General features: G+C 38.4%; 7 protein-coding genes and 1 long non-coding RNA gene across 14 annotated transcripts; 5 read left to right on the forward strand and 3 right to left on the reverse strand.

Annotated features, from left to right (window-relative positions):
• Window positions 1–20,410: 20,410 nt before the first annotated feature.
• Window positions 20,411–27,551, reverse strand: LOC110868712 (SNF1-related protein kinase catalytic subunit alpha KIN10). 2 transcript variants are annotated; one of them, XM_022117951.2, is made up of 11 exons: window positions 27,236–27,551; window positions 25,116–25,309; window positions 24,814–24,998; window positions 24,368–24,550; window positions 23,728–23,859; window positions 23,461–23,646; window positions 22,428–22,517; window positions 22,255–22,338; window positions 21,786–21,914; window positions 21,408–21,644; window positions 20,411–20,893 (listed from the first exon to the last, which is right to left on the reverse strand). In XM_022117951.2, exons 2-11 carry the CDS (start codon window positions 25,300–25,302, stop codon window positions 20,780–20,782), a joined length of 1,527 nt encoding a protein of 508 aa, XP_021973643.1. In that variant the 5' UTR covers window positions 25,303–25,309; window positions 27,236–27,551; the 3' UTR covers window positions 20,411–20,779. The 2 variants fall into 2 exon arrangements, 1 of the variants encoding a protein (XP_021973643.1); XR_004862814.1 differs by having other exon boundaries at window positions 20,431–20,893; window positions 21,408–21,687.
• Window positions 27,552–56,406: 28,855 nt separating this feature from the next.
• Window positions 56,407–61,110, forward strand: LOC110868711. Of its 5 annotated transcripts, none has more exons than XR_004862816.1 (10): window positions 56,408–56,600; window positions 56,664–56,967; window positions 57,923–58,014; window positions 58,550–58,598; window positions 58,707–58,762; window positions 58,925–59,047; window positions 59,093–59,219; window positions 59,399–59,515; window positions 59,619–60,576; window positions 60,675–61,110. It is a non-coding gene; the product is annotated as an uncharacterized LOC110868711 (long non-coding RNA). The 5 variants fall into 5 exon arrangements; XR_004862819.1 differs by having other exon boundaries at window positions 58,556–58,598; XR_004862818.1 differs by having other exon boundaries at window positions 56,407–56,600; window positions 58,550–58,762; window positions 58,925–59,014.
• A 1,340-nt stretch (window positions 61,111–62,450) lies between these two features.
• Window positions 62,451–63,380, forward strand: LOC110866988 (uncharacterized mitochondrial protein AtMg00810-like). The gene has a single exon (XM_022116133.2). The coding sequence runs from the start codon at window positions 62,451–62,453 to the stop codon at window positions 63,378–63,380; it is 930 nt and encodes a 309-aa protein (XP_021971825.2).
• A 3,288-nt stretch (window positions 63,381–66,668) lies between these two features.
• On the forward strand, window positions 66,669–77,749 carry LOC110868709 (transmembrane protein 230-like). 2 transcript variants are annotated; one of them, XM_022117949.2, is made up of 3 exons: window positions 66,669–66,817; window positions 75,884–76,220; window positions 77,479–77,749. In XM_022117949.2, the coding sequence occupies exons 2-3, from the start codon at window positions 75,950–75,952 to the stop codon at window positions 77,556–77,558; spliced, it is 351 nt and encodes a 116-aa protein (XP_021973641.1). In that variant the 5' UTR covers window positions 66,669–66,817; window positions 75,884–75,949; the 3' UTR covers window positions 77,559–77,749. The 2 variants fall into 2 exon arrangements, with proteins under 2 accessions (XP_021973641.1, XP_021973642.1); XM_022117950.2 differs by lacking the exon at window positions 66,669–66,817 and adding an exon at window positions 75,219–75,349.
• Window positions 77,750–78,576: 827 nt separating this feature from the next.
• LOC110868708 lies at window positions 78,577–83,158 on the forward strand. Its single transcript, XM_022117948.2, has 9 exons — window positions 78,577–78,824; window positions 79,941–80,138; window positions 80,233–80,319; window positions 80,872–81,007; window positions 81,074–81,236; window positions 81,324–81,452; window positions 81,525–81,719; window positions 82,221–82,343; window positions 82,833–83,158. The coding sequence occupies exons 2-9, from the start codon at window positions 80,000–80,002 to the stop codon at window positions 82,935–82,937; spliced, it is 1,077 nt and encodes a 358-aa protein (XP_021973640.1). The 5' UTR covers window positions 78,577–78,824; window positions 79,941–79,999; the 3' UTR covers window positions 82,938–83,158.
• Window positions 83,159–83,939: 781 nt separating this feature from the next.
• LOC110868707 (chorismate mutase 1, chloroplastic) lies at window positions 83,940–87,135 on the reverse strand. Its single transcript, XM_022117947.2, has 6 exons — window positions 86,875–87,135; window positions 85,895–86,117; window positions 85,709–85,795; window positions 85,046–85,189; window positions 84,847–84,939; window positions 83,940–84,360 (listed from the first exon to the last, which is right to left on the reverse strand). Exons 1-6 carry the CDS (start codon window positions 87,042–87,044, stop codon window positions 84,124–84,126), a joined length of 954 nt encoding a protein of 317 aa, XP_021973639.1. The 5' UTR covers window positions 87,045–87,135; the 3' UTR covers window positions 83,940–84,123.
• Window positions 87,136–108,122: 20,987 nt separating this feature from the next.
• Window positions 108,123–108,671, reverse strand: LOC110866987 (extensin-like). The gene has a single exon (XM_022116131.1). It carries the CDS (start codon window positions 108,669–108,671, stop codon window positions 108,123–108,125), a length of 549 nt encoding a protein of 182 aa, XP_021971823.1.
• Window positions 108,672–112,950: 4,279 nt separating this feature from the next.
• LOC110868706 (pentatricopeptide repeat-containing protein At3g29230) lies at window positions 112,951–114,991 on the forward strand. Its single transcript, XM_022117945.2, has one exon. The coding sequence runs from the start codon at window positions 113,027–113,029 to the stop codon at window positions 114,827–114,829; it is 1,803 nt and encodes a 600-aa protein (XP_021973637.1). The 5' UTR covers window positions 112,951–113,026; the 3' UTR covers window positions 114,830–114,991.
• Window positions 114,992–131,330: the final 16,339 nt, after the last annotated feature.

Raw genomic sequence — 131,330 nt, forward strand, 5'->3', positions numbered from 1 at the left:
GCACGGTTCGGCTTATGAAACTAGTTTTCATAAATTAGCCGATACGGGTCAAATTATATTATTTGGACCCCAAATTCCAGAGTGTGAACCTTAAACTCATATAAAACAAGTCTCTGAACTTGTTGGGTCAGAATCACACTCCAATTGTCGGTTTTCGCCTTTTCGCGCGATTAAACCGTATATATATTTCGGAACCAACCGGTCTAGGCTACGGCCAATATAACGACCCGTTAGGATTCTAATAGGTTAATTAAAACCTTCGTTCCAGAATAGGAGCCCCAGTAAAAGCTACTTGTGACGTAATCTATTAAGGAATATACTTGCAAAGGTAAATATTTTAACTTATTTTCCCCTATACGGGCTTGGGTTACGGTATATTAATACCGCTTGATTGAGCATCATATCTTCCATCGCTGAGGTGGTTAATTGAATAATGTGATCGGCTCATTTAAACAGTTTTGTTGCTTAAAAGCCTTTGGGGGGTTAATGACCGTTGTCCCGGATATCATTGGCATCATTTTACGAAATGGCCACGACCTCGACATCCCGGTGTAGGCGTACACCCGGTATATATTGTCGACATAAATATTAAAAGACGTAGCCGTTGGTTTCTATACTACGGTTTTACGCAATGTGGTGTGTCTATTAATCTTTAACCCAGACAGGATCCCAGGCTACTGAACGCATAAAAGAACATGTAATTCGTTCACAAGATTTTAATAAATTTTCCCAAGTTATAAAAGAGTTTGTGCCTCGTGCATTCAAATCAATTTTAATAAACATTTTCAAATGTGTCAGTTGAACGTATTTACCAGTGTAAACTGACGTATTTTCCCCAAAAGATTAAGTGCAGGTACTATACGAAATTGGCTGGTAATAGCATCCTTAGCATCACGAATAGTCTCGCAAGCTCGATGCTGCATCTGAATGAACAATACTTTATTATAAAATTTGATTACCTGTGGATACAATTCAACTTCTGTAATACACTTGATATTACTCTCAAAGGTTGAATTATTATTATCTTATTGCTTCCGCTGTGCATTATTATATTGTGTGGTTTGACTATGATGTCTCCAACTACGTCACGGTAATCCCCCACCGGGCCCACCGGTGACACACGTGGAAATAGGGGTGTGACACGGAGGGTGTGAACTTGCTGTACACTCTTGTTGGTGATAATAAAATCTACTCTGACAAAGATTTCCCTATTAAGAATGTTAATCAATCTTTAATAAGTAAAGTCTTTGAAAATTCAACAAGTAAGTTTTTAGGAAAGACAGGATCATGTGTTACAGTAACCCAATGTCCTCCTATTCCAAAGGCTGAAGTTCGAAAACAATTTGGGAACAAGAAATTACCAACAGTGCAAAAACAGCAAAATCACACCAAGCCAAAAGAAAAATTACCGGCTCAAGCTCAAAAGAATCCGAATCAAAAGAAGAACAAAAATGTAAACTTTGTGAAATCGACGGGAACGGACAAAATCGAAACGTTTGAAAACAAATCTAACTTAGATTTTGTTAAGAAAGCAACTGTTCAGAAAAGAAATGAAGCAAGCAGTTCAAAACCTAGTACATCGGGATCACAAAGTTCATCATTATCAGCAAAACGATCACATGATTCTTCGGGGTTTGTTGAACGAAGATCATGTTTTGAGTGTGGAACAATTGGACATATAATTCGAAATTGTCCATGTCTTCATAAACAAAAAGGCAAAGTTGATGTTCCCCGTGACCAAACAGACCGTAAGCGATCTGTCTCTGTAAAACAAGATCCCCGCCTTGTAAAAGAAAGGGAAAAGAAACAGAAACGCCAACAGGTCAAGAAAATTGAAAAGGCGATTAAAACCGATGTGGTTAACAAAACATCTGTTTCTGTAAAACCAGACAATTCAAAAACTTCTGACAACCATGAAGTTAAAATTTTAAAGAATAACACTGGTAAAACAAAACAGACCTGGAAACCAAAAACGGTTACTAAATCAGGGGGACCATCACAATTTACCAATCATCAAAGACAAGAAGTCATTGTTGTTGATGAAAATGGAAGACCCAAGACCACAATGGCTTGGGTCCCCATCTCCAACTAATTGATTGAGTTCATGTGCAGGGTGTTCCAGGAGGAACTATCAGTAGTCACTGGATTGTTGATAGTGGGGCATCCAGGCACATGACGGGCGACATGAAGCTTCTCTACGACGTCAAATCTATTAGAGGAGGTTATGTTGCTTTTGCTGGAGATAAGTGTGGATATATTACGGGTAAAGGAATGATATCCAACGGGATTGTCAGTTTTGACAAGATCAACTTCGTGAAACAGCTTGATCACAATCTTCGTAGTATTTCTCAAATCTGTGACAAGCAATTTTCAGTACACTTTGATGCTAATGGATGAAATGTGCTGAAGCCCGGTTTCAAAATTCCAAAAGAATGGATTCTCTTGTCAGCTCCAAGGATAAATGACTTGTATGTCCTTGATATGAGCCAGGCTATTACTACGTCTGCACAAGCAACATGTTTCGTTTCAAAAGCCACAGAAAAAGACTCAATCTCTTGGCACAGACGTATGGGTCACATTCACTTACGGAAAATGAATCATTTGGTATCAAATGAATTGGTGCATGGTGTTCCTCTTAAAAATTTCCATCTTCAAGACGTCTGTGTTTCGTGCCAGAAGGGAAAACAAACGAAGAAGAAGCACCCTATAAAGAAGATCAACACGGTGACAGTTCCTCTTGAACGTTTGCACATGGATTTGTTCGGTCCTGTCAAGCACAAAAGTATTCGGAATGATCAATACTGCCTCGTGATTACTGATGATTATTCAAGATTTTCTTGGGTAGCGTTTATGGCACACAAGAGTGAAACCTTTGATATTATCAAAAACTTGATCATTCAGATTGAGAATTTGTATAAGTAGAAGGTTAGGCGGATTCGTAGCGACAATTGTACTGAATTTAAAAATCATGCCATAACGGAGTTTTGCACTTCAAAAGGTATTCTTCACGAATTTAGTGCAGCTTACACTTCTCAACAGAATGGCGTCGCTGAACGTAAGAACCGCACATTGATCGAGACTGCTAGGACAATGTTGGTAGAGTCACAGTTGCCCATTCCATTCTGGACTGAAGCTGTGGCCTCTACATGTTATACGTTGAACCGAGTCCTTACAGTCAAAAGGCATAACAAGACCTGCTTTGAGCTTCTTCACAAACGGAAACCAGATTTGTCTTATCTTGAACTGTTTGGAGCTCCCTGCACAATGATCGATCCTAATGGAAAGTTTGGGGCAAAAGCAATTGATGGATACTTTCTTGGGTATGCCACCCCTAACTTACGAGTTTGGAATCTAGAGACTAAAAGGGTCGAGGAATGGTCTGAAGTCAGAGTACAAAGGCACACTTTGCCTGTCAAGTGTCCCGGTCAGCCATGGATGTTTGAGTACGATGACTTTTTCAATTCGATCAATGTTGAAGCCGATGAAGAAAATGTTGCGGCAAGGATGTTTTTCGAGAGTGACAATGCAATAGTTTCACCAGTGGTTCGTCCAATTCTTGTCAATCAAGAACCATCTTCGGTGAACAACAATACTCTCGACAATGAGGATTTTCATGATGCTGCCGAATTGAACGAATCTTCAGAGGATGATGAATTTCTGGATGCAGATCAAGAAGTCCCTACAACAGCAGTTCATGGTACTTCAGAGGGTACTCCTCCAGTGGATGCCCATAGAACAGCTGAAGCTACTGCATCATCCTCTTCGTCAATTCCGGGCATTGATTTAGTTGTTGATCTCAACTTCAACAATTTGGGTATAAATATTCCAGTTCCAGATAATCCAGAAACAAGGATTCACAATACCCATCCTCAACAAAACATCATCGGAAATGTGCAAAGTGGCATTCAAACAAGAAACATGTTGCGAAACAACAACAATGCAGGCCTGTATTCAGCTATTCGAGAATCCGGTCAACAGAATGATTGGTCTTTTGCATGTTATGTCTCACAGGAAAAACCAAGAACTTGGAAAGAAGCCATGAAAGATAACTTTTGGGTTGAAGCAATGTAGGAAGAACTGCAACAATTCCAGAAGCTGGGTGTCTGGAAACTCGTTGAGAAACCTGTTGGATACAAGAAGATTGGTACCCGTTGGGTATTTAAATGCAAAAAGGATGACCGTGGAGTTGTTATCCGGAACAAAGCAAGATTAGTCGTTCAAGGTTTTCGACAGATTGAAGGGATCGACTACAACGAAGTGCATGCACCTGTTGCACGTCTGGAAGCAATTCGGATCTTTCTGGCTTATGCCTCATTCAAAGGATTCAAGGTTTACCAGATGGACGTCAAAAGTGCATTCTTACATGGTGTGGTTGAAGAAGAGGTGTACGTCGAACAGCCTCCAGGTTTTGAAGATCCTATCCATCCCAATCGGGTTTGGTTGCTCAACAAAGCTCTTTATGGTCTTCATCAAGCACCGCGAGCTTGGTATGCAACCTTATCTAACTATCTGCTGGAGAACGGTTTTCGAATGGGTCTTATCGACTGTACTCTTTTCATCAAAGAACAAGATGGAGATCTTCTTCTGGTACAGGTATATGTTGATGATATTATTTTTGGTTCTACTAATGATGTTTTGTGTAGGAATTTCGAGCGCATTATGCAGGATAAATTCGAGATGAGTGCTATGGGGGAGATGACCTTCTTCTTGGGCCTACAAGTGCAACAAACGGAGTCTGGGATATTCATCCATCAGACTAAATATGTTGGAGACATCTTGAGCCGGTTCCAGATGTCCGATGCAACGCCCATTGGTACACCACTACCACAAAATCACGGAATTTCTCCAGACTTGAAAGGTGAAGCTGTTAGCCCCTCATACTACCGCGCTATGATTGGATCTCTTATGTACCTCACAGCATCAAGGCCAGACATAATGTACCCAACGTGTCTGCTTGCCAGATATCAAGTCAACCCGAAGGCCTCACATCTTGCAGCTGTAAAAAGGATTTTTCGTTATTTGAATGGTTACCCTGACACCGGTCTATGGTACCCTAGGGATAATAACTTTGACTTGATCGCGTTCAGTGATTCTGATTTTGGTGGATGCAAAATCGACGGCAAATCCACAACGACTGGATGTCAGTTTTTAGGAAATCGCCTAGTCACATGGCAGTGCAAGAAGCAGACTTGTGTCGCTACATCAACATGCAAAGCTGAATATATTGCTGCCTCAAGTTGTTGCTCCCAAGTTCTTTGGATCCAACAACAATTATGCGACTACGGTTTTGAATTCCTAACTACTCCTATTTACGTTGATAATTCTGCTGCATTACAGATCACTAGAAATCATGTGCAGCACTCAAAGACCAAACACATCGATATCAAATATCACCTAATACGTGACTGTTTTGATAAAAGGCTAATCGATGTTGTTAAGGTTCACACCGATGACCAACGTGCCGACCTTTTTACCAAAGCATTTGACAAATCAAGATTTGACTTTTTATTATTGGTAAACGGCATTAAGGTCAAGCAAGAGTAAAACCAACATCGGAAAATCATTTTTGTAAATATCTTTGTGTTATTTAAATTTATCTTAGTTTGTTGATTTTAGGGGGAGTAAATCCAAAATTTGAAAAATTCAAAAACATCGAAAAATTTCAAAAACACAAAAACAATAGAAAAGCAAAAATGAGTTTCCTGGCGAGCAAAAGAGAAAATGATAGTACATCAGTGGTCTTTCCAAACCTCTTTAAACCTTAAATGAAAAACGATAAGCAGCTCTATATAAGATGTATCGGTAGGCTCACAATCATTTTAAAGTGTGCAGGGTGATATAAATCTTAATCGACTGAAGACCAGGTGGGAACCATTCATTGGCATATGGTCTTGGTACCGAAATTTCTTTTGATAGATTGCCGAGGTTCTGAGATATTCGGTCTTTATGCTGCTTATCATCTGGGTATCATGGTTGTATCTTTTACCGAAAAATAACGGGGACACAAGTCTAGATCTTCCATGATACTATACATACGTGTACATATTGCATACGACCTCAATAAGTGATAAACAATCACATGTCCCTCAAAATAGTGATAAAATATCACATTTATCCAGGAGTCAAGTTCGTCTCTCTGCTGTACGAAAGTACTGACCTGTTCACGGACTTGCTCCTGTGCCTTCATGCATCGAAAATCAAGTTCCTTATCAATAAGTGATTCTATCACATAGGGCTTGTTTTCAAATCAAAATAAGTGAGAATCTCACATCATATACGTTCAAACAGATGATAATCGGTATACTCACCGGTAAGATGAACCCTCGTGCATACCTTGATACGGGAATGTGTCGTGTGTGGGTGAACACTGGTCGGTAAGTATAAATCATACCTTAACGTATCCCCTCGCCATGATTACATCTGATAAGTTGAGCTTAAGTGGACAACAATACCGATAATTGTTATAGGATGCTTATCTTAATGTTAATTAATTGAACAACAAGAGTGTTTTGGCATGACCGTACACTGATATGATTTTCTTACCCTCGAAACTCGAAAAAAGAATGTCTGTAAATATTTATTTACTGTTTTCAGTCTTTACATTTCGAAATATTCAAAAATACCAAAAAGATTTTAGGTGTGTTTTAATATAAACTTTATAAAAGCCAAAAAGATTTTATTTCTATTTTATTTTTCTATCGTACGATGTTGGAGCTCGAGTCTTCGTTGCCGGAAACCTGAACGAAAACCGAATTGACTAAATCTTCATAAACGGTCGAAATTTGCATGTTTTTAAAGTTAAAACTAAAATTGATAAATTTGTTAAACTTTCAAACTGTCGGACGGTGTTTGATTGAAACATGGTGTGACACTTCGGGTTTTCCCGGACAATCATTTCTGTATTCAGTCTACTTGTATATATATATAGGTGATTTATATTAAATGAAAGTTGTGATTATCGTGACGTGCTAAATGTGATAACATGCTAGCTTAGTATTAATGTGTGTACATATATACATATATTTATACGCGTGTGAGGGAGTATATGTAAGATAGGTGAGCCGAAATCATGAATCAACTCGATCAACTTAGGGGCCGGTTTGGTTTGGGCTATAAGAACCAAGTCGCAACCACACCCTAACCGCAACCACACCCTAACCCACTCGAAACACTATATAAACCAACCCTTCCCTCCCTTAAACCATTTTTACAACACTTCACTCCCCCTCATCTTCTCTCTCACACAAAACCCTAAACCCTAGCAAACCAAGATTACCTCCTCACCTTCTCATCTCTCTCGGATCCAACCGTAACACCAAAGCTCTCGGATTCTAGCTCGAGATCATCACTCGGAGCTTGGTTCATCCATATTCTTGTACTCCTACATCTAACCGGTTAGTGTTTTGAGCTCCCTTCTAGATGTTTATGTGTTAATAATGTCACTAGGATGAATACATATCATAATGATTGAGTATACTAAAATAAAATGTTAAATGGTTTTGTTATCCGGTTGATGCTAGAAGCTTGTTTAGATGGTTTTGACCGTATGATATGCATAAGATGTTGATGGTTATCATGCTAACTTGACTTGTTAATATAAAAATGAACAAATGCCTTGCAATATGTATAAGTTTGAATGAATATGTGATGCATATGCGTGATTTTGAATGCATTTCCGGATTGATGTTCACTATTCTAATAAATTCGGTGCAACATAGGAGGTTTTGTTAGAGGTAGAAAACCCTAAAAGGTGATGAACTATTTGAATGTGGCTTGAATATATGAAGAACATGTTGAAGATGATATGAATATTTAAAATCAGGTTGTTTTGATCCATTTTACTTAGTAATCAGACAAGGAGACATGTTTGTGATTTCTGGTTGGATAGTACACAATCACACAAAAACACAATTTCATTGGCTCGTACAAAATGACAGGTTCTAGAACTTCCTGTGCACGAAAACAGTGGTTGCGAGTCGGAACCTTCGGTTGCGACTCGTAACCAATGCATGATGAACCGAGACCAAGATTGCGACTCGCAAGCAGCATGAGTTGCGACTCGCAAGCAGCACCTGATGAACCGTAACCGAGGTCGCGAGTCGGAACCCCTGGTTGCGACTCGAGACCATAGCACGATGAGCCGAAATCAGGGTTGCGAGTCGGGATCCCTTGGTTGCGACTCGCAACCGCCCTTGTCTCGACTGGGCTGTTATTGGGCCAAAAGACTTGTTGGACTATTTGTTGACTGGACTGCATGTATATCTGTTACTGTTTGTTGTGTAGATGTTAGGGCAGGCCCAATAACCCACCTGTTTAAATGTCTGTATGCTAAGTGTGTTTATACGTGTTTGCTATACATAATTACTGGTACCCCGACCTGACCTATATTGGTAACCATGCTAGGACGTGGTGACCAACGAGCTTAACCAAGTAACGTAACATACCGAGCAACCCGAGGTGAGTTCACAACTTAAAAGCATGCGTCCCGGTGGTTTGGGACACGAGACTAAAACAACCCTATCCCCTTGTAAAGGGGATACCATTCACTTTCCTTCCCTAGTTACTGGGAACAAACTTACTTTTCCTTCCCTTGTTATGGGGAAACCTTTAGTTAATTACTGTTTATACGGAAATGCAACCAAACGGCACTAAACGCAACTCTATCACTTAAGTCCCTACTACTTAATACCGATTAGTCGCAGGGGCCAGGCGAACGGGTTATTAGTTGATAGCGCTATTTAGGTCTTACCAACCTCACACCGTGCCATGGTAAGGGATCGGTCGTGAACTAATGTACTCTGGCATCCGTCAATGATGATAGAACATTGACATCGGGGCATCCTGCGGATACGCAAACGGTTACCTAGTGTTCGGTATTGGAAAAACAGTTTAGTCGCTAACTTTTGGGGTAGCTCCCCATGGCATGTATAAACGGGTAAATTAACTGGCGAAACAAGTTTTTGGTAATTAAAACTGGACAACTAGTGAACTCACTCAGCATTATTGTTGACCCCTTACTGCATGCTTTGCAGGTAACCAGTGACTAAGGAGCTTGCTGCCTGGAAATGAGTAGTGTTCGTCTACCCCTGTGTTGGGTGTTAAATAAACTTGAACTATGAACTTTGTTTAAATTGCTTTACTTGTGCTTCCGCTACTTATGACTATTTGAACTTTAAACTCTGAACTTGATATTTGCTAATCTTATGGTTAGTAGGTATTACTTTTGTTATCAATTTAATTATTCAGTATAATTGGTGGCTGGATCCTGGTCGGTCACGCCCTCAAGCGGGTGGTACCCCGCAGGTGGAATTTGGGGGTGTGACACATGGTCATACGTGTGTCATTTTTTTATGCTAACTATATTCCAAGCAGTTGTTCTCATTACGCGTTTAGATTTCTTACATGTGCAGATTCTAAAGGCAAGGAGAACATAGTCGATGACAAGCTTTGGAATGAAGACATGACGTGAAGGCGCTCAAAAGATGAAGATGATCGAGTTGCCGCTGACCATCATCAATACCACAAGGATCTCAAGCACTAAAGATCAAGTCATTCACGAGCATAACTCAAGGGGAGCTTATTTTAAGGGGGAGTTTGTCAACACACTTCCTACATGATACGGCTAGTTTGTTGATACACTTTCTGCTTTCAAGACGTGAAGACTTTCAAGATCCTCCGACATTGAAGACAACAAAGGCGAATCTCGCGAGTAGCGTCCAAGGGAGAGTTTGTTGATGCACGTTTTTTGGACGCTACTCGACTCGACAAGATTCGATCGAGAACACGACTTTCCTCCTTCGTATACAAGATCGTATAGCACACCGAGACATAAAGGACTTGGACTAAGCAAGATGCAAATCAAGATGTGGGCTTAAACAGTTAGCATTTCAAAGGAAACACAGACATGGGCCTTCATCAGTTTTGGCGAAACAGATTTGGGCCCCAAGCCCAACTTCGGCGAATCAAGTCTCTGTCGACGAAACAAGTCTGTTTCGTCGACTTAAAGTCTGTTTCGTCGCCAGTTCGCCAGTTCATGTCCTGTTTCGTCAAACATCGTTCTGATTCGCCAAGTTTTGATACGTCAAGATCTGATTTGTTGTGTGTAGTACTATATATAGTTTGTTTGTTAGACAGAACAATAGGGCTTGAGCACAGAGAGCAAAAACACACACACACTCTGAGAGAGAGTTTGCAAAATACGTCTGTAAACATTGAGCTTGTAACCGAACCTTTCACTCGTATTAATACAGAGGTGTTAATCGGTGAATATTGTGTGTCGTGTATTTGCGTGTTCTATCTCGATTTGCCTTTCCGGTTGGATTCCGCACAACCGGGTTGGTTAGTATACAAGGATTGGACAACTAGATCCTCCTAGCCGGACCTACAGTATGGGAGGAGGGTAGTCTTTAAAGGATGACCCTTCACCTCAGTGGCACGTCGTAGTTCTTGGAGGATGCCCATCCAAGAATGGAAGCAAGGAAATGGGTGATGGCCCTACCCCACCTAGTTAATTTATTTATTTTTTTAAATTCATCTAGTTTTTTAGCATTTAATAAGATATAAAATAAAATCATTAATATTAAAAACCAAACATAACATAAGTTAAAAAAAACATAACCTGAAAAAAATCCTAAGAAGTACTCCACTTTTTCGCGAACTTTTCTTTCATTTTTTTAAAATCGCTCGGTCTTCTTCCGGATAATTGTTTATATCGGTTTTCATTATCTCCCAATCTTTGTATTCTTTCCTTTCATTCTTCAACCGAACCCGTTCTTCCACCTTACGTTCATTCGCTTTTGCCTTTTGGGTCGTGACCTCGGTGTACGCTTTGAACTGGGTCATAAACTCGTCCATTTTGGAACCGCCCCCCGTTGCGGCTTGTTTTTTTGCAGTCGCCGCCTTTTTGGATTTGTCCCTGCCCAGGGACGTTCCTCCTCTCGAACCTCGTACTCTTCTTCGTCAAATTCGGGCTCGTCGTTTATATTTATTTGGCATCGTGCGTCCGAGTCCCCGCACTATAACTACCGGTCTCTGAGGTTTTTGTTTGTTTAGCCATTGAAACCTCGTTTGGAACCGGCACCCATTTGTTATTGGTTCCCAAAACATCCCAAGCCCATACGTGTGGGAAAGTAGAAGAATGCGTAGTATCGTATTTATGCATCGCCTCTTTGAAAACATTTTCGTCACTCATCCCACTACGACGATGACTAGTATATAAATTATTATATATCGACGCAAATCAGTTCATGACTGGTTGCATCTTTCTCCACTTCGAAGAGATCGAATCGATATCGCGATAATGACCTTGTTCCCTTATCACAAGGAACTTTGCTAATACCGCTTTCCAAAACCCATCGTTTGTTTGGTTGTTACCTATATTTTTAGAATGTAACAAAAATATATATTAAAAAATTTAAAATTTATATATTTTTAGTATAAGATTTATATATTTTTTACATACCGACAATGGGGCTTTTTGATTTGCTAACCCACGCCTTCGCTAACGCCTCCTCCTCGATGTTTGTCCAAGGTTTTACCTTGGCTTTCGAAGGTTGATCTCTGTCACCCGCCACTTGCTTTCCTTTTTTTTTCGTTTCGAGGATTGCGGTTGCATCTCCGGAACACATTCAACGTCATCTTCTACGGGTTGTGGTTGGTGAGACGATTCTACCGGTGTTGGTAAAGGTTGTGGTTGAGATTGAAGTTGCGAGTTGAACGAGTTTCACATCGTCATTTGTTGTAACGATTGCATTTGTTGCATTGATTGGAGTTGGTTCATTTGCGAGAAAGTGTCCGGTGTTTGTTGGAAACCCGAGAAAGCGTGAGAAATTTGCGAGGATGACCAACTCGACTCCATTGTAGGATAGTAGGCGGGTAGCGAAAAAACGTTTTGGTTTGGGTTCGGGTTCGGGACTGGGTTTGGGTTAGCGTTTGAGTTCCGGTTGGGGTTGTTCGGGTTGTATGGATCCATGGCAAAAGTAGAAGATTGTTATAAAAAGCAGAAGAATTTTATAAAAAGTAGAAGAATTATATAAAAAGTAGAAGAATTGTATAAAGTTGAGAGAGAGAATTGGTTGAAGTGTGTAAAAAATTGGGGTGAATTTGGTGTATTTATAAGTAAATTATTTAATTTTTTTGAATTTTAAAAATATTTCTGTTGTTTTTGTTGTTTTTAATGAAAATTGAATTATTTTTTTTAAATTATAGCCGTTTGACAACGGCATAATTTTTGTCCTTCTGCCCGTCATCAACGTCTTGGAGGCGACGATTGGGACGACGACGCGTCACTCGGTATGGTGTTTGGGGGCGTCACTGGGCCTGGACGACCCCCATACCGAGTGACCTAACACCGCCGCAGGGTGTTTGGGTAGTGGGATCGGGTATAGGTAGCCAAATGGAATAATGATGTGCGACCTTCATGACCTTGTATTTAAAAAAAACATTGAATTAATGACATTAGTTTTAACCAAAAAGAGTTCATTGTCAAAATCGTCCCTGAGGTTTGGGTAAGTTTGTCATTTTCGTTCAAAATGACACTTTTGTACCAAATTGCCCCCAACGTTTATAACTTTTTGCCATTTTCATCCAAACCACTAACTTAGTTTATTTTTTCTGTTAAGTTGGGGATATTTGGATGAAACTGGCAAATATAAAACCATATGGACGATTTTGGCAGTTTACTCAAACTTTTTTAAATTTCTTTTATTTAATTAATTTTGTTACATATATAATAAAAAAGAATATACATGCAATTTTTATATGAAAAAATAATAGCGTTGTCACATAATTTTTATAAATTTTCATCCAACCACTAAGTTAATTTTTCTATTAAGGCGAAGGATGTTTATAAACTAAGAGAGAAATTAATTTCAAATTTTTAATATATATCAGTTTTATAAAAATAAAATCTACTTAAACCTCTAAATTTTATAAAACTAAAATGCCGGTGACCTTATTGAAAAAGGTCAAATAAAAAAATCTTATCATATGTACCAAGTTTGTAATTCATCTTCTAGTCTTTTAAATTCGCTCCTAAGGAAAAACAGAAGCCAGTGCCCCGGCCCCCTCCATCAAACAACGTATCATTACCAAACCTTAAAATTACCCACCAAATTGTAATTATAATGCTATGAACCAAAAGTTTCTTTACTCAAGCCACTCAGAATAAGTATTAGTTAGTTACCCTCATAATCTTAATTAAATAAATATTTTATTTCTACCAACATATTTCCTAGGTACTCAACACATTTAAATAATATGTAACGTTTTACAATTTTTTTCTATCTCTACAACTGATAAATACTAAAAGTTGTAATCGATTGTTATGTGTTGCACATCAATGGCATTTTCTCTTTATAAAACTGATTTATATACAGAAGCTTTAAATTGATTTCTGTCTTAATTTATAAAATTTAAAACATCCTTTACCTTAACAGAAAAAATAAATTGAGTTAGTGATTTGGATGAAAATTTAAAAAAAATTGTGACAAAACTATTAATTTTTTTTTCTAAAAACTCCATGTATATTCTTTTTTATTATATATGTAAGAAAAATAATTAAATAAAAGAAATTAAAAGGGTTTGAGTAAATTGCCAAAATCGCCCATGTGGTTTTATATTTGCGAGTTTCATCCAAATATGCTCAACTTAACAGAAAAAATAAACTAAGTTAGTGGTTTGGATGAAAATGGCAAAAAGTTACAAACGTTGGGGGCAATTTGGTACAAAAGATTCATTTTGGGCGAAAATGACAAACGTGCCCAAACCTCAGGGACAATTCTAGCAATTAACTCAATTAAAAAAGATGGAAAGAAAAAAAAAAGAATTTGGGTACTGTGCTTTGTAGGTGCTGGAAAATAAATGCTCTAGCTTGTAAAAATTATAAAAACTGCTTATACATTACGTATACTTTTTTTATAAAACTTCTAAACATTTATAGAATTAGTAAACAAAATGAGTTGATACTTGATAGAACACTTGCATGCAAATTTGAGATGATGGGAAGTTGGAGAAGTGTATTTAGGGGCGTAACCGTTCGGCGGAAAGTTTGTCTATGTTCGTTCCTTTAATAAATGAATAAACACGAGTTGTTGGACAAGTTAAACAAACGAACATGAAGAAAGGTTGTGTTCGTTTGTTTATGTTCGTGAACGTTCAATAACTTGTTCATTTACGTTCGTTCGTTTATGTTCATTTGTGTTAGTTCACTTAAAGGTTTAATGTTATATTTTTTATTTTATTGGTCTTAGTTTTTAAAAAATCTGAAACCATAGTTATACTACATGTCTCTGCCAACATCCCTGATTTAATCATTTCAATTTCAATTTGTGTTAAAACTTGACAAACCTCTCAAATTTTGTGTTAGTTATGTTTATGATAATTATGTCAACTATGTTCAGATAAGTATGTTAAGTGCTTGTTTATTTTGAATGCAAAGTTTATTTTAAGATTTAATTTTAGTGTTAATTATGTTTATAATAATTGTGTCAACTATGTTCGGATAATTATGTCAAGACCACACAGAGTGGGGGTGGCTTTGCGCCATGGTGGCCTCTCCAAACAGGGCACACCACCCCGGGAACGGCGTGGAGTTGGAGGCGGGGGGCTTTCCATCAGCGTGGAAAGCTTTGGGGTGGCGATGTGGTATTTCGTGATTAGGTGGGGATTGTAGTCGTTGCCCCCAACGCCTATTTTTTTAAATACTTTTTAAAAAATTTTACTCCTCTTATTTAATCTAAACCTTTTCTTACATTTTTTTACTTTCAAAATCTCGCAACTTTCATCTCATTTCTCACAAACCTCTTCAAAATGGCAACGAACCATGGAACGAAGAAGAGGACATTACGTTGTGTGAATCTTGGATCGCAACAATTACCGAGGACATGCTCCCTTACCAACGCATATGTTTTGGGAACGAGTTTTCCAACAATTTTGTATGCATAGGGGTGAGGCCACCCGAACCATGGACGCACTTTCTTCACGTTTCCAAGATTATTCGTATGGCTAGTTCGAGATTTGAGATGGTTGTCAACACTATCGACAACGACGATGGTGAACTCAATGAAGACGAAGTTATCTAAGTCGCCCTCGTCAAGCACAGGCACACGTAAGGCCGTGACTTCAAATACGTTACGCCGTGGCAAATATTAAGATTCTTTGGTTAAGTATGTTTAGGTTAACATTTAATTTTCGCTATGTAATGTTTCTTTTAAGGGGTGGGGGCGCTACGTGGTGGTCCGTGGTGGTTGGGTGACCACACGTGGAACACCGCTGCCGGTCATGGTGATCACACGTGCTGGTGACCACGCGTTGTGGCCATCACGTGTGAATTCTCAATGTTACCGTTGGACCAGTGGACTGTTGGAGGAGGAGGGGACGACCGTTGGGTTTTTTAATGGAAAAGATTCAAATTAAAATGATATGGTGATGATGATAAAGAAGAGTGAAATCTTACACTGAATTGAAGGGTCGGGAAACCCTAGCCAGCTTGGAGTTGAGTTTGAGAGGAAAAGGTTGTTACCACTATCATTGTTGGAGCACTACAGAGAGGTTTTGTATATGCCCTAATATTAATTTTAGGGTTTTATACAATTGGGCTCAGACTTATTTCTTCATTTTCAAATGGGCTAAGATTATGTAGGGTTTTTTTAATGTAATATGTATTTAATTGAGATCGTTATTTTTAACTTATTATTTAAAAAAAATCCATCACTAGTGATGGGAACCCCTGTAACGTCCTGCTTTTTCCATACTTTCCGTAATTAGGAACCGTTGTTTGTATTTCTATTTTTGGAAACTTTGTATTCTTGTATTCGTCGTTTCATTGTAATCGTTGTAAAATCCGAGACTTGAATCATAATGAAATTCGTATTTTCTTCATATTCAAGTTACACGCTTTTCGTGATTGTTCATACACTTGAAAATATTAAACATGTGATACTTTGTTCATACTCTGTGCTAAATACGTTAAACATGTAAACATGTGCCTCATATGCTAAAATTATGCAAATTCGACACTTATTCTCGACAATTATACATGTTTATACTTATTATATGTTGGTTTTATGATTAAATTACATAATATACCTTCACTTATGATCCTTATACTTAAATCATCCAATATACACATTAAAACATCAAGTTATGGAAGTTTAGGGGTATAAAATTACAAAAAATCAAACATTGGGCGGCCATGGACCCTCACCGGCCGCGACCCGAGGGTCTTCACAGCCTCGCGGCCCGCGAGGCCTTTGATCCGCAGATCAGGTGTAATCAGCTCGCGATTGGGCAATGGTTTGGTGTGTTTTGATTAGTTTAACTTTGTGTTTCTTGTCATTGGCACACCCTGCTAGTTGCGGAAGCGTAATGTGTGCGACGTAAGAAAGGTAATCATTGCATCCAAATGTGTAAACATAATAAACCACAACGATGCCATAGATATATTGTTTTCAAACAAAGTTTACAAGTTTCCAACATAGTTTTCTAGTTTCCACAACGTTCACAAACGTTAACTATAACATAGTTATATTACACAACACAAAAGATAGTTTTTGACATAAAACATAGTGAGGTTTTGTCCCCTATATACCCATACAAAGTTGAGATATAAAAGACAAACCCTCCAAAAGCGGCTATAGTTGTCATTGACTTTCCCGTTCCCCGTAGTATATCACCGGCTCAAGACTTGTTTCCTGAAATACATGTAGTTTTAAAAAGTCAACAAAAGTTGAGCGAGTTCATGCAGTTATTGTTATCATATTAAATCTTTGTATTCTTGTAATGAAATCCCGATATGTTAATAGCATTTATGGAGTTTAAGGATCCATCAGTGGGTAGAGAGTCCCCTGACATTATGTACCATAAGTACGTAACCAAACCGAGACAACTTTGACATTTCTGGGATCACAAAAGCACTCCTATGGCCCAACAAGGAGTGGAGCGTGTCTCAAGCTCTATAGATCTACACCTTTTGCCCCTTGGTCACTAAGTGATTAATGGTTACTATGTCATCATCCTACTTATGTACATTGATCTTGTTATCATCTAAACCCATAGCTAACATACCCATAGTTTTAACATGTATTTCCCCTCGATTGTTTTAAAAACAAAACATTGAAATCATTAAAAGGAGGGACATGAACTCACAATTTTGTGTTCCGTGTATCGTGATATCGTAGTGAGCGACCGTATGAGTAACCTACAGGTGTACTAACTTTATTAGACACTAGGTCTTTCGGACCTCGTACAAGTTGTTCATCTTGAATTCTTATTATGTTTTCACTTGTCATTTTGGAACAACTTTGTGTTTTAGAGTGTTGGTAGTTTGTTCGTTCACTTGTTATGTATATTGATTTCATGAGTGCATACATATATTTTATATGTATTGAATTATTTGTGAACGGCTTCGCCCTACACATGTCCTTGTGCTTCGCACGCGTGTCATTGGGTCGAACCTATGTCATTGAGACTAAATTCTGTCTTTGGGTTTATCCCACGTTTCTATGTCAATGGGCTTTAGCCCACGTTTCTATGTCATTAGGCCTTAGCCCATGTATTTTAGTAATTTGAGCCTAGCCCAAATATTTTATCATTAGGCCTTAGCCCTTGTATTTTAGCAATTTGGGCCTAGCCCAAATATTTTATCATTGGGCCCTAGCCCTTGTATTTTAGCAAGTTGGGCCTGCCCAAATATTTTATCATAGGCCATAGCCCTTGCATTTTAGCATTGGGCCCTAGCCCATGCATTTTAGCATTGGGCCTTAGCCCAAATATTGAGTCCATATATTTAGAAATCTTGCATTTTGTAAAAACTACTAAGTATGTAATTTTTATAATTTTCATTCTTTTATTAAAGAATGCTTAGAAATCTTGTATTTTACTATCAACTTTCCGGAATTGTTATCGGTGATATATATTCATATATTCTCCCGGTTGTCTAAAATATATTGCTAGACACGTTGTTGTGATCGTTTAATATATATTTCTTGTGAACTCGTCCGTTGTCCGTTTTGTTTATCCGTCCGTTTATTCGCTTATGGACATAATATGTATAGGATTTATTTATGTCCATTTTCGTTGCATTTCTTTGGAAAGCATGTAGGAAACATGTATACGTATTCTTTTTGTGTCTTTTTATACTTGTTTCTTTCAAGTATTTCTTGGTATCATGGGTGTATTTTTTTGATCAGCCTAAGTGTGTCTATGTACATACACATAACACAAAATACTTATACTTGATGAGTTTCCTATATATAATTTTTTCCAAAAATTATTATTAGATATGGTTATTATTTTTACTCATTATTTTTGTAAAAATATATTTTCAAGTTCACAAGAACTCTTGAGTATTTAGGACTTAACCATTTTCATCAAAGCTTCCATAATGACGTTTAAGACCACTAATCGCGTTTAACTTTGTTAATCACCCTTTAACCTCAAATTTAATCACGATTAGATTTTTAGAAAAATTCGCCATAGTTTCCCCTAAACTATGGCGTTTCCCATGTTTTCAAAACGTGTTTAAATCACCAAATCAATTTTCAAATCATCATTAATTCATCAAGTATTACCAAAATCATCGGAGAATGTTGCATTTAATATCCATAAAGAGACCTCATCTAGAGGAATGATGGCAGCATTTCGAGTGTACGAGAAGCTTTCTGCAACGAACAAGGTTTATCTTATTCGAGAGCTTGTGAACACTAGGATGAGGGAAGGTGATTCAGTAACAGCCCACTTCAATAACCTAAACTCGATCTTGTCTCGTTTGGTGTCTGTGAATATCAAGTTTAATGATGAGGTCCAACCCTATTGTTATTGTCCTCATTACCCGATAGTTGGTCCAGAATCGTAACTGCTATTACGAGCTCTTCACATACGAGTAGGTTCACATTTGCGAAGATGCGGGATCTTATTCTGGGCGAAGACCTCAGACGAAGAAATTCAGGTGGATCATCGGTGAATTAATGCATGTTGGTAGAGGAAGGAAGAATAACAGATGTAGTGGGAGCAAGAACAGAAAGAGGAGTCAGTTTAGGCCTCGTAATGATGTAACCTGTTGGAACTGCAAAGAAGTTGGACATTTCAGGAATCAATGTCCAAACGACAGGAAAGAAGTTAACGTTGCAGCAGACCACTCAAATGATGAAGCTTTGATTTGTAGTGTGGAGAGCAATGTGGATTCCTGGGTCATGGATTCTCGTGCTTCTTTTCACACTACCCACAACAGTGAAGCACTGCGGAATCGAAAGTTGGGGATTTTGGTAAGTTACGACTAGAAAATGATGAAATCCTAGATGTTAAAGGAATGGGTAATATTGACTTAGTTACTTTAGTCGGGTCTACTTGGACTTTGAGAGATGTGAGGCTTATTCCAGGCTTGAAAAAAAATGCTTATTTCAATTGGCCAGCCGGATGATCAGGGTTGCAAGGTTAAGTTCGGTAGTGGATAGTTGAAGGCAATTAAGGGAAACCTAGTAGTTGCACGTGGCAAGAAGAAGGGCTCATTGTACATAGTTAGTGTACCGCCTGAGGGAGAGGTTATCCCAGTTCAGAAGAAAAGTAAAGTCCGGTTCACTGAATCTAGTAGGTAGCAGAAGGTTTGTTTTGCAGGAGATAAACCAGAGTCACAGGGCAGATTCAGGCTGAACATGCTGGGAAAGGTTCAGATAAACCAATCAAGGGTTTTTGTGGTTGTGGGAGACTGGGAGCACGGGTAGTGCTTTAGTCAGAGCACCTATACCACAGCGGGTTAAGAGAACCCGTATACAGGCAGTGAAAGTCTCTCCAGAGATTTACTTGCTAAATATTGAGAGTGTTGTTTGTTCTCATGTTATCTTGGGTGCGGTAGTTCGAGACAGTGGGAGTTGGTAGAGATAGAGAATGAGTCAGAGACAGACATAGCCATGACTGATCTGTTGGAGCGCGACGGAGCTTCAACGGGCATTCAGGTTAATAGATGAGAAGGCGGTGGTAACTAGGTGAACTTGAAGTTCAGATTGCAAAAGTACATCCGGGAGTGCAGGCGAAAGTATTCAAGGCCTCCGAGTGGGAGATTGTTGGATTTGTAGGCCTTGTGGGTTCTACTTGGGCTTATCTTGGGAAGCAAGTTTGCTAAACGTAATTAGTCTCTATACATTCTATGTAATTGTAATCAAGAATTATCACCTCAATAAAAATATCCTAGTTGTCGCCCTTGGACGTATGTCAGTTTAGACCGAACCACCTAAATCAAACTACCTAAATCCTCTTGTTCGTTTATTGCTTTCGCGTGTCGTGTTCGTATTCGTGTGTGTGATCGATCCTAACATCCTAGTTGTAGTCATAAAATGGAGACATTAATTGATGATTTTGATTTACTAAATTTACATTGTCAATATTTAGTAATTATGTATATCTTTTAACACTGCAAAATTCAAACTCTACACTGAATTTAGTTGAAGTTGTGGTTCTCTTTCTTATTAATGTTCTTCACATCTTCAGAGCCAATCCATAGATGGCTGTAAGTTACAACATACTCTTATTCTGAACCAAAACAAGCTAAGGGTTAAAACTTATAAAACAAAACAACTAACAACATATCCGGGTTAAAAAAAACGAGGCGTAAACCCATACTCCTAATGAGTTACAAAACCCGATCAGCTCACAACATTTGCTAACAACAGATTATAACAAAGAACCCAAAGCGAGAACTTTGGTATATACATCCTAGCTTTCCTTCACAAGCACCCCGGAGAAAGCCGTCCTTCATTTCAGGTTACCACGCGCATTCTAGAATCTTCTAGAGGACACGAAGCTGGGCGAGAAATGCAGCACAGAGTTCCAGAAACAGAAATTGCGGCCCGTTAACCCTCTGTAGATCAAGCAGATACTTCTCCTCACGGGTTTTATAAAGCTGCAAGAAGTCAAGAACACACATTCTAATGGTCATTAACCAAGTTAATGAATGCATGCAGAAACGGTTCGATAATGAATGAAAATAGAGTAAAATGCCATTGTTGTCCATGAGGTTTGGCCAGTTTTACGACTTTCGCCCAAAGGTTTGAAATCTTGCCATTTTCATCCGACTCGTTAACTCCATCCATTTTTCTCCATTAATTCAGGGGTATTTTCGTCTTTTTACCTACTTGTTTTTTGCTTAGTAACGGTATTTTGAATACTTGTACATTATGCTAAATGCTTGTACATAAAGTGAAAAACACCGCATTGCCCTTTAAGTTAACAAAAACGACGGAAATACCTCTGACTTAACCGAGAAAAGTGGATGGAGTTAACAAGTTGGATGAAATAGCAAGATTTCAAAGCTTTTGGATCCAGATGCGGAAAAACAAACCTTTGGACGAAAGTGACAAAACTGGCCAAACCTCAGGGACGAAAATGGCATTTTACTCATGAAAAAACCATGTTACCTGGACTTCAAATTTGACAACATTGGGTGATGTTGAGGTGACGTCAGCATTGACTATGGTTGACTCATCTCCAAAGTAATGACTACTCTGCATGCCATTGTTGTTTATTGGGCCGTCTTTATGGTTCGGATCCCACCTGCATTTCATGTTGTAGTGTCCTATTTTCTTCCAGCACACGTTTAGTTCTTGTAAGGCCTTTAAAACTTCTGTCATTATCTCCCGAGGATGGGCCCGCGACTGTTGAAATGAGCCATGAATACTTATACCATTAACCAACCAACTATGGGCCAAAGAACTACGAGTGGTTATAATCTTGTCTTTCATACGAAAAAAAAAAAACAAGCAAAATATATTTTAATTAAAAAAAGGGAACGGAACCTGAAGCCCGAGAGCCCATTTCCTCTCGACCTGGCTCGTATTTATTCCTTGATATTCCATGAATCCAGGTGGGCGTTGCGCGATAGGTGATGTGGCAGCCTCGTTTGGATAATTACGGTTGTACCCCTCCTACATTGACACAAAAGAACACTTTTAGTCATTACAACCGCTATGCAGTTAATATCGGTGATATATCGGTTATACCGGTCCCCCTGTAAAAGTAAACTATCGGTGTCAAATATCAGTCAGAATATCGGTACCGATATTATCAGTGATATTGACCGATATATCACTGAATTATTAGTGTTAAATTGCTATATATATAAATTCTGCATGATATTAAAATTACCGATATCTCATCGAGATAACCTATATTTCAAATATCGGTCCTTGACCGATATCCAATATTTTAATGCATAGTTACAACCCGAAAAGAAATAAAAAATAAGAGGTGAACTATTGAACTAACCACAGGTTTCTGGAACTCGGCTCCAAGATAACTATTGGAGTTACGCAACCTATGGTCCAGTAGCAAGTAATATGCAACGGTACCCTAAAAAATAAAACAAAATTTAAATTCGTAACAATGTAACATGAAATCAATAAGAGTACATGAAATGAATAAATAAATAAATAAATGACCTCATTCTGCACTCGGTTGCGAAGTGACTCAACAAGTGCATCCCTGTCAAACCCCATCTTAATCACCTCTGTAAGAATATCTTCATCAGTCTGCAACAAAAGAACTACCTTACTTAACATTGGCTAGGGGTGTACACGAACCGAGCCACTCGTGAGCTACTCGAGATCGTCACGCTTAAAGCTCGAAACGAAACGAGCCGAGCTTAAACAAGCTCAAGCCTGGGATCAAGCCTAAACTGGAGTTCATTTAATAAACGAGTTCAAGCCTAAAAGTGCCTATTATTTGTACAAGTATAATATTTTTTTTGTTCTATATAATAAAAATTTAGGTAAATAACAAATATTATTGTATATGAATCTATGGTTAAATAACTAAATAATATATAATTTGTTATATATAAAAATCATTAAAAAATGTATACAAAATTATTTTTATATATACACACACACACAGACATACAAGAAACCCATAGTTAGGGAGAAAACTCTGGAAACTCCTATGTAACAATTTTATTTTATTTTTATGAAAAATTAATACATGTAAAATACATGTTTTTAAGGGTTTTGCACCAAAAAAATCAAAAAAGCGCCGAGCCAATTTTTTTTTTAAAGAAGTTTCCATGTAACAGACGCGTTACACACTGTCACACAAAACCTTGTTTTTAAAAAAAAAATGGCTCGACGTTTTTTTGATTTTTTGGTGCAAAACCCTTATAAACATGTATATTACATGTATTATTTTTTTCAAAAAAAATTGTTACATAGGAGTTTCCGGGGTTCTCTCCCTAACTAAGGTTTCGTGCCAATACTTAGCCTGTACATATATAGAATATTGAATAAATAATATACGAGCCGAGCTCAAGCTTGAAAAATCATTGACGAGCCAAGCTCAAGCTTTAGATATAGAGCTGAGCTCGAGCGAGCCGAGGTCAGGCTCGGCATGACATATAATAATTGTAGGAGATTTGACGTTCTTATTGTGATTTTCATTCACAATAAAAGGTACACTCCAAATATTCAATCATATTCACACCTTTTTCACTTGCTGAGTAGAATCGGGTGGAGAGACGGCTAAGTAGCAGGGCAGGTGGGCTTGGAACCATAGGTGCGCACGGATCTCGGGAATCGTCATACGTTTCATCGGGTCAACCACAAGCAACCTCGGGATCAAATCTCTAGCGCCGGGTGATAAATGGCTAGGAAGGGTATATATTCCACCCTTAAGAACAAATCATGTTTAAATCAGGATTAAGCGCACATATTTGTTTTGTTAAGCAAATAATATTTAGTTGTCACACACCTTAATTTTCTTAAACAAATTCGGAATATTTTCATCGTCAAAAGGAAGGGTCCCACAGAGAAGTGCGTACAAGATCACACCACAGCTCCATACATCAACCTCGGGTCCAGCATACAGTTTCCCAGATATAACCTAATTAAAACGCATAATAAGATAATATACATAAAAAGAAGAGTAAAGTTCCATTTTCGTCCTTGAGGTTTAACCAGTTTTGCGACTTTCATCCAAAGGTTTGTTTTTTCGAATCTGGATCCAAAAGGTTTGAAATCTTGCCATTTTCATCCGGCTAGTTAACTCCATCCATTTTTCATCGTTAAGTCAGAGGTATATCCGTCTTTTTTGCTAACTTAAAGGGCAATCCGGTCTTTTTCACTTTATGTAAAAAGACCAAATACCCCTGAAAAAGACCATATTGCTCTTTAAGTTAACAAAAAAGACAGATATACCCCTGACTTAACGGACAAATGGATGGAGTTAATGAGCTGGATAAATAGCAAGATTTCAAGCCTTTTGGATCCAGATGCGGAAAAACAAACCTTTGGACGAAAGTCGCAGAACTGGCCAAACCTCAGGGACGAAAATGGTATTTTACTCTAAAAAGAATAAAACTTGAAGATAATTTATGGTGCTAAAACAATACCTCTGGAGCTGCATAATTTGGACTCCCGCAACTTGTTTTTAGAAAATGACCGTCACGCATGATATTACTCAAACCAAAATCGGCGATTTTGACATTGCATTTGGCATCTAATAACAGATTCTCAGGTTTAAGATCTCTGTGTACCACCATATTCCGGTGGCAATACTCCACACCGGAAATTATCTGCTTCAAAACATTGTTGTAAGTTTATATTAACCAATGAAAGTTATTTAGGGGGGGATAGTGCACGGTCCTCCCAACCGCCGGAGTGATCTCACTCCAGGAGCCGCTACCCGACCAAGCTAGCTCCGCGGTGACTTCCCCATGCCGAGTTCTTACCCTGGGCGACATATGCCACTCCCAAGACTCGAACCCGGTACCTCTGGGAAGAGGTGGGTGTCGGTGGCTAACTGTTTAACAAATAGAAGAAAAAGAAAGATTTTCACCTGCTGAAAAAAGTTGCGAGCTTCATCCTCGTGCAATCTTCCCTTTTCCACGATGTAATCGAACAGCTCGCCAGATTTCACGTATTCCATAACAACGTAAATATCTGATGGTGTCTCTACAACCTCGTATAGACGGATAATATGTGGATGCATAAACAATCTCAATATCTTGATCTCTCTTCTTACTGCAAAAGCTCAGAAATTCATAAAACTAATAACTTTTTATTTAAAACTTCATCTAAAGCACTTTAACGGTGGTGTTATACTGTTATAAACGTATAATCATTTTAAAACATTCCTACCTTTTTCTTCCATTTCCATGTTTTTGATCTTGCGACGGTTTAGAATCTTTATAGCAACTTTGTGTCCGGTCAACGTATGCTCTGCAATTTTGACTTTTCCGAATGAACCGATACCAAGCGTTTTCCCAAGCTTATAATTGCGTAAAAATGATTCCACGCTGCTCCCACCACGCCCCGATCCCTCCATAGTTACCCTGTAAAAATAGTTGACTGAGCCCAGTAAATAAATATTTCACGAGTCACGACCAAAGGTAAAAAAAACGATACAAGATTGGGTACAATTTTCCAAAACAGCGGTTCCTTGAAACAAGATATTTTAAACTAGTATTAAAAAAAAAAAAAAAACTAGTATCTTTTACATCAATATATTCAAGACTAAAGAATTTCTTGAAGGAACTTAAAGGAAATACCCTATTATTATTAAAGATAATAGAAATGTATTCGAAACGAATATTTGGTTTTCAACATAAAGTAACCTTGTGGACCAAAGCAATAACACAAATATTTCAACATGATGACACTCTTGGAAAACTAGGTAGCTTAGCTTGTAAGCTTGCCAAGAAGGAAAAGTGGCAATTATTAGGAAAATATGGAATATCCCAAAATCATCATCATCATCATACTCAGTAAATCCCACCAATAGCAAAGCTAAGGTAGGGTCTGAGGAGGGTAAGATGTAGACAGCCTTACCTCTACCCCGTAGGAATAGAGAGGCTGCTTCCAGTGAGACTCCCGGCTCGATGGTAAGGGGGTAAGTTGCAACTATTATGGAATATCACAAGATAGAAATCGCCGAATCAATACAATATTCATGAAAAAGATGGAAAAATTATTAGCAACACGTACAAATCTATACGGATAGTCGGATACGGGTTCATAGTTCATACACATGAGCAACAAACGATCTAGCGAACAAACAAACAAACAAACAAAACGTACCCCGTAATATCTCACTCATACAGTAGGGTCTAGGGAGGGTGAGATAGAGAGACTGCTCCCAGTGAGACTCATAGTTGTTAATGACGAATAGCGACAAATAGCGATAAGGTACCTATATGCTACATAGCTAATAGAGATAAATAGCGGGCGGCTATTTTAGAAATAGTGATACACTAGAAAAAAAATTAAAAATTTATAATTATATTACATCAAAATACACTGGTATATATGCTATTTTACATGTATATTTAACAAAAACCTAAAATCCAGCTAATTTATAGCTATATTTAATTGATATTTATATTAAAAAAACAAAATAAACAAAATAAATAAAATAAACTATCGCTGTTATCCCTATCTATCGCGACAACCCTAACAACGAGCACAGACCTGTACGCTACGTATCGCGCTATAGCAATTGCTACGCTCGCTATTGACAACTATGGTGAGACTCCCTGCTCATAAAACCTTTTTCAAATATAAATATATACATATAGCATAAGGTATACATCCGGCTACACAACGAAAACAAAAGTACTAATAATAGTGGTAAACAACAACCGCCACTAAGACAAATCTATACGCCCTCTAAAAATCCCTAAACGATCTAGCGAAATTGATCTTATACGTATCGCGCTATAGCGACTGCTACGCTCGCTATTGACAACTATGGTGAGACTCCCTACTCATAAAACCTTTTTCAAATACAAATATATACATATAGCATAAGGTATACATCCGGCTACGCAACGAAAACAAAAGTACTAATAATAGCGGTGGACAACGACCGCCACTAAGACAAATCTATACGCCCTCTAAAAATCCCTAAACGATCCAGCGAAATTGATCTTATCAAGTATAGTTGAAACTAAAACACAACATACTGACACACAGATTGCATTTAACACCAGTCCTGTCTTCAAACATACAAACAAGAACACTAGAAAAACTTAATTGCACATAAAGACCTAGTTTTCCCCTACTAGCAATTGATATTGTGATATAAACAATCAAAAAGCAAGATTCTTTGACACATGTCCCAAATCGGAAACTTATGATAGCTACAGATCTAAATTTCAAATTTTGAACAAAACCCACATCTAATTTCAAGCAGATAGAACATGAATATACATCAATTCATGCAGATAGAGGAAGAATTGTTGGAAATTATAATAACTGACCGAGTTACAGAGATAGCAGAGGAAACAGAGTCAAATCATGTAAAGTTATCGTCTCCTGATTGCGAAATTGTGGCGAAATGTTGGATGTGAAACCAATCAATCGCAGAGATTAATCGTGGAGAGAGAGTGTGTGTGTGATGAGGGTTTGAGGGTGATGAAGATGAAAGCTTTGTGAATTGGGGGCAACAAAACAAAGGCTTCTTCACTTGTTCTCTCTCCTACTCAAAAAGTAGACCTCACAATATGATATTTGGAATTGGGGCCAACTTCTCTTCTTATGATTCTTGTTTGCCATAGCAACTTTTTTCTTTTTTTTGGTAATTTAATAGTAAGTTTGACGTGTTTGATACATAATCAATTTGGATCATTAATGGACCGTTGGAGTTAATCGTGTCACAGATAGAACCATCTGGTCATATCTATTTTCACTAGCCAACAATGCGTATACAAAAATTCAGAAGAAAACCTAAGACGGTGTGAGAAAAAACCCTGTGTGAGAATCGCACCTAGGACGGTCCCTAATCCTTATCTTACCCCTAAGATGTTACTAGGCTATAATGTCATGGGCGATACAAAGCCAATTTTATGTGCGGGATCATGAGTCATACGAAGCATTTGTATGTATATTCTTATCAGATGTAATGAAAAAGAATAAGAGAATTTGTTTTACGGTCACCGTGTATGTTATTGAAGGAATGAGGAAAAAAATGCTACTTTTAAAAAAAAAATGAAAATCATTAGAACGGAAAGAATCATGTTCCTTGTTGAATTGTCTACTTCATTCTTACATAATGTTATATTTTTTTCAATCTATATGTATAACTAGCCTAAGGACCCGTGTATTATACGGGTTAATTAAAGATAATATCGCTCCATCATCGTTGTTTTTACATAAAATGTTATGAATATATACACGTCTTGAAACGGATCATGTAAAATCTTTTTATTAACCATCAATATGCAGATATCACAATTCGTTGAAAATCTCTTTATACACCACATTAGTTGTTTTATCTGTAGCTTTTCCGTTGTTGTCAAGTATGAGTATTTTGACCCCATTTCTTGTTTTCACCCTTGATAAGGCAACATACAATTGACCATGAGAGAAGACCGGTTGTTTGAGGTACAAACCAACTCTTGAAAGAAACTGACCTTGACTTTTGTTGATCGTCATTGCAAAACATACGGCCAGTGGAAATTGCCTCCTTTGAAAAGCAAAAGAAAATATCTAATCCGCATATCACCGTTGGTAAAAGAAAATATCTTCATTATCACCGTTGACATAATTTTATGACTTTATACACGTTAAAACACAAAAAAAAATATATATTAGAGTAGAACGACAAATTGAAATACATGAATATACAACGATCACAATTCGTTGAAAACCTCCTTATAAACCACATTAGTTGTTTTATTCGTATGGTTAACGTCCCTATACACACCACAATTCGTTAAAGACTTCTTTATACACTTCTTTAGAACCAACATTATAAAATTCTACATGTTGAAACGGGTCAGGTCAAAACCAATACAATTCCTGTAACATTTTAAAATTCTACATGTTGAAATGGGTCAGGTCAAAACTAATACAACATTTTAAAATTCGTTAAGTACCCGTGTGTTAGACGGGGTGGTCTCACAATACATAATATTATTTAATAGTGTTTGAGATAAATTTTTAAATAAAATAAATGTTGCATTAAAACAAATCAAATTTACCAAAAGTAGTACTATAATTTATACCTCATAATCTTTAAAAAGTACCGAACATTACTTTTTAAAGATGACATCAGTGTCAAAAATATATGACAATAGTATATAACCATTTGCCTTTGATAATCGTTTAAAAATATAAGTATCATGAATTTTAGTTCACATGATTTCACATTTTAGATTCTGACCAACAGTAAAATATAAATACACCTTTTACATTTTAGAATTATTTCCCACTAAAATTTTATAGTAATCCACTCAATCCTGGGATTATATTGGCGTTTATTTACCAGAATTTGCAGCCAACATTCATTCCTAACCAAATCTTAGGACACAAAATACCCCTGCCTTATTAAATCTCTAGTTCTGGCATATAAATTGCTCTTCCATCGACACCAAAATCTTCCCAACAATAAACCAACCATAATGAACATAAGCCCTCTAACCAATCCCAAAATAGCATGTTTCTGAGCATGCAACAAATAGCATTGATCTTGAAGCCACCATACCATGATGCTAGATATTTTTAATTCATAACCAAAATAGACAAAACAGCAAGATGCTATATCAGTCCTAAGTACAGACCGTAAAGCAACACCCTACAGCAAACAAACATACTACATACAAAGTAATCAAATCTTTGCGAAATCAAATCTTGGCAATTCATTTCATGTCACCTGTGTGCCTTTCGCCATATATGTATTACTCATTCAAACAATTCTTCCTTCATCTCTTCCACCACTATATAAATCAAAGTGTTCCTTTCATGAAAAGACTTTACGGTTCCTCACGTTCCATGAACTCCTTGGAGCTTTTAGCCATATAGATGGCTCCTGCCACACTGAATCTGCAGTGCAAAATCGAACCAATAAGTGGTCTCTTGTTTCAATTGTCACCTCACAAAATGCACATGCTATCATGTGTAACACCTCGAATTTTTGTGTCCAATGATGTGTTAACACGTGTCATTTGATTACACGTGGCATCTATAATAAATAAAGGACTAATTATGACAAACCTTGAAAGTATATAAATTCGAGGGTTATAAATGACAGCAAAGGGTAAATATACTGTATAGTAACCCTAAATAAATGCTTGTACCTTCAAACGAATAAATCATAAATCATACGGAAGCGAAACGCGGAAGAAAGTGAGAGATTACGAGCTACAGGGGTTTAACTGTGTCAACATGTTTAATATTACCTCTGAGTGACCCTTTAACGTTCCCAAGGCTTCGTAACAGTATTATACGCTCACTAGAATAAACTGTATAAATTCCGCGAAGTTCCGTCTTAAAACGAAAGAGTTATACTCAAATTCGTATGAGAAGGGTTAAAAGCGTCAACAGTGAAAGTTAAGGCTTTCCAAATAATTAATAAACTAACCAGGGACTTTATAATGCGGGTAAATAACACGAGGCCCCTATCGGTAAATAACCGAGGGCCAAACCGCAAAGTTACCCCTTCAAACCCGAAAGGTCAGGTAAATCATTACGAAAGATTTCGTTATTAATTACCGGATTCTGATAATCATTACAAAAGATTTAGAATTTCTGGAAAACAGACCTCTCGCGACCCGCGTGAAGGCTAGGCTTAAGTTGAGGCGGGCCGCGAGCCACCTCAATTACGCGCCTGATATTTGAACTTTAGGCGACCCGCGTAAAAGTGCATGGGAACTCCCATGCGGGTCGCGTAAAGTGCCCAGATGCAGAAACATTGTAGTTCTTGCCTTTTGAGCTTGTGAACGATCATTTGAGCCATTATTGCAGCATGGGTGCCCCCTACTCGACCCATACCACTTAGGGACACCTGCCCATGATCCATGATCAAGGGTAGCATGTGTTGTAATGATCTTGGAGGTTTTTGAACACTATAAATAAGCCATTTTGGCTCATAACATTCACACATCAAAAACACACATCTCTGATCATAGCAAGAGCTCTCAAGTCTTCTTCTCTGCTCTATAAGCAAGAACACAACTTCTGTAAGTGATCTAACCCTTTGTGGTTTCACATTTCCTTAGTAAATGGCTAAGAACCAAACCGTCGTAACTACGGTTTGACTTTACAATAAATCAGTAATGGTTCAGTCTTATGACGAATCAAAAGTGGTTATGAGTTGGTATTTATGTGGGTAATAAACCTCTAAAAAGGTTCCCCCTGATCACCACTCTAACTATGTCAAATATCGAGTCAAACGTGCGGTTAAAAAGTCAACAGAAAGCTATTTTAGCGATTTATGCATAAACTGTAATGTATATGTTATGGAACCTGTTTTGATAATCATAAAACATGATATTAAGTATATAAACTTGTTTGCGCTCGTTTGAATCGACCATTTGCTATATTGAACCGGTTCGGAGTCGTATGTCGCAAAAGTTTGACTTTTGCTTTGACTTCGGTTCTGACCCGTTTTAGTAAGGTATAAATATACCTTAGGACTCTCTTAGGACCAGGTCACATGTTGGTATAAGCCTCTGTGATCGGTTCATGAGTTATCCGAGTCTTTTGCGCATTTCTGTCATTCGCCTAAAAGTTGACCGTAACGCCATTTTAAAATTTAAACGAGTATTTCGGACACGTGAACGGACCAGAACCTTGCCTATTAAATTATAAGCATGTCCTTAAAGTTTCACGTCAATCCGAGGTCTAGAATGAGAGTTATGCTAATTAGCGCAATTTAAATAAACTTTTGTAATAAACGGCGCAATTAGCATAACACCTATCTAAACCAAGATTTCGTCACCAAAACTTTTACCCACTGTGGTAAAATAATATTTTTGGAATTTTAAAGATTTTTAATAATTTTTACCTTGCTCATAACCTGCGGTTATGGCTACGGTTCGGTAAATACCGAATATGCCCTTTTCGGCCAAAACAAGAGTTCTACAATGTCTTTTGACCCGATTCCAGTTGCTACTGATTTTAAATAATAAATAAAGTATTTTAAGCTTTATAAACTGATCGGGAAACTTAGATTTCCTGTAGAACTCGAAAACCCCTTTTTAAGTCTTTAAAATGACCGAAAAGCCCCTACGGGGCATAATACTAACTTAAACTCGTTACGGGCGTCACGGAAGGTATCCTACTGATACCACAAACCATTTACGGCATATTGACTTAGGAAATAAGCGTACGACTCTCATGGTTAACCGTTTCGCCTATTGCGCGCACGGTTCGGCTTATGAAACTAGTTTTCATAAATTAGCCGATACGGGTCAAATAATATTAATTGAACCCCAAAATCCAGAGTGTGAACCATTAACCCATATAAAACAAGTCTCTGAACTTGTTGGGTTAGAATCACACTCCATTCTCGGTTTTCGCCTTTTCGCGCGATTAAACCATATCTATATATATCGGAACCAACCGGTCTAGGCTACGGCTAATATAAGGACCCGTTAGGATTCTAAGAGGTTAATTAAAACCTTCGTTCCATATTAGGAGCCCCGGTAAAAGCTATCGGCGATTTAATCGAACTAAGGAATAATACTTGTAAAGGTAAATACTTTTGACTTATTTCCCCTATATGGGCTTGGGTTACGGTATACTAATACCGCTTGATTGAGCATTATATAATTCCATCGCTTAGGTGGTTAATTGATTAAATATGATCGGCTCATTTAAACAGTTTTGTTTCTTACAAGCCTTTGGGGGGTTATTGACCGTTGTCCCGGATATCCTTGGCATCATTTTACGAAATGGCCACGACCAGCGACATCCCGGTGTAGGCGTACACCCGGTATATATTGTCGACATATAAAATTAAAAGACGTAGCCGTTGGTTTTTATACTACGGTTTTACGCAATGTGGTGTGTCAATTAATCTTTAACCCGGCACGACCCGGGCTACTGAACGCATAAAAGAACATGTAAAACGTTCACAAGATTATTATAATTTTCCCAAGTTATAAAAGAGTTTGTGCCTTGTGCATTCAAATCAATTTTTAATAAACATTTTCAAATGTGTCAGTTGAACGTATTTACCAGTGTAAACTGACGTATTTTCCCCAAAAAGATTAAATGCAGGTACTGTACGAAATGGGCCGGTATTAGCTTCCTTAGCATCATAGATAGTCTCGCGAACTTGATGCGATATCTGAATGGACAACATTTTACTACTTTCGATCCACTGTGGATATTCAACTTCTGTAATACATTGATATTTTTATCAGAGGTTGAAATATGTAATTATCTTTAAAGCTTCCGCTGTGCATTATATAATTGTGTGGTTTGACTATATTGTTGCCAACATCGTCACGGTAATCCCCCACCGGGCCCACCGGTGAGACACGTGGAAATAGGGGTGTGACAGGTTGGTATCAGAGCCAACATTGAGTGAATTAAACACTACCCTATTGTGTTTAATCTCAATGACACAATTGCACATACTTGAGTCTAGACAATAACTTAGGACAAATTCGGATTAATACTCCTCTTTGTCTTTATTTCATTTTTCGATTTTTAATAAGTTTTGAAGCAGGAAAATGCCACCTGTTATCTTCCGAGGACGAGGAAGGGGAAGAAGAGGCCGAGGAGAGATCGTTACCCATAACGATAAAGAAGCTGGACCATCAGGTACAAGACATCCTTCAATGACAAGGAGCGAGGAACCCCAACGACGAAGAGACCTGTATGAACTAGCTAGGCATTCGACCTCGCACAGTTCGACGCCGTCCTACCGACATTCTTTCGGACCAGATTCCGAGAATGATCCGAACAACCCCCAGCCATCATACATACCGCTACAACGCTCGGTATCTCACCGTGCATTCGGGGATCCTACCCCGTACTTCCAAGGTCAGTTCAATCCGGCTGACTATATACAGGAACCTTCTGGATTCGTTCCGCTTGGTCCTCAAGACCACTTTTCTGAAGATCCCATGGAAGAAGACGAAGATCCTACTGAACCAGCTCGTGGTACGCCCACGCACCCGATAGAGATCTCCGATGGATCTTCATATCATGGTCCACAATACCAAGGCCCAGATAGTTTCATGGCCTTGTTTGATCGACATGAGTGGTACTACACACCACCTCAACAGACATCACAGCAACCGAGACATCCACGAGATCCCTCCGAGGATCCACGATACGAGGCAGTGACACCACCACCACCGCCACCGGTTCAGCCTGTAATTCCTGATCCGCCAAGGCGTAGAAGAACGAATGCACGTATGTCCACTCGTGGAGGAGGTATCCACTTCAGTACCCCTCGCCACTCGAGTGTAAGTCACTGTCCGTCAGTGCCAGAAGAAGGGTCTTCAAGCCCAACACAAGAGGCGAACTCTGCACCAGTTGCGCCATCTTCGCCACCATTTGGGTATAACCAACCCATACCTGCTTATACGGGTCAAACGGCTACAACCCGTACGAACCATCACAAGCACAATACAACTACGGCTATGAGCGCGACCCATATGCGGTGTCGGCAAGATATAATGCGCGCTACCCTGGCGGAGCACATGGAAACATGGGACCACCGGACTACTCAGCTCATGGGTATCCAATACCACCCAGACCTCCAGTTCCGCAACAAGCGCCACAACCACGATTCTCTCCTCCTGAACAGGAAGAGATACTCCATCGACTAGATCGTGTGGAGAGAGAGTTTGAGGAAGAGAAGAAAAGCCACCGAGGCTTCCTTAAGGGTTTGGCAAGCCTATTGAAGGGCAAGAAGAAAAAGCGAGACCACTAGCCCTAATGATTGTACTAGTGTAATTTTCCTTTATAAATAAGTCCCTGCGTGGACACATTATAGTATTTCAGTCCTTACATGGACTTATCGTATTTTAAATCCTACAAGGACATAAGTCATGAACTAGTCCCTGTATGGACCTATCTGTTATTTAACCTTATTAAAGGTATGTATTGTTTGAAAGACCCGTTTAGGGCAACATGTTATAATAATTGAAATCTATGGAATGTACTTTATGAGTTTGTTTTAATAAGTATAAAATAAATCAAAACCATTCCTTTTATATTGATCTGCCTATATAAAGAATCTTAAAAAGGGTGAAACCTAGCTTGGTGTCTTTTAAGATCCAGTCAAGATGGTACGACCTAATTGAAAGGATTCTGATTCCCTGTTAACCTCTGTACGCATGTTAACAATCATGGCAGATGTGATTCGTTAAAATCACGCACGTCATTCTTATACAATAATCCTTTAAGGATTTCGAAACCCAACTAAATGATTTATAAATCATGGGTTAAATCACCAATAAAGGTGATCAATATTATTAAAACATCCATTAGTGATGTAGTGCCTACGGGCCACTATTATTAAAAACATCCATTAGTGATGTAGTGCCTACGGGCCACTATTATTAAAACATCCATTAGTGATGTAGTGCCTACGGGCCAATATTATTAAAACATCCATTAGTGATGTAGTGCCTACGGGCCACTATTATTAAAACATCCATTAGAGATGTAGTGCCTACGGGCCAACTATATTAAAACATCCGTTAGAGATGTAGTGCCTACGGGCCAACTATATTAAAACATCCGTTAGAGATGTAGTGCCTACGGGCCAACTATATTAGAACATCCATTAGAGGTGTAGTGCCTATGGGCCGTAATAATTATATTATAACGACAAAAGACAGTGGTAGTCTATGACTTCCTGTCAGAAAGAGATAAAAGAACTACGGTTCAACTCTCTATGCCTTTGATTCTCTGTAATCTCGGCCAATATTATAAAACATCCTCATGATTAGGCTTTACGCCGCCAATACTATTATTATAGTTGAAATAGGATATATTCAAATCCTAACATTTAAATGTGTGATAAGTTAACCAGATATGGTCTCTGTTACCATGGTTAACAAATTGTCATAAAAGACAGTTATATAATAATCTCCTGAATAAAATTTGGTTATCTTCTGTAACAGATTCAAGTTACAATGGCGGATCCCAACGGAGAGAACAGCCACACAAATAAAGATGATTACGACAACGCGCCAGTGCACCTGACAGGCGCACAGCTAAAGGCTCTGATTGATAGGGATGGCAATGGGTCGGGTTTGGGACGGGTTTAGGTAATCCCAAACCCAAACCCGATTAGATAAGCTTGTCCCAAACCCGTCCCAAAACCCGTCGGGTTTCTAGCGGGTAAATACCCATCGGGTATCGGGTATACCCACGGGTTTCGGGTAAACCCGTTAATTTAAAAAGATTACTCGTTGGGTATACTTATCTCAAAACTTATTGAGTATCTATCGGGTAACTACTAACCGGTTATATTTTGTATTGTTATTATAAAAATATATATATCAAATAACTACAATTTATACGGAATAGAATACATATATGTGTAAAAAATGGATGCATCGTATATATACATATTAATAATATAAAAGAAAATATATCGGGTATACAATCGGGTAAACGGGTACACTTTATCGGGTAATTGGGTTGGGTAAATGGGTATATCACTAAATCCCAAACCCGTCCCAAACCCGCGAAAAAAATAAAAACTATTCCCAAACCCGTCCCAAACCCGATTAACCAACCCCAAACCCGTCCCAAATGTGTCGGGTTTCGGGTTTACCTATCGGGTTCGGGTTTGATTGCCATCCCTACTGATTGACAATGCTGTTCAGGCAGCGCTTGATCGTCAATACACTGAGTCCCACGGCAGGTCAGTGACAAAACCACTCTCCAAACCCAAGTCACAACCCAAACCACCTTCTCAACCCAAGAACGATGACGACAAGCATTCGTCAGCTGAAAACAGTGTTCATCGCGATCGCGAGTACACTGATGCGTCTGGTGCAAAGGGTTGCACTTACAAATACTTTGTATCATGTAAGCCCCGTGAATTTACAGGGGAGAAAGGTGCTGTGGACTGTATCACCTGGCTAGACGAGATGGACACTATCGTGGACATCAGCGGGTGCGCAGAGAGGGACGTGGTGAAATTTGTGTCCCAGTCATTTAAGGGCGAGGCCCTGGCGTGGTGGAGAGCCTTGGTGCAGGCTTCAGGTAAGTCTGCTTTGTACAAAATGTCATGGGGGGAGTTTATTGCCCTCATAAAGGAAAACTACTGCCCTCAACATGAGGTTGAGAAGATAGAGGCTGACTTCGTCTCACTTGTGATGACGAACCTGGATTGTCAAGCATATTTGACGAGTTTCAATACAATGTCACGCCTGGTACCCTATCTTGTGACACCGGAGCCTCGAAGGATTGCCCGTTTCATTGGGGGCTTAGAGCCGGCGATCAAGGCCAGTGTGAAGGCCTCTAGGCCGACGACCTTCAGGTCAGTTACTGACCTCTCCTTGTCTCTTACACTTGATGCTGTCCGTCTGAGGGCACAAAGGAGCAAGGAGGCTGAAAAGCGAAAACGTGAGGATGATACCTCACGAAAGTCTGGGAAAAAGCACCGTGGAAACGGTGAGGGCAAGAGAGGGTCGGAGGCAAAGAAGGAGGGGCAAGCTGATGGAAGACCTCACTGCAAGGTCTGCAAGAAACCTCACTCCGGGAAGTGTAGGTTTGCGTCTGGTTCACAGTCGCAACAAAAGACTCCATCCTGTGGGCTATGCAAGTCCAAGGATCATAAGACCGTGGAGTGCAAAAAGATAAAGGATGCAACCTGCTATGGTTGTAACGAAAAGGGGCACATCAAGAGTAACTGCCCAAAATATGCCAAAAAGGCGGAAGAGACAAAGAAGTCGAATGCGAGAGTTTTTCGCATGGATGCAAAGGAAGCGGTCCAGAACGACAACGTGCTTACAGGTACTTTTCTCGTGAATAATATATTTGCAAGAGTACTATTCGATTCTGGAGCCGATAAATCTTTTGTAGACCAGAAATTTTGTCAACTGTTAAATATGCCGATCAAAACCTTGGATATAAAATACGAAGTAGAACTGGCAGACGGTACGATGGAAGCCGTCTCCACTGTTTTAGAGGGATGCGAGATATCCATTAGGAACCACTCTTTTCCTCTATCTTTACTTCCTTTCAAGCTAGCAGGTTTTGACATTATGCTAGGCATGGACTGGTTATCTCATAACCAGGCCCAAATCATCTGCGGCAAGAGGCTAATAGTTTTAAAAACTCCGAGTGGTGAGTCGCTTACCATTCGTGGAGATACGCAGTACGGGTTGCCCGAGGACGTATCTATGCTGAAAGCTTCAAGGTGTTTAAACAGAGGCTGTGTAATTTACATGGCTCAGGTTTTAATTGAAGAACTTAAGCCGAAGATCGAGGATCTTCCAGTCATTTCTGAATATCCTGAAGTTTTTCCTGAAGAACTACCTGGTTTGCCACCAGATAGACAAGTGGAGTTCAGAATAGACATCATTCCAGGAGCAGCTCCCATAGCAAGAGCACCTTACAGATTAGCTCCAACGGAAATGAAAGAACTAAGGACCCAGTTAGACGAATTGCTGGCGAAAGGTTTTATCAGACCCAGTTCATCTCCCTGGGGAGCACCGGTCCTTTTTGTCAAGAAGAAGGACGGGTCAATGCGTTTATGCATTGATTATCGAGAGTTAAACAAAGTTACTATAAAGAATAGATATCCTTTACCAAGGATAGATGATCTATTTGACCAGCTGCAAGGAGCAAGCTATTTCTCGAAGATCGACTTGAGGTCGGGCTATCATCAGCTAAGGGTCAGAGATGAAGATGTACACAAGACTGCATTTAGAACTCGCTATGGGCACTACGAGTTCCTAGTGATGCCTTTTAGGCTCACAAATGCACCGGCTGCGTTCATGGATCTCATGAATCGCGTTTGCAAGCCGTACTTGGATAAATTTGTCATAGTCTTCATCGACGATATCCTGATATATTCTAAAAGCCAAGCTGACCACGAGAAGCATCTTCATTGCATTCTCGAATTACTACAACGTGAGAAACTCTACGCCAAATTCTCGAAGTGTGAGTTTTGGCTACGAGAGGTTCAGTTTTTGGGTCACGTGGTGAGTGAGCGCGGTATCCAGGTGGATCCCGCTAAGGTAGAGGCGGTCATGAACTGGCAGGAGCCAAAGACGCCTACCGAGATTCGTAGTTTCCTGGGATTGGCAGGATACTACAGGAGGTTTATAGAGAACTTTTCAAGGATTGCTGCGCCCTTGACGTCCTTGACCAAGAAGAAAGAAAAGTTTGTTTGGGGCCCAAAGCAGCAAGAGTCCTTCGAAGTCCTGAAGCAGAAGCTAAGCAACGCACCTGTGTTAACATTACCAGAAGGTACTAATGAGTTCGTAGTTTACTGCGACGCATCACACACAGGCATGGGGTGTGTGCTTATGCAGAAGGGCAAGGTGATTGCCTATGCTTCAAGGCAACTCAAGGTGCATGAAAAGAATTACACCACCCATGATTTGGAGTTGGGTGCCGTTGTATTTGCACTAAAGTTATGGAGGCATTACCTTTATGGTATAAAATTTATGATTTATTCCGATCACAAAAGCCTTCAGCACTTGTTCAACCAGAAAGAGTTGAACATGAGGCAGCGCCGTTGGATGGAGACCCTGAATGATTATGACTGTGAGATCAGGTACCATCCCGGTAAGGCGAATGTAGTCGCCGATGCCTTGAGCAGAAAAGAAAGGGTAAAACCCATTCGAATCAATGCTAAGAGCATTGAGGTCAAGAATAACTTGATAGAAAAGATATTAGCTGCGCAGCAAGAGGCTGTGTTGGAAGCTAATTATCCAAAAGAAAAGCTAGGAGTAACTGAGGAGCAGTTGACTCTTAGCAAGGATGGAATCTTGAGACTGAATGGACGGATATGGGTTCCGATTTATGGAGGGCTACGTGATGTTGTTCTCCAGGAAGCCCATAGTTCCAAATACTCGGTCCATCCTGGTGCTGACAAGATGTATCAAGACTTGAAGGCAAATTATTGGTGGATAGGCTTGAAAAAGTCTGTAGCCGCCCACGTAGCAAAGTGCTTGACTTGTGCTCAAGTCAAAGCCGAGCACCAAAAGCCATCTGGCTTGCTACAACAGCCTGAACTTCCCGAGTGGAAGTGGGAATGTGTAACTATGGACTTTATAACCAAGTTACCAGAAACCAGGAAAGGGAATGACACGATATGGGTCATAGTCGATAGGCTGACTAAATCAGCTCATTTTCTACCCATTAAGGAGACGTATAGCTCCGACATGCTAGCCCAACTTTATGTTGACAAGATTGTGGCCTTACACGGCATACCTGTGACTATTATCTCCGACCGAGATACCAGGTACACATCTCATTTCTGGAAGAGTTTCCAGCAATCTTTGGGCACGCGTTTAAACTTTAGTACGGCTTACCATCCACAGACGGACGGTCAAAGTGAGCGTACTATCCAAACGCTAGAAGACATGCTTCGTGCATGTGCGATCGATTTAGGTGGTAACTGGGATAAGAACCTACCCCTGATCGAATTCTCCTACAATAATAGCTACCACACCAGCATAAAGGCTGCGCCTTTTGAGGCATTATATGGTAGGAAATGTAGATCGCCTGTTTGTTGGGCGGAAGTAGGAGAGGTCCTCTAAATTGCTCTTCCATCGACACCAAAATCTTCCCAACAATAAACCAACCATAATGAACATAAGCCCTCTAACCAATCCCAAAATAGCATGTTTCTGAGCATGCAACAAATAGCATTGATCTTGAAGCCACCATACCATGATGCTAGATATTTTTATTTCATAACCAAAATAGACAAAACAGCAAGATGCTATATCAGTCCTAAGTACAGACCGTAAAGCAACACCCTACAGCAAACAAACATACTACATACAAAGTAATCAAATCTTTGCGAAATCAAATCTTGGCAATTCATTTCATGTCACCTGTGTGCCTTTCGCCATATATGTATTACTCATTCGAACAATTCTTCCTTCATCTCTTCCACCACTATATAAATCAAAGTGTTCCTTTCATGAAAAGACTTTACGGTTCCTCACGTTCCATGAACTCCTTGGAGCTTTTAGCCATATAGATGGCTCCTGCCACACTGAATCTGCAGTGCAAAATCGAACCAATAAGTGGTCTCTTGTTTCAATTGTCACCTCACAAAATGCACATGCTATCATGTGTAACACCTCGAATTTTTGTGTCCAATGATGTGTTAACAGGTGTCATTTGATTACACGTGGCATCTATAATAAATAAAGGACTAATTATGACAAACCTTGAAAGTATATAAATTCGAGGGTTATAAATGTCAGCAAAGGGTAAATATACTGTATAGTAACCCTAAATAAATGCTTGTACCTTCAAACGAATAAATCATAAATCATACGGAAGCGAAACGCGGAAGAAAGTGAGAGATTACGAGCTACAGGGGTTTAACTGTGTCAACATGTTTAATATTACCTCTGAGTGACCCTTTAACGTTCCCAAGGCTTCGTAACAGTATTATACGCTCACTAGAATAAACTGTATAAATTCCGCGAAGTTCCGTCTTAAAACGAAAGAGTTATACTCAAATTCGTATGAGAAGGGTTAAAAGCGTCAACAGTGAAAGTTAAGGCTTTCCAAATAATTAATAAACTAACCAGGGACTTTATAATGCGGGTAAATAACACGAGGCCCCTATCGGTAAATAACCGAGGGCCAAACCGCAAAGTTACCCCTTCAAACCCGAAAGGTCAGGTAAATCATTACGAAAGATTTCGTTATTAATTACCGGATTCTGATAATCATTACAAAAGATTTAGAATTTCTGGAAAACAGACCTCTCGCGACCCGCGTGAAGGCTAGGCTTAAGTTGAGGCGGGCCGCGAGCCACCTCAATTACGCGCCTGATATTTGAACTTTAGGCGACCCGCATAAAAGTGCATGGGAACTCCCATGCGGGTCGCGTAAAGTGCCCAGATGCAGAAACATTGTAGTTCTTGCCTTTTGAGCTTGTGAACGATCATTTGAGCCATTATTGCAGCATGGGTGCCCCCTACTCGACCCATACCACTTAGGGACACCTGCCCATGATCCATGATCAAGGGTAGCATGTGTTGTAATGATCTTGGAGGTTTTTGAACACTATAAATAAGCCATTTTGGCTCATAACATTCACACATCAAAAACACACATCTCTGATCATAGCAAGAGCTCTCAAGTCTTCTTCTCTGCTCTATAAGCAAGAACACAACTTCTGTAAGTGATCTAACCCTTTGTGGTTTCACATTTCCTTAGTAAATGGCTAAGAACCAAACCGTCGTAACTACGGTTTGACTTTACAATAAATCAGTAATGGTTCAGTCTTATGACGAATCAAAAGTGGTTATGAGTTGGTATTTATGTGGGTAATAAACCTCTAAAAAGGTTCCCCCTGATCACCACTCTAACTATGTCAAATATCGAGTCAAACGTGCGGTTAAAAAGTCAACAGAAAGCTATTTTAGCGATTTATGCATAAACTGTAATGTATATGTTATGGAACCTGTTTTGATAATCATAAAACATGATATTAAGTATATAAACTTGTTTGCGCTCGTTTGAATCGACCATTTGCTATATTGAACCGGTTCGGAGCCGTATGTCGCAAAAGTTTGACTTTTGCTTTGACTTCGGTTCTGACCCGTTTTAGTAAGGTATAAATATACCTTAGGACTCTCTTAGGACCAGGTCACATGTTGGTATAAGCCTCTGTGATCGGTTCATGAGTTATCCGAGTCTTTTGCGCATTTCTGTCATTCGCCTAAAAGTTGACCGTAACGCCATTTTAAAATTTAAACGAGTATTTCGGACACGTGAACGGACCAGAACCTTGCCTATTAAATTATAAGCATGTCCTTAAAGTTTCACGTCAATCCGAGGTCTAGAATGAGAGTTATGCTAATTAGCGCAATTTAAATAAACTTTTGTAATAAACGGCGCAATTAGCATAACACCTATCTAAACCAAGATTTCGTCACCAAAACTTTTACCCACTGTGGTAAAATAATATTTTTGGAATTTTAAAGATTTTTAATAATTTTTACCTTGCTCATAACCTGCGGTTATGGCTACGGTTCGGTAAATACCGAATATGCCCTTTTCGGCCAAAACAAGAGTTCTACAATGTCTTTTGACCCGATTCCAGTTGCTACTGATTTTAAATAATAAATAAAGTATTTTAAGCTTTATAAACTGATCAGGAAACTTAGATTTCCTGTAGAACTCGAAAACCCCTTTTTAAGTCTTTAAAATGACCGAAAAGCCCCTACGGGGCATAATACTAACTTAAACTCGTTACGGGCGTCACGGAAGGTATCCTACTGATACCACAAACCATTTAAGGCATATTGACTTAGGAAATAAGCGTACGACTGTCATGGTTAACCGTTTCGCCTATTGCGCGCACGGTTCGGCTTATGAAACTAGTTTTCATAAATTAGCCGATACGGGTCAAATAATATTAATTGAACCCCAAAATCCAGAGTGTGAACCATTAACCCATATAAAACAAGTCTCTGAACTTGTTGGGTCAGAATCACACTCCATTCTCGGTTTTCGCCTTTTCGCGCGATTAAACCATATCTATATATATATCGGAACCAACCGGTCTAGGCTACGGCTAATATAAGGACCCGTTAGGATTCTAAGAGGTTAATTAAAACCTTCGTTCCATATTAGGAGCCCCGGTAAAAGCTATCGGCGATTTAATCGAACTAAGGAATAATACTTGCAAAGGTAAATACTTTTGACTTATTTCCCCTATATGGGCTTGGGTTACGGTATACTAATACCGCTTGATTGAGCATTATATAATTCCATCGCTTAGGTGGTTAATTGATTAAATATGATCGGCTCATTTAAACAGTTTTGTTTCTTACAAGCCTTTGGGGGGTTATTGACCGTTGTCCCGGATATCCTTGGCATCATTTTACGAAATGGCCACGACCAGCGACATCCCGGTGTAGGCGTACACCCGGTATATATTGTCGACATATAAAATTAAAAGACGTAGCCGTTGGTTTTTATACTACGGTTTTACGCAATGTGGTGTGTCAATTAATCTTTAACCCGGCACGACCCGGGCTACTGAACGCATAAAAGAACATGTAAAACGTTCACAAGATTATTATAATTTTCCCAAGTTGTAAAAGAGTTTGTGCCTTGTGCATTCAAATCAATTTTTAATAAACATTTTCAAATGTGTCAGTTGAACGTATTTACCAGTGTAAACTGACGTATTTTCCCCAAAAAGATTAAATGCAGGTACTGTACGAAATGGGCCGGTATTAGCTTCCTTAGCATCATAGATAGTCTCGCGAACTTGATGCGATATCTGAATGGACAACATTTTACTACTTTCGATCCACTGTGGATATTCAACTTCTGTAATACATTGATATTTTTATCAGAGGTTGAAATATGTAATTATCTTTAAAGCTTCCGCTGTGCATTATATAATTGTGTGGTTTGACTATATTGTTGCCAACATCGTCACGGTAATCCCCCACCGGGCCCACCGGTGAGACACGTGGAAATAGGGGTGTGACATCATGTTTAAAGTTACCCCCTGTTCCCTGGAGCTATTGGTGTCGGGATCTTCCCTCTCCAAACAAATAACCTGACACACATATATAGATATGCACTTAAAGTATATTGAAATCCAATATCACTTGAATCTCATCATAGGTTCATGAGCATCAGGAACTAAATGCAGTTTTTTACATCAGACATCTTCGAAAGCTTTCATTTAAGCTCACCAAAGAACTGCTCCAACAAAAAAAAAATTAAATCATTAGTGAAATGGTTAAATATTTGAAGTATAATTCAAACACTGCTTTTATATTTAATTTTACAAATGGTAAAATATAGCTAATATTAAGTGGGTCAAGGTACAGGAATTAAAAAGAATTAGGTTAAACAGGTCAAAATAATTCTAAAAAATATGAAACATGTCAAAATAAAGAAATTTAAATGAAACGGGTCAAAAGCTTAGAGCTGATTGGTGATACCCACTGCAAGTGTTGGGTGAAATATAATGTTCGAGATATCAATAACTAAACGCCATGTTATTCAAATCATTCAACTAATGTAGTAAAAAAAGAATATTGATCAATAAGGTGAAATATAGGTGAAGTTGACTTTGTATACCACTAAAGAGTGATTAGGTCAAATGGTAGCTACAGAAAGGGTAACATGTGCATAATATATAAAGGGAGACATGATTTAAGGGTTTTAACATACTTTGAAGCACGTAAAGAACACCATTCATCCTGGTATTCCATCATAACTTGTTAGTGTTACGACCCGTTATTGACCCGCCCGATACACCCATTCTCTTACCTTTAAAACAGCCACAACTTTTCTCTAGAACCATCAAGTCAACAAAATTAAGAAAAGATATTACTAACCCTTTTATGCTCAAAGTCAACCAAACTACATGCTTGGGCTGCCACTTCAGTGCAACCATGAGAAATAACAAAGCTTCCAGTGGAATCTGGATTAGGCTAGAATTCAACATAAACAAAAAAAAGTCAAACTTACATGAGGCCAAAAAAAATTAATATAAGTCTTGCAAAATGTATTGAAGAGATGAACAAATGGTCATTATTTTTCAACCTAATAATAGAATAGACCAAAAAGTTTCAACCGGCTACAATATCCATAGGATTGCCTACCCGTAACACACAATTAACTATAAAAGAAGACGGGTTGTTTCAAATACCAACCAACTCTAGAAAGTGACTGCCTTTGACTTTTTTTTATTGTCATTGCGAAACATACGACCATTGGATGTTTCAAATCTTTATTGGGTATGCCTAACCTAAAAAGTTTTATACTATGTGAGTGATGCATCCTATATAATATATAAGTCTAAATAATATTTTGTAATGAAAAAATCTCTTATATCATGGAAATAATCATATATTAAGTTCACATATATTATACGGGTTGTATAAAAGAACACTGTTGATGGTTGTGTCCAAACAGCTGGTATTAGTTTCTATAGATCCATCTTGTTGTGAATTCAGCCTAATATGATCTAAACAATGCTTTGGTAGTATGGTTAGTAGAATCTTTTTATAAGATCAAACTTGCAGTGTAGTTAAATAATTTATTATTCCAAGAAAGAGCATATTGTTGCCTTCTAGAATAATAATAACAATAATACTAATTGCCTTTACTTGTTTTGCTTATGAGTATGTAATGAAACTAAAACTACTTGAAATAAGATCACATAGAGCAAACTGATGTTAATATGTACAATAACCCCAATTCTTATAACATGAACATAGAAAATCACTACTGCAGCTTAATCATGTTAAAGCCAGTATACTCTCTTAAATTCTACTTGACTCCCTAAAAGCAGGCTAAACCATAACTACATACCTCAAATTACCAGTCGCGCATGATTTTTCCTCAAATGCATAACCCATTATGTGCTTGAATATTTTTGATATGCACAACCACATATCTGCAAGCTTCTTGGGTATAGACTAACATTAAAGACAAAATTATACAGATTATTATGAAGATATGTGTACAAACTAAGTAACAAATTAGAAGAATGGACAAAAAAGTGTTGGACTGACAGCTAAGGATGAGCATTTGGTACTGGGTACCAAATTACGTGTATCGAATTTTTCGGATTTGTATTCGGTACCCAGTTTTTGGCCTTGTCGGTACCGGTACCTTCAGTTCGGCACCGGAAAAATACCGAATTTTGCCTTCAAATACCAGAACCACACCGGTCCTGTGTCGGTACAATACCGAACATTTTTCGGTACCGGTACCAGTACCACGCTCATCCCTACTGGCAGCCATTTGGTAAGAAAAATATACCCGTCTAACCAGTGACCCAATCCGCCCATTTTTCTACCTGAAGAATTATATGGAGTTGACTTATTAACATTTGGCTCTCTGCATTAACTCCACGAAAATCTTACCTTGGTTTTAGTAGGTGATAAGGATTGTGGACATTAATATGAATATTTAAAAAGATTTACCTGAGTCATGTTGGGGCGATAACCATGCTAATGTTTCTAGCATTCATTTTATTGGATTCTTCATGCTCAACAACCCAGGCATGAGATCAACTGCCCTATTGAGCTTTTCAGTTTTTGTTGGCTTCAAAAAAACAGCATAGTGCGATCAAACAGCAAAATAAAAACAAACAACATTCTTAGTAATGTCTTGCTAATAAAGTAGGGCTGGGAAGGGTGAGATGTGGCAGACTTCTCCTCCATCCCAATAGATCGCTATTAGAAAGATGATAGTATAAATAGATAAGTAGATTACGAAATAGGTAATTCCTTTTGAGTCACTAATGCCGCATGTCTAGCATAATGTACATAAAGGGTGATTATTACTAAAAGTTATAGAGTTGAGCAAACTACCAAAATCATCGTATACGGAAAAAAGCTTGCTGACTTGGTTGGCTCACTTGATTGTGATGTTCGCATGTCATTTTTTGTCCCAAACTTCATAATTTTTTCCGGAATTCTTTATATGACATGTAGTATCACTTTTTTGTTGTTAAACTATAAAAATTAAAAAAATAAAATAAAAAGACGAAAAAATAGATTCGAAATCTTTTATCGAAAACAATCACCCGAAATTAAACTACAATAAAAGTATCAGATTAATAGATTATAACTACAACAATAATTAGAGAGAATGCAAAGTATATACACTGTGAGGGTTATCATGCAAATCAAAACAGTTAAGACATATACTACAATTTGGAAACTAAATTTTTACAGACTTACAGTGTTGTCTCTTTTCCCTGCCCCTCCTGGCCACGAACAATTATAACTTATAAGTAACCTTCAGTGTAATAAAACAAAAAAAAAATTCTTGAAAAATCAAATACCTTAGCATCAAATTTGGATGCATCGAGTTTGAATATCACGTTCTATTGAGGCGGCTGTACATATTTCAAAACAAAACAAAATCTATTAAATAACTTATGTAGAATTATAGAAACTGGGCTAAGGTTGAACAAAATGGTGAATGGATATTAGCGTACCGGGGGAAATTTGGTTCATCGGCATTTGTCTCTGGTGCCACACCCGCTGCTGTTGTTGCTTACTTCCACATACCACCATCCTCACTCGTCATCTCCTACGAAATAGTAGACTCATCGGGATCGGGTTTGTGATAGGGTGGGAATTTTACCACAACCTCTCGTTGTTCGAGATCGTGACCACCAAAGCCTTTCTTGTTTTCTTTCGGGCCTGTAGTATAGAGCTATATTTTGAATATTATTACTAAATAAGATAGGATGATTTACTTTTACATGTCTTATAATTTAATAAAACTTTTCAAATAAAACAATAGAACTATCTCAACTCAACCATTTGTATAGAACTATATTTTGAAGTCAGTTTGAAATAAGACGTATTTATGAAATTGATGAAAGTTAAAAACGAAAATCTTCGGTTTAGCAAGTTAATACCGAGCCGAGTTTATATGTGTTCAAGCCAACTCAAACTTAAATTTGAGGTCATTTAATAAAGGAATTTGATTAATAGTAGAAGTCTATGCGAGCATGTTATCATATAAATAACAATAGAATATATATTTATAATAAAAACTAAAAACTCAAGATCGGTAAGGATTACTTGGCAAAAAGTTGCATGATAAATATTAAATAGCATGGATTAATTGTTCTTTTGCAGGGGTGAAGCAAGTGTAGCTCAACTCAACTAACAGGTCAGGTCGGGTCCGGTCAGGTCAGGTCAGCCAACAGGTCAAAACAGTCCGTTTTAAAAGGTTTCCAAATTGTTTTTGGTCAAAACAGGTTCTGGCCAAAATGGAATCGTGAATGAGTCGTGTCAAAATGGGTCATGGGTAGTGCAAACCCATTTGAACCCATTTTAAGTTAGCGGGTTTTATAAGAATAGCCCGTATTGATCCGTTTTTGAAGACCCAAATTGAGCCATTGTTTAATTTAGCGGACCCAAAAACACCCAAATGAAATTTCATCTTTACCCAAATCAACCCAGTTTCCTTTTTACCCAAACCAAATCCGAAGTGTACACAAATCACTACACACAGAACAAAGAAGCAATACCTTGTGATCGACTTCCTTAGCTACACGTGCACTCTTCATCATTAATGCTTGATAAACAAATGCCTAGAAAGACATACCTCCATGATACTCAAACTCAGTTGCCACTTTCATCTGATTAGCTGATAATGTGGGCTGATATCTGCAAAACAATTACTTCAATATGTATGATTTCAGAAACAATATAATTACAATGATCATCTATATCTTTGAATTAAACAATGAAAAAGGGCGTTTCCATTAAAAACATACTTTCAGCCACTTTCAACCCATTCGACCCGTTACAATGGCTGCCTTTCAGATTTATTTTGTTCGACCTATTTGAAATAAATATTGGCTTTGAGCCAACATTAAACTCGTTTGTCCCTTTTCACTAACCCTTTATTTGACCCATCTGATGTAAAACCTAACCAAATTAGACCCATTCACATGTAAATGGTCGAATTAACACCTACCGGAAGATGATACGTTTAACTAAACAAAAACATAGCAAATGTAATAAACCAACTCACCCAATAGATGATGTATTCAGTTCCTTTGTAGAGAGAGTTATTATAATCACTGAAACATGCCTTGTGATTTCTAGACTGCATAAGCAAAAACTCAGTTATCATGTATTCAACAACTATAAAACTATAATAAATGGTAATGTTGTAAGAGGTTAACTGAGTTGACTCACCTTTTTAACCCGTATCTCAAACCACCTGTTTCACCATTACCCAACCCGCACTATTTTCTAGTCTTTACTTTTTTCAAGAGATTCCAAAAGTTTGAAAGTTTTTCTTTTAAACTATCTGTTTGACCCAAATTAATTTTGCTCCAAACTCATGTTTACCCGATCTTAATTAATAAGTTTTTTAAATGAACCGAACTCATTTTGCTTTGAGCGCGTCTTAACCCAAACTAATTTTAATCCTAAACCATATTGACCTGAACTCATTCTGACCCAAAGTCACTTTAACAGGTGACCCACACCTGCCTGACCCGCCCAATTTGTTAGTTGGTTCAAAAAGTTCTTTAAAAGCTACGTGCCAAGTAAATCTTTATCATGTGCAAAGTTAAGTCGTATACATGAATCCGTCAATTGTTTGCTGTAGAAATAAAACTTTTCAAATAAAACAATAGAATGATCTCAGCTCAACCATTTGTATAGAACTATATTTTGAAGTCAGTTTGAAATAAGATGTATTTATGAAATTGATGAAAGTTAAAAACGAAAATCTTCGGTTTAGCAAGTTAATATCGAGCCGAGTTTATATGTGTTCAAGCCAACTAAAACTTTAATTTGAGCTCATTTAATAAAGGAATTTGATTAATAGGAGAAGTCTATGCGAGCAAGTAATCATATAAATAACAATAGAATATATATTTATAATAAAAACTAAAAACTCAAGATCAGTAAGGATTACTTGGCGAAAATCATATTGACCTTTATAAGTTATTTCTTCTTCAGGGTTGTTCAACTCATAATGCCAACCCTCTTGTTGAAAAGTCTGAATGTCCTCCACACATTTGGGAAAGAAAACAACATCCAGATATACATCTACCAAATTATAAAAATCCTACACAATAAAAAAAATACTTTATGAAACCAGATATGATAGAACATAAACTGTGCCTAATTCCAATAACCACACATTATTTTAACCTTTGTGTTTGTAGATGCAACATGATAGCATGTCCTACATTATTGATGGCATCAATCTTACTGATAACTCTTTGTATCTTTAGCATGTTATTGTCCAAAACAATCTGACAAACATAGGCAACACTGAGCAAATGTCTTCAAAAACATTTTTTTCTTGTTGTCTTAAATTAAATACCTTGGCTATAAAATTCTTATATGGAAGATGTTCATCCCTCAAGTTCAGGTGGATGATATGCCCAAAGTCTCAAAGGAAGAAGGGACAATCATATAGTTTGCAAGCAAAGCCTCTTAAGACCTGCAAAATATGTAAAAAAAATAAAAAATAAAATAATAATAATAATAATAATAATAATAATAATAATAATAATAATGAAAACAACAACAACTCATAAATAAACTTAGTTAAAATAAAATATAAAAGTTTCAGCAGGTGTTAACTATACTTCATTCACCGTGAACCACCAAGGATGCATATTTGCATTGAAGCCATGCTTGTTTCTTGTGATCTCCATCAAACGTCTCTGATCATGTTTCAAGAAGTTCAAGCCCTTGCCTTTTCATAGAGTATTTTTTAGTATGTACATTGGCACCTATAACAACAAATAAAACAGTCTTCATTGCCCTTTTATTTATTTCAACCTTTTATTTTCTTAGCGGTTTATATCATTTAGTTAAATACGTATACTTGGCAATTGATAAAATTTGCAAAATTAACTAAAAGAATAAAATACACAAATAGATTAAACTGATAGCACTATTTGCATTAGTTATATAAAAAAGTTTCAAATGTATTCTTGACCTTTCTCTACACCAAAAGTCAAAATTAAGAAAGTTAAACTAAAACCACTGTGCATACTCTCCAAGAATCATGCGGCAGAGGATCAAAACCTCCAAAAAAACTGTTATAAAACACCAACATAACCAAATTCCATCTCCAACTTCCTCAATAACAAAAACATAGGGTTTTACAAACTAATGATTTAAAACAAAAGAGGTTAAACTGACATTGAAGAGGTTATGAAAGTGAAACAAAAAAACTCAATTTAACCAAGAATCAACAATGAAGAACCAAAAACTCAATTTCATTAAAACATAAGAAAAACCCAATTAATTTCATAAAAAAATCATGTTCTAACCAGTGACTTCCAGCCCTATTCACAAAACCTCTCGCCTGCGACCACCAAAACTTAGTAATAATGTTGCAAATTCGCAGACGGACATTAATCCAAGCAGAACAATCCGACAAAAACAATTCTTATACACAAAATCTAAAGCAGATGCAGAGATCTACCCCCCCCCCCCCAATTGAACAACTCGATTAAAAAATCCACAATGATGACAACGCCAATCGAGATAAAAATGAAACAAAACCATTGCTTTATAACAACAAAAAACCAAAATAAAGACCTAGACACCCCGATTAAAGATCTAAACGCCCAGATTGTAATTGTTAATGCAAAAATAATAAGCAAAAGAAAGAAAAATTGAAAAGCATACTGGAACTTCAAAACAAAATCGGAACATAAACAAACGAATGAACATACTGTCTACATCACAAAAGTTTTATAACACTAATCATACGGATTGAGGGAATTAGGGTATTAGAAACATGCAATTTATTCAATGAACTAAAACCAGATCTGAACAAAAAACAATTACCTTTCACACGATCAAAATCTGATTCATACCGTAGCCCTCAAATTCTTTCTGGATCTATGAAGTTTGAAGGTCTGAAAATCGCACATATCACAATTAGGGTTTTGTAGAAACGTAGGATTATAAGATTAAAATTTAACATACCGAGATCCAGTTCAGAGGGTAACGATTTAGGATGAATCAGAGATATATGAGAATTGCCTCGCTGAGAATTAGGGTTATGAAAAAATCATATGTGGATCAGATTAAGGATCGAAAATAACTTACTGTGTTGCGTTCAATCGATGCTTTCAATCCTTGCTTTAGACACCTAGTTTTGTGATTTGCAAAATAAGATAGAGAAAAGGTTGAGGAGAGAGATATTCTGCGAAGAAGAAACGTACGTGAGAAGCAGAATACAGAGGGATATAGGGTTCTTGATTAGAAGAAGCTTCAATTTCAATTAAATAGGAGAATAAAAAAGGAAACTCAGAAGGACGACCGCGTGAATGAAAAAGAGAAGAAATCAAAATCCCGCTCAAAAGGAATTATCAGCCTTTAGAGCATGTCCACATCATCAAAATGATTGGCTAAGAATAGCCCTTGTGGCCTAAGAGAATTCATTTAGTATAATAGATAGATTCATTTTATTTTATTTTTCATTTATGTATATCAAACACTATAAAACAGGAACCTAAACCTTAAACACCTTGTATGTGTCTCTTCTATTATATCAGCGCTTAATTTTACAAGTAAATTGTAACCTTCAAGATATTATGACAAAACAATTTATGAAAAAAAGTAATACTTTATATAGAGGCCCAATATCATATAAAGTATATCTTTTTTGCTTTTGTTATTTTAAAAAAATAACATAAACTTTTATATTCATCAATTAACAAGTTTTACAATTGTGTTATACTTGTATTTAACAAGCTTGGTTCTAATTTTAACTTGTAAAACGTGAACTTTTATGTTTATCAATTAACATATTTTACCATTGTGTTATACTTGTATTTAACAAGCTTGGCTCTAACTTTAACTTGTAATACAATGTAGGGAGCCCATGTGATGTGATAGAACGCAAATCATCTCATAAACTTCACCAACTCACGCCTTCATCATAACCGCCCCCATGCCCACCCCAACCCCAACCCACCATTCCTAGTGAAACTCATTAAAGAAGAACACCATGTATACACCTTACAACATCACACTTGCACACACCCTCACCTCACGCACACATGTACACTCATACACACACATCACGCACCATAAAATAAATCTCATGTGATAGAATTATTATATACACAAATAATGTATGGATACTAATTATGATAAGTTGTTAAATAATGTATTAAATAGGAGACATGAGGACAAATTAGGAACTATCGCATAGAGCACATATATTCTACATACAAAAATTTGCCTCAGGCGTCTTAAAATGGAGAATAAATTACAAACCTACCATCCTCGAATGTATTTAATAGTAGTACAGATATAGGTGGTCTACCATCAGGGGTAGATTCAAGTGAACGGGAGGGTGGGCACAGGCCACCATCTGGCCTATACGAGAAGCCTATATGTTATTTTTGTTAGTGTATTAAAGACCATCAAGTTTGAAGTTCCTCACGCCCATACGGTGGGTGCCCAATACACAGATTTGAAGTGCCCTTGCACAATACCTTTGTAGTTGAGGGTTCAAATGAGAATATTTTTTTTTGTAAGAAGAAAAAAAAAATTCAACCAATAAGAATTTATTTTGTTTCATTTAATATTTGTATTTAAGGTTATTGTAAGGGTATATTGGTTAACTCGTATAGATCATTAATTTGTAGTATTTCTTTATAATAGCTAACTACATTAAAATTATAACTTATTTTTAAAATACAAATTTAAAAATAAAATAGAGGGTAAGATAAATTACGAGTTGTGTAGGATAAATTACGAGTTGTGTAGGATAAATTGTAGGATAAATTTCGATATAAAGTTAGTGTGGAGGATGATAGTCTTTATAATTAATTAATAAGTCAAACATAATAATAAATGAGACAGGAAAAAAAACTACTTAATGTTTTACGGTTGTACCATTTGTTCTTTTTCTTCTCAATTATTTTTTTCTTTTCAAATGATCCTCCCCTACCTTTGTAATTGTTAGTGTATTACGTTGTTGCATGCTAGGTTTTCTTAATCATAACTCAGAAGCAAACAAACTTAGAATTGTTAGGCACTAGTCACTCGGTGGGATAGCGACTAACGATTAATCAGATTGGAAAATAGCGTCTCCACTTTCAACATTTAACCATGTAATGCTGAATTTTGACAATTATATTGTCGGCATGTTGGGCGATGTGGAAAGCGAGAAACGAAATGAACTTTAGTGGCAAAAGATTATGCATCGACAAGATTTTCAGTGAGGTGCAAGCTGCTACATACTTATGGGTCAAAACCAGGGGGGGAGATAGCAATTTGGAGTGGAGCAAATGGGTGAGTTTTGAGATAAAAGAATAGTTTCAGGCCTTGTTTTTTGTGTGTGTTACATACTTGGAGATGTGATCATATATTCGGGTTAATGTATGAGGGTTGGGTTTAGTCTCTTGCTAGATTGTATCCCGTTATACATTGTTTGGTGATTGAATGAAGTGGTTCTTTGTTGTTAAAAAAAAGTAATTGTTATTTCCAAACATGCGTGTGGTATGTCATGTTGATAAATGGTACGATCATCTATTTCGCCTATGTATGCATCAAAGCATGGACCTAGCGATCCTCGCTTGAACTGCAATACACATGATATATAGTTTATTTCTGAATGTATGTAAATATAAATTCAACTCCTAAATGTAAACAAGTAAACACAAATAAACAAAGTTTCATAGCGGGTCGAATCAGATCAGGTCGGGTCCATTTCAATTTTCAAACAATTAAACCTTAGTTCCTAACTTCTTATCACATAAACAATCAGATCAGGTCAGGTCCATTTGAATTTCAAGACCTAGTAATTGTTATTTATCAACCAACAATCATATAATCAACAAAACTACCCAACTAAAGACTAGAACAACTCAAAAATGTATAAAAACATATAAAATTTTAAACCATTTTAACAAATATACATAAAAACATATAAAATTTTAAACCTTTTTAACCAGATTGCAGCCGGAATTTTGTAGTCGTCGGCCGGAATTATGCTGGTGAGACAGAGGGAGGACGGGAGTCGCTGGCAAGTGGCAGCGATTTGGGTTTTTTTTAATTATGTGGACTGATTTTGTTTAACAAAACTAGTAGTTAGGTTGGGCTTGAATGGGTTTTAAGTTATTGGGGTTGATGGATTGAATTTAAGTTTTATTAAAGAGGTTAGTGGGCTAACTTGTTTACATAATTTGATCGGGTTACAATCCGTGTTCACAATTTTTTTATATAAATTCCTAACATTTTTTTCTAAGGGGTGCGGACGAAAATATCCAAGGGGTGCGGTCGGAATTTTTCAAGGGGTGCGGACGAAAATTTCCAAGGAGTGCGGTCGGGATTTTTCGCAAAAAATACCACTAATTTTTTTTTTCAAGGGGTGCGACCGTCCACCCATCCCATAAGGTGAGTCCGCCACTCGAGAAAGTCCAAACATCCATGTAGATAGAAGTGCGGTATATAGGCAACCGATAAACAATTTTGATGTGGTCTCGCCTGTGGATGTATATCGCATTGTGACATTTCTATAATAGTTGTGATATAAGCGATAACGTGGTGGTGGATGCATATACTTCCTACTTCCTAGCATGAAGTTAATGATGACAACTCTTCATTTACAATCTATCTTAAATATTGATTTAATGATTTCCACCATGGCAATATTTGAAAACAAAACTTGAATGGATTTTGCGTGAATTTAGGGTTTAGGGTAATAAACATCCAAAGGGTATATCCACAAACATGATGTGTAATGAGTAACATATATCTAACTGGAACTAGACTAGACTAATATTACCCATACTCATCCTAACCAACCTATCCTCAACTTACTGTTGCTGTAATTATATATTATATTGTTCCCGTTAGTTAGTGGTAACCAACTTTTTAGAAGATCTTGACCGTATAAAGTCTTCAACTTTTAATCCTAACCATTTAAAGTACCTAAAAACCTTCTAGAAGCAGCAGTTTCACACTCTCTCTCCTCTCAATCTGCAGTTGGCGATGGTTTTAGAAGATCCTTCATAATCGCGCACGTTTGCCTCACAATCGCACCCACGTTTACCGCTTTCTTCGCCCCAACCACCATAGGCTACCCATTATAAATCCTCTACCACCATCACCAATGACTTCGCTTTCTCCTCTGCATTTTTTCACCCTATAAACAGATTCAATCCATTGAACGAATCACCCCACTACGTTGTGTTTGGAGTATTTACGACAGGTTCAATAGTTTGATTTCTGTGTTAAATACTGATTTAAGCATCCTCACAAATCGATTTTGCAGGTAAACCGCCAATTCAACTGCCCACTCTCCCCTAATTTTAGGGTTTGAAGAGGTTAAATATAGAATGATGAGCGCAAGAAGGAAATCTGAAGTGGAGTTCTCCTTGACGACGGTTCCCCCATGCTCCTGAAATTCAGTGATTCTACCTCTTCAGCCACTCAAATTCACCAACTTTCCACCTGGGTTCTCTCAAACCCACTTCAATCTGTGAGCAAATTCACTCGATTGATGGTGTATCACCATGGCTGTTGATAATTCATCTTCTTCGCCTAGCTTCCGTGAGCTTGATGATGTGTTTTTGCAGGTATTTTTTGGGTTTACTTTGTTGCACACCAAGTGTTTGTGTTAAGTCCTGAGTGAAGAGTTTGTGTTTTTTGGTGGAAATTACTTGGGTGTAGACTTTGGAGGTCAAAGCTAGTGGTTTTCACTTTTCAGATTCAAAGTTGATGTAGATCTTGATGTGTTTGTAACACCAACTGCATTTATTTGTGTTGTTATGTTTGTGTGGTTTAATGAGGTTATAATTGTTTTCTTCTACTTGGTAGTGTGTGAATTTGGGTTTGATTTATTAGTTCGTGTTTTGACTTGTAAACCAATGGAGCCTACCAGATTGCCCAATTTTCTGTAAAAATATTCAGATTTCGCCTCTTTTTATTACCAACATGTGCATACTGGCGTAGCCCAGTTGGCCACCGACACCCACCTCTTCCCAGAGGTACCGTGTTCGAGTCTTGGGAGTGGCATATGTCGCCCAGGGTAAGAACTCGGCAAGGGGAATACACCGCGGAGCTAGCTTGGTCGGGTAGCGGCTCCTGGAGTGGGATCACTCCGGCGGTTGGGAGGACCGTGCACTATCCCCTACTAACAGGGAACTCTATATGTCTATATCATATCAGTTATAACAAAAAGATATGCATTTGGGGGTGGGGGTGTTGTTTGAAACTTATATGCATTTGTGTAGATAAGATATTATATTATATTTATCATAGTTAGGAGTTATGAACTTATGATTTTTTGATTAGATTAGGTTTCCTTTGCAAATATCATCATTAATAATTCTATAAATAGTTGATCATTGATACATAATACTTTACAGGGTTGTCAATATTTCCACATTCTTTGTTGGGAATGTAATATATTTAATGTTTATTTTGTCGTTGCATATTTTATAAATACAAAAGTTGTAGAATTCGAATGATTTAACTTATATCGTTTTTTAAGGTTGTTATCTAATTTTTGTTTCTTTTCATGTGATATAGTCTCAAGCAAGAATATGGCTTGGAGAAGTGTTGCGCACAAGATTTGATGAGCAAATAAGCATAGGTGACCTACTTTCTGATGGGGAGATGCTGTACGTTCTTACCCTTTAGTTTAATTCAAAATTGTATTACTATTTTATTTCTATACCTGTAGGTTCTTAACCTTTATTTTTAAAGTCATATAAAGTATGACAAGCGTTATGGAACATTGACATTATTTTTAAAGTCATATAAAGTATGACAACCGTTTTACAAGTACAATCATGACAATCTTAAAGAACAGATTGAAAAGTATTATATATTATATTGTTCCCGTTAGTTAGTGGTAACCAACTTTTTAGAAGATCTTGACCGTATAAAGTCTTCAACTTTTAATCCTAGCCATTTAAAGTACCCAAAAACCTTCTAGAAGCAACAGTTGGTGGTGGTTATACACTCTCTCTCTCTCTCTCTTAAAATCCTACGGTTACCATAAATTAAGGATAGTTTTTGCAATATCAAAACCACATAACCCACGTTTGCAATACACAACCACATCCTGGGAACCTTTATATAAACACACAAATTATGAAGTTGGAGAATATCACAAAAATCCCCCATTCTTCTCAACTTTCGGCTGCACTCTAGGTCCAGAAGGAAGATCAATGGAACTTGATCGTCGCTGGCTCCTCCACATGTGGGTTTCCACAAATGCATCAGGGTTGGGCTTTGCCACTCGATCTATCGTTTTTGGTGGCTTTTTGTTAGCCCTATTCGAAGTCTGATTCTTCTTATGTGCAACCAGGCTCGAAGTCTGATTCTTCTTCATCGTCGTCTTTGTTTGATCCATATCAAAAACCGGTATGTGTACATGGTTAATTGACAAATTTGTTTGTTCATTTGTGTGTATCAGTTCCGATTATGCGATTAGTAAATGTCGATTGTTGATTTGAAGCACCGGTATGTGTACATGATTTTTTTTTTGAAATTTTTAATATGATCCATTTTTTATGATCGCTGAAGAGAGCTGGAAGTGATTGTTATCCAGGCAGAGTCACTTAGAACTGTCAAAGCTGGAAATGGATGTGAAAATGAAGGAAAAATTCATTTCGAGTACCGATTTGTGTTGGTATTTGTATAAACTTGGTTAGTTTGTTGATATCCATTAATTACTATGTTGATTATGTGCAGTGTTAATTTTGAGAAGTTTGGTGGACCAGAACGAACACAATTTCATCAGGCCTACATCACACATGGCTAACTACACAATGTTAAGATTTGGCAGCACCAAACCTAAGCTTTGCAATAGGCAACAAGAGTAAGTTACCGTAATACCATATTCATATTATTTTTTGTTTAAAGTTTGAGCATGTGAAACAGATGTAACTATGGTTTTACATTTTTAAATTTTTGTAGGATCATGAAAGTTGAAAAAGTATTAAGTGAATTTAGACAAGAAATAATTAAATGTCATAACTCTTTTTATACATGTTGTAGAATAAAAGACGACAACAAGATGATCCAAGAAGAGGGTATGGAGTCCATTTCCGAACGTCAAGTGGCAGGATCGTGGCTTACTTGGAGTGCGCAAAATTGATGAAGTTAGGCAACATGGTATTTCACAATAACAATTATCATAACAAATTGAATAATGAAACTTAAAAATACTAATTCGGTTTTGTTGTCTTTTTTATTTTGATTTCTGGGCCATCTGTAGTATTGCTCTTTGTTTGGATTTCAAGTTGCATAGCTTTTAGTGTGGCTGATAAGCTTAAGCTGGAGGAATTGTTCAAGCTACACTATCTTCATTGGAGAAAGTGATTGATAAACTTTGTCATATGAAGATCCGGTTGCAGAAAAGAAGCAAAAGTTAGAGTTTGAACTGAGTCTGACTTATGCCTTAAAGATGGTGGAAGGGGAAGAAGATAAGCTGTATCAAGTAGTCAAATTTCCAATTTTCGATTCTAATAGTGGCTACCCTAAATTGTATTAAGGCATTGGCTTGAAAGGCGAAAGATATGTTTTATAGAGTTTACTGTTTGAACTCTATAAAACTGTTTTTAGGTAGTCCTCTCTATGTTTAATGTGATGTTGGTGATATATGCTTTTCAAATGTCAGCATACCTTTTTCAAACCGCTGCCTGATGCTCTTCGAATCCTAAACCGCCGGCACTTAGAATATGGGTGGGGGGTTGAGAAGTGATTTTAATTTGAACTATGTTGATTTTGGCTATCTAGAAGAGAGTAATGAATTGTTGGTCTGTAAATTATTGTTTGCTTTCACTTACATGGCTAAACATTGATGCATCAAATCAACTTGATCAGTAGGAAGCCAAAAGCCTGTTGTTAAAGCCCCTCTTTAGTTTTTATTAGTTTGGGCTATAAAGCTCCTCTTTATGCTTTTAAAAAATTTTGAATAAATTTATTCTACAGTGGTTGAGTAATGCTATAACAACCAATTTTTGTAGACATTCTATTGACTTGGAACACCTTTTATGCCAATTTGTGTATTTCTTTTTACAAATACATACCTTTTAATTATATGATAGCTTTAAATGTAAGAATATTAGTTAAAGAAGTTTTATATATATTTTGTTTTGTTACAGGGTCATTGGCCGTTCCCACGAGATAAGCTTATGCAAGGATATGCATACATCTTAACCCATCCCGGAACGGTAAGTTTGTGTGTTTGTAATAAGAGTGACCGGCTTCTTTTATTTTTTAAACTTTTTTTTAACACCGTGAGCTTTATTTTTTTATGACTAATTTGCAGCCTGTGATATTTTACGACCATTTTTATGATTTTGGGCTCCGTGATGTTATAACGGGATTAATCGAGGCAAGGAAACGGGCTGGGATCCCTCCCATACAGCCTATTATTTTATCATGCTCTATCACACATATTATAAGTACTGGCAGGTTCCTTGTGGTGAATTGCTAATGAAATTGACACGACAATGAAAGGAGAAGATTGTTACTATCCTGTACTTTGGTTTCACAGGTTACAAGGAGCAATGTACTCCGAGACTCTTGCTTCACCAAATATTTAGTTCCATTAAGTATGCTCTTTTGTTTTGTTCATTTTAATGTTTGGTTATTTGTTTAGTGACATTATAAATACGTTTATCCTTTTCTTTATTATATTCTATGGGTATTTATGTTATTATGCCGTTAAGGTACCCGGCCTACGGACGGGTTCTCAGCTAGTTCAATATGTCACCAAGATGAACATTGACTTATACTCTTTACCAAAATGAACAAAAGGACCAGTTAGAAATCGTCGATTAAGGTTGAAATCTAGTCTACCCTTTTGTCCGTAAGCTAAAATTTGGTTTGCGAACGGTAGGCTAAATTTAGAGAATATTTTACATGTTTATTATTTATATGATGTTTTTTTTATGAAACTTATTATATTTTTCAAGGTTTTTATGTCAGATAAAATTTAGGTCGGACGATGCTTATTTGGTCTCTCTTGATTGGTTTTTTTTTTTATGTATTTACTAGTCTAAGCCTTTGCGTTGCAGCGTTTGTTATAAAACTGTGTTAAGTAGTAGCAATACTATATCATTGTCAGCGACCACCAACACCAGAAAAGCTCGTAAAAACAAAGTAAATAAAAACGGGAAAAAAATAATGTCGAGCGAAAAACAGACGTAAAATCTTTGAATCACGCACGCAGTGACAGAACTAGCCCATTAAATCAAGGGTATCCCAAAAAAAATTTTGTCGTGCTATCGTACAATATTAAAAAAAAGACAATAAATAAATAAAGTAAATAAATACCTAATAGATTTAGTCTCTTCTTTTTTTAATTGCTTGAAATCATTCCATCACATCGTCGTCTTTTACTTTATGAAAAAAATCTTTTTCGACAGCACAAACATGACATTGTTAAAAAATACCCCGCCCATTCGATTGCGTAAATCCCAAAGATGCCTTTTCTAACCCGGAATGGTTTAATGCTATGTCCAACGAGTTTAATGCTTTAATTAAAAACAGGACTTGGGAACTTGTCCCAAGGCGACCGGATATGCATGTTATTCGCAGCATGTGGCTATTTCGCCACAAATACAGGTCTGGTGGCATTTTGGAACGGTACAAGGCACGACTGGTATGTGATGGTCGTAATCAGGAAATTGGCGTGGACTGCAGGGAAACATTTAGCCCGGTTGTAAAACCGGCTACTATTCGTACGGTTTTATCTCTAGCTATATCTCAAGCATGGTCGATTCATCAACTGGATGTTACCAATGCTTTTCTTCATGGGAACCTTACAGAAATGGTATACATGTACCAACCTATGGGATTTCGTCACAGGGACTACCCAGATCATGTATGTCTTCTCAAGAAATTATTATACGGTCTCAAGTAGGCACCTAGAGCATGGTACCAAAGGTTCACAGACTTCGTCATTTCCATTGGCTTTATTCGAAGTAAATGTGACAACTCTCTATTTACATATCATTACGGGGGTGATATTGCATACTTACTTATTTATGTGGACGACATTATCCTAACCACCTCATCTGACGCTCCCCGCGTGTCTCTCATGTCCAGCCTCGCGGCTGAATTTGCTATGAAAGATCTTGGACCTCTCCGTTACTTCTTGGGTATAAACGTCACTCGTACCGGTGACAAAATGTTTCTGTCTCAACACTCTTATGCTTTGGACATTACTGCTCGTGCAGGGATGCAAACCTGCAACCTCGTTGCCACTCCTGTTGACACAAAGCCCAAACTCAGTACCATCTCTAGCGAGCTCTTCGATAATCCTACGATGTACAGAAGTTTGGCGGGTGCCCTTCAGTATCTCACTTTCACCAGACCTAACATCAGCTATGCAGTTCAACAGGTTTGTATGCACATGCATGATCCGAAAATAGATCATTGGAATACCCTCAAACGAATAATTCGATACATTCAGGGAACATCGAGTTTTGGCCTTGCACTTTCTTCTTGCTCAGATGTTTCACTACGGGCTTACACTGATGCTGACTGGGCTGGATGCCCCGATACACGTCGGTCCACCTCAGGTTACTGTGTTTACATGGGTCCCAATCTTTTGTCTTGGTCCTCTAAACGTCAGTCCACTATCTCTAGATCTAGTGCCGAAGCAGAATACCGTGCAGTAGCAAATGTCGTTGCAGAAGTCTGTTGGCTTCGGAATCTTCTCTTAGAGCTTCGCCGCCCGTTGAAAACGACAACGCTAGTTTATTGTTACAGCATTAGCGCCATCTATCTCTCAGGAAACCTAGTGCAGCATCAGCGTACCAAGCATATTGGGTTGGATATACACTTTGTTCGAGAACATGTTCAGCGGGGTAACATTCGAGTTCTTCATACTCCAACTCGGTTCCAAATTGCAGACATCTTCACTAAAGGCCTGCCAAGGATATTTTGTTCGATGACTTTCGTTCCAGTCTCAACATTCGGGCACCTCTTGCTTCGACTTGGGGGGGGGTGTAATGGAATATTATAGAATATGCCTTTTGTATTTTAGGATATTATCTTGTATTTATGATTGTAATTACCACAATGTATATTTATACCAATGATGAATGAGAGATGAGGCAAGGATTCATTCACATCATTCTACACGTCTTGATAATCTTCAATTTCGAAAAACATATTTCAACGGTTGCGGTTGCAACTGGTAAAACCAAAGCTAGCTTCACTACCCGATAAAACAAAGGACAAGAACTATGTGTTCCCATTTCAACCATAAGACGTGCATGATTACTTATTCTATTACACGAGCTTTATTAATTATTATAATTTGGGCTTAATTATCATAAAACTAATTATTCTGGCTTTGTTACTAAACAGGTTTTGGGCTTAATTAATAATATCAAGTTTCATAATTTTCTCTTAGGGGTATCCTCGTATATGTTTTTGGGTATGCTATGTATAAAACCGGAAAAAAAAATTACACCGCGAATACGAATACGGGGTTGAGCCGTAGACCATGCTACGGCTCATTGTTCATTGGTTCCGCCCCTGCACGCACGCTCGTTGCTGAGACTAAACCGAAACGTAAAACATAGAATAAAATAACTAAGTCCATCCAGGACCCGCGTGTTGGACGAACTTGTCAAACGCAGAAAAATAGATGTGACGCAACGGGCCAGTCAAACGGGAAAAAATATATGAAAAAATGTTGAACCTCACACGCACGTTGCGGTGCGTTAACTCACAAAATTTAGAACAAAACGAAAGACTTGGGAAAGATGAAAAATATGGTAGACCAAAATTGAAAATAAAAAAGAGTTGGGATTAAATTGAAAAGATGAAAAATTTTGGGTTAAAAGTAAAAAACAAATGGTCTAAATTGCAAAATTAAAGTTATTTATAAATTTTAGATAAAGATAAAGAAAAACATAAGTGATATCTATATATTGGTTATTAATTAATATTAATATTAATATTAAAAGAAATTTATTAAACAAATATAAATAAAATTATAAGGTTGAAAGAGAGAATGACATGTGGAATTATTTGAATTCTTTTATTATAAGTTAGATTTTTGCAACATTTTATTTTATTTTGATGATTTTTTTTAAAGAAATTGTTTTAAATAATTGTGTATATTTAGTTAAACTAGGGTTAAGACCCGCCCGCGTTGCGGCACATGTACATCCTAAACACTGAATGGATTAGTCAAACGTTATATGATGCATTAACCATATGAAAACACACATTTCGACGTATCCAGTTGAACTCAATGTAATCTTTATAGGCATTGTGATTGGATCAAATTCATATCGAACAATTATAACGTATTATTTGTGACCCAACTCATATATAGAAAACGTGACGGGTATGAAGGAAAATATGCACATGTAATCGAAAGGGATTAATTAGAGCTTTCGAAAAAATGGGAGAAAAAGAAACCATAATTTGACTTCACTCAGTTCGAAACAAACTTTACGAAACATACATAAAATAAACACGAAAACATATTATATTTGACATGAATCATTTCCCAAAAAAGTTTACGTCGAAATGTATAACAACTTGAATTTATACGAAAACGTACATATAAATATGCACGTAAAAATGGTTTCTTTAAACGAAAACGTATTATATTTGACCTAACTCGTCTATAAAAAAAAATTACGTCGGGATGTAGAACAAATTATATTTATACATACCCGTACATAAAATATGCATGTAAAAAATAGTTTTTAAGTAAAGGTGGTATAGGGGTAAACCGAAACAAAATATTAGTAAAAAAATTAATAGGTTAAAAATGTTCGTAAAACAGTGCCAAGTAGCACCAATGCCACAACCACACTGGCTCTCAACATCGTAAAAATAAAATAGATAAAATGGTAAAAATTACACTAAACGAAAAGCAGACTAAAATCGTGGAACCACGCACACCTGTTACAGTGTGTTAATGTGAAGAAATTAACAAGAAACGTAAAACGTAGAAAATAATAACTTAGTCGATCTAGGATCCGTCCGTTGCGGCGAGCTTTTCAAAAGGGAAAAAATGGACGTGTTGCGACGGGTAGGTCAAATATGAAAAAATAAGAGCAAAAAACGTTGAACCTCACATGCACGCACGTTACGACATGTTAACTCGCAAAATTTAGAACAAAATGTAAAACGAAAAACTTGCGAAAGATAAAAAGTATGGGGGACCAAAGTTGTAAATAATAAAGTGTTGTGTTAAATTACAAAAGATGAAAAACTTTAACTAAAAAGTAAAAAACTTTCAAATGGGTTAAAATTTAAAAGATAAAACTTCTAGGTTGAAAGTGAAATATCAAATATTTTTTTTTTTTTTTTGAAAAACTCCCTAAGCTTAGGGTACAACTCTTAATGCACAAAAACTTGCTAATTTATATATGGAATAATATATACTAAAAGGTGTGGATTGATAAATAGTATCACACCTTTTACACTTTCACCTATTGTAGTTTACTCACTTTACTTTTTAGACCATAAATTTTTCTTTAAACTTTATTTTTATGTTTTTATCTTTCGGTTGTTATACCAGGTGCGAATATTGTATAATACCGTAATAAATCAAACAAAATCGACCAAACTCCCACTACAACACGCAAATAAGCAAATAATTTTACTAGTATGTATATATTAAAAGTGTTGTATGGTAAATAGTGCATCTATGGTTTATTCCATTTACTTAGTTTATGATATTTTATTTATTTCATTTCTTTTAACAATTATCTTTTATTATTTTACTAGAGCATAGTTTGTTTTTCTTTTATAACTTTTAAAGTACGGTATTTTATAAAATTTAGATTGGTATATTACAAAACTTTGACTATGTGGTTGCGACATATTTATTTTTTATTTATGTCTTGATAAAAAAAATTACTCAAAATCAAGTTGTGAATAATGGTGTATAAATGATCAAAGCAAAAACACACATGTCCACAAAGTGGCTTCACGGATTACTTCTTTTCAAAATAATGCGACTACGTTTACCCTTACGTTATTGTAATAAGATAATACGACGTGCTTATTTTTATCTACACGCCAATAAAAGTTTTATTCAAAAGTGAACAGTTCAAATATAAACTATTATTTTGTTCTTTACTGTGGTGAATCGAATCGATACTGTTCGAACAATACCGGGACCGGTTCTATTTCAATCTGATTGTTTTCTTGACATTCCTACATGTGTCATGATATGATGAACCGAATCGATTATAACTAAATAACATCAGAATGTGTATATCGGGTGCCCGTATGTACCGTAACAAATCGAACCGGCATCCACTACCAAGAGACCATTATTATATTCTTACCCTGCATCAAACGATTCAAAGAAAGTGGGCAGTCATCGTTGGGGATTTGTTGGTGTAGAAAACGAACGCCGGAGAAATTTCTTCGTTCTTCACCCATCTCTCTCTTCTTCCACAGTGACAGAAATCTAATTATCGGGTAAGTATTTCTTTCTTTATCATCTCACCTAAATCTTCTCTTTATCAACTGCGATCCATTGGTTTTGACCTAAGTTTCAAGACAATCCTCAAAAGGTTCATGATTTAGGGTTTTATCACCGACTCAAGCCATAATTACAGTCACTTCACAACTGTTATCTGCAATTGATCTGTGTTTTCTTATTTGAAGATTATCTTGATCCATATGTTTGAATCTTGAATTGCTATGTTGTTATTGGCATAAACCAACCAACACTATTATTGTGTGTGGTGTTGAAACTCTTTTAGTAAAGAGAGAGTAATAAACTTTCAACTTATGAGATTTTCGTCTATGTTGTTGAGACGCATAGGCGCGCGCAAGCCTAGGAGCAAGGCGCTTAGAAAGCGAGGGGGCTTTTCTAAGCCAGGCGCGTAGTAATACTCGAATCAAAAATATTATTTTTAGGGTTGTTGTTTAGGCTGTTTTAGGTTGATTTCATGATTATTTAGGGGTTTTAGACATGTTCAAACAGGTTCAGACAATTTTGGCCTAAACTGTGCCTTTTCAGGCACCATGGTTTAGCTGCGCTCTGCTTCTGCGCCTAGGCATGTGCCTAGCGTGCTTTTGACAAAAAAAACATTAGTAAGACCATGCGTAGTCGTTAGCCCAATAATGCCCCCACCCTGGGGCGTTTTCTGCCATGAGGCAGTCCAGTCAGCATGGGGGCATTATTGGGTGTTATTACAAAAGTGGCGTAGTGAGAATAATGCCCAATATAGCCCCTTCCAATCACTACACAATTATTATTTTTTAATTAAAAACTTAAAATATTGGCTGTTAGCCCCTTCTAGCCGTTACCCAGTTTCTCATTGGTCCAACATTGCCCCTTTCAGCGTTATTTAAAAAACGCCACAACAACTTTTTGTCGAGAAAACGCCCGAACACGCCCAGGGGGCGGCGTTATGGGGCGTGTTTGGGCATTATTTATGATGAAAAACGCCCGATTACGGGTGGTCTAATTGAGGAATGATGCAATTTGAAAACTATGGCCTATTGGTTTGCTTGAGTTTTGAGTTTATAGCTCTGGTTATATGGACCAACTATGTAACCTTGTGGTATGATCATGAAATTTCTCATATAATGAGTGATGAAAGAATATGTTGTTGATAGCTCATCCATGAACAGTCCTTTAGCTATTGTGATTGTAGGGTTGAGATCCTGTACAAACAGTGCTAATTATAAGAACCGTAAGAACAGATCTGAACCATTGTTAATTTAAATTAAGGGTTGATATTGATTATAAATAAAACTCTTATAATTAAAAATTACTACTAACAAATTAGGGGTAATTTTGTAAAATTGCTAGTCATTTGACCATTTTCTATTAAATACAAATTCCACCAAGGTTTTTTAAACTAAAATAACTTTTATATACTTCATTATTTTTTTTAAAAATATATACCATAAAATCAAGTATTTTTTTATCTTTAATATGAGTACCATATTGCTATACCTTTTTGTATTTATAAAAGTGTTTTTTAAAAAAAGTTAACAAAAGGTTTTTTATATTTGTGCTAATAAGGTGCTGATTATGTGTTAATTACAAAATAATACAAACAAACACCAAAAGTAGATATAATCAGCACATCTGGTGTGCTGATAATGGAGAACGATTGAAGATGTTGTGCTAATGTCGTTTATGTTGATAATGGAGAACGATTCGAGGACGATGTGCTGATAATGAAGAACGATTAATGATGTTGTGCTAATTATATAGTGTTGTGCTGATTATATTTTTTGTAATTATTTTTAATTAGTTATAAATAAATATGGTCAAAAAGTCTAAATTACCCCTAAACTAATTTTTTATTGATGGACACTTGTCAATTATGTATTGGTTCTTATGGTTCTTACAAACTTAAGTGTTTGTATTTGATCCCATTCCTGTGATTGTAATGAAACTTCTAACTTTTAGTCTTTTACCATTTTGGCTACACTTCCAGTAAGTTTCTTGGTAGTTAATGCCCTCCATTTGATTGTATATTTCACAACCAATGGTGCATTTAATCTTTCAACTTGTGTTCACTTTTTAAACCCATTTGCATCCCGTATTCTCGTTGGAACTTTTTCTGACTAGCATATCAATCTTGGTTTAAAAAAGCGCGCTTAAGCGCAAAGAGATGCGCCTTGTGTGACATAAGGCGAGCTCTGCACAAAAAGCACACAAAAAGCAAGCTTTTTTGGAAAAAAATCTCGCTGAGGCGCGTGCTTTTCGTACAGAAGGTGTTTTTGTGCTTTAAAGTGTTATACATGTAGCTAAAATGGTTGTACCATAGTCACATGGTTTGTGGTACGCTCCGGTACTGGAACGTGAAACGGGGTCGCAATTCGCTAGGTCTCTAAAATTCGGTACGATCGGGGGTAGGCTCATTTCGGATCGCTTCGGTACGATTTGCCATATAATATGGTATGATGTACATGTTGAAGTTAACTATAAATAAGTTGGAGGTTCTTAAAACCAAGATCTTGACATAGTTTGGATAAGCAATACCAACATCCTTCAAAGCAAGATCTTGACATACATGAAGAGAAAACTTGAAAACAAACTTGATAGAAATTGGCCGGATTATCTTCAAAGTTTCTCTACGGCATAAACCGCTCTGAATTAGAGAAAATGGACCTCACCATGGTGTTCGAAACGTCGAAATTAGCAGACAAAGTGTACCTTTGACCAGAAAACGGTCGCCGAAAGGTTCGCTGGAAAACCGCCGCCGGCATGTGCCGCCGTGGTCGGCTGCCGCTGCCGCCATGGATCCGCCGTGTGGTGGCTGGATTCTGGTCGACGGACCTTGTGTTATAGAGAGATAATGTAGAGAGAGGTTAGAGAGAAATGAGGCAGAGAGATAAAATGTTTGTGAATAATGAAGGATGTTGAGGTATATAAGGGTTTATATACCTAAGTTTTGGTGGAGTGGGTTTGAACTTTGAAGCCCATCAATCAAGCTCATCCTTCTTCAGCCCACCATTGTCTGGACACAACTCCGTTCCAGCTTGTTCTTGCGTCAGAATTCTCATTTTCTCGCATAAATTTCAATACAAATTAGTTTATAAATTAAAATAATTATTTTTATGCTCAAAATATTAGTATTTTGCTGATATGGAATTAAATGTCGCGCACACGTGCTACGTATTGAAGTCGCGTAAGTTGATCTACTTGCCGATTCTTGTAGTTTTAATGACCCGAAAGTTACTGTAACTTATAAACATACTTTTTCAATAATAATAAGTATTCTAAACATATTTATTACGATTAACGCACGAATTCTTGTTATCCCATGCGTAGTGTTAACCTTATACATGTCAAAACACTATGTATCTCTCATAAATGTTAACTTTTAAATCTTAAAGATACAATTTCTTTCTTAATCATAAAGTTAATAATAGAGAGTCAAACATTTGTCTTGAGTTTTATTTTCGGTTGAGTCTTTGTTTTCTTGTACATTAATCGGGTTTTTCAATCTTAGTGTGTTCTTAAATAAACATTAGTTTTTATCTACATCTTATTTTAAGATGGTGTTTGTTTTTCTAAAAAATATTTGCATAGGCTCTTCTGTATATTCCACACAGACATTGCGATCTGCAGACTGTTTGTTTTTTCAAAAAATTTTCATTAGAAAACATTTTCGCGAGCTCTTGTTGGTGCATAGTTAGACCAACCACTTTTAAGATCTTCTAAGGTTTGTAGAGGATTAAACACCACCACTGTCCATCAACATCACCATCACCACCGTCCACCACCCCCGTCCAACACCACCACCCATCATCCACGTCCACCTCCCACCACCACCGCCACTAGGGATGGGATTGGTATCGTACCCATACATGTACAGGTACTGAAAATACTGATATCAAATTTGAACAAAACTGGGTACCAAATACCGTACCAAATACATAGGTACCGTACATGTACGAGTATTTTCGATACAGTACCCGCTTTGGTACCATTTTGTTTTTATATAATTTTTAAGCACTTGTACGGGGTACTAAATAGGTAAAATTGACATGAGTACCAATATAGTACGGGTGCCAAATATGTAGAATTGGTACGAGTACCAATATAATACGGGTACCGTATAGGTAAAATCAATACAAGTACTATAAATACTATAACACGAGATAAAACATAATATAAAAAACTTTTAAAGGTCTATATAAAACTGAGTACTGATATATGTACCAAATACCTAAAATTGGTACGGGTACAGGTACGGTACGGGTACGAGTACGAGTATTTGGGAAAAAAAAAGCTCATCCCTAACCGCCACCACCATTGTCCGTACACCACCCACCAGTTTATGTGTGTGTGTGTATATATTAAGGCCCTTTAGCTATCTTTCAATGATCTCGTGAAGTCCCTCTAGGTATTAGCATGTGATTCTTCCAACTCAACAATCTTCTTCACCGCAAGGCATGTGACGTACCAGGATCCAGCCACTAATCACATTGAACTAACATAATACAATAAATAAAAATTCACATTCAATGTAATTAGAAAATTCAAAACATTTGTTCAAAACATGTTTAACTTCAGCGGAAGCACAATTCGTTGTTTTAGTAACTCAAATCCAAAGTATGTGAAAACAATCAATACTCCTTGTCTTTACACTAGTCACGACCCATGACCACTCCAGCTCCCCAGACTGCAAGTCCCACATCAAATACCTATCGACCTACAAGCATGCAGAAAAAGTGTATTAACATAAAGCTAGCGAGTTCACAGTTTTGTAAAACGTTTAGTTGCCAAGTGTTTAGTTTCAAAGCATGTTGATAATAACTTGATACCGCAAAATGACTGTTGTTTGCCCTTCCCCAATGCCTATCAACATTGGTCAAGTGGTTAAGGTCATTAGTTCACGCCCGTCCTGTACAGATACGTCGTAAGGGTGCCAAACCTAATAGCGCTATCAACTAATAACCCCGTTGCCCTCCAAGAAACTAGTTCGGTAGTAAGATGGGACTTAAGGTGATAGTTTTAAGTGTATTATCCAACATCAACAGTTATAACGTATTCCCTCTAGGGATAAAAGTGTGTCAAGTATCCCATACAGGGATGTAAGTTTGTTTGTTTGTCCCCACTAGACGCATGCTTGTGAAAGAGCAGTGAACTCACCTTAGATTTGCTCAGTAAGTTTATTACTTATTCGAGGTTGGTCAACCACTTCCTATTATGGTTATCAGTAACAGTTAGGTTTGTATGCAAGAATAAACCATGTATGACAATCAGGTTACATCTAATGTATTCATCAGATAACATATATAGCATGCAAGTTAGGCTAGTCACATAGCACATAAAGTATGTGGGCCAGGCTTAGACTTTTCAACAAAAGCCCAATGTGTAAAATCAGTAAACAGTGTACGGCCCAAGTTCTGCTGATGGGCCAATGATCAACGTATGGCCTAAGTGGATGTTAAAGTTGGTTTCGGGTGAAACATCAGTCGAAACACAAGATCTCGAGTCGAAACCGAGGATCTCGAGTGACAAGTTCATTAGTTGAAACCTCAAGGTTTCAGGTCACGTCCCCAGTCGGAACCGAGGTGGTCTCGACTCGCAAGCGGCTGGTCTCGAGTCCTATGGTGTTTAGTTTTGTATCGAAACCGAGAGATTCCGAGTCGGAAGCAGGTGGTTGCGACTCACAACCTTGGTCGAAAACTCGTCCCATTCAACTGGTCAAATCTCTTATTAGGTTACGCTCTAGTAACAAAAAGAAAATACAACTCTTTACGGAAATAAGAACTTCCTATGAAGAAGGAAGTGGCTTACGGAAGCTATGTTTTGCAAAATGCAACAGTAGTTGTGCAGGTGGTGGTTTTTCTTTGATAAAATAATATTCTGGAACTAATGAGAAAGATGATAGAGAAATGTGTTTGATCTAGAAAAAGAAGAAGACATGTGGCATGAAAACCACGTCAAGGATTGTCCTTTATCTTTATACCCATTTTCAGGTGTTGTCCTTTATATTTAAAGTTGACGAGTTTTGTCCTTTATGTTTTCATATCATATACGTTTTGTCCTTTAGGCCTAACCCAGTTAGTTTTTTCAGTTAAATTTGGTCATATGCTTTGTACATGAGGGCATTTTTGTCAATTCAAAGGTAAGTTCAACGACATATTTACAGCTCAAATCTTCTGCAACCTTGGAATTGACAAAAATGCCCTCATGTGCAAAGCACATGACCAAATTTAATTGAAAAAACTAACTGGGTTAGGCCTAAAGGACAAAACGTGTATGATATGAAAACATAAATGACAAAAATCGTCAATTTTAAACATAAAAGACAACACATGAAAATGGGTATAAAGATAAAGAACAATCCTTGAAATTCACTCAAAATAAAAATCATGTTAACAACAAAGATAGAGTAAATAAAAAAAAACTCAAAATAATTTAACTATGCTAGGTAAAAATAGATTAAATTTCTTTTACCATTCATTGGCTCATAATAATGTATAGAGTAAATTACAAAATCATCATTTATGTATGTCACTAATTGCAAACTGTGTCCTTTATCTTCAATAATTACAGAAAACGTACTCGATGTTTGCAAACCTTTGCAAGTTATATCCTTTAGCCCTAACTAAGTTTATTTTTTTGTGCTTAAATCTTACCAAATGGACCCCACATGAGTTATTTTAGTAATTTTACTTTCATGTGGGTAGGACTGTTCATGAGCCGAGCCGAGCCGAGCTAACCCTAGCTCGGCTCGGCTCGATTATAGACCGAGTTGGCTCGGCTCGGATTTAAAACCGAGCTGAAAATCTAAGCTCGGGCTCGACTTGGTTTTAAACCGAGCTGGCTCGGCTTGGTTTGGCTCGATTTTAAAAATAAAAATTATTACATAGCTCTCAAAATTCAGTATTCTAAAATATTATTCAATACTTCAAAAGAACATATTCAAAATAAGTTCAACCTAATACATTATAAGCCAAAATCACGTTCAACAACGCAAAATAAGTTTTATATTTAAAGTAAATACAATATTTGTTCATGAACACGAAAATCAACCTTTAAATATGTCATAGATATCAAACTACAAGCCTAAATACATGTAAATAACAATCATTTTTTGTAATATATTATAGGCAAATTGGATTTAAACAATTCCAACTCACTGTTATTGGCCAATAATAATTCCAACTCATTTAATCACCAATAATAATCCGAACTATTCACTTTTGTTTGTAAAATAATCCCAGTTAAAAAAACCCTAACTAGGTTAAAAAATTGCTGATGTGGCTTGCCACATCACCTGCCACATCAGTTGCCACATCATCGAAAAATGCCACGTATACTGCACTATTAGCTGCCACGTCATCAAAAAATGCCACATCAAATACCACGTCATATGACACATCAGCTAAAAGGGGCACATCAGATGACACATCAGCAATTTTTTAACCTAGTTAGTGTTTTTTTTTAACTGGGAGTATTTTACAAACAAAAGTGAATAGTTCGGATTATTATTGGTGATTAAATGAGTTGGGATTATTATTGGTCAATAACAGTGTATATAAAAATAAAATATATTATAAGTAAAATAGTCCGAGCTAAGCCGAGCCGAGCTACCAAGTGAACCAAACCGAGCCAATTTGGCTTATCACGAGCCGAGCCGAGCTAGGTTCACTTTCTCACCAAGCCATATCGAGCTAGCTTTTTCCGAGCTAAATCCGAGCGAGCTCCGAGGTGCGAGTTTTTTGGATAGCCCTACATGTGGGGTCCATTTGTTCAAATTTAAACATAAAAATACCCTCATGTGAGGTCTATTTGGTCAGATTTAATCACAAAAATTAACTGAGGTAGGCCTAAAGGACGATTTTTGTAATTTACTCTGATATATATATTTAAAATAAAAATAGAAATAAAATTCATATATATATATATATATATATATATATATATATTAATTCATCACATTCGGATGAATAGTGCTCGGACAACTTTCTTTGACTATTTTCCCTTTTTCAGATTTTTTTACGAGAATATCATCATATGCGTTGTATAGGGAATTTGTGTTGAGTGTTTGTTGATATTTACAAATGTAGCCTATGTTCTTTTTTGTTTTGCCTTTTACCCTTACAAAATCATGTTATTATTATAGTTAAGTGTTATTACATATATTTTGCAAATTATATAAACCAAGATTTAGTTATACAGGAGTATGGTAAAATTAAAAAAAAAGAAACATCGTAAAAATTAATTTTTAAATATATAAAATCATAATTGTTTTACTGTTTTTGATAATTATTGGTTTATCACGATTTTTCTGATTTTCTCTTTCAATTGGAATACCGTCCCAAATCAAACTTCTAGCAACCGAATGCCCCACCCACCAGTTAAAATAAAAATTAAAACAACCCTAAACTAAACTAAACTAAAGCAGCCGCCGTCGTCCTCTCCTCCATCTTCCAAACCTAAAAAACAAACAGCCGACTGAGAGATCTTCTTTCATTCATTTTACGATTTAGGAAGGGAAGGTTCAATCAGCCAGCAAGCAGGTAAGCTTCGATTAGCCACCATTTCTTCTCTATTACATTTGAATTGTTGCCATTCGGAAACGCGATCCCTTGCCAACCCGGATCCTGTTCGTACCGCGAATTGGATCGGACGAACCAAAACGAAAATCATGCCATGACCAGCGAATTATATATATATATATATATATATATATAAGCACCTTGCGCCTCACGTACGAAAATCCCACTGCTTTTGCGATTTGCGCTTCGCGCTTTGATTTTAGGGCTTGTCACTTTTCTGCGCTTCACGCTTTTTTAAACCAAACATAGTTGTCGAAGGCGCAAGGCGCACTCAAGGCACAAAGGGTGAGCCTTGGGCCTAGGCGCAATAGCCAAAAGAAACAGAAGACCAAAAAATAGTTACTTAAAAGTGAAGTGTTGAAAATGTGACTCTGTAAACTAATTATTGAAATGCTTCTAGTGCCACCTGTCAAACTGATACATCCATTTCTATATACATTTAACTCTTTATCACTAATCAGTAGTTCTAACCGTCTTGATATATTTTTCAACCAGCTCAATTCGGGTGCATTTGGTGTATCTGGGCGTCTTTCGATATTCCAATAAGTCAAACTTATTAGCATGGCGTCTAGGCGGAACGTTAATTATACTCGTCTTCCCGACGAGGACAACGACTATATAGGCAATGAAGGAAGATATGACCCGAGGTTCGATTACTCACCAGCCAGCATGGATGAAATCCCGTGGAAGTCCATTGCGCTTGCGCTTTTTCTGCTTGTTCTTGGTTGTGGCCTTCTGTTTCTCTCGTTCTTCATCTTCACGGGTCACATGGGTGGTGACAGATCACAAGCGTATGGCCTGTTAGGGCTCGGGGCTCTCACCTTCCTCCCAGGTACACTAATGACGTTACTACGATTCTTTGGTGATAGTTAAAGTGATTTTGATTACCTGATTATCATGTTTTCATGTAACGGATGGTGAGCGTTTAGTGTTTCGATGTAGTGAAAGTGATTTTGCTTACCTAAGTATTTAGGGTAGCACGGTTGATTATATGAAGAAAAACTTCTTATCTACATTTCTGATTTCTAATAATTCTATTATTATTATTAAGAAAAAAAAAAAAAAGAGTAAAATGCCATTTTCGTTCTTGAGGTTTGGCCAGTTTTGTGACTTTCGTCCAAAGTTTTGTTTTTTCGCATCTGGATCCAAAAGGTTTGAATTCTTGCCATTTTCATCCGGCTCATTAACTCCATCCATTTTCTCTGTTAAGTCATGGGTTTTTTTTTTTTTTTTGTCTTTTTACCTATATATTTTTGTTTTTTATTTAGTAAGGATATTTTAAATGCTTTTACATAAAGTGAAAAAGACTGAGTTGCCCTTTAAGTTTACAAAAAAGATGGAAAATACCCCTGACTTAACGGAGAAAAATGGATGGAATTAACAAGCCAGATGAAAATGACAAGATTTCAAACCTTTTGAATCCAGATGCAGAAAAACAAACCTTTGGACGAAAGTCGCAAAATTGGCCAAACTTCACGGATGAAAATGACATTTTACTCTAAAACAATAATGAATACAAAAATACTATTAGACCATGCGTAGTCGTTGGGATGAATAATGCCCCACCCTAGGGCGTTTTGCGCCATGTGGCAGCCCAGTCAGCAATGGGGCATTATTGGGCCTTTTTACAAAAGGGGTGTTGTGGGGATTGTGGGGCATTATGTTTTGTAATAAAATAAAATAAAAAAAAAAACATTTAAAAATCTTATTGGCCACCAAATGGAAGCTTCAATGTGATTGGCCAAGAATCCCCCCATTTGACGTGATTTATAAAACGCCTCAACAAAAAAATGCCAAACACGCCCATGCGTAGTGGCTAGGGGGCGATATTGGGCGTGATCTTGGACAAAAAACGCCCCTTTGGGCAACCACTACGTGTGGTCTTATAAGTGATGAAAAATGTCTAATTTTATCGTGGCTAATAATTAGAATTTGTCATACTTAAAAAACAACTGCTTCAAACATCAAATTATATTATGCTTTATTATATTTTTGCAGTCAGTTTTAAAATTGCATATCCAAACACTTGTTATATGTATAATTTGAGCCTTTTTTTTTTTTTACTTTCTGATGATTTTATATTTTGTCAGGCTTCTACGAGACTCGAATTGCGTATTATTCATGGAGGGGTGCACAAGGCTATCGCTATGCAGCCATCCCTGGTTATTAAGAATTAATTATATCTTCTTTCTGGCTGTATATTCAGGATGTAACATCATACATGCATCACCATCTTGTTATTTAGATTCATATTGTTTTCTTTATATTTGTGTGCTGAAAATGAACATTCTAAAACTTTAGAGAACCAAGAATTTACGATCTTCAGTTAATCGTTATGGGAATGAATATATATGCTTTTGAGTGTCTTATCATAGTCATCTTACCCTCCTCAGACCCTACCCTAGCTTTGCTATTGGAGGGATTTACTGAGTATGATGATGATGATTTCCGCTTTTAGCATGAACTGTCGTAACCTGGTCCATAAACGTACGAGCCTATAAGCTTGCGAGGAGCTCACAAATTTGTTTTTTATTACAAGAGTTGGAACTTTTCAAGCACTTACTCATATTGAATTGCTCCACCGAGGCACGTTTTATAGTGGAGTTCTCTGTCCACAACTGATTCATCTTGGCATTTGAGACAGGACTTCTTATGCCCCAACATTTCTCCGAGGAGAATCAAAAGTATTATCATACAATCCTTGACTCGTCAACCATCGCAAGTTAGTGCTTGCTTTTGACGTAAATTTATACACGTTCTTGACATCGGAACTATAATCGAGTTCTTTTAAGTCACCGAGTCGAAAAATGACCTCCAAGTTCAAGTTAACTGAGCTAAAAACAAAAGTTGATCTTTTTATTTGATGGTCTTTTTCAAGCAATATGTTTAATGATTAAGAGCCTAAAAGGTTAAGGCCCTGTTTGGTGAATCAGAGCTTGAAATCCTCTGAATGGTTCAGCAATTCCACAAATCTGAATGGTTAAGAGCTGAAATCCTCATTCAGATGTCGAACCAAACACCAAAACCTCTGACCGAATCAGAGGTTGGCTCTGATTGACTCCATTCAGATGCAAACAAATAGGGCCCAAGTCTTTTTCGGTTTTTTTCAGTTTCTTTTGTATTCAATACAAAAGGGTTAAAAAATCGTTAGTGTTGAAGATGAGGGGCTTCTTGTGTATTAATTTAGACAAAATTAACTGCCAATGAATACTATGATGACGTGGCAACAACTATATAAGCTGATGGTCACCACATAAAACAAAACTTTCTTCCCTTCATTCCCTCTATAAATTGATTTTCACTTTTGGGTATAAAAACAGAAGAACCCGTGGTAACCGAACCCGGATCCGACATCTGTCGGATCCACATTTCATCTTCCTTCTGGTGGGCTTCTTCCCATATCATTGCTCATAACAAACATCATCATTTCTTTCAGGTTTTCTCTCTTTTTTCTTTATAAAATTCATTATATTTGAATTTTCATATGCATATTATATATCAAGAATGCTTTTTTAATCAAACCCTATTCAATTCTTAAAAGATCCAATTTAAATCAAGAAAAAAAAATGTGAACTTGTGCATGAATACACATTCATTTGTTTCTTGACCCTTTTCTTCATCAAGAAGGATGTTTAACCTTTGTTGGTTTATAATATTGCATGCATGTATAGATAGAGGCCAGTTTTTGTACAAAGTGATCTTTGCGTGCAAAGCATACACCGTATCCATGGTGTGACACGTGTATATTAGGGCGAGAGTATAAGCGTCCGTTAAATTAAAGATGGTTTTAGATGCACTACGTGTATTTTAGAGCAAGCGTATATGCCTCCGTTAAATTAGATATGGTTTTAGACGCACTGTTGTAATTGTTTGGACACACCCTTATTGTTTGTTCATGCGTCAGGACGAATTGGTTTAAACGCACCTTTTAACTAGTTTAGAAGCAAACCAACTGGGGTAGCCCAGTTGGCCACCGACACCCACCTCTTCCCAGAGGTACCGGGTTCGAGTCTTGGGAGTGGCATATGTCGCCCAGGGTAAGAACTTGGCATGGGGAAGTCACCGTGGAGCTAGCTTGGTCGGGTAGCGTGCACTATCCCCCCCCCCCCCCCATCAACTAGTTTAGAAGCACCGTTGTAATTGGACAACTTAGACCCAAAGTTGTAATCAATAATGCGTCAACCATTGAAACATAGACCAATGACTCATATTGCTTCCTACGCTTATCACGAAAATTTCACTTTTTATTTGATCGGAATCATGTATATAATGAGATTTATACGTGATCATTTTTCTAAATTCTATGCTTAAAGTTGCAATGGATGTTTCTTTTCCTTCCAGTAATTAAGTCGGGTTGCTTTAAAGATTACGGAATGATCCTTACAGGCTATAACTGTAAATGTTTCTTAACTTGGACTTTTGGTTATTGTAGTATTCTTGCATTCACTATCTTGATAAACGCTTTATACAAAATCTTGCCGAAGGTCGTTGTAGTTGTTTATATTGTTTTATGCCATGGACTTTCAACTCACCATTTAAAGGAAAACAACAGATAAACGAGGGCGCAAAAGGTTTAAAAAATCAAGGTAAACGCAAATTCGTTACACCAAAATGGGGAAGAACAGGAATTTAGGAAACAGTGTTCTTGTTCATAGCACCTCTATTTGTAGAAACACATCAACTTCCACTTCCACTCCTAACCTCACTCAGATAGACTGGCACCACACCCGATTTGATTCTACTTCTAACGGTACGTTCTTTTGTTCTATTTTTGTAAATCTCAACGATAAAACTTCGTTTCCCACAAGGTCATGCGTTTATCATTCACAAACTTTGTTTTGCAGTCATTTGCCAAGAAGAATCGTGGATTGACTCGGTCAGTGAAGTTGATGAGTCTGATTCCGACGATGATTCGAGTAGTGTTCATGACGGTAAGCAAATGAGTACTGTAATTCTTTCATAAGATTAAGAGTAAAGTACACGGATAGTCTCTGTGGTTTTCCAATATTTTGGATTTGGTCCCCAACTTTTGCCAAAAGTACATGGATGGTCCTTGTGGTTTGCACTTTGTAACGCATTTAGTCCCAACTTTTGCCAAAAGTACATGGATGGTCCTTGTGGTTTGCACTTTGTAACGCATTTAGTCCCCAACTTTTGCTAAAAGTACATGGATGGTCCTTGTGGTTTGCACTTTGTAACGCATTTAGTCTCCAACTTTTGCTAAAAGTACATGGATGGCCCCTGTGTTTTGCACTTTGTAACGCATTTAGTCCCTAACTTGGACCTCCTGAAACCTTTAGATTTGTTGGCTGGGGACTAAATGCGTTACAAAGTGCAAACCACAGGGACCAGGGACCATTCGTGTACTTTTGAAAAGCTAGGGATCAAATCCAAAATTTTGGAAAACCACAGGGACTATCCGTGTACTTTAAGATTAAACAAACTACAAAACACAAAATAAACACCTTGTTTTGATCATGCAGGCGTTTCCGAAAGATACTTTTGTCATCCCCGTGCAGGGTCGTTGATTCCATGTTGCACATATAAGAAGTTAACCCCTGGATGTTGGTCTGCCATCGACCCCTCGAGTTTCACTCTTCGAGACGAAAACTTTTTCAAGTATTTAATCAATCTTTTGCATCTTTTAACACATTTAGAAATGTATGCTAAAAATAGTTTATGCAGACACAAAACAAAGAGTCCTGCCCAAAGTTATTGTCCTTATACTCCAATCGGTGTTGACCTCTTTGCATCGTCAAGAAAAGTCAACCACATTGCGCAGCTTCTCGAGCTTCCTCCGGTCAAAGGCCATGGAATGTTACCTCCGCTTCTCATCGTCAATATTCAGGTTCGAAATCTTTATATTCTTTATTTAAATTTGGTTTCTTGAGAGACAAGTTATAAAATGTGAAACCGCGGTTTTTACTTTTTACAGTTGCCTACTTATCCTGCGGCTATGTTCAACCGCGATTGTGATGGCGAGGGTTTGAGCCTTGTTTTATATTTCAAACTATCCGAAACGTACGAGAAAGATGCGTCTTTTCAGTTTCAAGAAAGCATCAAGGTAATTAAGATGAATGTGTATTTTTTTTTTTTTTTTAAAAAAAGAAAGTTTGTAGAGGTTTAAATTTTGCAGCGTTTGATGGAAGACGAAATGGAAAAAGTGAGGAGATTCACGAAAGAATCGTTTGTATCGTTCAGAGAAAGATTGAAGATTATTGTGGGTGTTATGAATCCTGAAGACATTGTTTCGAATAGCACGGAAAGGAAGCTCTTGCATGCTTATAATGAAAAACCGGTTCTTTCACGCCCTCAACACAAGTTTTATCGGGTACACGCCACCATTTACTTCTTCATTGTGAAACTGACATAGATAGATAGATATCGGGTACTTATATTCTGACACCACCCCCCAAACATGGACGCGAGGGTACCTGATTTCCGACCGGGGGGTCGAAAACGTATATACCAAAAATTTCTATAAAACCGGGGGGTCAAAAACATATATACTCAAAAATTTCTATACGAAAACTACCTACTCTCCACTACTGAGCGAAAAGTTCGGGGGGTCGGCCGCCCCCTCCCGCCCCCACAAAGCTACGCCCTTGGGGCATATTGATGGGGGGAAAAGTTGACACGGGCCGGGCCGTATGGGTCATGTCTTGTTAGGTCATACGGGTCGTATAGCCAGATTAGCACTCTCCTATGGCCCGTATGACACAAAACGCCTTGTTATACGACCTGTATGAGGGCTGCTGTCCAATTAACTCATCAATGGTGTACCGATATCAGCCACCATAAATATAATTTTTTTTTTTTTTAATGTTTGCAGGGATCGAATTACTTTGAAATTGACCTGGATATTCATCGGTTTAGTTACGTAGCAAGAAAGGGATTAGAATCATTTCGTCAACGCTTGAAAAACGGGATTCTGAATCTCGGGCTAACTATTCAGGTTCTTGTGTTCTTATTATGTTCAATGTTTTAAATTTGCAAGAAAAAGGAAACTGTTTTTACTTTTTTTTAGTTAAATGCCATTTTAGTCCCTGTGGTTTGGGCCATTTTGCCAGTTTAGTCCAAAGGTTTCATTTTTAACCTGTGGGTCCAAAAAGGTTTCACAGTTGCCATTTTAGTCCACTTGGTTAACTTCATCCGTTTTTTCTGTTAACGAGAAGGCCAATTTGGTCATTTTGTATGTAATTCTGTTAACTAAAAGGGCAATTCAGCCATATAAAATGACCGAATTGGCCTTCTCGTTAACAGAAAAAATGGATGAAGTTAACCCAGTGGACTAAAATGGCAACTGTGAAACCTTTTTAGACCCACAGGTTAAAAATGAAACCTTTGGACTAAACTGGCAAAATGGCCCAAACCATAGGGACTAAAATGGCATTTAACTCTTTTTTTTTAATATTTTTTTATCATTTATATTTGTTAAAAATAGGCTCAGAAGCCTGAAGAATTGCCAGAGAAAATGCTTTGCTGTTTGAGATTGAACAAGATTGACTTTGTGAATCATGGTCAAATTCCCACACTTGTTGCTCAATGATGAAAAGTCAACTGCAACTCTTTATGCTATCTACAGACAGACACACTAAAGATGACAACAGTTATGTTTTTTTTATTGATGTACTGAATTGAGTGGTGTAAATACATACAGATAATATACAAACAACGCTATTTTTTTAATGATTCCGAGTTTATATGATGTCGTGTTTCTAGGGGATAAACAAACGTTTGTTTTATGTAGAATGCCGTTATGAGTTCTCATTTGTCACAAACCGAGTTTATATGATGTTGTGTTTCTAGGGGATAAACAAACGTTTGTTTTATGTAGAATACCGTTATGAGTTCTCATTTGTCACAAACCGAGTTTATATGATGTTTCACTAAATGTTATATGAAAAAATGACACATTATCATGTCAACTCAGTATTTTGGCATGGTTATCATATGTTACTAACAGAACAAGTAGTATCATTTTGTTACTCTTGTAAAATTTTAATAAGAGTTAATTACTGTTTTCGTCCCTTTGGTTTGTCAAAAATCACTATTTCAGTCCATTAGTTTAAAAATTGCGATTTCAGTCCCTGTGGTTTCACTTTCGTAACCATTTCAATCCATTTATTCTGCAAGTACAGGGACTGAAATGATTACGAGGTGGACTGGAATGGTTACGAAAGTGAAACCACAGGGACTGGAATCGCAATTTTTAAACTAATGGACTGAAATAGTGGTTTTTGACAAACCACAGGGACGAAAACAGTAATTAACTCTTGATAAAATTAGTACATTGATACTCTATGTAAAAGTTAATAACGTTTTTCGCATGTATATTTACTAGATTGTTATTTATTTATTTATTTTTTGTAAAAGGTAAACGATTATCGTATGAAAATTTGGTAAATATAAATAATTTCACATTTTAACACTTTTTTTCTGGCTCAAACCCTCTCCTTGATAGTCATTTAACTGAAATTAAGTTATATATTTATGTATTTGTGTTTAAGTTTATATCTATGTCAACATGAATGGAATTTATCATCAACAATAATGAAAACAAAAATAGAATACAATCATACATCTGCATAAAAATAACATTTTGTCATGGATAAATCAAAATTACATTTATAAAAATTAAGATAAAAAAAAAAACTCGGTTATAGACCCGCAGACACTTCCCGTATAGGTCCACATATAAAAATACATTATATATCGTGTAAGATATGTTCCGATTAATCAAGTCTTCTTAACAAATACTCGACTTGAACCTCCTTAGTCAAAGGCATAATCCAGTCCCCGTAAATATCAGCAACTAAACTCGGGTTAATTTTGTACACCGGCTCGAGTTCAGCTTCCGTGGGCCCAACACAGACTACTTGCCCGTAAGTCTTCGCTTTTGTTTCGACCCGTCTCTGGACTGCCTCCTCCACAGCCGGATATGTTAGCAAATCCATCAGCTTTTTACTATCCTGCACATATGATCAGTATGAGGTTAAAAGATTATACAAACCTGAAAGCGTTTTCAATAAAATAGAGTTAATTGCCATTTTAGTCCCTGTGGTTTGGGTCATTTTGCCAGTTTAGTCCAAAGGTTCCATTTTTAACATCTGGATCCAAAAAGGTTTCATCGTTGCCATTTTGGTCCAACTGACTTAAGTCCATCCATATCTGTTAAGTCTGCCAAGGGCATTTTTGTCATTTCATTTTTCTTTTTATTAACCCTTTTTTCTTTATTGCTTTTTTCTTTTAAATGAAATGACAAAAATGCCCTTGGCAGACTTAACAGATATGGATGGAGTTAAGTCAGTTGGACCAAAATGGCAACGATGAAACTTTTTTGGATCCAGATGTTAAAAATGAAACCTTTGGACTAAACTGGCAAAATGGCCCAAACCACAGGGACTAAAATGGCAATTAACTCAATTAAATATGTCCACATATGAGATAATCTTTACTTGTGCTTTAATGACAGCTTCGTAATCATCTGGTGAAGCTCGAAACTTTGCTTCTGCGACGAATTTACCGTAATGGATTCGTTTAGAGAGGACCTGCAAGGTAAAGATTGCGTTTTTATAATCGTATACGTGCATATACATGACGTTTGAGCTGACTGACATGAAAAAGATTGAAACTTGATCAGGTAAAATGCAGTACCTGCAAGCAGATTGTGTCACATGTTGCGGTTGACCCGCAGTTACCATCGTTTCCTTTCTTGACCAGTCTAGGAAGAAGATCTTTAAAGTACATATTCCATATCTTTTTGTTGATATTGATTGAATCGGCACTAGGATGCAACACCTATACGCAAAACGATGTTGAGAAGCAAATTTAAAATGTCATTTTCGTCCCGGATGTTTGGCCAGTTTTGCGACTTTCGTCCAAATGTTTGTTTTTCCGCATCTGGATCCGAAAGGTTTGAAATCTTGCCATTTTCATCCGGATCCTTAACTCCATCCATTTTTCTCCGTTAAGTCAGGGGTATTTCCGTCTTTTTTGCTAACTTAAAGGGCAATTTGGTCTTTTTCACTTTATGTAAACTTGCTAGAGTAGAGATGTGTGAAAAAAACTGAATTGTCCTTTAATTTAACAGAAAAGACGGAAATACCCCTGAGTCCTGACTTAACGGAGAAAAATGGATGGAGTTAACGAGCCCGACGAAAATGGCAAGATTTCTAACCTTTTGGATCCAGATGCGGAAAAACAAACCTTTGGACGAAAGTCGCAAAACTGGCCAAACCTCAGGGGATGAAAATGGCATCTTACTCTAATTCTTATGATGTATGTAGGATTTAAACACAAACAAATACAACAGGTTACCTGTGGGTATTGCAAGGGGGGCAACATAGGTTCAGGCAAGTCATTTGGGAAAAACGGATGTTCATCGGGGTTCTTGTATCTTCCGACCTGTTTCAAAACCGGTCACAAAGATTATGTTACAGTTTTTTTTTTTTTAATCTTTTTTATGTTAAAATATTAAACAAGTGCAAATTGCAATGAAGTTACCTTAGCGTGAATCTTTTCGGTTTCTTTGACCATGAATTCAACTAACGAACCCTGGAAGCCGTCCATGAAGAAAGCTTTCGGGTCATATGTATCCTCGTTGTACAGATACTGAGCTCTTTCCACAAGGCTAAAGATTATGCTATCCTCTTGTCGAATTAAAGAGCTTCTTATACCGTCAAGAGTGTAAATCTCACTCTCGTCTATTCTACTTGCGTTCTTTACTCTACGAGAATACGGAAATGAATGAAACTAAAAGCTAAGTCAAGCATGGTAAATCACTAATCATGTAACATAGAGCAAATAGATGTTGATTATATATTATGCTATGAATAAAAAAACTCTTTCAAAAACCTAACTCAAGCATGGTAAATCACTAATCAAGTAACATCGGGCCCCTCGTACCAACCAATATTGTCTGTTTTGTCCGCAAAGAGGCCGACTTTCGTGTAGGCCACCCATCATGGATTACTCCTATTCAATCATGCTTGAAACCACAAACGCGTCCAAAACACGTTGAGGCCGAGCATTTCTTATGAACCCAACATCTCTCCTGCCCACGATGCGGGATTTGCACAGGGTGTTACAAATCATGTTATGCACACCATAAATTCATAATATGTCTCTAACCTTATTACCTAAAGCATATTTTGCTAGCTTATTAAGAAGTTTAATACAAGCCACAAGCATATTGAGTACAACTAGTGACACCTGTCTTTTGGGAGATCATAGGTTCAAGTATTGAAACAAACCCATAAAGAAATTAAGGAAACAAAACTAAACCTTAAAGATTCAAGAACAACAAATTTAAAGTGTACCCAATAGAGGCAGAAGCCTGAACTAGTGACACCTGTCTTTTGGGAGATCATAGGTTCAAGTCTTGAAACAAACCCATAAAGAAATTAAGGAACTTGATAACATAATTTGCTTAATCAAATACAATTAAGTCATAAAGTTTAAAGATTTACAAATTTGAAGGGTACCCGAGTGAAGCAGAGGCCTGAACAGCTAGGATGTGATTCTTTTGAACCCCAGAAATGGACTGAAAGCTGCAAGTTTTGGAGAATGGAGGGGGAATTTGGACGGAAAGCCTCCAAGATTTTGACCGGGGGATGGCCGGAGATGACTGGAATCTCCATAGTTTGGCCTCCATTATAGATGGAAAGAATATTGGTGTGAAAGTGGAAGTGTATAAAAATGGAAATATAGGGAGATTAAAGAATGTAGATGTGAAAGTCACCCAATGGTAGGGGGGTTGGTGGGCTTTGGGGGTTAGGTAAGGAAGAAAGATATTGGGTAAATACAAAATTGTCCACATGGAATCTAAGGTGTTTGGTAAAGGTCAAAGATTCAATTATGTCCAAAATACATATTGTAGATGTGTCTTTTTTTTTTTTTTTTTTTTTGGGGGGGGGGGGGGGGGTGGGGGGAAAAAGGGGGATTGGTTAGGCGGTATGTTTATTTGTTGTGTTTGTAAAGTGTAGGTGTGACGAGTTGAGTTGAATCTGAGTTAGTCTAAGTATGAGCTTGAGTATCTAATTCAATAGATTTTAATTTGAATTTGGATCGTTTGAAGCTCTATATATGAAGCTCGAACATGACTCACTTATAATTTTTCAAACTCGAGTTTAGCTCGGTTTATATGTAGAGCTTCAAACGATTCAAACTCAAATTAAAATCTATTAAATTAGATAATTGAGCTCATGCTTAGATGTCACACCCCGATTTCCACGTGTCTCACCGGTGGGCCCGGTGGGGGATTACCGTGACGATGTTGGCAACAATATAGTCAAACCACACAATTATGTAATGCACAGCGAAAGCATAAGATAAATATATAAACTTCAACCTCTGGTTGTAATATCAAATGTATTACAGAAGTTGAATATATCCACAGCGGATCAAAATAAATAAATATTGTTCATTCAGATACGGCATCGAGTTTGCGAGACTATTCGTGATGCTTAGGCAGCTAATACCAGCCAATTTCGTCTAGTACCTGCACTTAATCTTTTTGGGGAAAATACGTCAGTTTACACTGGTAAATACATTCAACTGACACATTTGAAAATGTTTATTAAAAATTGATTTGAATGCACAAGGCACAAACTCTTTTATAACTTGGGAAAATTATTATAAAATCTTGTGAACGTTTTACATGTTCTTTTATGCGTTCAGTAGCCCGGGTCGTGCCGGGTTAAAGATTTATAGACACACCACGTTTGCGTAAAACCGTAGTATAAAAACCAACGGCTACGTCTTTTAATTTAATGTCGACACTATATACCGGGTGTACGCCTACACCGGGATGTCGATGGTCGTGGCCATTTCGTAAAATGATGCCAAGGATATCCGGGACAACGGTCATTAAACCCCCCAAAGGTTTTAAGCAACAAAACTGTTTAAATGAGCCGATCATATTATTTAATTAACCACCTAAGCGATGGATGAATATAATGCTCAATCAAGCGGTATTAATATACCGTAACCCAAGCCCATATAGGGGAAATAAGTTAAAGTATTTACCTTTGCAAGTATATTTCCTTAATTTGGATTAAATCACCGATAGCTTTTACTGGGGCTCCTAATCTGGAACGAAGGTTTTAATTAACCTCTTAGAATCCTAACGAGTCTTATAATGGCCGTAGCCTAGACCGGTTGGTTCCGTTATATATAGATATGGTTTAATCGCGCGAAAAGGCGAAAACCGAGAATGGAGTGCGATTCTGACCCAACAAGTTCAGAGACTTGTTTTAAGTGGGTTTATGGTTCACACTCTGGATTTTGGGGTCCAAATAATATAATTTGACCCGTATCGGCTAATTTATGAAAACTAGTTTCATAAGCCGAACCGTGCGCGCAATAGGCGAAACGGTTAATCATGAGAGTCGTACGCTTATTTCCTAAGTCAATATGCCTTAAATGGGTTGTGGTATCAGTATGATACCTTCCGTGACGCCCGTAACGAGTTTAAGTTAGTATTATGCCCCGTAGGGGCTTTTCGGTCATTTTAAAGACTTTAAAAGGGCTTTTCGAGTTCTACAGGAAATCTGAGTTTCCCGAACAGCTTATAAAGCTTAAAATACTTTATTTATTATTTAAAACCAGTAGCAACTGGAATCGGGTTAAAAGACCTTGTAGAACTCATGTTTTGGCCGAAAAGGGCATATTCGGTATTTACCGAACCGTAGCCATAACCGCAGGTTATGAGCGAGGTAAAAATTATTAAAAATCTTTAAAATTCCCAAAATATTATTTTAATACAGTGGGTAAAAGTTTTGGTGACGAAATCTTGGTTTAGATAGGTGTTATGCTAATTGCGCCGTTTATTACAAAAGTTTATTTAAATTGCGCTAATTAGCATAACTCTCATTCTAGACCTCGGATTGACGTGAAACTTTAAGGACATGCTTATAATTTAATAAGCAAGGTTTTGGTCCGTTCACGTATCCGAAATACTCGTTTTAATTTCAAAAGGCCGTTACGGTCAACTTTTAGGCGAATGACGGAAATGCACAAAAGACTCGGATAACTCATGAACCGATCACAGAGGTTTATACCAACATGTGACCTGGTCCTAAGAGAGTCCTAAGGTATATCTATACCTCACTAAAACGGGTCAGAACTGAAGTCAAAGCAAAAGTCAAACTTTTGCGACATTCGGCTCCGAACCGGTTCAATATAGCAAATGATCGATTCAAACGAGCGCAAACAAGTTTATATACTTAATATCATGTTTTATAAGTGTCAAAACAGGTTTCATAACATATACATTACAGATTATGCATAAATCGCTAAAATAGCTTTCTGTTGACTTTTTAACCGCACGTTTGACTCGATATTTGACATAGTTAGAGTGGTGATCAGGGGGAACCCTTTTAGAGGTTTATTACCCACATTGATACCAACTTATAACCACTTTTGATTCGTCATAAGACTGAACCATCACTGAGTTATTTTAAAGTTAAACCGTATTTACGACGGTTTGGTTCTTAGCCATTTACTAAGGAAATGTGAAACCACAAAGGGTTAGATCACTTACAGAAGTTGAGTCTTGCTTATAGAGCAGAGATGGATGCTTGGGAGCTTCTTAGAATGATCAGTAATTGTGTTTTGAGTTGTGTGAATGTTGTAACCACAACATGGCCTTTTATAGTGAAAAATGAACCCCAAGATCATTCCACATTGGCCTATACTGATCATGGATCATGGGCAGGTGTCCCTAAGGTGTATGGGTCGAGTAGGGGGCGCCCATGCTTCATTAATTGAAGATTTGATCGTTCACAAGCTCAAAAGGCAAGTCTGTCCAAACATTCTGCATCTGGGCGTCTAATGCGGCCCGCATGGGAGTTCCATGCGTTTCTAATGCGGGCCGCCTGGGTTTTAAATATCAGGCGAGTAAAAGAGGAGGCTCGCGGCCCGCCTCAACTTAACCACAAATGCAATGCGGGTCGCGTGGGGCCTGTTTTTCAGATTTTTAAAATCTTTTGAAATGATTACGAAATCTTGGTAATTAATAACGAAATCTTTCGTAATGATTTACCTGACCTTTCGGGTTTGAAGGGGTAACTTTGCGGTTTGGCCCTCGGTTAATTACAACTAAGGACCTCGTGTTATTTACCCGCGTTGTTAAGTCCCCGGTTAGTTTATTAATTATTTTGGAAAGCCTTAACTTTCACTGTTGACGCTTTTAACCCTTCTCATACGAATTTGAGTATAACTCTTTCGTTTTAAGACGGAACTTCGCGGAATTTATACAGTATATTCTAGTGAGCGTATAATACTGTTACGAAGCCTTGGGAACGTTAAAGGGTCACTCAGAGGTAATATTAAACATGTTGACACAGTTAACCCCTGTAGCTCGTAATCTCTCACTTTCTTCCGCGTTTCGTTTCCGTACGATCTATGATTTATTCGTTTGAAGGTTCAAGCGTTATTTAGGGTTACTATACAGTATATTTACCCTTGTTGACATTTATAACCCTCGAATTTATATACTTTCAAGGTTTGTCAAAATTAGTCCTTTATTTAATATAAATGCCACGTGTAAACAAATGACACGTGTTAACACATTATTGGACACAAAAATTCGAGGTGTTACATCCTCACCCCCTTAAAATAAATCTCGACCCGAGATTTACTTAAATAAATAGGGGTACTTTTCTTTCATTGTAGCTTCGACTTCCCACGTATATTCAGGGCCTCTACGAGCATCCCATTTGACCTTTACAATCGGTACGTGCTTTCTTCGAAGTTTCTTCACCTGTCGATCTTCAATCGACAAAGGTTTTTCTATAAATTTTAAGCTCTCATCTATATGCACATCTGTGTGTGGAATCACCAATGATTCATCGGCGAAGCACTTTTTGAGATTGCAGATGTGGAACACGTTGTGAATTTCATTGAGCTCTTCAGGCAAGTTCAACTTATAGGCGACTGATCCGACACGTTCAATGACCTCAAAAGGTCCTATGTATCTTGGACTCAGTTTGCCTTTCTTGCCGAAACGCATCACCCCCTTCCAGGGTGACACCTTAAGTAATACCTTTTCACCCACTTCGAAGTGAAAATCCTTACGCTTTGGATCAGCGTAGCTCTTCTGCCTATCGCGGGCAGCCTTGAGACGTTCCCGGATCTGGACAATCTTGTCCGTTGTCTGGAAAACAATCTCTGGTCCTGATAGTTGGACCTCTCCTACTTCCGCCCAACAAACAGGCGATCTACATTTCCTACCGTATAATGCCTCGAAAGGCGCAGCCCTTATGCTGGTGTGGTAGCTATTATTGTAGGAGAATTCGATCAGGGGTAGATTCTTATCCCAGTTACCACCTAAATCGATCGCACATGCACGAAGCATGTCTTCTAGCGTTTGGATAGTACGCTCACTTTGACCGTCCGTCTGTGGATGGTAAGCCGTACTAAAGTTTAAACGCGTGCCCAAAGATTGCTGGAAACTTTTCCAGAAGTGAGATGTGTATCTAGTATCCCTGTCGGAGATAATAGACACAGGTATGCCGTGTAAGGCTACAATCTTATCAACATAAAGTTGGGCTAACATATCGGAGCTATACGTCTCCTTGATGGGTAGAAAATGAGCTGATTTAGTCAGCCTATCGACTATGACCCATATTGTATCGTTTCCTTTCCTGGTTTTGGGTAACTTGGTTATGAAGTCCATAGTTACGCATTCCCACTTCCACTCGGGAAGTTCAGGCTGTTGTAGCAAGCCAGATGGCTTTTGGTGCTCGGCTTTGACTTGAGCACAAGTCAAGCACTTTGCTACGTGGGCGGCTACAGACTTTTTCAAGCCTATCCACCAATAATTTGCCTTTAAGTCTTGGTACATCTTATCAGCACCAGGATGAACTGAGTATTTGGAACTATGGGCTTCCTGGAGAACAACATCTCGTAGTCCTCCATAAATCGGAACCCATATACGTCCGTTCAGCCTCAAGATTCCATCCTTGCTAAGAGTCAACTGCTCCTCAGTTACTCCCAGCTTTTCATTTGGATAGTTAGCTTCCAACACAGCCTCTCGCTGTGCAGCTAATATCCTTTCAATTAGATTGTTCTTGACTTCAATGCTCTTGGCATTGATTCGAATGGGTTTTACCCTTTCTTTCCTGCTCAAGGCATCGGCGACTACATTCGCCTTGCCGGGATGGTACCTGATTTCGCAGTCATAGTCATTCAGGGTTTCCATCCAACGGCGCTGTCTCATGTTCAGCTCTTTCTGGTTGAACAGGTGCTGGAGGCTTTTGTGATCAGAATAAATCACAAATTTAATACCATAAAGGTAGTGCCTCCATAATTTCAGTGCAAATACAACGGCACCCAACTCCAAATCATGGGTGGTGTAATTCTTTTCGTGCACTTTTAATTGCCTTGAAGCATAGGCAATCACCTTGCCCTTCTGCATAAGCACACACCCCATGCCTGTGTGTGATGCATCGCAGTAAACTACGAATTCATCTGTACCTTCCGGTAATGTCAACACAGGTGCGTTGCTTAGCTTTTGCTTCAGTATTTCGAAGGACTCTTGCTGCTTTGGGCCCCAAATGTACTTTTCTTTCTTCTTGGTCAAGGAAGTCAAGGGCGCAGCAATCCTCGAAAAATTTTCAATAAACCTCCGGTAGTATCCTGCTAATCCTAGGAAACTACGAATTTCGGTAGGCGTCTTTGGCTCTTGCCAGTTCATGACCGCCTCTACCTTAGCGGGATCCACTTGGATACCACGCTCACTCACAACGTGTCCTAAAAACTGAACCTCTCGTAGCCAGAATTCGCATTTCGAGAATTTGGCGTAGAGTTTCTCACGCTGTAGTAGTTCGAGAATGCAACGGAGGTGCTTCTCGTGGTCAGCTTGGTTCTTGGAATATATAAGGATATCGTCGATGAAGACTATGACAAATTTGTCCAAATACGGCTTGCAGACGCGATTCATGAGATCCATGAACGCTGCCGGTGCATTTGTGAGCCCAAAAGGCATCACTAGGAACTCGTAATGACCATAGCGAGTCCTAAATGCTGTCTTATGTACATCCTCATCTCTGACCCTTAGCTGATGATAGCCCGACCTCAAGTCGATCTTTGAGAAATAGCTCGCTCCTTGCAGCTGATCGAACAGATCATCGATCCTCGGCAAAGGATATCTGTTCTTTATGGTAACTTTGTTTAGCTCTCGGTAGTCGATGCACAACCGCATCGATCCGTCCTTCTTCTTTACAAACAGGACAGGAGCTCCCCAGGGAGATGAACTAGGTCTGATAAAACCTTTCGCCAGCAGTTCATCCAACTGGGTCCTCAGTTCTTTCATTTCCGTTGGAGCTAGCCTGTAAGGCGCTCTTGCTATCGGAGCTGCTCCAGGAATGATGTCTATTCTGAACTCCACTTGTCTATCTGGTGGCAAACCAGGTAGTTCTTCAGGAAAAACCTCGGGATATTCAGAAATGACAGGAAGATCCTCGATCTTCGGCTTCGGTTCTTCCATTATCACCTGAGCCATGTAAATTACACAGCCTCTGTTCAAACACCTTGAAGCTTTCAGCATAGATACGTCTTCGGGCAATCCGTACTGCGTATCTCCTCGAATGGTAAGAGATTCACCACTCGGAGTCTTTAAAACTATCTGCCTCTTGCCGCAAATGATTTGGGCCTGGTTATGGGATAACCAGTCCATGCCTAGCACGATGTCAAAACCCGCTAATTTGAAGGGAAGTAGAGATAAAGGAAAAGAATGGTTCCTAATGGACATTTCACATCCTTCTAGAACAGTTGAGACGGTTTCTATCGTGCCGTCTGCTAACTCTACTTCGTATTTCATATCAAGGGTTTTGATAGGCATATTTAGTAGTTGGCAAAATTTCTGGTCTACAAAGGATTTATCAGCGCCAGAATCGAATAGTACTCTTGCAAATATATTATTTACGAGGAAAGTACCTGTAAGCACATTGTCGTTCTGGACCGCTTCCTTTGCATCCATGCGAAAAACTCTCGCATTTGAATTCTTTGTCTCTTCCGCCTTCTTGGCATACTTTGGGCAGTTACTCTTGATATGCCCCTTTTCGTTACAACCGTAGCAGGTTGCATCCTTGATCTTTTTGCACTCCACAGTCTTATGATCCTTGGACTTGCATAGTCCACAGGAAGGAGTCTTTGATTGTGACTGTGAGTTTGATGCAAATCTGCACTTCCCAGAGTGGGGTTTCTTGCAGATCTTGCAGTTGGGCCTTTCACCAGCTTGCCCATCTTTCTTCGCTTCCGACCCTCTTTTGCCTTCACCGTTTCCACGGTGCTTCTTCCCTGATCTTCGTGAGGTATCATCCTCACGTTTTCTCTTCTCAGCCTCCTTGTTCCTTAGTGTCCTCAGACGGACAGCGTCTAAGGTGAGAGACAAGGAGAGGTCAGTAACTGACCTGAAGGTCGTCGGCCGAGAGGCCTTTACACTCGCCTTTATTGCGGGCTCCAAGCCCCCAATAAAACGGGCGATTCTTCGAGGTTCTGGTGTCACAAGGTATGGGACCAGACGAGACATTGTATTGAAACTCGTCAAATATGCCTGGCAGTCCAGGTTCGTCATCACCAGTGACACAAAGTCAGCCTCGATCTTCTCAACCTCATGTTGAGGGCAGTAGTTTTCCTTAATGAGAGCAATAAATTCCTCCCATGTCATCTTGTACAAAGCAGATTTACCAGATGCCTGCACCAACGCCCTCCACCATGCCAGGGCCTCGCCCTTAAATGATTGGGACACATATTTCACCACATCCCTCGCTGCACACCCGCTGATGTCCACAATAGTGTCCATCTCATCTAGCCAGGTGATACAATCAACAGCACCTTTCTCCCCTGTAAATTCCCGGGGCTTACAAGATACAAAATATTTGTAGGTGCAACCCTTAGCACTGGATGCATCAGTATATTCTCTATCGCGATGAACGCTGTGCTCAGTGGACGAGTGTTTGTCGTCATCTTTCTTGGGTTGAGAGGGTGGTTTGGAGTGTGTCTTTGGTTTAGAGGGTGGTTTTGACACGGTTCTGCCTTGGGACTCAGTATATTGACGATCAAGAGCTGCCTGAACAGCATTGTCAATCAGAGCCTTTAGCTGTGCGCCTGTCAGATGCACTTGCGCATTGTCGTATTCATCATCATTAGTATGGCTATTTTCTCCGTTGGGATCCGCCATTGTAACTTGAATCTGTTACAGAAGATAATAAAATTTTATTCAGGCGATTATTATATAATTGTCTTTTATGACAATTTGTCAACCATGGTACAGAGACCATATTCGGTTAACTTATTATTTCATTACAATATTAGGATTTGAATATATCCTATTTCAGCTATATAAATAGTATTGGCGGCATAAAGCCTAATCACGAGGATGTTTTATAATTTTAGCCGAGATTTCAGAGAATCAAAGGCATAGAGATTTGAACCGTAGTTCTTTTATCTCTTTCTGACAGAGAGTCATAGACTACCACTGCCTTTTGTCTTTATAAGACAATTATTACGGCCCATAGGCACTACACCTCTAATGGATGTCTTAATATAGTTGGCCCGTAGGCACTACATCTCTAATGGATGTTTTAATATAGTTGGCCCGTAGGCACTACATCTCTAATGGATGTTTTAACATAGTTGGCCCGTAGGCACTACATCTCTAATGGATGTTTTAATAATACTGGCCCGTAGGCACTACATCACTAATGGATGTTTTAATAATACTGGCCCGTAGGCATTACATCACTAATGGATGTTTTAATAATGTTGGCCCGTAGGCACTACATCTCTTAATGGATGTTACATCACAATTGGATGTTTATAAATAATCATCTTCATTGATGATTTAACCCATGATTTATAAATCATTTAGTTGGGCTTTGAAATCCTTAAAGGATTATTGTATAAGAATGACGGGTGTGATTTCTAACGAATCACATCTGCCATGATTGTTAACATGCGTACAGAGGTTAACAGGGAATCAGAATCTTTTCAATTAGGTCGTACCATCTTGACTGGATCTTAAAAGACACCAAGCTAGGTTTCACCTTTTAAGATTCTTATCTAGGCAGATCAATATAAAAGGAATGGTTTTGATTTATTTTATACATATTAAAACAAAACTTATAACATACATTCCAAAATCTCAAATACAATTACATATTGCCCTAAACGGGTCTTTTAAATAGTACATACCTCCATAGAGGTTTTAAAAACAAGTGACAAGTCCACGCAGGGACTAATACAAGATAGATGTCCATGCAAGGACTAAAGATAAGTCCACGTAGGGACTGAATACTATAAGTTGTCCACGCAGGGACTTATTTCAAAGTGGAAATTATATTAGTACAACTATCAAGGGCTAATGGTCACGTTTCTTCTTTTTGCCCTTTAGTAGGTTCGCCAAGCCTTTGAGAAATCCTCGGTGGCTCTTTTTCTCTTCTTCGAACTCTCTCTCCACACGATCTAGTCGATGGAGTATTTCTTCCTGTTCAGGAAGAGAGAAACGTGGTTGTGGCGCTTGATGCGGAACGGAAGGTCTGGGAGGTATTGGATACCCATGAGCTGAGTAGTCCGGTGGTCCCATGTTTCCATGTGCTCCGTCAGGGTAGCGCGCATTATATCTTGCCGACACCACATATGGGTCGCGCTCATAGCCGTAGTTGTATTGTGCTTGTGATGGTTCGAACGGGTTGTAAGCCGTTGGACCCGTATAAGCAGGTATGGGTTGGTCATACCCAAATGGTGGCGAATTTTGTGCAGCTGGTGCGGAGTTCGCCTCCTGTATAGGACTTGAAGGTCCTTCTTCTTGTAGTGGCGGATAGTGGCTACTACTAGAATGTCGAGGAGTGCTGAAGTGGATACCCCCTCCTCCTCGTGTAGACATACGAGCATTCGTCCTCCTACGCCTTGGCGGATCAGGTATTACTGGTTGCGCCGGTGGCGGAGGTGGTGGCGTAACTGCCTCAAAGCGTGAATCCTCAGAGGGATCCTGTGGATGTCGCGGTTGTTGTGATGTCTGTTGAGGTGGCGTGTAGTACCACTCATGTCGGTCAAACAACGCTTGGAAACTGTCTGGTCCCTGATAGGGTGTGCCATGGAAGGATGACCCATCAGAGACTTCTATCGGATGCGTGGGCGTACCACGAGCTGGTTCAGTAGGATCCTCATCTTCCTCCATGGGATCTTCAGAAAAGTGGTCTTGTGGCCCTAGTGAAACAAAACCTGAAGGTTCCTGTATGTAGTCAGCTGGATTAAACTGACCTATGTAGTAGGGAGTAGGGTCGTCATAATTCCGGGTCGATACCGAACGTTGTAGAGGTATGAAGGAAGGTTGTGGGTTGTTGGGATCATTTTCCGAGTTTGGCCCAAAGGAGTGCCGGTAGGATGGCGTCGAGCTGTGCGAGGTGGAATGCCTCGCGGGTTCGTAAAGATCCCTTCGTCGTTGTGGCTCTTCGCTCCGTGTCATCGAAGGATGTCTTGTACCAGATGGTCCAGCTTCGTTATCGTGATGTGTCACGATTTCTCCTCTGCCTCTTCGTCCCCTTCCTCTTCCTCGGAATATAACAGGTGGCATTTTCCTGCTCCAAAACTTATTAAAATCGAAAGGAAAATAAAGACAAAAAGGAGTATTAATCCGAATTTGTCCTAAGTTCTTGTCTAGACTCAAGTATGTGCAATTGTGTCATTGAGATTAAACACAATGCCTAATGTGTTTAATTCACTCAATGTTGGCTCTGATACCAACCTGGTCACACCCCGATTTCCACGTGTCTCGCCGGTGGGCCCGGTGGGGGATTACCGTGACGATGTTGGCAACAATATAGTCAAACCACACAATTATGTAATGCACAGCGGAAGCATAAGATAAATATATAAACTTCAACCTCTGCTTGTAATATCAAATGTATTACAGAAGTTGAATATATCCACAACGGATCAAAATAAATAAATATTGTTCATTCAGATACGGCATCGAGTTTGCGAGACTATTCGTGATGCTTAGGCAGCTAATACCAGCCAATTTCGTCTAGTACCTGCACTTAATCTTTTTGGGGAAAATACGTCAGTTTACACTGGTAAATACATTCAACTGACACATTTGAAAATGTTTATTAAAAATTGATTTGAATGCACAAGGCACAAACTCTTTTATAACTTGGGAAAATTATTATAAAATCTTGTGAACGTTTTACATGTTCTTTTATGCGTTCAGTAGCCCGGGTCGTGCCGGGTTAAAGATTTATAGACACACCACGTTTGCGTAAAACCGTAGTATAAAAACCAACGGCTACGTCTTTTAATTTAATGTCGACACTATATACCGGGTGTACGCCTACACCGGGATGTCGATGGTCGTGGCCATTTCGTAAAATGATGCCAAGGATATCCGGGACAACGGTCATTAAACCCCCCAAAGGCTTTTAAGCAACAAAACTGTTTAAATGAGCCGATCATATTATTTAATTAACCACCTAAGCGATGGATGAATATAATGCTCAATCAAGCGGTATTAATATACCGTAACCCAAGCCCATATAGGGGAAATAAGTTAAAGTATTTACCTTTGCAAGTATATTTCCTTAATTTGGATTAAATCACCGATAGCTTTTACTGGGGCTCCTAATCTGGAACGAAGGTTTTAATTAACCTCTTAGAATCCTAACGAGTCGTTATAATGGCCGTAGCCTAGACCGGTTGGTTCCGTTATATATAGATATGGTTTAATCGCGCGAAAAGGCGAAAACCGAGAATGGAGTGCGATTCTGACCCAACAAGTTCAGAGACTTGTTTTAAGTGGGTTTATGGTTCACACTCTGGATTTTGGGGTCCAAATAATATAATTTGACCCGTATCGGCTAATTTATGAAAACTAGTTTCATAAGCCGAACCGTGCGCGCAATAGGCGAAACGGTTAATCATGAGAGTCGTACGCTTATTTCCAAAGTCAATATGCCTTAAATGGGTTGTGGTATCAGTAGGATACCTTCCGTGACGCCCGTAACGAGTTTAAGTTAGTATTATGCCCCGTAGGGGCTTTTCGGTCATTTTAAAGACTTTAAAAGGGCTTTTCGAGTTCTACAGGAAATCTGAGTTTCCCGAACAGCTTATAAAGCTTAAAATACTTTATTTATTATTTAAAACCAGTAGCAACTGGAATCGGGTTAAAAGACCTTGTAGAACTCATGTTTTGGCCGAAAAGGGCATATTCGGTATTTACCGAACCGTAGCCATAACCGCAGGTTATGAGCGAGGTAAAAATTATTAAAAATCTTTAAAATTCCCAAAATATTATTTTAATACAGTGGGTAAAAGTTTTGGTGACGAAATCTTGGTTTAGATAGGTGTTATGCTAATTGCGCCGTTTATTACAAAAGTTTATTTAAATTGCGCTAATTAGCATAACTCTCATTCTAGACCTCGGATTGACGTGAAACTTTAAGGACATGCTTATAATTTAATAAGAAAGGTTTTGGTCTGTTCACGTGTCCGAAATACTCGTTTTAATTTCAAAAGGCCGTTACGGTCAACTTTTAGGCGAATGACGGAAATGCGCAAAAGACTCGGATAACTCATGAACCGATCACAGAGGTTTATACCAACATGTGACCTGGTCCTAAGAGAGTCCTAAGGTATATCTATACCTCACTAAAACGGGTCAGAACTGAAGTCAAAGCAAAAGTCAAACTTTTGCGACATTCGGCTCCGAACCGGTTCAATATAGCAAATGATCGATTCAAACGAGCGCAAACAAGTTTATATACTTAATATCATGTTTTATAAGTGTCAAAACAGGTTTCATAACATATACATTACAGATTATGCATAAATCGCTAAAATAGCTTTCTGTTGACTTTTTAACCGCACGTTTGACTCGATATTTGACATAGTTAGAGTGGTGATCAGGGGGAACCCTTTTAGAGGTTTATTACCCACATTGATACCAACTTATAACCACTTTTGATTCGTCATAAGACTGAACCATCACTGAGTTATTTTAAAGTTAAACCGTATTTACGGCGGTTTGGTTCTTAGCCATTTACTAAGGAAATGTGAAACCACAAAGGGTTAGATCACTTACAGAAGTTGAGTCTTGCTTATAGAGCAGAGATGGATGCTTGGGAGCTTCTTAGAATGATCAGTAATTGTGTTTTGAGTTGTGTGAATGTTGTAACCACAACATGGCCTTTTATAGTGAAAAATGAACCCCAAGATCATTCCACATTGGCCTATACTGATCATGGATCATGGGCAGGTGTCCCTAAGGTGTATGGGTCGAGTAGGGGGCGCCCATGCTTCATTAATTGAAGATTTGATCGTTCACAAGCTCAAAAGGCAAGTCTGTCCAAACATTCTGCATCTGGGCGTCTAATGCGGCCCGCATGGGAGTTCCATGCGTTTCTAATGCGGGCCGCCTGGGTTTTAAATATCAGGCGAGTAAAAGAGGAGGCTCGCGGCCCGCCTCAACTTAACCACAAATGCAATGCGGGTCGCGTGGGGCCTGTTTTTCAGATTTTTAAAATCTTTTGAAATGATTACGAAATCCTAGTAATTAATAACGAAATCTTTCGTAATGATTTACCTGACCTTTCGGGTTTGAAGGGGTAACTTTGCGGTTTGGCCCTCGGTTAATTACAACTAAGGACCTCGTGTTATTTACCCGCGTTGTTAAGTCCCCGGTTAGTTTATTAATTATTTTGGAAAGCCTTAACTTTCACTGTTGACGCTTTTAACCCTTCTCATACGAATTTGAGTATAACTCTTTCGTTTTAAGACGGAACTTCGCGGAATTTATACAGTATATTCTAGTGAGCGTATAATACTGTTACGAAGCCTTGGGAACGTTAAAGGGTCACTCAGAGGTAATATTAAACATGTTGACACAGTTAACCCCTGTAGCTCGTAATCTCTCACTTTCTTCCGCGTTTCGTTTCCGTACGATCTATGATTTATTCGTTTGAAGGTTCAAGCGTTATTTAGGGTTACTATACAGTATATTTACCCTTGTTGACATTTATAACCCTCGAATTTATATACTTTCAAGGTTTGTCAAAATTAGTCCTTTATTTAATATAAATGCCACGTGTAAACAAATGACACGTGTTAACACATTATTGGACACAAAAATTCGAGGTGTTACATTAGACTATACCTCGAACATGACTCACTTATTATTTTTCAAGCTCGAGTTTAGTTTGGTTTAACTTTCTTTTACATATGAAATTGTTTAAGAATATAATTTTATATATAGAATGGTATGGGTTATTTAGTCATCTTATCATAGCTATATAACAATATTTATTATATGTTACATAAAAATTATTATTAGTTAAACATTAGATTCGTTTAGACTCACAGGTCTAGTCAAATTTGACATATGAAGTGCGGTTCTTGGTTTGTTTATTAAATAGGTTCCAATTTAGGCTCAAACTAGTGTAAGTTTAACTTGATTTGGACTTTTAGTGAGCAGATCTCCCCTAACTTATGAACATGTCGATTCATTTACACTCTTAATTTGTACCAACAAGAAAATTATTTTGTTATAGAACATCTTTAATGTTAAACCCCACAAGCATCCATAAAATACATAGTCTAATAGTCAAATGCCACATAAATGGTTTAATGGCTTTTTATAAAACATAATATTATAAAAAAAAAAATGTTCTTATTGAACTTAAACAGTTTAAGAAAACAGGGAAAAGATCAAATAGGAAGTTAATTTTCGCTAGGAAGGATAGGAAGCCATAGGATTATGACATGTGGCAAATTTTAAAATAAAGAGAAAGGGTATTTTAGTCAATCCAACTCCTTCTTCTTCCTTTTTCAAAACCCAGTAAATTCAAAAACCCACCATTTTCAAAACCCACCATCTTCAACTATTTCTTCACTTTCTATCTCAATAATCACTACATTATAGTGCGATTTTCATCACCAATCAATGAATCAGAACCCAATCAACGTGTTCTTCAGCTTTTTTTTGAAGAAAACCCAGTTTAATTTCATAAAAAAATCTCGTTTTTCCGGTGATTTTGGAGATAATCACTCGATTCGTTCGATTCGAGTGTTGATAAGTGTTTCTATCATTCAATTTTCGTCAATTGATGAAGAAATCGGCTTCAATCCATGTAAGAAATTCTTTAATTTCATTTTCATGATCTGGGTTTTTGATTTAGTCATTGCGTTTTACGATCTTTGCGGGGGTCCGGGGGCGGCAGCCCCCGGTAGCGGGGTCCTAGGGGCGGCAGCCCCTGGCGGGGTCCAAGGGGCAGAGCCCCTGGCTAAAAACGCATCAGAAAAATTGATTTTCCAGAAATCGGCTCATTTCGAAGACAGTAATTCGTAGACAATTCAGACAGTTCACAGTGACAGACAGTTTTATGTGTCCATTGCGTTTTAGAAATAAGAGAGTTTTATGTGGTTTCTGGCTATTGCGTTTTAGAAAAAAACACATTTTTAAGTGTTTTTAGTCATTGCGTTTTAGGTAAAACACATTTTTTAGGTGTTTTCAGTCCATTGCGTTTTAGAATTAGTCATTTTTAAGTGTTTTCTGGCCATTGCGTTTTACATATAAGACATTTCTTTGTGTTTTTGGTGCATTGCGTTTTAGGTAAAACACTTTTTTATGTGTTTTCAGTCCATTGCGTTTTAGAAAACAGACATTTTAAGTGTATTCTGGCCATTGCGTTTTACAAATAAGTCATTTCTTTGTGTTTTTGGTGCATTGCGTTTTAGGTAAAACACTTTTTATGTATTTTCTGGCCATTGCGTTTTACAACTAAGTCATTTCTTTGTGTTTTTGGTGCATTGCGTTTTAGAAAAATGTCATTTTTTAGGGTTTTTTTTTCATTGCGTTTTACGTGGTTTTTCTATTGCGTTTTACGCAACTGGGTTAAATTTTTTTTTAAAATATAGCAATAGTATACTCGTTTTAAAGATAAAAAAACGCTCGTTTTTTTGATGCAATTTTTATAAAAAAATAATGTCGTATGAAAGAGTTATTAACGTTTAAAAAATGGGGGGGATTGGAGGAGAGAGAAACTATTAGCTTGAATTGACTAGAATGCCCTTGAACAAACTCACGCGCCTATTTTCTTTCTTTCAATTTCCCTGATTTAATCTTAGCCCTTGATTAACTTAATGGATGGTCAAGATCACTTCCTATCCTTCCTAGCCAAATAAACTTCCTATTGTATCTCCACCCAATTGATTTTATAGAAAGTAAGTGAAACTAGTTCTTCATGGGTAAATCACCTTAGTAATTTGGTCTTACCTTTACACACATCTCTTTATGTTTTCTCTCACGGAAGCACATTCCTACCGTTGGTGGTCGCCCATGATTAAAGACTTTATGCACCCCCTCTCCTCACATGTCTATAACGTTCCTAGACGCCCCTTCCTCTCTTCCACATAAGGCACGAACTAGTACCAAATCCTTCATTGCGAAAACTCTTATATGAAGAAGGATAGAAATGAAAATGAACAAAATCTCATATTTTCTTTATAATTTGAGTATGAAGAAGGAGCTGTGAACTCCATTGCGAGTCCTCTTATAACTAGAATTAAAACTAGGGTTGTAGTCGACCCAAGCTAGGTTGAGCTCGAGCACGAACTTAAACAAGCCAGCTTAGCTCGACTCATTTATTTTATTGAGCTAAAAAGTCGAGTCGGCTTGTTGTTTTGTTTTATTTTATTTTATTTTATTTTGAGTAAATCACACGGTTGTCCTTTAATTACACCAACTTACATTGTGTATCATTTGTCTTTAAAAATTACATTGAGTGTCCTTTATTTGGAACTTTTGCACACCACAAGTCCATACACTAACCCCCATCCATTTTCTTGGTTAAGACCAGTCATGTACCCCTCATGTGAGGGGAAAAAAATACCATTTTGATATTTTTTATGTAAATTACATCTATTGTCCTTTAAAAAAATCTCGTGTTTATATATATATATATATGTGTGTGTGTGTGTGTGTTTATTCCTAGTTCTTTTATATGAAAAATGTGTATGGAATTATTTTTAATTGCTGTAACTGGAGGTGTTATATAATGTATGCATATTTTGTTGCAATTGGTAAAAATCTGCTATCAATAGCCACATGATGTAAAAACCTGATGTATGTAATTTATTTGGTAAAAACTTGCTTTCATGTTTGTTGTCTGCAATTTATTTGTTAAAAAAAATTTGTCAATAGCCCAGATAATGTGATAAAAACCTGCACAAAACAAAGTTTAAAAACCTCTCTTCACCTATCTAACTTGTAAAGTGTATACCTCTCTCCATTTCTGGAGGATTATCCATGGTGCGTGTGAGGATTGTTAGGGTTTAAATTCAGATTGTTGTGTGAGAAGATTTTGAGACGATTGAATGAGCTGCAGATCTTAACTTGCGATGTATTTTAAAGGACAATACATGTTTTTTAAATAAAATTGATAAAATGAAAATTTTGCCCTCACATAAGGAGGTCTTAATTAAGAAAATTAATGGAGGTTGGTGTAAAGGACATATGATGTGCAAAAGTTTCAAATAAAGAACATTTGGAGTAATTTCTAAAGACAAAGGACAGACGGTGCAAGTTGATGTAAAGTTATAGGACAAATCGTGTAATTTACTCTTTTTAAGAAAATATTGATAACATAAAAAACAAAAAGAAAATTACACATATATCCGTATTTATTATTTTTCTAATATTTAAAGACCGGAAGGCATACTAAAAGTATTATATGTATAATTTTTGTTTATTTTTCTATATTTTTATATGTTATTGATTAATTATACTTACATGTTAACGCTTCAACTAAGGCTATAAACGAACAGAACGAATACGAACAAGGCTTTGTTCGTGTTCGTTCATTAAGGAAATAAATGTCTTCACGAACGGTTCATATACACTTGTTGAATAAGATTTTATGTTTGTGTTCGTTCATTAAGAAAATGAGCGTGTTCACGAACACAAATAAATTTAGCGAACACGACGAAGGCTAAAGGTAGATGGTGTAGAGAGTAGCACTAGAACTTAAAACTCTAATTGTGGAACAGATGTCGATCGTATTCGCCAATGTAAATAATGAGAAACGAAAAGGGAATGGTGCATAAACAAGGTGGAAATAAGGTTTCCTTGTTTAATTATTAGGGTAATAAAATAAATAAAAATTAAATAATATAATATAAAAAAATAGATAAAATATACGAAAGTATAAAAATCTTTAATTAAAACACAAACAAACGAACATAAACGAATGCAAATGAACGAATGTTCACGAGCATGTTCATTAACACCTTACAGAACGTTCACGAACACAATTAAACGAACGAGACATCTGTTCATGTTCGTTCATTTAACTAACCGAACAATTTTTTTTTTGTTCATGTTCGTTTGTGTCACACCCCAACCAATGGCAGAAACATCGGAGTGAGAAGAACGAGATTGTTCAAAGACAACATAACACTATAATTGTGACAATAATTTAAATACCAAATTTCATTCCATCACCAAAGGTTACATTGTCTTGAGATTGAAAGTACAACACATTTTAAATTGAAACATAACAAGTACAAAATTCGTAAATAAAGTTTCTAGTGAGTCTCTAGTCCACCCTAAATAGATTTCTTGTCATATCGTCATCAATTTCCTGCAACATGTATTAAAATATATGTCAATACAAAATAGTCGGTGAGCATACAAGTTTGTCCACATAGCATAAGTATAGAAAAGTCTCAAATCCACATGTCAAATGTATACTATGTTATATGAATCATACTAGCTTGCATGAACTATAAATCAAACCAAAGTGTCCAATAACGTAATCATATCATCGTCATGAATAAGACCATAAAGAATGATTACTTAACAATGACCCACAACGGTGGTGTGCTACTCTTATAGCGCTATAAATGTTAAGGGAGGCTTTTGAAAGTTAATGATAGATAGCATGCACATAACGTGTCCTAGCATGTATAACAAATAGCATAACAAGTAGCATATATGTTGATGGATTGAGTGTTTGTTTAAGCATGATTGTATGTGTGATTGTGAGTTTCATAATGATACATATTGCAACCCAAAGTGTTTTAAAGTGTAAATGGGTCAAGTATACTCACGATTTGCGTAGGTAATTCCGCAAAAGCGTGAGTTGATTTCGGAAGGATGGAATTCACCAAGTTATCCAAAAAGGATAAACAAAGGTATGTGAGTTCATGGAGTTTGATGACGTGAATGTATTTGGGAATTCATAATTTTGAAAATACAAAAAAAATCCACCTTTGCTTAAATACTCATTTGGTGTCACACACCGATATTTCCACATATTACCGGTGGGGAGTATCGTGACGTAGTTGATATCATCATAGTCAATATACACAATATAATAGCACAGCGGAAGGCTTGGCAATTAATTACTAATACAAACCATAGTGTCCGAGAGTCCAAATAAAAGAATATACAGATTGGTTGTAATAGAGATCCACAGGCGGATCATAAAAACAAAATACAAGAAACTGAAATAACATACTCTAGGCATCTAAGGATTTGCAAGATCCTATTATTTGACACCAAGTAGCTCCAGCCTAATTTCATGAGTTACCTGTCACTTAGTCTTTGGAAAACACGTCAGTTTACACTGGTAAATACAATTAACCGACTCATTTGAAAAGAGTTTGTGAAAATTGATTTAAGTGCACAAGGCACAAACCATTTATACTTGGGACAATTATTTAAGATAATATTGTATACCGTTTTACATGTTTGTCATACATATGGGGCCGGTTTCGTTAAACGATCACCGATCTCATAAGTTTCTAAACATTGACGCTTTTAACCCTTAATCTTGAAATAATACATAACGATCTCGAAACCACGTGAAACTGATATCACTTATTCTTGGGAGTATATTTGAACATTATGAAGCCCCGGGTTCGTTAAAAGGTCACTCAGAGGTAAGAATTAACATGTTGACACGTTTAACCCCTGTAGTTTATAATCTTTCGATTATTTTCACAAACGGCTTCTTATATTTTATAACTTTTTGGACAAGAAGTTATAAAATATAACAATCTTTGTCAGAATCACTCATTAGCCTGAAGGCAGAACATTTTAACGGATGTTCTTTTAAGATATCATTCTTGATGTTAATAGCCATGATTCACAGTGATCAAATAGGCCATGAGGGTGGCTTGGAAGAATCCAAGTACTTTTGGAAGCTAGTGTGGTCTCTCAAATCACACTGCCAGGAATGTTAACATGTTCTCAGATGTTAACAAGGAATCACTTTCTTAAAAAGGTTGTACCATCATAGCTATTTATATTGGCTAGGTTATACCTTTAAGAATATCTTTTGAAATTTCTTTGGCAGGTCAATTTAAAAACTGAAGTGATATTGGCAAGATGATGTAATAAAATACATATATAAAAACTTCCAAAAGAAATTTCATTAAAATACTAAGCGATTACAAGATATGCCCTAAACTGGTCTTGAAATAACAAACTGTCCACGCAGGGACTACAGAAAAGAAAATAAGTCCACGCAGGGACCAAATACAGGAATGAAATGTCCACGCAGGGACTTGATTGAAATTATAATACAAAATAAAATAAAACAAACTTCTACTTCTTTTTGCCCTTTATGAGGTTCTCAAGGCCTTTAAGAAATTTGTTATGCTTTTTATTGTTTTCGTCCGCTTTCTGCTCAACCTGGTCTAACCTCTGCAGGATTTGCTGAGTGTGAATTTATGAAGGTGGAGGTTGCTGCTGGTAAGTAGGGTATTGATACCCATGCACAGGATACCCAGTTGGGTATACTGGAGGAAATGGTGAAGGATAAAGTGTATTAAATAGAGCTGCCTCAAGATATGGATCTTGGGAAGGGGCTTGATATCCATAATCCGTAGGAGTTGGATATTCAAATGGGTTATACCCAGATGAAGTTGGGTATGTTGGTATTGGGTTTTCAAAACCCACTGGCGGTGGTGGTGGTGCAAAAGTAACTGGTGGGGGATCATCTTCCGGCACCGCGTGTGAAGGTCTACCCATTTGTGGATCTTCGAGAATAGGAGGGTATGTGCTTGAAGCTTGAGGGGAACTAAATCTTGGTCCCCCTCGCACGGACATCCATGCATTCCTCCTTCGCCTAGGTGGCTCAGGAGGTGGTTGTGGTGGTTGTTGAGGTGGTTCCTCAACAGGTAAAGGCGGTGGAGTAACCGCTTGAAGATACGGTTCCTCCAATGGAGGTTGAGGAGGAGAGTTATGGAAAGAAGGGGTAAATTCCCATTGGTACATGTTCCACCTTTCAGCCCATGAGTCGGGGGCCTTGATAAGGAGAATCGCTGGAGATACTGATGGGATGAGTTGGTGTCCCGGTTGGCGGCTCTGGATCAGGATCATCATCCATCTCCATATCTTGGGAGAAGTGGTCCTCGGGTCCTAAAGGATTATAACCTAGTGGTTCGTTAATATAATCGTTTGGGTTAAATTGGGTCGGGGAATAAGTTGAGTCAGAATGGTGAAAAGAATGAGAGTGTAAAGAGTGATATGAATGATGTGAATGGTGTGAATGTTGGGAATGGTGAGAATGTTGGGGCTCATCTTGAATAGGCGGCCCAAAGGAAGGGTGAAACGATGGTGAAGAACTTAACAAGACCGAATGTCTCGCAGGCTCGAATGAATGTCTCCAATTGTCTCGCGAATCGGAGCTAGTAAAAGACACTGATGGAGTGCGCCTGTGTGAGGGTCCAGCATTACTAGATGGTCCTCCCCTCATAGGACCTTTTCCTTTTCCTCGAACGCGCGACGACATTTTCAATTAGCAAACCTGTCAAAACAAGTAAAGCAAAACATAAACGACAAAAAGAAAATTAAGATTATGTCATTTGCCTAGACTCGGAAGTCTAAGGAATGTGCTTATTGTGTCATTGAGATTAAACACAAAAGGCTATTGTTTAATTCACTCAATGTTGGCTCTGATACCAACCTGTCACACCTCGATATTTCCACATATTACCGGTGGGCCCGGTGGGGAGTATCGTGACGTAGTTGATATCATCATAGTCAATATACACAATATAATAGCACAGCGGAAGGCTTGGCAATTAATTACTATTACAAACCATAGTGTCCAAGAGTCCAAATAAAAGAATATACAGACTGGTTGTAATAGAGATCCACAGGCGGATCATAAAAACAAAGTACAAGAAACTGAAATAACAGACTCCAGGCATCTAAGGATTTGCAAGATGCTCTTATTTGACACCAAGTACCTCCAACCTAATTTTGTGAGGTACCTGTCACTTAGTCTTTGGAAAATACGTCAGTTTACACTGCTAAATACAATTACCCGACTCATTTGAAAAGAGTTTATGAAAATTGATTTAAGTGCACAAGGCACAAACCATTTATACTTGGGACAATTACTTAAGATAATCTTGTATACCGTTTTACATGTTTGTCATACATATGGGGCCGGTTTCGTTAAACGATCACCGATATCATAAGTTTCTAAACATTGACGCTTTTAACCCATAATCTTGAAATAATACGTAACGATCTCGAAACCACGTGAAACTGATATCACTCATTCTTGGGAGTATATTGGAACATTACGAAGCCCCGAGTCCGTTAAAAGGTCACTCAGAGGTAAGAATTAACATGTTGACACGTTTAACCCCTGTAGTTTATAATCTTTCGATTATTTTCACAAACGGCTTCTTATATTTTATAACTTTTTGGACAAGAAGTTATAAAATAATAATCTTTGTCAGAATCACTCATTAGCCCGAAGGCAGAACATTTTAACGGATGTTCTTTTAAGATATCATTCTTGATGTTAATAGCCATGATTCACAGTGATCAAATAGGCTATGAGGGTGGCTTGGAAGAATCTAAGTACTTTTGGAAGCTAGTGTGGTCTCTCAAATCACACTGCCAGGAATGTTAACATGTTCTCAGATGTTAACAAGGAATCACTTTCTTAAAAAGGTTGTACCATCATAGCTATTTATATTGGCTAGGTTATACCTTTAAGAATATCTTTTGAAATTTCTTTGGCAGATCAATTTAAAAACTGAAGTGATATTGGCAAGATGATGTAATAAAATACATATATAAAAATTTCCAAAAGAAATTTCATTAAAATACTAAGCGATTACAAGATATGCGCTAAACGGGTCTTGAAATAACAAACTGTCCACGCAGGGACTACAGAAAAGAAAATAAGTCCACGCAGGGACCAAATACAGGAATGAAATGTCCACACAGGGACTTGATTGAAATTACAATACAAAATAAAATAAAACAAACTTCTACTTCTTTTTGCCCTTTATGAGGTTCGCAAGGCCTTTAAGAAATTTGTTATTCTTTTTATTGTTTTCGTCCGCTTTCTGCTCAACCTGGTCCAACCTCTGCAGGATTTGCTGAGTGTGAATTTGTGAAGGTGGAGGTTGTTGTTGGTAAGTAGGGTATTGATACCCATGCACAGGATACCCAGTTGGGTATACTGGAGGAAATGGTGAAGGATAAAGTGCATTAAGTAGAGCTGCCTCAAGATATGGATCTTGGGAAGGGGCTTGATATCCATAATCCGTAGGAGTTGGATATTCAAATGGGTTATACCCAGATGAAGCTGGGTATGTTGGTATTGGGTTTTCAAAACCCACTGGCGGTGGCGGTGGTGCAAAAGTAACTGGCGGGGGATCATCTTCCGGCACCGCGTGTGAAGGTCCACCCATTTGTGGATCTTCGGGAATAGGAGGGTATGTGCTTGAAGCTTGAGGGGAACTAAATCTTGGTCCCCCTCGTATGGACATCCGTGCATTCCTCCTTCGCCTAGGTGGCTCAGGAGGTGGTTGTGGTGGTTGTTGAGGTGGTTCCTTAACGGGTAAAGGCGGTGGAGTAACCGCTTGAAGATACGGTTTAACCCTTTAGTTCAACAAAGCACAAATCATCATACGGATGATTTGGATGGTCTTAAATATAAGTACAAGAATGTAAATGACTTATCTAATTCACCAAGCTACCAATTGGGTTTAACTAGACGAGTGCTTCCAACATGGTAATGGTTGGAGACTTGGTATAGTTAGTCCACTTTGATTACTTGAAAGCTACTTGGTGACTTAGATTATTTGAAATGTGAACTTAAAAGCACAACATTTCTGGAACATTCTTCAATCCAAACCTATCCAACATAGGGATTTGTTGGGAACTTGAAGATGTCACAGAGTTTTAAAAAAAATGAACAAGTATTTAAGTTTTTAAGCAAAACAGAAATTAAACCTAACTTTGGACCTCAAAATGGTGATGTACCAACTTGGTTTACCATGGTAAACTTGTGGTAACACTCCTAGAGGTTATCCATGTAGGTTGAAAGCAAGAAATAAGAAGAAATGATGAAGAAGAAGGTCCAAAACTCATTGTTTTGGACTTGGGTATAATATGCCAACACTTGAAAGTTTTGAAGATTTAGGAGGATTTGAGAGTGATTAGAGAGTGTGGAGGTGTGGAGGATGGGTATTTATAATATGGTATTATGGTTTTAATGAGTTAGTTGACAGTTTGTGTGGTTGGAAAGGTGAAAACCGGACTTAATTCGCGAGCTGGTGGGAATTATGCCCGTCCAGACCCTTTTGCGGACCGTAAGACAATTAACTTTTTTTTTTAATTTTTAACCCTCAGTTGTTATTTTATGCCTTTAACTTAAAATTAAGCATGATTTTAGGGTTCAAGGTGTAATTTAGGTATGCTATAAACATGTTACATGCATGATTATAATATGAACATTGCATAAACATAACGTGTGTCTAGGTTTTGTATAAAATGTGCGTTTCGAGATTGTTTGCGTATTGTGTAAGTATGAATAAACAGTTGTAATATAAAATGTATTTCCATTATGATTAAAAGGCTCTGATTACAAGGATTGAAATTGAATACGAATACAGGTTTCTAAAAATGGAAAGTACAAAAACACGGAATGTTACAGTTCGTTTATTAAACAAACGAACATAAACGAACTTTCCGCCGAACGGTTCACAAACTGTTCGTTGAATGTTCGGTTTGTTTACAGCCCTAACTTCAACTCCTCCCAGTATTCTCTCTTCACATGCAAGGTACATGCATATCTCCTCCCTCATTTTTTAAACGTTCATACCTTTTTTATACGACATTGTTTTTTAAAAAAATGCACCATAAAATCGAGCATCTTTTTATCTTTAATTTGAGTAACCCATTGCTATATATTATATGACAACTAAAAAAATTGCGTTGATTCTCTATGTTGTGTAACATTTTTTTTCTGGATTTTTTGTACCATATTTTTGTGGTATATATTTTTTTGTGTTGAAACTTTTATACTAGATTTTTTATGTTGGATTTTTTGTGCTATGTTTTTTATATTGGATTTTTTGTTCTTACAAGATTTTTTTGTGTTGTATAAAAAAAATGAAAAAAGGTAAAAGTTAATTTTTTAAGACCAAAAATACTTACAAGGAGTGTCATTTGTAATTTCCATAATTTTGATGGACTAATTAAACAAAACCCTAATTTCATGATTCAAATATCTACTAATTTCTTTCCCAAATATTCCGGATAACATCACCACGATTCTTACATGGACGATATCTCCTCCATCTCCGTTATCACCCAAAATGCAAGTCCCCACCCAAATCCGCTCACCGGCGTTTGTCTCCACGCGCCGCCTCCTCGAACAAAAACTCTCCGACCTCCACAACTGCACTAACCCACACCACTTAACCCAACTTCACGCCCTAATTTACAAACACAATCTCCACCAAGACCCCTTCATCATCCCCAAATTACTCACCTCTTACTCCCTCCGCCGGAACATCTCCTCCGCCCTCAAAGTCTTCCACCAAGTCAACGACCCCAACGTCCATCTATTCAACACTATGATCAGAGCACATATTCACAACAATCAGCCTGCACACGCGTTTGATACCTTTTTCTTGATGCAAGATTATGGTGTTCGTGTTGATAATTACACCTACCCTTTTTTATTAAAGGGTTGTGTGGGTAAGAATGAGTTGAATTTGGTTAAAATGATACATACCCATGTGTTGAAACATGGGTTTTGTGCGGATGTTTATGTGCCCAATGCGTTGATTGATTCGTACTGTAGGTCTGGGGTGGTGGGTGTTGAGGAGGGTTGGAAGGTGTTTTGTTGGATGGAGGGTAAGGATGTTGTTTCTTGGAATACTATGGTTGGTGGATTGTTGAAAGCGAATCGGTTGGGGGACGCACGCCAAGTGTTTGATGAAATGCCTGAACGAGATTTGGTTAGTTGGAACACGGTTTTGGATGGGTATGCGAAAGCGGGACGGTTGGATGAGGCGTTTGAGTTGTTTGAGAGGATGCCTGAGCGGAATGTGGTGTCGTGGTCGACGATGCTTAGTGGGTATAGTAAGGCGGGGGATATGGATATGGCACGCATGTTGTTCGATAAAATGCCGGTTAAGAATTTGGTTTCGTGGACGATTATGATCGCGGGGTATGCGGGGAAGGGGATGGCGAAGGAGGCGATTGAGTTGTATGAGCGGATGGAGGAAGCAGGGTATCGACCGGATGATGGAGCTATTATTAGTATTTTAGCTGCCTGTGCGGAGTCGGGTTTGCTTTGGTTGGGTAAACTCGTTCATCAATCGATTAAACGGTATAAGTATCAATGTAGTACGCTAGTCGAAAACGCTTTAATCGATATGTACGCGAAATGCGGCAGCTTAAACAAGGCGTTAAACATCTTTAAAGCGATGCGTAAGAAAGATTTAGTGTCGTGGAACGCGATGATTCACGGGTTAGCGATGCACGGGCATGGAAGCGAAGCGCTTGATCTTTTTTCGAAAATGAAACAAGAAGGATTTATTCCAGATAAAGTCACATTCGTTGGTGTGTTATGCGCGTGTACTCATGGCGGTTATGTCGACGAAGGGATACAATACTTCTACACCATGGAACAAGATTACGGGGTCCCACCGGAAATCGAACATTACGGTTGCGTGATCGATCTTTTAGGCCGTGGAGGACGTCTTCAAGAAGCGTTTAGGTTAGTTAGAACCATGCCGGTTGAACCAAACGTTATCATATGGGGCGCGTTGTTGGGAGCCTGCAGACTCTATAACGCCGTGGAACTTGCGCAGGACGTGTTGGAACACTTGGTTAAGTTAGAACCGCAAAATGCGGGTAATTATTCGATGTTGTCCAACATATATGCTGCAACTGGGAACTGGGCGGGTGTTGCGGATGTAAGGTTGAAGATGAAAAACACGGGCAATGAAAAACCGTCAGGGGCTAGTTTGATTGAGTTGGAAGACGGGGTTCACGAGTTTACGGTCAAGAACGCTACGCATCCTGCGTCGGATAAGATATACCAGATGGTTGATGGATTGAGTGGTCATATTGAGAAAGTTGATTATTGGCCTGATGTGATATACTAAGGTATGCTGACTTTACTGATCTTGTTGTATCTATATTCATACCGAATTCGTGTTCGTCGTTAGCCATAATCATAATATACATCTGGATAAACATGTTATGATGGGATTCATTATGTAATTACCTTTGTTATTACTTGGTATACATGAAATGTTTTGATCCTGTGTCTTGTTCTTTATGTTATATATTTTGGTCTTTACTTTCTGCAAAGTCTTTTGAGTTATGAGTATAATAACATGAAAGTTTGTCTCTTTTTTGTTTTTGTTTTGTTAATTGTTTAACCAATCTAGGATCTTTGTTTATTAAGTTTTAACCATGTTTATTATTATTAAAGTAAACTGCCATTTTGGTCCCTGTGGTTTGGTCAATTTTGCCACTTTAGTCCAAAACTCAAACTTTTTGCATATGGGTCCCTGTGGTTTCAGTTTTATTGCCATTTTGGTCCAAAAATGAAATCAGGTCATATTTGTCTTATAAAATCCTGTTATTTTGTCATTTTCCGCAGGGGCAAAATGATCATTTCTTTTTTATAAATAAATACCATATTTTATAAGACAAATATGACCTTATTTGCCCCTGAGGAAAATGACAAATTGCAGGATTTTATAAGACAAGTATGACCTGATTTTATTTTTTGACCAAAATGGCAATAAAACTGAAACCAATGGGACCCAGATGCAAAAGGTTTGAGTTTTGGACTAAAGTGACAAAAGTAACCAAACCTCAGGGACCAAAATGGCAGTTTACTCTTATTATTATTATATGATGGAAATATGATGGCTAAAGGTTTTTTATTGCATGATTTTAACGATTGCATTTTCTTTATTAAGGATTTTATAGTAATGATGTAACTTGTTTATATGATGATATGTTAATTTTTTGTCGTATGTCTTCTAGATACTATAAATTATTTATATAGATGCTAGTGCGGTTCCCCCGCTTGATGCGGCGGAAATTCGGTTTCGCTCGGTATTGGTTTGGTTCGTTACAACCAGTAGCGAAGCTTGAAAAAAAGTTTGGTGGGTCGGAAGGTAACGGACCTAAAAAAAAATTCTATCGAGTTGTTTCGACGTGTATGTTCGGGTCGGACATCGGTGATTCAATTCGGGTCGGGTCAAACATTAATATCAAATAAAAAACGTTCTCAAACATTAAAACGTAAACATTGTTTAACAAACAAATGAACAATTTCACCCCTAATCAACAAATATTGGGTTTTTTTGATAGAAAAGGGTATTTGGGTCATTGATTTGTCTTTTAATTTTGGGCTATAATAAATATAACAATATGATTTGGGCTGAAATTGAATAGATCTGATTTGGGCTATATAAATATTTTTTTTATAAAACCGATGGGTCGAAAACGTATATACATATTTTTTTTAACCGGGGGGTCGAAAACGCATATTTTTTTTCGACGCGAACCGTTTCGACCTGAACTGATGGTTGTGGGTGCCGGGGTGATGGATTTCAATTCATTTGACAACCAAACACAACAAAAATGGAATTGAGATTCTAATTTTCAACAATTTCCAATTCCAATTGGAATGTTTAAATTCCAAATCCAATTCCTTCAAGTTCTAATTCCTATAAAAATTCCAATTCTAATTTCAAAACATTCCGCAAACCAAACGCCCCCTTAGATTATAAATTGGTATTCTATTTTTTTCTCCTTTTGTATATAGCTTTTTTGTGTAACATATATATTATTATCATCTATTAATAGGTTTCTTGCCGGAGTAAACATACATAATATAGATTGCAAATTTTCTTTTACAATTTTAACAAAGATTAGATAGGGTTAAGTTATTCTACAAAGACTCCTATTTGTAAGAAGTGTAAGAAAGATTTATAGAGTGATAAGTGTTCAATAACCTAAAACCCCACACCCCCCACCTCTTCTTGACAAAAAATAAATAAATAAATAAATAAAAATTGGGGGTGGGTGATGGGGGGTGGGGGTGAGGGTTTAGGTTTTTGGGTGGTGGTGAGTGTTTAGGTTTTTTTTCTTTTTTTTTTTTTACTATGTTTTTTTAGAAGCCTTTGTACTATTATTGCAATAAAGAGCCTTTGTATTTGATCCTAATCCATATTAGATAATAATTTAACATTCTATCTTTTTCCTCTTTCGGATCCTTTTTTTTTGTGTTACAAAATATATTTTATCTTTTTTATTAAAATTTATAATAATTTAAAAACAATAGGTGGTTGTAATAAATTGGGAAAAACGTTCGTGAATTCCATGTGTGACGTGGGCGCGTGGTTACAAAAAAATTGAAGGTGACGCCACTTGCCTATATTTCCGTAACTGTTGAGACTTTTGGTTGTGGAAAACTTTTTGCAATTTTTTTTTTTGAACGGCCGACAAAAAGATTTTATTCATAGTAGCAAGATGCTACAAATCAAATGTACACCGATTACACCAGATTACATATCAACTATTACATTACATATCACCAAGGTTAAAACTACTCCACACCTCCCATGTTAACGATGCCGTTTTTGATCGGTTTTTTACCCATAAATACGCCAAAGACTTTATCTCATCTAAACTTTTTATAAAATTAGGAACCGCTTGCCTGAACACCATTTCGTTTCTCAACTTCCATATGCTCCAAATGGTCGTCAAAACCACTGCATGGATCATTTTCCTTCTCTTCGGCCTCGGACACGCAGCATGGATTAACAGCAAATCTTTAATACTGAACGCTATAATCGGCTGGATCTTTAACCAGGTTGCTAGATTCTGCCAAACCATTTGAGAGTACTGACACGAGACAAAAAGATGTTCACAGGTCTCTTCGTAATCACCGCAGAACACACACATGCGATTCAAAACCGGAATGTTACGACGGGCTAACGCACACTCAGTCGGAAGCCTCTCCATTGCTGCCCTCCAAGCCACAATCCCAACCTTTTTCGGGACCCAATTATTCCACTCGAAAGCATTTTCGGGGCTGATACGCCCGGCTGAACTAAGAACCCGCTTGATACTTGCAACGCTGAAGGAACCATCCACTTCATACTTCCATCTCCAGCCATCCGGAGCCGTCGAAAAACCTTGGCTGTTCAAAATTGTTAACAATTGCTGAAGCTGGGTAAGTGCATCTGGACCGAACTTAGAATGAGCCCAAGCCCAATTAAACGCAGGCCCGGAACCTGAAGATACCCACCGATCAGCCACCAAGCAATCTTTGTGCGACTCTTCTTTAAACAACTCAGGGAAGTAAATGAAAAATGGGCCCGGTTCGGCCCATTTATCCAACCAAAAATACGTGTTATTTCCGCATCCCACCACTGCTGAAAACGCGTCCTTCATATCAATATCAGCTTCTAAAAGAGGCTGCCAAATACTATAAATACTCCTCCACGGTCCAGCCACTGCATTTTTAATCGGAATATCGTTCCAAGACCTTGCCTTATGATGAATAGCCCATATGATTCTACGCCACAAACCCGATTTTTCTAATTTAAACCTCCACCACCATTTTGCTAACATGGCCAAATTAGCATCCCTTAGCGATCCAAATCCCAAACCCCCATATTCGACAGGCGCAATTGTTTTATCCCATGCCACCCAATTCATTTTTGCTTTCTCTTCCGACCCACCCCAAAAGAAAATTCTACGAATCTTATCCAACGCGTCAATGACTTTTATTGGCGCCTTGAATAGAGAAAAGTAGTATGTAGGTAATGCATTCAACACCGACTTAATTAGTGTAATCCTTCCGCCATATGAAAGTGTTTTAGCTTTCCAAATTGACAACCTACTTTTAAAAATTTCAATCACCGGTTTCCAATTCTTGGCCAAATTCATATTGGCACCAACTAATAAACCAAGATGTTTGAACGGGAACGTACCTTGCCTACACCTCAAAATATGTGCCATCTCTTGGATTTCCTCTTCGTTCACGCCCACCCCATACACACTACATTTGGCTAAATTAACTTTTAGACCGGAGACCAAGTAGAAGCATCTTAGAATCCGCCGAAGATTATTAGCATTCGAAACCGACCACTCCCCGGCGAATATTACATCATCCGCATATACCAAGTGAGACAAATAGGGACCATCATTACAAACTTTGATCCCATTGAACAACCCAACTGAAACCGCTCTCTTCATTATGCCATTTAGTGCCTCCATAGCAATTACGAATAGGAAAGGTGAGAGTGGATCACCTTGCCGAAGCCCGCGAGTGCACTCAAATTCCGGAGTTGGCGACTGTGACAACTCGAAATCTATAACCTTTCGTTGTGACGTGATGTGACTTGCTTGTACGTTTTGTGACTAGTAACCAATCAAACTTAATGATAAACGTGAACTTTTATGTGCTTCGTATGTGTGCATTTGTATATATATGTGTACGTGTTTTATGTGAACCAAGAACTCAACCCGAGAACAAAGAACCCGACCGAGAATAAGGAACCCGACTCGAGACCATGAGGTCTCGAGTGAATAGTGACCGAATGGGCCTTTGGGCCGAGAACCTTTGGCCGGTTGGGCCTTTGGGCCGTAAAACCCACCCGAAACCCATTAAGGGTGCACACACTTGGAACTAGCCTATATATACCACACCTTAGTTAGTTTTGCCATTTTGTTGAACATTAGAACACACACACACTTCTATCTTCTCTCCCACTAGAACTCTAGCACACAAACACACCTCCAAGACTCTCGGATCTAATCGGTTAGCACAAGAACTCTCGGGTTTGGAACTTCGGATCGGCACACACGCACACTTCATTAACCGGTTAGTGCTTTTAATGTTTATGGATTTATGTTAGTCATGCTAAATGATAAAATGCATGAGATGATGTTTATTGTTAGTATTTCTTGATGATTATTGTTGAATGCTTAAGTGATAGTATGTTCATGTTATGATTGTGTTTAAATAGATGTATGAATGAGATGATGTTTTATGGGTGTTAAAAAGTTTAGTGTTGGAATGTGTTCATGTGTTAAATAGAGTTTAAACTACTAGATTTGATGATTCATGAAATCGGTTTACATATGTCATGAAATCGGCTAAGGAGTATGTTTGTCATGTTAGGATGCATGCTAGTAAATTGTATCTTGATGGTTGTTCATAGTTTTGATTGATTAAAGGTTGAATACTTGATGAATATGGGTTTGAATGTATGAAGAACACTTTGAATGATAGTTGAAGATTGAAAACCCTTGTGATTTTGATCCATCTTTGACTAATAGCCTGATTAGGAAATATGTTAGTGGAATTCTATTGGTTATTTCCGGATTTGGGCCTGATTATATTGTACCATTAATCTGACTACATCTGCATCAACACGTGAACTTGAAAATGACAGCATACCGACTCGCAATCAACCAGTTGCGACTCGCAATCACAGCGTGATGACTCGAGACCACGCGGTTGCGACTCGCAACCATAACCGGACAAGCCGAAACCACAGGTTACGAGTCCTGTTGCGACTCGAGACCTCAGCATGATGAACCGAAACCATGGTTGCGACACCGGTTGCGACTCGCAACCATCCATGATCAACACACAGCATGACTCGAGACCATGCTTGCGAGTCCGGTTGCGACTCGAGACCACACTTATTGGGCCTTAGTTAATGGGCCAGACTGATGGGCTTCTGTGTTAACTGCTTTACGTGTTTGGGCCTAAGTAGTTGGGCTGAACTTGTGAACCGTATGTGCTACTGTTGACTGTTAACTGTTACTGCTAAACGTGTTTGCCATACGTGTTGAACATTCGTGCACTGCTTGGTTTGAATCTGATTATAAGTGATATCCGTGTTAGGACGTAACTGACTACTTGCGACTTGATTGACTTTCTGTGATTAACTGCCGAGCAAACCAAGGTGAGTTCACACCCTCTACAAAGCATGGGATTCCCTGGGTTGGGAACGGGGTTAAGGAACGTGGTTTCCTCGTCCTCCTTGGGTAGGACGTCAGTGGTTCAGGAATGTGATTCCTCGTCCGGATGGACGGATAAACGTACTAGACTAAAACTCTATCACGAAGTCCCTCCTTTTTGTATCGACTAATCGCCGGGCCAATGGCGAGCGGGTCATTAGTTAGATAGCGCTATTTAGGTCTGACAAGCCTCACACCGTGCCGCAGAGGACGGGCGTGAACTAATGGATCTGGGGCACGTCAATGATGATAGACATTGATGTTTTCAGGGCACATAAACATGACTACAGTCAGCAGTCGATATGGTAACGAGTCTAGTGTACGCATGGGGTAGCCCCCACGGCCGAAATGCCTGATAACTATCATGGGGTAGCCCCCACGGCTGGAATGCCGGAGTAACTGGGAATGAACAGGTCACGTTTTTAAACTATGGGGTAACCCCCACGGCAGGATTGCCAGTTAAAGGAAAACTGTTTTCGGAATAACTAAAACAAACGCCCACCCGTGAACTCACTCAACTAGTTGTTGACTCGTTACTACATGCTTTGCAGGACCATAGGTACTCAGTGGGAGCTTGCATGGAGGAGGATCGTTGTGGGACAGGGATTGTTACTTGCCATGCTAAACGTGAAAACTTTTGGAACTTATGTTATAACTTTAAACTTATGCTTCCGCTTGCAACTTAACTTGTTTGTTTTGAAACACCAATCGTGATGGTTAAACTTTTATAACTGTTTATATGCTTGTTCAGTATGATTGGTGGCTGGATCCTGGGCAGTCACGCCTCCAAGCGGTAGTACTCCGCAGGTGGGATTTTGGGGGTGTGACAGATTGGTATCAGAGCCATTGGTTATAGTGAACTTGGTTTTAATAAAGGAGAAACGTTTTTGTTAAAACCAGACTATAACCGGTTTAGTGCTCAACGGTCCACAACGACACTTCGCTCCTCATGCAAGGCTCGACGTTCTAGGTAATATGATGTGTATATATTGCCTACTTGATAGTTACATAGTACATTGCTCATGGTATGCTTGATTAGTATAACTACTGTTGTTTGAACACGTGCGTGCTTACTCTGTCCTACTATCGTACTTTCGGGAACCTCTCTCACACGTATTACTCTTATTATGAAGAACCATGTCTGGACGCGTTAACATGACACAAGCCCAGTTGACGGCTTTGATTAACGAGCGAGTTGCCGCAGCGCTTGCAGCTGCAAACGCAGGAGGTATACCCTGCAGTCCGAAATTGTTCTAGGATCATTTGGGTCCTACTCTCGTGAACCAACCTTTGTGTTAAACTCTGTCTTTTCTTTCACCTACCTTAGGTCAATATGCTCAGGCACCGGTGTGCACTTTTAAGACCTTTATGGACTGTCGACCCACTACTTTTAGCGGCACTGAAGGAGCAGTAGGTCTCCTACACTGGTTTGAGAAACTGGAGTCTGTGTTCGAAATGTGTGAATGCCCTGAAGCGCGCAGGGTGAAGTATGCTACTGGTACTCTCGAGGGTTTGGCTCTCACGTGGTGGAAAGCTCAAGTACAGATGTTAGGGTTGGTTGCTGCCAACGCCACCCCATGGGAAACTTTCAAGGAAATGATCAGGGAGGAATACTGCAGTCGTGACGACATTCACAAGCTGTAAGATGAGTTCTACAATCTCAAGATGTCGGGGTCAGAGATTGAGGCATACACTAAGAGATCGCATGAGCTAGCCTTGTTGTGTCCTACTATGGTGGACCCTCCGTATAAGCGAATTGAACTCTATCTCAAGGGCTTGGTGCCAGAAATCCAAAGTCATGTGACTTCAGCGAACTTGACTACTATTCAGCAGGTTGTACAGTTGGCTCACCGTCTCACTGACCAAGCGGTGGAGCAGAACAAGTTACCGAAGCGTATAGGTGCTGCAACTACTTCTGGTGCTTCTAGTGGAGATAAACGGAAATGGGATGGAACTTCAAGCAAGGGTTCAACTTCTGTGCAATCTCAGTCTCAGCAGAGAAAGACGGACGATCACAAGAGCCCTAGTCAGCAATCGTCCGGTGGTCAAAGTCATGGTGGGTACAAAGGAAATCACCCCAAATGCAATCGTTGCAACCTACACCACAGTGGGCCATGCACCAGGGGCAACTGTCATCGGTGTAACAAGCCTGGTCATGTTGCAAAGGATTGTAGGAGCGCATACCCCGCCAATCAGAATCGTCAGCAACCTCAGCAGAACCAGCGACAGCAGCAGGGTAACAATAAAGGGTGCTTTCAGTGTGGAGCTGAAGGCCACTTCAAGAAAGACTGTCCCCAACTGAACCAGAACAACAACAACAACAATCAGGGGAATGGTAACAATGGAAACAACAACAATGGTGCTAGGGGACGAGTGTTCGTGATTGGTCAAGGTGAAGCAAGGAATGATCCCAACGTGGTGACGGGTAAGTTCCTTCTCGACGACTTTTATGTTACAGTCTTATTTGATTCGGGTGCCGATACTAGCTATGTGTCACTAGAAGTTAGTAAGATGCTTAAGCGTATTCCTACACCCCTGAGCGACAAGCACACTGTAGAGCTAGCTAATGGTAAGAGTTTGGAAGCCTCACACGTAGTCAAGGGTTGCCAGCTTATTCTCGCTAACCAGACCTTCTCTATCGATCTTATTCCTATTGTCTTGGGTAGTTTCGACGTTGTCATTGGGATGGATTGGTTATCCCAACACCGAGCAGAGATTCTTTGCAACGAGAAGATCGTTCGTATTCCTGGTTTAGGTAGTGAACCTCTCATGATTCGTGGCGACAAGAGAAGTGCTGTTGAGAACATCATCTCTCTTCTTAAGGCTCAGAAATGCTTACGAAAGGGCCACACTGCGATTTTAGCTCTAGTTACTGATACCACAGAAAAGGAGAAGAAGCTAGAAGATTTTCCAGTTGTACGCGACTATCCTGAGGTATTCCCTGAGGAATTACCTGGTCTTCCGCCCCATCGCCAAGTCGAGTTTCAGATTGAACTAACTCCTGGAGCCGCGCCTGTAGCCCGTGCACCTTATCGATTAGCGCCATCAGAATTGGAAGAACTCTCCACGCAGCTACAAGAACTCTTGGATAAGGGTTTCATTCGTCCTAGCTCATCGCCTTGGGGAGCCCCAGTACTTTTTGTGAAGAAGAAGGATGGTACCTTCAGAATGTGTATCGATTATCGCGAACTCAACAAGGTGACTGTGAAGAACCGTTATCCTCTACCGCGCATTGACGACTTGTTCGACCAGTTGCAGGGGTCGAGCTACTACTCAAAGATCGATCTGAGATCGGGATATCACCAGCTGAGAGTTCGAGAACAAGATGTCTCTAAGACAGCCTTTAGAACTCGTTATGGGCACTATGAGTTTTTGGTCATGCCGTTTGGGCTGACAAACGCACCGGCAGTATTTATGGATTTGATGAATCGAGTGTGCAAACCGTACCTGGACAAGTTTGTTATAGTCTTTATCGACGACATCCTGATCTATTCTAAGAGTAAAGAGGAACACGAACAGCATCTACGACTTATTCTGGAACTCCTTCGGAAGGAACAACTTTACGCGAAGTTCTCGAAATGCGACTTCTGGCTTCGAGAGGTCCATTTCCTAGGGCATGTGGTGAACAAGGATGGGATACACGTTGATCCATCCAAAGTGGAATCTATTAAGAACTGGCCTGCGCCTCGCACACCAAAGGAAATTCGCCAATTTTTGGGATTGGCAGGTTACTACAGGAGATTCATTAAGGATTTTTCTAAGATCGCGCAGCCTCTCACCCTACTAACACAGAAAGGCGTTGTTTATCATTGGGGAAATGCACAAGAGTTAGCTTTTCAGCATCTAAAGGATAGACTTTGTAGTGCACCTATTCTTTCACTGCCAGAGGGCACAGAAGATTTTGTGGTTTACTGTGATGCATCAATTCAAGGTCTTGGTTGTGTATTGATGCAACGAGATAAAGTCATAGCCTACGCCTCACGACAACTCAAAGTTCACGAGAAGAACTACACTACGCATGATTTAGAGCTGGGAGCTGTTGTTTTCGCACTTAAGTTATGGCGGCATTACCTTTACGGAACCAAGTGCGCCATCTACACTGACCACAGAAGTTTAGAACACATATTCAAGCAGAAGGAACTGAATATGCGGCAGCGACGATGGGTCGAACTGCTGAATGACTACGAATGCTCTATCAGATATCACCCGGGCAAGGCCAATGTTGTGGCAGACGCCCTCAGTCGAAAGGACACTACGCCTAAGCGTGTAAGAGCTTTACAACTCACGATCCATTCTAGTCTACCTTCGCAAATACGAGCTGCTCAGATAGAAGCACTGAAACCAGAGAACATTAGAGCTGAAGCTCTACGCGGGTCAAGGCAACGCTTAGAACAGAAGGAAGACGGTGCTTATTATGTAACAGGACGCATCTGGGTCCCACTCTATGGCGAGTTACGGGAACTTGTGATGGATGAAGCACACAAATCTCGCTACTCGATACACCCTGGTTCGGACAAGATGTACCACGATATTAAAACTACGTATTGGTGGCCTAGCATGAAGGCCCACATAGCAACTTATGTCAGCAAGTGTTTGACTTGTGCGCGAGTCAAGACAGAATATCAGAAACCCTCAGGCCTACTTCAGCAACCAGAAATACCACAATGGAAATGGGAGCAAATTTCCATGGATTTCGTTACTGGCCTACCTAGATCACAGCGCGGAAACGATACTATCTGGGTGATCGTGGATCGACTCACAAAATCCGCACACTTCTTGGCAATTAAAGAAACAGATAAATTCTCCACTCTGGCGGAGATATACCTCAAGGAAGTTGTTTCGAGGCACGGGGTGCCCACTTCTATCATCTCTGATCGAGATGCACGTTTTACTTCGGAACTGTGGCAGGCAATGCACAAGTCTTTTGGCTCACGTCTAGATATGAGCACAGCGTATCACCCACAGACGGACGGGCAGTCCGAGCGCACTATTCAAACATTAGAAGACATGCTTCGCGCTTGTGTAATCGACTTTGGCAACAGCTGGGAAAGACATCTGCCACTCGTGGAATTCTCGTATAATAACAGCTACCACACCAGCATTAAAGCTGCTCCGTTTGAGGCATTGTACGGACGTAAATGCCGGTCCCCTCTTTGTTGGGCAGAGGTGGGGGATAGTCAGATCACTGGTCCAGAACATGTGGTAGATACTACTGAGCGGATTGCTCAAATACGACAACGCATGGCGGCCGCTCGTGACCGTCAGAAGGCATACGCCGATAAGGGCAGGAAACCACTTGAGCTCCAGGTTGGGGAGCGGGTTCTACTCAAAGTTTCACCCTGGAAGGGTGTGGTCCGTTTTGGTAAACGAGGAAAACTCAACCCACGGTACGTTGGACCTTTTGAAATCCTTGAGAAAATAGGCAAGGTGGCCTACAGACTGAAATTACCAGCAGAACTCGGTGCAGTTCACAACGTTTTCCATGTGTCAAATCTGAAGAAGTGTCTGTCAGATGAGACGCACGTGGTTCCTCTGAAGGAACTCACGATCGACGAACAGTTGAAATTCGTCGAAGAACCTGTCGAGATCACGGACCGGGATGTTAAGGTCCTCAAAAGCACTAGAATACCTCTTGTTCGAGTTCGTTGGAACTCACGTCGCGGTCCAGAGTTTACCTGGGAGCGCGAAGATCGGATGAAACAAAAGTATCCCCAACTGTTTGAGGACAGTACCAACGCTACTGAGGCTGAAGCTACGGAATTTCGGGACGAAATTCCAGATCAACGGGGGGTGGATGTGACACCCCAGGATAACCGGGAAAACCATGCAACTTGACTAGCTTCCTCAGTGAGTGCCATCAAATTTCGGGACGAAATTTCTTTCAACTTGGGGATGATGTGACAACTCGAAATCTAGAACCTTTCGTTGTGACGTGATGTGACTTGCTTGTACGTTTTGTGACTAGTAACCAATCAAACTTAATGATAAACGTGAACTTTTATGTGCTTCGTATGTGTGCATTTGTATATATATGTGTACGTGTTTTATGTGAACCAAGAACTCAACCCGAGAACAAAGAACCCGACCGAGAATAAGGAACCCGACTCGAGACCATGAGGTCTCGAGTGAATAGTGACCGAATGGGCCTTTGGGCCGAGAACCTTTGGCCGGTTGGGCCTTTGGGCCGTAAAACCCACCCGAAACCCATTAAGGGTGCACACACTTGGAACTAGCCTATATATACCACACCTTAGTTAGTTTTGCCATTTTGTTGAACATTAGAACACACACACACTTCTATCTTCTCTCCCACTAGAACTCTAGCACACAAACACACCTCCAAGACTCTCGGATCTAATCGGTTAGCACAAGAACTCTCGGGTTTGGAACTTCGGATCGGCACACACGCACACTTCATTAACCGGTTAGTGCTTTTAATGTTTATGGATTTATGTTAGTCATGCTAAATGATAAAATGCATGAGATGATGTTTATTGTTAGTATTTCTTGATGATTATTGTTGAATGCTTAAGTGATAGTATGTTCATGTTATGATTGTGTTTAAATAGATGTATGAATGAGATGATGTTTTATGGGTGTTAAAAAGTTTAGTGTTGGAATGTGTTCATGTGTTAAATAGAGTTTAAACTACTAGATTTGATGATTCATGAAATCGGTTTACATATGTCATGAAATCGGCTAAGGAGTATGTTTGTCATGTTAGGATGCATGCTAGTAAATTGTATCTTGATGGTTGTTCATAGTTTTGATTGATTAAAGGTTGAATACTTGATGAATATGGGTTTGAATGTATGAAGAACACTTTGAATGATAGTTGAAGATTGAAAACCCTTGTGATTTTGATCCATCTTTGACTAATAGCCTGATTAGGAAATATGTTAGTGGAATTCTATTGGTTATTTCCGGATTTGGGCCTGATTATATTGTACCATTAATCTGACTACATCTGCATCAACACGTGAACTTGAAAATGACAGCATACCAACTCGCAATCAACCAGTTGCGACTCGCAATCACAGCGTGATGACTCGAGACCACGCGGTTGCGACTCGCAACCATAACCGGACAAGCCGAAACCACAGGTTACGAGTCCTGTTGCGACTCGAGACCTCAGCATGATGAACCGAAACCATGGTTGCGACACCGGTTGCGACTCGCAACCATCCATGATCAACACACAGCATGACTCGAGACCATGCTTGCGAGTCCGGTTGCGACTCGAGACCACACTTATTGGGCCTTAGTTAATGGGCCAGACTGATGGGCTTCTGTGTTAACTGCTTTACGTGTTTGGGCCTAAGTAGTTGGGCTGAACTTGTGAACCGTATGTGCTACTGTTGACTGTTAACTGTTACTGCTAAACGTGTTTGCCATACGTGTTGAACATTCGTGCACTGCTTGGTTTGAATCTGATTATAAGTGATATCCGTGTTAGGACGTAACTGACTACTTGCGACTTGATTGACTTTCTGTGATTAACTGCCGAGCAAACCAAGGTGAGTTCACACCCTCTACAAAGCATGGGATTCCCTGGGTTGGGAACGGGGTTAAGGAACGTGGTTTCCTCGTCCTCCTTGGGTAGGACGTCAGTGGTTCAGGAATGTGATTCCTCGTCCGGATGGACGGATAAACGTACTAGACTAAAACTCTATCACGAAGTCCCTCCTTTTTGTATCGACTAATCGCCGGGCCAATGGCGAGCGGGTCATTAGTTAGATAGCGCTATTTAGGTCTGACAAGCCTCACACCGTGCCGCAGAGGACGGGCGTGAACTAATGGATCTGGGACACGTCAATGATGATAGACATTGATGTTTTCAGGGCACATAAACATGACTACAGTCAGCAGTCGATATGGTAACGAGTCTAGTGTACGCATGGGGTAGCCCCCACGGCCGAAATGCCTGATAACTATCATGGGGTAGCCCCCACGGCTGGAATGCCGGAGTAACTGGGAATGAACAGGTCACGTTTTTAAACTATGGGGTAACCCCCATGGCAGGATTGCCAGTTAAAGGAAAACTGTTTTCGGAATAACTAAAACAAACGCCCACCCGTGAACTCACTCAACTAGTTGTTGACTCGTTACTACATGCTTTGCAGGACCATAGGTACTCAGTGGGAGCTTGCATGGAGGAGGATCGTTGTGGGACAGGGATTGTTACTTGCCATGCTAAACGTGAAAACTTTTGGAACTTATGTTATAACTTTAAACTTATGCTTCCGCTTGCAACTTAACTTGTTTGTTTTGAAACACCAATCGTGATGGTTAAACTTTTATAACTGTTTATATGCTTGTTCAGTATGATTGGTGGCTGGATCCTGGGCAGTCACGCCTCCAAGCGGTAGTACTCCGCAGGTGGGATTTTGGGGGTGTGACAGCGACCCATTCACTAGTACCGAGGCTCTAGCTGAGACCAAAGTTGCCATAACCCATGCTCGCCACCTATTAGGGAATTTCATCTGTAACATGATCGAATCTAGAAAAGCCCAGTTGACCGAGTCATAAGCCTTGTTAATATCCACCTTAAAAAACATTCCACTTCTTTTAGATTTCTTCAGCCAACTAAGGACTTCGTTAAGCACAAGAGGACCATCCATTATATTCCTTCCTGCCAAGAAAGCTGATTGCTGCTCGGAAATTAGACCCCCCACGACACCTTTCAACCGATTAACCAAAACCTTGGAAATAATCTTATTAATCACCCCAATGAGACTAATGGGCCTAAAGTCTGCTGGACTAACCGGGTCTTTAACTTTAGGAATCAAAGCGATGAACGAAGAGGTACAACACGAGTTTAGAGTACCTGTGTCGTAAAATTTATTAAACAGTCTGACTAAATCCTCCCGAAAAACCGGCCAGCATCTTTTAACGAACTTGAAATTAAAGCCATCCGGCCCTGGAGCTCGGTCCCCATCACAATCCCACACAGCTGCTTTGATTTCCTCTACTGAAAACGGTTGCTCAAGCATGGCAGCCTCATTATCCGAAATGGTAGCCAGATTTGGACATACCAACTCCGGCCTAACAGGCATTGGCTCCGTGAACTGGAGAGCAAAAAACTCAAACAGAGATTCCTTCACGGATAGGGGGTTCGTAATCCACTCTCCGTCAATCATTAAGCCATTCAGCCGATTCGAACTGATATTGGCGTTAATAATATGGTGGAAGTAGGCAGAATTTTCGTCTCCATCAATAGCCCATTTGGATCTGGATTTTTGTCTCAAATCTAAATGTTTTACTCTGTCGAACTCAGCCATGTAAATTCTGCACTCCGCCCTCTCAGCTAGTTCTTCATCCGTTAACATTCTTTCTTCCGCCAAATTTTCTATACTCGCTAAGCTCCTTTTTTTGTTATTATAGATACTTTCCCTACTACTTTGCTCAACTTTCAACCAAGATTTAATCTTATTCTTTAACCATCTCAGTTTAATAGCTAATGCAAGGTCACCAGGGCCAGAGAAGGAAAAGGAGCCGCCCATCTGTAGTACAAAATCCAAAAACCCGGGGAACTCGAACCAAGAGTTGAAGAAACGGAATGGAACATGTCCAAAATCTGTCTGAACCGTGGACAAAATAATGGGCCGATGATCCGATGCAACTCTGTCCAATGCAAGCACCGTTGCGTTTGGCCATTGTTCCCTAAAACCCAAACACACAAGAAAACGATCCAATTTACTCAATTTTTTTCCGTTGTCCGAAATGTATGTATAGTTTCCCCCGCCCATATTATATTCCACCACACCAGCTGAAAGAATAAATCGATTAAACTCATCCGCATTGGCTTCCACAAATTCAGAATTGAGACGCTCGGTTGCGTCCCTAACCTCGTTAAAGTCCCCCATCATGACCCATAGACCTTGTATCGCATTTTTAATATCCAATATTTCCGCCCATAAAGCTCTGCGGCCTCCCGCCTCATTAGGAGCATATATATTCATATAGTTGATTTTACACCCGGTTTGCAGAAGGAAACCTGAAACCACAATAAAGAATCTGCTTTTAATTATATCAACACACCTGAATACAGACGGACACCAGATGCACGCTAGACCCCCCGATCTTCCATGAGAATTTTCCACAGCTACGTTGAATTCAGCTCTTCCCCAGAATTGATTAAACTTAAAGTTCTCCGCATCTTGTAACTTAGTTTCTTGAATAGCAATAAAATGGATTCCATAACTAGTCTTCAAGCCCCGTATCCAGTCTGATTTGCGGCTGTCCCGCACCCCCCTTAAATTTATGGACAAACAATTCATCTTAAACCATTTTGGACACCTTCATCTGCTACTAACCTCTCAGTTTCTGGCACGAATCCATTTAGATCAACCCCAATTAAGTTCCCAACACTGATTGTGGCTTCCACCTCTTCTACGAGATCATTCCGAGGAGCCTCACCCGATGTATTGTCCCCAACAAAATCCCCCGAGGCACAATCCCTAGGGTTAAACCCTAAGTCGGGGGTTTCCAAGGCCACCGGGTGGTCGATAGGAGAGTTACCACTAATTCCACCAACGTTACCGGCGGTTTTTCCAGAGTTTTCGCGAGCAGGGGTATTAAGATCTAATGGCTCAACAGTGG

The sequence above is a fragment of the Helianthus annuus genome, chromosome 7 (genome assembly GCF_002127325.2).
Source record: "Helianthus annuus cultivar XRQ/B chromosome 7, HanXRQr2.0-SUNRISE, whole genome shotgun sequence".
Lineage (NCBI taxonomy): Eukaryota > Viridiplantae > Streptophyta > Magnoliopsida > Asterales > Asteraceae > Helianthus > Helianthus annuus.

Coding starts and splice junctions, on each gene's coding strand:
- LOC110868712 (XM_022117951.2), bottom strand. CDS start 25,302: ATGGAGGGATCGGGGCGTGGTGGGAGCAGCGTGGAATCATTTTTACGC. Junction 24,999..25,115: donor CATGGAAATGGAAGAAAAAG/GTAGGAATGTTT, acceptor GAGCTTTTGCAG/TAAGAAGAGAGATCAAGATA. Junction 23,647..23,727: donor ATTTGTTTAAGAAAATTAAG/GTGTGTGACAAC, acceptor TTTGTTCTTAAG/GGTGGAATATATACCCTTCC.
- LOC110866988 (XM_022116133.2), top strand. CDS start 62,451: ATGTCCAGCCTCGCGGCTGAATTTGCTATGAAAGATCTTGGACCTCTC.
- LOC110868709 (XM_022117949.2), top strand. CDS start 75,950: ATGGCGTCTAGGCGGAACGTTAATTATACTCGTCTTCCCGACGAGGAC. Junction 76,221..77,478: donor GGCTCTCACCTTCCTCCCAG/GTACACTAATGA, acceptor ATATTTTGTCAG/GCTTCTACGAGACTCGAATT.
- LOC110868708 (XM_022117948.2), top strand. CDS start 80,000: ATGGGGAAGAACAGGAATTTAGGAAACAGTGTTCTTGTTCATAGCACC. Junction 81,237..81,323: donor TTCTCATCGTCAATATTCAG/GTTCGAAATCTT, acceptor TACTTTTTACAG/TTGCCTACTTATCCTGCGGC. Junction 81,720..82,220: donor CTCAACACAAGTTTTATCGG/GTACACGCCACC, acceptor TAATGTTTGCAG/GGATCGAATTACTTTGAAAT.
- LOC110868707 (XM_022117947.2), bottom strand. CDS start 87,044: ATGGAGGCCAAACTATGGAGATTCCAGTCATCTCCGGCCATCCCCCGG. Junction 86,118..86,874: donor CAGGCCTCTGCTTCACTCGG/GTACCCTTCAAA, acceptor GTATTCTCGTAG/AGTAAAGAACGCAAGTAGAA. Junction 84,361..84,846: donor AAGCTGTCATTAAAGCACAA/GTAAAGATTATC, acceptor TCATATGTGCAG/GATAGTAAAAAGCTGATGGA.
- LOC110866987 (XM_022116131.1), bottom strand. CDS start 108,671: ATGTACCAATGGGAATTTACCCCTTCTTTCCATAACTCTCCTCCTCAA.
- LOC110868706 (XM_022117945.2), top strand. CDS start 113,027: ATGCAAGTCCCCACCCAAATCCGCTCACCGGCGTTTGTCTCCACGCGC.